General features: G+C 33.2%; 8 protein-coding genes across 16 annotated transcripts; 3 read left to right on the top strand and 5 right to left on the bottom strand.

The window, feature by feature from the left end:
• The first annotated feature begins 29490 nt into the window (after positions 1–29490).
• Positions 29491–30693, top strand: LOC110997710 (protein FAM32A-like). Its single transcript, XM_022265992.2, has 2 exons — positions 29491–29864; positions 30555–30693. The coding sequence occupies exons 1-2, from the start codon at positions 29643–29645 to the stop codon at positions 30675–30677; spliced, it is 345 nt and encodes a 114-aa protein (XP_022121684.1). The 5' UTR covers positions 29491–29642; the 3' UTR covers positions 30678–30693.
• Positions 30694–31321: 628 nt separating this feature from the next.
• On the bottom strand, positions 31322–37706 carry LOC110998147. Its single transcript, XM_022266628.2, has 9 exons — positions 37565–37706; positions 37367–37481; positions 36965–37199; positions 36387–36603; positions 35883–36076; positions 35464–35624; positions 35245–35349; positions 32458–32931; positions 31322–31953 (listed from the first exon to the last, which is right to left on the bottom strand). Exons 1-9 carry the CDS (start codon positions 37608–37610, stop codon positions 31656–31658), a joined length of 1845 nt encoding a protein of 614 aa, XP_022122320.1. The 5' UTR covers positions 37611–37706; the 3' UTR covers positions 31322–31655.
• Positions 37707–38140: 434 nt separating this feature from the next.
• Positions 38141–49648, top strand: LOC110998211 (vesicle-fusing ATPase 1). The gene is made up of 16 exons (XM_022266741.2): positions 38141–38353; positions 38642–38730; positions 38872–39001; positions 39133–39218; positions 39484–39629; positions 39941–40079; positions 40465–40607; positions 41266–41465; positions 42025–42157; positions 42807–43009; positions 44593–44781; positions 45043–45175; positions 45865–46022; positions 46665–46849; positions 47412–47570; positions 47702–49648. Exons 1-16 carry the CDS (start codon positions 38342–38344, stop codon positions 47835–47837), a joined length of 2241 nt encoding a protein of 746 aa, XP_022122433.1. The 5' UTR covers positions 38141–38341; the 3' UTR covers positions 47838–49648.
• LOC110998219 (transcription elongation factor 1 homolog) lies at positions 49352–50636 on the bottom strand. The gene is made up of 3 exons (XM_022266751.2): positions 50427–50636; positions 50241–50358; positions 49352–50167 (listed from the first exon to the last, which is right to left on the bottom strand). The coding sequence occupies exons 2-3, from the start codon at positions 50354–50356 to the stop codon at positions 50035–50037; spliced, it is 249 nt and encodes an 82-aa protein (XP_022122443.1). The 5' UTR covers positions 50357–50358; positions 50427–50636; the 3' UTR covers positions 49352–50034.
• A 910-nt stretch (positions 50637–51546) lies between these two features.
• On the top strand, positions 51547–60407 carry LOC110997931 (calcium homeostasis endoplasmic reticulum protein). 2 transcript variants are annotated; one of them, XM_022266324.2, is made up of 14 exons: positions 51547–51783; positions 51866–52036; positions 52146–52429; positions 52917–53079; positions 53190–53337; positions 53675–53751; positions 53915–54113; positions 54180–54705; positions 55779–55912; positions 57156–57323; positions 57632–57738; positions 58485–58632; positions 59397–59569; positions 60210–60407. In XM_022266324.2, exons 1-14 carry the CDS (start codon positions 51759–51761, stop codon positions 60311–60313), a joined length of 2427 nt encoding a protein of 808 aa, XP_022122016.2. In that variant the 5' UTR covers positions 51547–51758; the 3' UTR covers positions 60314–60407. The 2 variants fall into 2 exon arrangements, with proteins under 2 accessions (XP_022122016.2, XP_022122024.2); XM_022266332.2 differs by lacking the exon at positions 51547–51783 and having other exon boundaries at positions 51923–52036; positions 52235–52429.
• Positions 60408–61883: 1476 nt separating this feature from the next.
• On the bottom strand, positions 61884–64034 carry LOC110998042 (protein misato). The gene is made up of 2 exons (XM_022266467.2): positions 63407–64034; positions 61884–63336 (listed from the first exon to the last, which is right to left on the bottom strand). Exons 1-2 carry the CDS (start codon positions 63881–63883, stop codon positions 62176–62178), a joined length of 1638 nt encoding a protein of 545 aa, XP_022122159.2. The 5' UTR covers positions 63884–64034; the 3' UTR covers positions 61884–62175.
• Positions 64035–65299: 1265 nt separating this feature from the next.
• On the bottom strand, positions 65300–79267 carry LOC110997754. The gene is made up of 9 exons (XM_022266065.2): positions 79064–79267; positions 72772–72879; positions 71738–72603; positions 70640–70764; positions 70120–70227; positions 69823–69989; positions 67518–67637; positions 67050–67134; positions 65300–66242 (listed from the first exon to the last, which is right to left on the bottom strand). Exons 1-9 carry the CDS (start codon positions 79121–79123, stop codon positions 66133–66135), a joined length of 1749 nt encoding a protein of 582 aa, XP_022121757.2. The 5' UTR covers positions 79124–79267; the 3' UTR covers positions 65300–66132.
• A 306-nt stretch (positions 79268–79573) lies between these two features.
• LOC110997441 (dentin sialophosphoprotein) lies at positions 79574–92212 on the bottom strand. Of its 8 annotated transcripts, none has more exons than XM_045629892.1 (23): positions 92020–92212; positions 91533–91655; positions 90832–91038; positions 90650–90730; positions 87627–90446; positions 87044–87106; positions 86816–86926; positions 86582–86680; positions 86122–86232; positions 85843–85959; positions 84893–84991; positions 84573–84677; positions 84412–84501; positions 84034–84117; positions 83848–83928; positions 83236–83310; positions 82859–82960; positions 82477–82554; positions 81680–81772; positions 81268–81342; positions 81056–81127; positions 80831–80895; positions 79574–80525 (listed from the first exon to the last, which is right to left on the bottom strand). In XM_045629892.1, exons 1-23 carry the CDS (start codon positions 92042–92044, stop codon positions 80085–80087), a joined length of 5217 nt encoding a protein of 1738 aa, XP_045485848.1. In that variant the 5' UTR covers positions 92045–92212; the 3' UTR covers positions 79574–80084. The 8 variants fall into 8 exon arrangements, with proteins under 8 accessions (XP_045485848.1, XP_045485844.1, XP_045485845.1 ...); XM_045629888.1 differs by having other exon boundaries at positions 83848–83934; positions 92020–92211; XM_045629889.1 differs by having other exon boundaries at positions 80831–80892; positions 83848–83934; positions 92020–92211.
• Between the last annotated feature and the right edge of the window lie 8808 nt (positions 92213–101020).

The raw sequence follows: 101020 nt of genomic DNA, 5'->3' as shown, positions 1-101020 counted from the left end.
AATACAAGAATAGATCCACTATGTAATACAACACAAGTCCACCCCAAACACAATCTCAGCCCTTATCTGTGCAACTTAAACAAAACATCAGACCGGCAATAAGCATAAAACAAAATCGTCCCGACCTCACACACGCCGCCGGAGCACTTGGAAAAATCCCTATGGATTTTCCGCGGGGGGAACGAGGGGCGCGGGCCGAAGGAACGTAAAAGAGAAAAGCTGCGAGTTTTTATCTCGGCGCCATAAATTTTATTCGTAGCGTGATTTAGTGCGCAGATTGCCCCCCGCGCCCCGCCCGCCCCGCGCCTACGCCCGCCTGGTAAGGCTGCTAGTCATTGTCAAAATTATTGCACCCCTATCTACTGAAGCTTTAAATATATGTCCCAGGCACGTAACCCGCTCTCTGAATACTTTGATGTAAATTTTATAACAAGCGAAATCGGCCACTCGAACACGTATAGCGGAGATAATATCACGATGACAGAATCTCGAATGCCAAAGTTACATTGCTGTAATTGCACAAGAAACATCCATAGACATTCAATATACCTACATAGGTATTTTCTCGCCACGCCGCGCTCATCTCGCGCTTGCTTCATCACTCATCTTCCAACCCTTGGAGGATGACGAAAGCAGAACATGCGGGTAATAAACGGCTCAAATATAAGAGTCTTTTCTCGATCTTCTATTTCCTTTGGAGTAGGAACTCTAGGGGGTAGCGACTAAGAGCACAGGCGCTAATAAAAGATTTGGCGCCTGGTAGATAGTGACCCCAGCGCTTTCCTCAATAAGTATCGCAATACAGCGAGGATGTTGCCAGCATCAAAAACACTACCAAAAATACATTGCCTATCCATTGTTTATTTACTTGTTGTTGCGTGAACATTTCTTCTCAGTCATACATTCCACTTGATATATTTTCAATACTTTCACTAAGAAAACAGAAAGCGAAGCTCAATACAGATTAATGCAATAGCGGGCCAGTGGCGCCATCTAAGGTGGCAAAAAATCGTTTCGCTAATCCCACATTACTTCTCCTTTAAGTGAATCTTGAGTTATTTGTCAATACGCAGCCACAAAGGCGCCCAAATACCCACAGTGAGAGAATAATACACACCTCATAGGCGAACAATTGTGATACTTGTTAAAATCATAATGCCATTGTGCGCTTTGACAGTTTAATTTTTTTAAACGGTTTCGTATTTCTAGGCAAATGACGTTCATTTTGTCACGATTTCTGGCAAAGGCTCGATCGTTATCGCCGCGTATTTTATGTAAACACGACAAATTTTGTGGCTCGGACGCAGGAATAGCAGATGCGCTGGCGTTATTTTTATTGTCTATGGCAATTCAAAGGTTCGCATTTGATCCGGGCTCTACGCTGTGTCTTATCTCGGATCTGGTTTTATGAAACCCTAAATTTACGACTGCGGTCGAGGGGTAGGGGCTGGTATTAAGCCGAGTCGACGTTGGCTGGCGAAACACTTTTGTCACCACAAATCGTGACTAAGCAGGACCCTAGCTCGTGTATAAATCTATGACCATACAAACACTACATTATTATTTGTTTTAAAAACCTTACTGCGTGAATAATTTGCTATTATTATTATTTATTCCTATGTATGTATTGTCAGTGTAATTTCGCGGATGCTTAAAATGCGACTCAAAGGATAAAGTCCCTGCAGGAATTGTGCTACGATATTTTTAAAAGCTGGCAACGCACTTGCGAGCCTTCTGGCAATGTATTCATGGGCGGCGGTATCAGTTAACATCAGGTGAGCCTCCTGCCCGTTTGCCTCCAGTAACATAAAAAAAAGAAAGAATATATTGCGGGCTAGTCGATTGTGAAGAAGTGGGATCTGGTTAGCGGTCCATCTTAAGTTCTCATCATTTTCACACGTGTATATCCTTATATATAACATTTTCATAAGTATTTGATTATCCTGGTTATAGTATGTGTGATGTTTGAGACTAACATAATTAATTTAAATCAAAATATATATATTTTAAATATAAATATTATATCATGTTTTATGTTTTAAACCTGAATTAATTAAAAAAACAGCCATGTTAGTTATGAAGTTTGAAAAACATTAAGCTAGGATCAGGAGTCTATTAATTATGACCTAAGAGACCTAGAAATACTGAACTAGTAAATCTTTAATTGCTAGAACCCATCCCGGTAAGTCCAGATCCAGGTCCTCAATAAATTACGAGAATAAATCCCGGGAAAGAAAAATTGCCCTCTGGAGCACATAATTCTTGCCTTGTCACAAACCTTCCTTATCTACGCCCAATGGCGGATTACAATGCGATTTTTATTTTACGCTATATTCGCTTTTTCAGCGATGTGTTACATTTAACATCTATTACAAAGTAGCTAGTAGAATTTAAACTTACGCTTACTATAAAAATTGGATAAAAGTTAAGTTGTAGTTCGTACAAAACGAATAAAACTCGTAGATCTGTAGTAGGTATTTTAATCTTTACTTTATAATAATGTCAATAGTCACTTTATAATCATGAAGTAAAATATGTTATATTTCATATAATTTTTTTTTGTTGGATAAATTTATTTATTTCAATCAAATATAAAGTATTTACAATTATCTTAACCTACATAATAAATATAAATAAAACTAATTTAACAAGTTTGATCCTTTTGGCAGTGTACATTTAACACTGGCAGCATTTGTTCGCTGTATTGCGATACTTATTCATCGAGCAAGGAAAGCACCAACTCTGGGGTCACCGGTACTATCTACCAGGCGCCAACTTAAATCCTTAATTAGCGCCTATGCACATAACCCCACGCCCCAAGGGATCAAAATCAAAATTGTAGGAAAGACTATGTATATATATATATACTATATTTGAGCTGTTAATTATTTTACCTTTTATTTATGAGATTGTAAACTATTTATCCTAGCAATGACATTTTCGGTAGGGGGCTGATCAATTAAAAAAAAATATTAAAAATAAACCCGTTGGTGTGTACTATTGGGAAACGACACAGAGGAACGCTCACAAGATCAGCAGATGACATTATCAAAACAGCAGGTTCGAGCTGGAAGCATATGGATGTTTGCCCATGGGCCATGAGTCATGACAGAGTTACCTGGAGATCCGTGGATGCCTTCTTCTCTTAAAAAATAATTTCCGGGATTATTTAGTTACTAGGTAAAGGCTAATTTTTGTAGCCAAGTTTTTCTTCTTTCTTCTCTTTGGAAGTGTTATGTCCGCCGTGATTGTCATGTATTTCAGAATCGATTGTAACTTATAGTGTCAAAATTGTATATTGAAGTGTACTTTAATAAATCAATGACAGATGTACTTACCACAATTTCTTAACAATAATGACAATTACTCAAATAGCCAATAAATACATACAATTTGTGTTTACGTCACGAAGAAGTAAAAGTTAATATTTAACATGTTTCCCAACAATATCGTCTAATGGAGAATGACAAATGTATCTTTTTGTTGCGAATTGAGATACGATTCGAGGGAATTTGGGGAAAAAAATTCAGAGAAATATTTTGACAACATAATGAATAGGCAGGTAGGCTGTGACAGGCTAATGATATTTTAATAGTAATATGAAGCTTTGAATGTGTTCTGTGGAATTTAGATTGTCTGCAATTGTATCCTTCATATAGTCTGTGTATATCATCCATAAACTATCTCAAAGATAGAACGTAATCATATCTAATACAATAATGTATTCTAGAATATTAAGGTATTTAATTGACTTGATAATTTTGTTACTATTTAAAAAGTTTTAACTATTTATTCGAGTTGAGGATGTTTCATGCTTTTTTTTGACACGGCCATATTAGATTCTAATGATTCAATATGGTTTTGATATAACGCTAAGTAAGATTTGAAATTATTTAGATTTTAGACAATGTGACTTATTTAATCATGCTCTCAATTGTTAATTGTTTTTTTCGTATGTTGAACTATTTATATAAGAATGTATTGGTTTAACCTCTAATTGTTCCTATACTAATTGTGTCCCTATGAGTGATATTTGTGTTCCGTTTTTTAGTTATTAGGATTACAAGGATACATCGTATAGAATAGGCATTACTATTTATTGTTAAAAAAAACTATATATGGCCATTGAACTTTTTTAATTAAAAAAAAAGTGAAATGTCAAAAATCAATTATATACATACGAGCCAGGCCTTAGAGACTTGGCGTTTCCAATGCAGTACAGGAGGTTTAGTTTCGATCCTCAAAGCCTAGGATTGGATCCAGGAACGAGACAGCGCTAGTTCTGACAAAAGTCCGAATGTCATACTTAGTACTAAGTCTAGATTCTGAAATCCCTATTCGCTTCAACCATGAATAATATCTTCCTTAAACATGTCACAAACACTCCCATACATTAAATTATTGCAATTTCCCAATAATTGCATAACAAATGCGGTGACGTTTCGTTGTATTTAGATTTATTGTCTTCTTTTGTGACCATACTAGCACATAATGGCAACCCAGTGGACATTGGGTAATAATTTCTAGGCATTGACCGTCTTTTGTAATGTGACGAACCACAATTGTTATCAGATCGAAAAGGGACAAACAGGAGCTTCTTAAAGTTTTATGGACCGAAGATGTGTAGTACAGCTTAAAACAAATCTATAAAAAATTTACAAGTATCGATAAAACTGACTTTTTAATTATAATTTTGTTACTCTTTTGTGGTTTATTAAATTTAATTAGATATTTTTATCGCAACAAAGATTTTAAACGTAAAAAAGTCATATATAATTCTTGATATGTCAAAAAAGGTATTCGTTTTTTCGCTTGTAATCCTACAGACTATATATATTAGGTACGCTAAAAAGTTCGTATAGAAAATCGGCATAGAAAAATATTTTTTTTGATAGAATTTGATTATTCAGAAGCCTTCGAGAGTTATACAACGGTTATAGCGGTCATACAATTTTTAGATATCATTTTTATAGTACTTGTCTTTAGCCTCAAAATAGGCTTTAGTTTCGGCGATTACGTCAGCCCAAATCTATGCAGTGAGCATAATCTAGATGTCTGAGAACAGGAAAAAGTCACTGGTCTGGAGAATACTGGAGAGGCTGCATTTGCAGCAAAATAACAGAGTATAGAAATAATCAGATTACACTTTGTTTTATCTTATGTAACTGTTATCAAAAAACCCGATGATATCTCTTCGACATGTATTATTTTAAATTACCAAGTAATTAACTCTAAAGTAATATATTATAGAAATCATTTCATACTTACAACTTAAAGGATTAATTCGAAGGCGTAAGAAGATTCCCATTTTGTTTGGACACAAATCCTTTCGCCCCAATAGTACAAATGAAAGTGGATTTAGTTTAAAAAATCCTTTATTTCGCGCTTGTTTGATGTCTTTGTCCAGCACAAAGGATGCCTTTGGTGAATATAGAGAACAAAGAAAGAATTGGTAGCTAAATAATTCCCATTATATAAGGATCTTATTGTATAAGAAGTAATGTTTGTGTTATTGTAATATGTTTTTGTTTACGTATTAGTAACATATTTAAGTAAATATTCGACGCGCACCAAATGTGGAACCGGCTGAAGTATTTCGATACCAAGTCGACTTAGGGTCCTTCACGAAAAAAGCCTAAATCAACAAATTCAAATTCAAATTCAAAATTTATTTATTCATGTAGGTAACAATGTACACTTATGAACGTCAAAAAAAGAAATATTAAATGAATTTAATTTTACATTTACTGCCAGTTCTCAAATCAACGCACTTGCAAGTTCTAGCATATAGTGTCTACGTGCGACTATATATATATATTACATATGTGGAGCAAGGCTACGAGTGATTAAATAATCATACTTTATAGTTCTGCGTATTTGATTTATTTAGTGCACGTATATTTCTTGTATATTTTTAGTTCTGTGAAAAACAAAGTTAAAAAAATTCAAACAATTTCTTAAGCGCCTTTAACAAAAACTAAAGTACAACCTTCCGTCAACAAACGCAATAACGTTCAAGAGCACCAAACAAAAATCAATAAATCAATTATGTTTTCGGAGAAAAAAAGACAGAGCCACACAGCGAGCCCCATCGCACGCTCTATTAGAATTAGTCATGGGCCGACCGTGTTTCCAAACACGCCGATATTATATCAAAATACGACATATTTATTGCAATACGAGATAATTTAACGATGTGAACGAACGACCCGCGAACTTAATTCGGTCAAAGTTTAATTCGTTCACAAAGATTACGACACATTCTAATCGTTCGGGCGTGATGTCGAAATTTCAATTTTACGATTGAATTGCGAATCGTTAATGAAAAGGTTGTTAAACTGCTATAAACTTGGCGATAGAAAAGGGAGCTTTTTTTTCGTTTACGACCGGAAATCAAATACATAGGTCTATGTTAGATTTATATGTTATAAAATTAACTTCAATAAAAAAAATGTAGTACCTATACTGATTTTAGCATTTACGACTGTTGTTGAAGTGAGGAATTAATAAGAATGTATGTACAATGATTTAAGTTCAAGTGCACAGGTGCTAATTAAAGATTTCAGTTGGCGACTGATATTTAGTACCGATGACCTCAGAGCTGGCGCTTTCTTCGCTCAACGATTAAAATTAAAATAAAATAAAAATAAAACGATTAAAACAGGGAGAAAATGCTGCCAGCAAAGGTACTCCGTCACAAGGACCAAACTTTTGTCTTTTGTTTTAATTTCCAATTTATCAAAATTTTAATTATTATTACTATATAGGTAGGATAAGAATATTATAAGTACTGTATATTAAAATGTAAAACTGATTTTGAAATACATATAGATTGAAGCTCTGTCTAAGTTACAGTATTTCAAACTCTACTCTAATGTTTATTATTGAACGTTGTTATTTATGTGACATATTCCGAAATAGCTTTTCAAGGGCCGTTTTAACGTGCCTAACCGGACTATAAAAAAGTTTAAAATTAATACATGGAATCTAATCGTGTTGAATGTTTAATTTAAATTAACAATAATTTTTGTTATGCACTAATAGAACTGAAACACAATCACAATAGTTGAAACTTCAGATGTTATATTTGCTCTTTTTGGATAAAATAAAAAAACTATTAAGATGAAAAACTAAGTAAGTAGATGTCACAATAAATAAACGTAAGTGGAAATGGGTAATGGCAAGAGGAACAGAAAATAAAGTACTAAACTGGTGCCCAAAGAACAATTAACGCAAAACAGGAAGATAACTAGACCAGATTGAGGAAGCAGCATGTACATGACAGAAAGTGGCACAGTGCACACGGAATTAGAAGAGAGTTTGCCAAAAAAGGGCACAGAGATACCGAAAAAGAATCAGATAGAAATATGCTTGTATAAATCGTATCTTAGAGGTACTATTATTATCATAAATCAATACAAAAAATAAATATTAAATCACTGTAACGGAACATTAAACGAAAGTTTATTAGCGAAGGGTCGATCAGCAACGGTCATTAATTTACTGTTTATCTGCATACGCAAATTGATCCCTAAATGGCGTGACCAAGTCTTGAAGCCCATGACATTGCGCTTTGTTAATGGTTTATCTATTATATTACCATGGGACATACATGACTGATCATATTTTTTTCCTTACATTGTCTTGCGTGAAATGAACACCGAAGTGACTTGACTCACGTAAAACGAAACGACGCGTTCCGTGGGCAGTGATGCCAAGTCGACGGTTTCCCTCCAAATTTTGGGGGAATCAAGTTGTCCAAAGGGTACTTAAGGAGGTTCTTACAAACTAAACTAATTAAGTCCAAGATAGAGCAGCTATATGTGAATGTAATTTTAATGTATTTGAAATTAACCCTCAAACCGAGTGTACAAAAAGGGGGATTTTGATCGAAATTTAGGAGTAGTTGTGATGGTGCTGTGGGGAACATTCTGTAGGAGTTGGCATCACTACTTGCGCGTTCGTCTGATTGTTATTAGGCAAAAACTAGACTTCTTTGTTTACATTTAACTATTAGAAGAAACGAAATGGAGAACGCTTCATATATTAATTATCATAACTCCCTTAATATATTCTTATTGGGTATGTTGTGTATAAAACCAAAAGAAAAACAATTTCCGATCATTAAACAAAAGCAACAAAAAGGAAACGGAAAATGGAACAAACAACTCCGCAACTGTTATGTAGAATTAGGTGGTTCTTTTTCTAATCTCTAAATCAAAATAGATGTAAGTATGGTTAATTGAGTTTCAGTTATAAACTAATAATACATATAATATGTTTGCAAATTACTATTGTATAATTTGAATAAGCCTTGTTTTACGTTCCTCAAATAAACACTACTCAACTATGAAAAAAAAAGATTTGTGTCGCGCAGACATACTATCGGACATACAACGAACATATATTTAAGCCTTCACTTATTGAAGCTATCGCGAGTAACGAGTACTAAGAATATACAAGGCTGAATCACCTGCCCTTTGAGCAAACTCACACTTTCACAATAACACAGCCGAAATAGGTTTTACGTATTTAATTATTTTATTGATTTTTTCCTTTTGTAAATATTTGAACCTTTATATATCTGTGGCCAAAGGTAATATGATAAATGCAATTTCATCACTTCAAACTACAAGCAATTATATTATTAAGAAATCTTGATAGAACGGTGATCTATTAGACGTTGTATATTGTTTTTTTATGTTTTGCCGCATTGGAGTAATCTTAAGTTACTTATTTAGTTAGAATAAATACAATTTTATATTAAAAGTTTAGTTTATATATTTTTAATGTAATGAAGCAATCAATTTCAAGTAATAAATTTAGTTTGATTTGAAAAATCTAATCGCTATCACCAATATAGATTAATCGAAATATTTGAATAGCAATAGAAATGTTTTTGATTTCCATCACTGTATATTATCTGTTATCCTAATAGTCTGAACATCAATCAAATATATTACAACTAGATTGACTTCACATGTTTAAACAAATTGAAATTTATGGCGCAACAAACTTTTTAGGTCCGGGCCTCAGATTTCTGTATCTGTTTTATGATCCTTTGTTATTCTAATAGGCAAGCAATAGGCGTTCCAACGAAAGTTAAATGGGTACATAGCAAGAAAGCCCATCGGTGCACAGCTGGGGATTGAACCTACGAACTCAGGGATGGGAGTCGCACGCCGAAACCAATGGGCTAACAGTGCTTTAAGTAAAATTAAATAAATCACATTCAGCTACTGACAAAATAATATATGTTAGAAAATTGATTTCTCAGATGAGATCAGCAGTTTATACGACAGCTGTATAATTTCTTCACTAGGTATATAAATGAGGTGGCAAAGGCTCATCTGATGTTAAGTAATACCACCGCCCAAATCGGTACACTCTCCTTGAAGGAACCAAAGTCGATTAGTTAGGAAATGCTCCAGTGGGCAGCTGCTTCCACATACGCAGCGTCTTGCCTATAAATGAAAATGGATTTTGAAGACGCACCTTCAGCGATTCAAATCTTCTATTTGTTTTTGCATTACCAACTTATAATAAGTTGACGTTGTGTGTCAGGCACATGAGGCTGACACCTACTTCCATATTAGATTGACGAATGATAATGAAACAGATACAGAAATCTGAGGCCAAGGCCTAAAACGGGTATGGCGCCACTGATTTTTTTATAGTTAACACTACGAAAATGTTTAATAATACATATATTTTAATATTAATAGACTCCTAGTAATGTAGCAAATTACGGATGTGATTTCAAGTCAAGACTTAGCCCAAACCAAAAGAGAACCAACTCCAAGTTCAAATCTAAAATCTGAAAGGTTTTAAGTTTTTTAAAGAGGATTAAATAAATAAATATTTGTGGAATTTAACAAAGGATTCATTAATATCACATTTTGTTGCAACACTAATCTAATTTCTGTTCCAGTCGTAATATTCGAAATATTTACGGAAATAGGAGTGACATTGTGAGCACAGGTAACATCAAAATTAATTAAGGGGGGACCGCCCGCGCGCTACCGTCCCGACGGGGTGCCGCGTGACGACTTCATGCGGCTTCCCTGTTCCCGGAACGCGCCCGGGAGGTGACAGGATTTAGTAAGCGTACCTGTACGTGACCAGTGTCTATGGTCAGTGGTAACCTAGCACTACTATCCGAGTACTGTTGATGATTAAGTCTAATCATATTACATATAAGCATTTGTTTTACTATTATCCGATTTGAATTGTGTAACAGACTTCCAAAACCCTGTCAGTTATTCTCATTAAACTAATTTTAAAGCTATACTTTTTTGTGTCTAGGGTTTGGGCACTGGTCTATGTAACTAGTTTTCAAATTATCCTTAGCACGAAATAAGGAAATTTCGATCACAATAATGGTGACATAGCTCTATAATCTATGTGACTCTTTGCTCTATTGCTTCATGAAAACATTATCTGTGGCTTCGATTTTCAAACCAAAAAGGTAAAGCTTAATTTTAATTAAAATGTACAATTACAATGTATAATTCTCGTACTATCTATGGAAATAATTTCTGGAGTGCGATATATCTATTTGAGCCTGGCTTAAAATGTTTAGTATGTAAAACCACAAGGTTTGTGTGATAAAATTACGTACAAAATCTACAAACTTTAAATAATAAAAAATGTTTTACGATAATAATTTAGTCTAAATCAAAGCAATACTAAATTGTGACTAGAGAATATAATATTTTCATTCCTATTAAAGCAGTTTTGGCCTAGTGCCTTCTGTGTGCGACTCATCTCTGAGGTCGTAGGCTCGATTCCAGGCTGTGCACCAATGAACTTTCTATGTGCGCATTTTAAAATTCGCTCGAACGGCATAAAGCAGCTACAGAAATCTGAAGAAATCTGAAGATTGTAGCGCCACTGAATTTTTTTCTAAATTTCTTCTAAACCATTAAATTCATCGTCCATTTTGCACATGTATCCCAAAACCAACTCTCCTAAATTAATAACAAAACTATGAACTGCGAATTGCGTAAAAAAGAGAAACTATAATGTCGAGACGGGGTTGACATCGGAGCCACAATAAAATCGATGAAATATCTCTAAGGGGTAGCAATAATTCATAGTGGGCGATTAAAGAGACCATTGTGGCACGGTTTGCACAGGTAGAAGGCTGGCACCCCGATGTTTGCGCGGCGCTAAACTCATCAATATACATGACTTCCATGTATTTGTTTAATGATCAATTAATTCACTAAAGGACAACTGTCAAGGGTATTAGTGATTTAAATTTCATACGGCTAAACGCTCTTGACTGTTTTCAATTAATTTCTCTAATAATACAGTGTGAAAGACAGAGATTTTGTCAATAATTTGGTTGGTTTAGAGTCCTAATAACAATACAGTTTAAAAGCGCTGTATTACAATTGTATTTATTTAAGATTTACGCTTAATACTAGAAATCCTCAATGATTTAGGCTCTCTACATAATTGGTAAAAAAAACTAAAGGCATCGTGTACTGTATGCGGTACAGTACCTACTTACTTGATGTTCACACTCAAACTCAACTTTATTCTTATGAACGTCAACAGAAAATATGTAACATTGATTCTAAATTTAAATTTACTACCCAGTTCGTCAATCAAGAAGTGCAAGAAGAACTGGCAAGAAACTCTCCGCCTCTTTTAAGTGTTAAGAGATACCGCCGCCTATGGACACTCACAATGGCAAAGGGCTGGCGAGTTCGTTGTCGGCTTTTCAGGAATTCGTACGTTTTTTTTACATTCTTTTCCTTATCAATTCAACTTAGCCTAGGGTTAATTGGGCTTGGGATACTTCTATGGGCTTCTGGGGTTTGTTGTGGTGGTGGGCGAAAAAAACAGCCTTAACACACTGCAACAGCCTACACTCAGTTGTGGAAGGGCGGACATCGATACAGATGGTAATTTGTATTTTGCATCGACGTCCAAGGGTAAAACTCAGCTGCAGATATCCGAGCAACTAAAACTTTTCTCTTATACTATTACACTGAACTAAAATGTGTCCCCCGCAATATCATTATTTTAATCCTTAATTTACTTTAATAACGTATATTTTAGAATACATTGTTAGACGTAATCATTATCAAAAGGTAGCACTTCAAAAAATGTTATACAAATATAATAGTACCAAACAGAGGTATTAAAGCCTGCAATCGTTAACCCGTGCTCACCTGGCATACTCTCCCACAGAGAAAAAACTCTTATAAAGAAATAAATTATTGCATTATGGCTTTTGCTCCTCCACTGCTGCTGAGAAATGACAATATTATTAAAAACTACGCGTCTTTGTCACACTATCTTTTTGTGTTCGATATATTGTCACTATAATAAATGCCCCTTTATAGATCGAGCATTGTGGACCCTACCTTTGTGGACATTATTAAATATATTTTAAACAGTTTTATTAATGGTGGGCGGATCGCGTGATTTATTTTTTCGACGCGTGTTCCTTTTTTGCTTTCAATCATTTTAATTAACAGTCAAAATATGTTAAAAGGCTCTTGAACTTCTAATCTCAATGGTTTTATAGTCTCTGTATATTAAATAGATACTCCGTTCGAACAGTTTGACGTTTTGTAAAACTGTAACTTTTTACACATCTGCGTCTATTTTAGTAATTTTTTGGTCTTTTTAATTTGACATAATATGTAGGTAGTGTTTTTTTGTTTCAGATAAGAGTCAAGCGGGTTAACATTTTTGGTAGTCATAGTTATCGTTAACTCTGTTACGTTCCAATGTATATATATACTTTATATATAATGTAAATAACATGTTACGCAAAACACAAAAACGGCTAATTCAAGTATTTTAATTCAATTCCTAAAAACCGGTTTATACAAAATATTAAAGTGAAACGGAGTACGCAGGGCTATATAAAAATAACCAATATAAAACACTTAAACAAAAACCTAAATATTCCGAGAAACAGACTCATTGCCCTCAATTCTATTTGAAATGCATACATCAATGTCTAATTTGCATTTTGTAATAAGAGCGTGCTTCGTAGAATTAAGTTAATGTTTAAAAAGCTGCGAATAATTGAAATGTCATTCAAGTTGTTTTGTAAGTTGACACTTAACCTCTACAAAGACACGCCTCCAAACTTTTATACTTGTGAAGACGACACCGATTCAAACAGGTGTCAATACGAAACCACAATAATACAAACTCATCTTCCCACACATGTCACTCTATCTTTTTTTAGTTTTTATCATTGAGGCAAATTCAAAAAAATATTATGTCTGCTTGTATGACAAAAATTAACTATGTAGTTATTTTGTTGAATTACGGCTCCGTATTACAACGGCTACAATTTCTTTTCTATATATTTTCATCACTCGGCAATGGTGTGGGTTCGTGTAGGTTGGTAGGTACCTATTGCATGGTTCCAATAATATGATGGGGCATGCTATTTAACCCCATAGAAATTAATTAAATCTTCATGATTTGTGAAATGAATGAAAGAAGGTACTAATTTTTGGCTTTAAACCTTCGCCGTTTTTCTATGGTTTTTACGACTTATATTTAGAACTCCAAGTAATATTAAGGAGACGCATGGTTTTGGACCATTTGGACAACGCACTTTCGAGGATCTTGGAAATGTGAGTGTCCATGGGTGGTATGAAAATGGCAGGTGATTCTCCTGCTCGTTTGCCTCCTATTACATAAAAAAACCCTTATTAGTTATTAATAATCTAATTACTATCTAAGTTGTAAAACGCTGAGAAACCACATCTCAAGAATGAGTTGGTGATTATTATGATTGTGCTAAATATAATAATAACTAAGTAAGGAGAGTTTTAAATTTCAGATTGTTAAAGTGCGATTATATATTCCTTTTTAACCCTGTATTGGTACAAATATATGTAAATAATTGTTGAGATTTTTAATAAAACAGGGGTCTAACCGGCAGAAGTCTCATCTGAAGTTAAGTGGTCTGTTGATCTGGACACACAGAAAGTGTAAAAAGCCATGCAAATGTTTTTCCGTTAAGAATTGGTACGCTCTAAAACGTTTTTAAATGTGCATAACAAAACTACGAAATATTAAAAACATTTGATTAAACATTGATAAATATTCGTTTTAAAGCAATGGCCCTTATTCACAATGGTGATAAATTAGCGTAATAAAGAGCTATGTGTCTTTGAATAAATAAACACTACGTGCTCACGCGCAGTAGCCACTCAATTGATCGCTACGATCGATATTATATCCATTGGTAGCTGCATGAGATTCTATTTCAGAAACAAATGAGCGCCGAGTCCATTTATTTTGCAATATACTTCTTTATATGGAGGCAACAATTAATTACTTTTGTGTATATTTAGATATAAATTCAACCTCTTAGTAATTTTAGCATAAAATTGTAACCGTGGACGTAATCGTACAATATATGAGCCGTTTATTAAATATGGTCTTTCGTTCGACTACTTTTTGGAGTAGAGGTGGTAACAGTGGGGTTCAAGGGCACAAGTTAGAACCAATCACGGCAAAAAAAACATTGAGCGTTGGGGGAGTACTGCGGTATAATAGACTCCCAAAAAATGTAAAAAGTGCAGGCAGCCTAGTAATATTTAAATTAAGATTAAAAGACCATCTATTGAGTGATCCCAATCTACGGAAATGAAAGTTCATCCAAGTTCTACCAAGTTTCTTTTTTTCTTTTTTTTTTCAAATTGTAACTTTAGCATATAAGTGTTCTCATGTAAGTGACTAATGTATATTATGAGAATAAATGTCTTTAAACCTAAACCTAAGTTGAAAAGTAACGTCTGGTAGATAATACCGGTGACCCTAGAACTGGTGCTTTCCTCGCTCAACGAATAAGTATCGCAATACAGCGAGGAAATGCTGCCAGCGTTAAATGCCACAGGGACCAAACATTTTAAATTCATTTGTTTACTATTACTATGTAAGTTAAGGAACTTGTTAATACTGCATTTATTTTACATTACCCCAATTTGAAAAACTTCGCTGATGAATCTACTAATCAAACTTGGGAATTAATGAACGGTACTGTTTCGTATTTGACCATTTAACAATTAGAATAAGAACCAACGGAGAGAGATCTCAGATCGAAGCATCATTTTAAATTTCCTAAGCCGCTTATGGTACGGATGAAACGGAAATGATTTTTGAACTTAACTTATAAATACATTTACACTATATTTTGGTCTAGTAATATAGTTCATCATGTTTACGGTTTTATGAGCTTTTTTGATATTACTAACTAACTAAGTTTTCCTTGAACACATGTTCGTAACACTAAACAACATTAAATCGCTTTTATATTGACACGATTCTTGTTAGAACCGTTTCACATTGGAGTCTTAAGGTCGTACAAGAAAGGAATACTTTATAGATTAAATACGAAAATTTAATTTCGATTTAGTATAAAATACTTATGTTATGATAACTAGCCGAATTATAGCGTAAAATAATTATTAATTTAATTCTCTCATAGCATTAGTATATGATTTAAAGCTTAAAGGTTATAGTAGGTACTGTAAATTTAATATTAATTCAATCTGCAGATGCATCTGTCTGCGACACTTTGATAATATCTCCCCGCAAAAGCTTTTCAAAACTTCAAACGACGATCCCTCTTCCTACACAAAGATTTCGCATTTTAACCACTCCTGTTAAGAAAGACTCAGCTCTTTATACTTATATTTATAAAAACGTAATTTTAATTTATTTTCGCCTAAAATTACTTATTAGTTCAACCAGTTGTGGTCTACAAGAAAAGTCTTACAGATAGAAACAAAAGTACTTTTGTAACAAGATTGATAGAACGTTGAAAAAAGAAGGCTCATTCTCACTATCCATTGTAGACAAATAAAGCTTTGCTTTTTATCTATTGTGCAACTGTCATCCCTGAGTTCGTAGGTTCGATCCCCGGCTGTGCGACACACTTTCTGTCTATGTGCGCATTTAACATTAGTCAGTGTTAGATTTACAAACGATCATGAAACTGATACAGAAATCTAATGCCCAACCTAACTTAGTGCGTGACGCTGATTTTTTAAAATCTACTGCGTTACATTTGAAGAAGTCTATTAAGTTTGAGTGTGTGTAATTATTTAATTAAATTATCGCGTTAAACAAATCCAAATAGGCATTAAAGATGCACGTCACAGTTAAACATAATAAACTAAAATTGGGACGGCTAAAAGCGACGTATATCTCGCTCGTATATACATATTAAGTGTCTCGTGTAAATAAAATAGATTAAATATTTAAACATTACATTTGGAGTGTAAATATATCGCGCGTATACGGAAATACTATTTTGTATAACCTGCATTATAACTCTTAGGATATTGTACTACTTCATGATCGGAACAACGACATAAGGGCCTTTAAGTAGGACATATAAAAGCAAATAGGCTCCTAAAAATACAAGCACCTATACAATAATGGTTACAGGGAAATTGGAGTGGTGATCGACGTTAATTGTGGACCACCATGACGCAAACACTCAAAACAATGTAATCATTAAGAGCGCGTGTCGTGGCAGCTGCGAGGCGCACCTAGAAGCTGTTGTTCCTGGAGGGGGACAATGGCACGTGCTGATACCCGGTGGCCAGACCTCCCTCATAGATAATTTAAAGGTGGTATTGATGGACTGCTTAAGTCTAATTTTTTTTTTTTTTTATTTGACCACAAAATTAGGACAAACACATGTCAACATCAACTTACATACGAAAATATAAAAAAAAGCGGTGCCGTCCCTAGAACATGTGGACACGACCAGCGAAATTAAGTGAATACAATAAAGTGTCAAAACAAAAAACAAACAAAAATCTAAAAATAATAAAATCTAAAATTTGTAGATGTTGACGGCTTAGAAGCCACGAAGTGAAGTGAAATGTACATGTACTAAAAGAAAGTTGATAGCAAAACGTTTTGTGTTTATTTTTAATAACTAAATTGTATAATAGTTATATTTGTAGAATTTTGGTCCTAAGTTGTAAAAATAAACAAATGATAATTGTAATTAGCGCTATTAGTCTTCAGATTTTTTAATTTTATTTATTTATACCTACATAAAAATACAGTAAAATATAAACAAATAAAATCTTAGTCAAAGTTGTAATGTCGAAAATGATAAAAGAACTAACGCATTCATGCCATTTACCAAAAAAAATCTGCTTTAAAAGTACACGTCGACTATGTGAGCCAACGGGCAGAAGGCTCTCATGATGTTACGTTATACCGCCGCCCATGGACACTTTCAATGGCAGAGGGCTTGCGAAAGCCATGCCAGCATTGAAATTGTACTAATACAATATGATTAAAATACAACGTTTTATTCACTATTGCAAAACAAACTACCTATTTCAAAATACATCTTGAACAAATTAATCACGTGGTAATAGTAATAATAAACACGCTCAGTAATATTTTAAAAAAAATAACTACAATAAATAAGATTATCTATCAGAATCTTGAGTGTTTATATTTTTCATGAGAAACTGAGCTTGGGTCGATATTCAGGCCCCCTCCCGCACCCCGCAGGTACGAGATAATCCAAGATGGCCGCCGAGATAGGACGTGACGTCACGGCCCTCGCCTCCCGCTTTGGGCGCATCCTCGAGGCTTTACCACCCTCCTTAGATCCTTTCAGAAATCCACTGTACTGCTCGCAAAATATACTTGCTGAAGATTGCCTGGTTTTTTGCGAAATTACAAATAATTCTATATCTTTATACATTTTCTGAAGGCTGTTTGAAGACCACTATTTGGAATGGTCCAGTGGAAAAAGATACAGGACCCAGAAACATGGGAAGATGGAATAGAAGGTAGTGCAAAACATAATGTAATATAGTATATTTTTATTTAATTTTTTCTTACTGTAAGAGCAAATATCGGATAGGAGTCTGTAATTTATAAATAATAGATTATATATGTCACTTAATTAGCAACTAAATTTCTAATATCCAGTCCACTTCACTGACAATGAATGTATGTCCAATAACAAATACTGCTTTGCATAACTTCCAATTTATATGTAGTAAGGTCAGAAAAATTATTAAATATGTAACATATTACATAGACGTCCAATATTCTTACTTTTTTTATAGAACAAGGGCAAACGGGCAGGAGGCTCACCTAATGTTAAGTAATACCGCCGCCCATGGACACTCTCCACGCCAGAGGGCCGCGAGTACGTTGCCGGCCTTTTAAGAAACGGTACGCTCTTTTCTTGAAGGACCCTAAGTTGAATTGGTTCGGAAATACTTCAGTCGGCAGCTAGTTCCACAAAGTGGTGGTGCGCGGCAAAAACTGCCTAGAAAAACGCGCAGTTGTGGAACGGCGGACGTCGAGGTGATACGGGTGGAATACATCGTAACATGAATAATTAAAAAAGGAAATTTCAACGAATTTAAAACTTTGGGTCCCCGTTGCAGTGTACCTTTAAGACTGGCAATATTTCCACGCTGTATTGCAATTCTTATTCGTTGAACGAGGGAAGCACCAGCTCTGGGGTCACCGGTACCATCTACCAGGCGCTAATTTACAATTTTTAAGTAAAAAAGACTTATATTTTTCGCCTACTCTGCGGAAAACTTATTACATATTGTATGACATGACATGCACCAACTTTAATTTGAATTCAGATCGAATAAGAAAATTAACATTTCTAGTTTCATTAATTGTAGCTCTGAATTCTATCTATAATTAAATAAAATAAATCCATAGTCTATTTATTAAAATATATAAATATATCCTTAGTCCACAAAACATGCTAAATTTCGTTTAAACTGTAATCTGTGGACTGTACAACGAGGGTGGTGCGTTATATGCTATGAGCTATGTAAGAGGTTATCTCGGTAGCTGCTGCTATCTAAATCTGTATTATCGCAACAAGCCTGATAATAATTATCATTACTAGGTATATGACTGCAATTTGACTATTCAATAACGAGTGATGTTATCTTCGCTAATGTATTATCTATGGCAAAGTTGGTGTTGCCATCAAATGATATGTTGTTATACGGTGCAAATATAATATTTATTTTTAAAATATTTAAATGTATTTAAAAATTAATATAATCTTTACAAATAATAAATACATATAATTATATTTTTAAAGATATAGATATATTATATGTCATACCTTCTTACACTCATTAATTCATTTACCACAAATTACAGTGAAATATTAACAGCCGTAATATTCTATAATTTTTGACATAAGAGACACACTTTGAATAGGTACTATATATCTCAATATATCTCTATATATATATCTCAACTTTGAATCTTACCTAAGAGTCTAGGTACAGACGTCGCGCATCGCAAGAACCTGACTACTGCAGTGGCGACAACGTGTGACTCTCATCCCCTGAAGTCGTAGGTTCGATTATCAACTGTGCATCAATGGTCTGTCTATGTGCGCATTAAAAAAACGCTCAAACGAAGGAAAACATCGTGAGGAATGTTTCGCTTTACACCCAAAAACTGATCTCAGAAGGTTAATAACCAATTAGAAATTATCAACAGATTCAGGTGTCTGAGGCCCAGAACTAAACGATTGTAGCGCTATTGGTATTAAGTGTACTCCCTAATGTCGAACAATGTTTTTTATTCAAGATCTTAGATCTTATCCGAACAAAAATAACATACTATACCAATATAGGCAAGAATTACGTTTAATTAATTAATCATATGGTTATAATAAATAATGATAAAGCCCATTTATTCTAATTATTTTTCTTATCACTCGACATCCTAACTTCCTTCAGTATCAGATCGGAACCCCTTCGTGGATAAATCTTTTCCAAATATCTCTGTTCATGGCTTTCTTTCTCCATTCGCTTCCTGTTAACACTTCTATATCTTCCAGCCACCTTTTAAGGGCGCCCTCTTCTCCGTCCTTTCTAAGCCAAACATACGTTACATTCAATAATCGATCATCCCAAGTTCCACTTAACCACTTTTAGCGAGAATCGCCCATCGAGTCCTGGCTCCCGAACAAAAGAGTGAAGTGAGGTAAAACCTCTTGGGACATGATGACTGCCGTGACTATGCCTTATCAGTCTGATCGCCGCACAAAAGGCACTCCCATTCGTATACTTAAAATAAACTAGATATTCTTGATGTTGGCCTGAGTTATGTGATCAAAATTCATCTTTCTTCTTAATATTTCTGTCATCGAGCAACGATATATTCATGTATATAAGTGTAAGCATATTTACCACAACATGCATACGTACATTATCCCACCATGATACAACACAGAAATTAGATTATTATTTAAATGTATTTAATATTTTTCGTTTTGTACATGTTTGAATCTTTTTGTACACATTATGCATTCCTATTGCGTATTTAAACGTTATTGTTTTTAATATCATTTATGTTAGCTGTAGGCTTACGAAATAAATAAATAATATTTGTCACTGTTGTTTATTTGCTAGACTATACTAGAAATAGAATATCGGTTGAACGAAAAAGGATTCAACACCAAATCTTTATTAAGGCATTTAGTAAAAGTGTGTAATTATTATTTACTATGTGGTTTATTCACTTAAATTATATAAAATAAATACATGAGTTGCGCTACAACCTTATTAGATCTTTGAGATATGGGCCTTCCGTATCTGATTTATTTTATGATCATTTTTCTATATAATAGGCAAGTCGGTGATCAGCCTCCTGTGACTGACACACCGTCGACTTTTTGGCTCTAAGGCAAGCCGGTTTTCTCACGATGTTTTCTTCCAACGTTCCAGCAAATGATAACGCACGTAGAAAGAAAACCTATTGGTGCACAATTGGGCATCGAACCTACGACCTCAGTCATGAAGCCACTATGTCAACACTGCTTTTAATTTTTATTTTATATATTAAAATCAACATAATGAACAAGTAATATAGCACTGCAACGACCTGAAACCCAACAATTATTTTTATATTTAATAAAAAAACTTACTAAAATGTAAAAAATATTTCTCATCAAAAAAATTATTTATTTTATTTATTTCAAACATACACACATTATCTTTACAGATATATCTTCTTAAATAACACATTAAATGCTGGCCCTATAACGGATTCTAAAGCAAAAATCTTGGAAGACACGAAGCAAGGCAGTGAACGACGTCTTGATGATCAATTGACGTATAATCTTTGCCATATTCCAGTGTCAAGTAAATATAGATTTAACAATTAGCACCGCACAGTTTATCTACCGGCAGTCGGCACACATGATCCGTCGCGCGGCGGAAATGGCGTCGAACCGGATATTATATCGCGCCTTCATCTCCGGTCCTCTTCCTACCCTCGCCTCGCCTCGTGCCTACTCTAATTACTATATTCATCTAACCCCTTAATATAACTATTTATATATTTATGACACTAAGAAAAAATATTGTTCAACATGAACATAGTAAAACTATTTATTTAATAATAATGGATACCACGAACTACGCAAATGAATACCTAATAAACCACAAGTTAAATTGTCACATGTTGACAGTCAGTAAAAGACACGCAATACAAATGTCATAAAATTGTCTAAATAGGGGTTAGGAGCGTCTGTATTCTACGTCAACACTCGTTTAAACGTCTATTTAGCAATAAAGGTCCGCAGATGTTTTTATTGCCTTTGGCCAATCAAAATATCACCACCAATAGAGTTGATCGTCGTTGTACCACAGATTATAATAGCTACAAGTAGACTATAAATTCTTCTTTTATTTATGGTCAGACTTTCCGACCCTCTATGGAAATGCGATATTTTATCGGTAAATGTACTTTAAAAATAACTTATATCGATACGATATAACACTAAGTGCTTGTTTAATTTATAGTATATAAAAATAGATTTAAATAACATCAATAACATGTAAGTAGCAATAATGGGTTGTGGCGATTAATTAATTTAATAAGTCACTTTTTGTCGAATTAAATTGGTGGCAATCAAACAAGTTTGGAATGTCACTTGAATCAAAGTTATAATTAAATACACGTGATGTGAATTATTTTTAATATTGCTGCATTCCAGTTTGTTCTTGTTTAAATAAAAATGTGGTAAACTAATATTTATATGGAGTGTATAAGAGTAGGTACTAGTGGTATTTTAAATGAACAGTTACTTCGAAAGATCCATTAAAAATATATTATAATATATAGAATAATCCATTATTGGCGGATTCTAAACAAAGTAAAATCGTAGGAAATAAATTTTAATCAAAACTCAATTCAATAGATACTTGTCTTTTCCTGGTCGCTCTTCGTGCTTGTCTATACTTTTACCCTGCAAAGTTCATCAACGTTAACATCAGCAAAGCTCCATGCTGACACGCACCAAATAGCATGAGTACCTATAAAGGCTCTGCTGGCGTCGGCGGCTCTACCTCGTTAGTTAGTTTATACACTTGACTATATAGAACCAGCGTTCCCCCTTTGAATAGCTATACTTAAAAAATTAAGGGTTATAATGTTCTAGAAATTAGCGATATATTCTTGTTGTAATTAATATTACTGCTTTTATTATTATTAAACAACGGAGTTGCGTACCTGAGTCACGTGTTGCGCCTTGACCGCTACCTTCAATTAAATATCCTTCCTTCAATTAATCATAATGAGTAAAATCCAGGGTAAACGGCGTGTTGGTACAAAAAAGAAATCATGGTTTTGGCATGGGTATTGCGACTGCGAAAGAGTTCACACACGCATCAAGAGGCTGATGGCCAAACTCCAGTAATGCTCTCTGCAGTAAAAGAAGCTTTTATCATTATTATATACGTTAATTATTTGTGTTGCCACCACACCAACTTCTTTTCTATTAATAAAAAATATAAATAATGGGAATATTTTTTTTTGATATGGCAACAGCGTCTAAGGTCTCGGCCAAAAGGGAACAAAGTCGAGGGATCCCCTTTTGAGTGAGATAAGTCACCCCACGCGGAGATCTGATTTACTGACATTGCTGGTATCCAGTTACATTACCGCCCTTCATTACACCGCATTTAATCAAATAACATTTATAACGATGCGAACAGATACTTTATATCTTCTTTTGGTACCTAGCAGTGTTGGCCTAGTGGCTTTTGCGTGCGACTCTCATCCCTGATAGATTCGATCCCTGCTGTGCACCAATGGACTATCTATGAGCGCATTTAACATTTGCTAGAACAGTGAAGGAAAACGTCATGAGAAAACCGGCTTTTCTTGGACCCAATAAGTCGATATGTGTCAGGCACAGGAGGCCGATCACAAACTTGCCTATTAGATTGTCAAATAATCATGAAATGAATACAGAAATCTGAGGCCCAGACCGAGAAATGATGTAATGCGACTGATTTATTTCTCTTTTGGTCCTCACCATTACTGGAGGTTGGCCCACAGTTTCATGAAGCGTGTCTTGTCCTGATGCAGCAACTTTTCCCCAGTCGGAACGACGACTGGTCCAGTCCCTACCGGTACGAAGTCATGATTTTTCCTTCTAAGCCGTAGCTTTCCAATTCTTTAGGAGCCGGCAACGTACTCGCGACCCATTTGGCAATGTGAGTGTCCGTTTTTGTATCATTTAACATCAGGTGAGCCTCCTGCCCAATTGCCCCTTGTTATAAAAAGAAAAAAGTTTTTCTCGAGATTCGATTTTCAGTAAATGGGATTTAAAATCCCAATTACCACCCCAGCGTTAAACGGGTGCAATCACTTTTTCGCGACCACCCCACAACCAGTCATTGTTCATCTTTATAACCGGGGTGAAATGGCAAGGGGAGCCAGGCGTCGGGGCTAGTTTAGTTTAAATAACAGATGTAATTGTGTTCGAATGGCTGAACGCGAAAGTGAATTGCTACTGAATAAATTAAATTGCGTATAGACATCGATAGGCATTATTTTTTAATAAGTAATCTCACAGCTAACATTATTACTAAAACAAAAAATTTAGACAATATACAAAGTCAAAACAGATTAGATCAACAATATAAATTAAACAGAAAACGTAAGTAAGAACATACACAAAAACATAAAAATTGAAATTTAACAATAAAAAAACGACAATTAATACGTAATTTTTAAAGTAATAACTTAATTGTTACTGCTGAACACTCGGTCTGTAAGAGATATACATCGTCCGTCCAAAGGTAAGATTTAGTTATCGACCGAATGATAAAGATATGTAGAGAAGAGAAGATATTTTATGGGACCACAGTCCCATAACATGTAACAACTGTATACACTTCAAATGTTTTGATACAATTTTGCAACCGGCTCGTGTTTAATTTTTTAAATTTTTTTATAATTTACAGGAAGCCTAGTCCATTAAAAATGAAGTAATTACAATTAATGTATTTTATTTTATGAATAAATACATCGGCCAATCAAGAAATGACAAAGATCGCCAAATATTTAATTTGCAATTAAGGCACAACTTATGAGAGTACGTTACATACGTTCCAATACTGAAACGGTATCTATTTATTAATAAAAGCCTGCCAGCGCTCAGCACTCTAATACACTGGTATAATAAAGTATAAGTAAGTATAATAAAGTACAACATTTAATGTTGCAAGCATGGCAAACATAACATACAGAGAAAACAAAAAAAATATAGAAACTACAGAAAAAGGAAAATCAATATCAAAGTGTGAGGAAAGCAACTATGGATATCTCGAATAAACGAACTAATTATTTCTTTCTTTCGTCTCATTCTACGCAAAGACCTCAAACATTTATGGAAAATAGTCCCCTTTCGAAACTCAAATCAATCAAAGTTTGAAAACAAAGATCATAACTCGCACGCAACGAGTCTTGCAAAAGTTAAATTACACTTTACGCGTTTGAGTGCGAAAAATCTTCCTGACGGGCTAAGAAATTGATGACGTCTAAAAAAGCGTAAGGCTGACGAAAGTTTTTACGTCAACCAAGTTTCACTTAAGTTCCTACATCCATTTGGAAGTTGCTCGTACCACAAAATGACAAATTTTAATGAAACTAAGCGGGCGCTAATGTCTCCGAACTGCGTAATGGGAAAACTTTGACGATTCAACTCCGCCCTCTAGACTCAATTGTGATTTTTAATATTATTTTTTCCTCTTTGGGTTACAGTCTAGGGACAAAGAACGTTTTATACAATCTATTTGTATATCAAACTCAAATGCCTATGTTTGATTCTTGTGTTAAATATATTTTTTCTTATGTAACAGGGGAAGTGCCACCTCATAAGTGATATCTCCGCCCATGGACACTCTTGAAGTCAGAGAAATCGCGAGTGCGTTGCCGGTTTTCTATGTTAATATTCATAATCATAATTAACGAATTTACTTATCATAATGCCCAACATATTATTATCTTAATATTTTTATTTTGTTAAACTATTTTAGAGTTAAAAGCACAACATTTTAACGATTTAAAAAGATGTTCAAGGAAATCTACTGATTTTTCTCCGTTACAATTTATTTTAATTGATCATACTTATAATAATACAATATAAGTAAATTGATAGTATACTATAAATGTATTATTCTACATATAGTAAAAAAGTGTTACAAAGTGCTATGGGAAATGAAATCCAATCTGTTGTTTTTATTGCCACTAACAATACATTCAAAATTTAAACCCGCAAATAAAAATGAGCAATCATTGTGACGTGTGCCAATTGAACTCTTTCGTCGAATTAGCTCGTATCCATTACATTATAAATTTCTCCGTGTTATATCGGTGACCATATAAAAATTTTGGGGTTGAAATGATTGTGATTTAAACGGCTAACCCCCATTTAGGGCGGCGTTGGAGTCATCCATCATACGCTTTACATATGTTTGAATAAAGCTCGTGGGAAAAGGATTTCCTCTCAGAAGTCACCGGCCTTTAGCATTAAAACGGTGACCATATTCAAATTCATAATGGGATAATTCTATGGCCTTTCTTTGCTTGTATATGTCTATCCAAAGTACAAAATAACGCTCTTTCTATTAATTTTGACATTTACATAAAAATACACTTATTTAATAGTATTTATTATCATTAAATTAGGAAACAATGTTGGCCTGCTTTAGCGAGCACCACATTCTTGAGGTGATGGGTTCGATCCCAGCTAGACTTTCTGTCTTTATGTACATTCACTTTTTTTATTTTATGGCAATAGTTTGCCAGTATTAACGTAGTATTAAAAGTAGTTACTTTATGCCAGTTTCAAGAATGTGCATTGCTTGTGGTTAAAGGAAACAGTGAGGGAACCGGCATGACTCCAATCCAAAATTGACAGCTTGTGTCAGACAGAGAATTGAACACCTACTTGTCTATGAAATAAATGATCAAAGAAACGGATTAAATTAATTTTTGGGTAGGTAATAATGGGTAGGTAGGTAGGTAGGGTAGGTAGTAAAAATAAATATGTACTAGTAAATAGTAGTATAGATTGTAAATATAATGTATGCATAAGGAAATAATTAACAAAATAGCTTTTTGTGTCTCAATTAAAGCCGAAAATATTCTAACATTGAGAACATTATAAATCTCTCTGCATCCCCGTTTTTAAAGCAGCATGGTCACCATCAACTACAAATCGTGGATTAGGGCAGTTTAGCAAACAAGGCGTCGCCGTCGTGTGCCGTCGCCCTAACAGCTAATGTTGTATTAATGTCTATTAGAAGCCACGCATTGTTCTCGAGAGTCGATTTATATGGATTTATTTCACTAATACGACGTGCTAAGCCAAATACTTTCGCACGACACTAGTGTGCAAACAGAGTCAAGTACAGATTACGTCATCGAAGATTAAGCAAAGTATTAAATATATTTTTAAAATTGCAAGACCTTTAGCATTTGTTTATGAAATTGCGTCTTTGTTTTGAGGGCTGTACCTCCATGTTGTTTATTTCTTTAATCGATTCATTTTAATGAAATCTAATTAATAATTTGAATGACAATGAAATATTTACAGACTTATACGTTTCTTGCCATTGAGTATTTAGAATTTATTCATTTATTTCGTAATCCTACAGTTAACATAAATTATATATAGTTACAAACAAATACATTGAAAAAATAGCCAAAGATGGAATACATGACAAAATTTACAACAAAAAGATTTACGAAAGGGAACAAACAAACAAAAAGTATTCAATACATTTTACTAATTGTGATTCAATTTATTTAACAAATTTTTTAAAAAGCCTAATTTGGTTGTATTGTGTGATGGTGTAAAAGTGTGGGTACTATGTAGGTATGTGGGGTGTGATCATGATGTAGGTGATTTTGCGTTATGGATATTCTTAATACACTTTTTAACCACATTCCGCGATAGCCTAAAAGAGTCAAGGTTTAAAATATAGTGGTCATTGTATGTCCGGGCTGCGCGATACAAAACTGTGTTTAGTATCGCGATATAATTGTTATAGGTGTTCAGCGCTCAAACCCCAACACCCCTTTCTTTCTATAACTTGCTCGGACCGAGATTTTACACAAATTTGTCATAAAGGTAAATCACGAATTAAATAGATGTGTAGTGTGTACCCTGTTCAGTCTCTTAATGATTTTTGCCAACTTAATTTTAAAACCTCACCCGTGGACACTGTAGCAAGATCGTAAGCTACATTAATTCGAGTTTCAAAACCATATAAGCAAAAAAGTATAAAATCTATTAAATATTTATACGTTATTGTATAAATTGGCCATAAATGCAGAGAGGGTGCGTCTTATCAGAAAATGCGACACGCGTCAAAATCATACTATTACGACCTCCAACCTTTATCTTTTGACACAGCTGTGATTAAGATTGTATATCTATACAGTAACAATACAATAAAAATCATCCTTTTATCCTTTTCTCTTCAAAATCTCAGGAAGTAAAAAATATATATTCAATAAAAACTGAAAAATAAAAACAAAGATCACATCATTCAAAAAAGAGTGCCGCAACCTTGTCTTGGTCTTATATTTCTTTTTTTCTTAGGTGATAGGTGAGCAGACTGCCACACATGCCGTCATACGGTTTATGAGAAAGTTCATTGCACATATACATAGTTTATATTAATTACAACTGCAACTTATTGCTTCTGAAACAGTGTAGGTACCTACTGTATGAATTTACTCTAAATTCGGGCACTATAATTTTATTCAAAGAATTTAAATAAAAAAACAGTCTCTGAAGTTGATATTATGGATAAAAATTTTACTTGATAAAATTACTTAATATTTTTGAAAATATTTTTGAACTAGCCGGTCATAGACTCAAAATTGTAACTGTTAATTTCATTAATTCCATCAAACGATCTCATTACCGTTTCACTTTACACTTCCTGTGTATTCGTGTGCAATCTGTAGTGTGCAAATCCGTTAATCTTATTTGGCGGGTAGTCAGTGCGCACGTGGCGCCACGTGGCGGCAAATCAACTAATCTCGGCTACGTACGCGTCAACGGCGGGCGTAGCGCGTGCGCTTGCCCGATAACGCCAAGAAATGCCATTCATTCTCGATCTTTTGTTCAGAACAATCATATATTTATGATATTTGTTGTGAACAATCAAACTTCTCAAACTATAAGCAACAACGACAAATTCCTTTCTGGTTACTTTTTAACGACGACGTTCGTCACTCATTATCAAAGTGATGCAGTTAATAGTTATTAGTTCATATTATACATTTATTTAAACAATCATAACGTACGAATGCGGATGAAAAGAAACCAGGCGTTTAAAATTGCCCTACTTTGACGAATCAACGAATGACTCTGCATTCAAAACGCCTGAAAATAATGTATATTCCTCTTTCTTTTAACAATTTTATGATAATTATTGTTTTAACTAAAGTGTCGTATATGAATACATTTTCCTTATCAAAACGTAGAAAATTAAAGTTTGCTAAGTGAATAACATAGTTTAATCCACAACAGACCTATGTATAAGCTGATGCTAATTATTCGTCTTTAGACTAAATCACCTTGTAAAATAATTTCTGTTTTCGATGTGTAAAATGTTTAACGATTGTTGTGCAACCCAATGCCAGAAACGGCCGGGAAATTGCGGAAACAAAAGAATCTTCTTGATGTTGAAAAAAAAAAGATAGGTACATTTTGTATCTTGCATGGAGTGGAGGACGTAAAGAATGTTTTTATGTATCTAATAGAAATAGACAAACGGCACAACGCGCATTTTATTCATGTGTATATTATATATTTATACATATGTGTGTGCTATTTTTAATTGTTCGTCTTCTGGTCATGCTAGAGACTGTAAGACTGAAGAGTATACTTCCTTGTTGTTACCTAAATTTTATCATTTGAAAAGGCCATAGGGCAAAAAATTGTTGCATGATTGTAATTAAATGCGCTTGTAGCGCTTGTAGCGCCTTAGTCCGACATTTTATCAACTTCATATTTTGGCGTTATTTAAGAATATTTCGATTTTGAAACCTTACGTAAACTAAATTAAAATTATGTCAGGAGAAAGCTAGCTGTCACTGTCTTATATTGTTGTTGTATAATTGATGTTAATTGTCATTAATGTCAATGATCCGTCGTAACTCTTCTTTCATCTTTCTAGTTTCTTGTTTATTAAATATATATAGCAAACATAATATTTTCAAAATTCATATCATACTGAAAATTGTGAAATAAGAACTATACTTTGTACTAAGATCTCAGAGTTCAATAAAACGTTAAAATGGGTGAGGAGGATGAATACGCCTGTGTAAATAAAGCTCAGCTTAAAATCAAAGATAATTCGGGAATTAAGAAAAAGAAGAAGAAGAAGAAAGCCAACAAGGATATAGAAAAAGCTATTGAACACGAGGTCAAACAACAACAACAACAACAAGTAAAACAAACTGAAGAACAGAAAAGAACTAAAGCAGAACTAGCTTTTCAGAAAATGCAGGAAAAAATGGTAAGAATGCATACATTTTCTAAAATATTTCATTCTAAATAACAGTATATTGTTATAAATTTAAATGTTTGATACATGATTCTGAAATAAAATCCTTATTTCTGTACAGATATTATTAAGTCATAAAGTTTGCAAGATCTTGATCACTGGAACTACTAAATCATTTTTAAATATTTTTTTAACACTTGTATGCCATGTTGCTTGTGTCAGCCATATTGATGCAAAAAAATAGGTATTTTTTGGGGAAGATGGATTTGCAAGATAAACTTACTTTAAAAGTAAGTCAGAGAAAGTAAGTATAGTCCAGTGAAACATTCCTCATGAAAGTTGTTTTTAATATCTGATACATGGCTAATTTATTAATTAAAACAGCTAGATCATTAAAGAAACTGTTTAACACTTAGGGGATGTTCAAGCATTGCATCTTGTCAGAAAAAGTAAGCAAAGCTGTAAAGAATAATAGTACATACATGTATATTTTTTTATAGGAATCCTCAAAAATGCATTGTGTTTTCAAGCAAAGACAATGTGTGGATAATATGTGTAAAGAAGTAAATAATTACTGTTGTGTACATAATCACCAGAGACCCCCCTCCCCCACTATAGTGCTTATGCCATGCTTGAATGGCCTCTAAGACAAAATCACCAGTGTTACAAAAATGTATTTATATAATTTTTGTACTGTTTTAGCAAAAGCAGAGGATTCAACAAAAAGCAGAGATGACACACAAGCAGAGGGTTGAAAGATTCAATCAGCACTTGGACAGCCTCACAGAGCACTTTGATATACCTAAAGTATCTTGGACAAAATAAAGCTATACAGATTGTACTGTTATGGTTTTTATTAATTAAGATTGACTGTATTTACTTTATCATTAAAATAATAGTTATAAGGCACAATTTTTTTGTAAAATACAAAAGTTTAATTTCTACCCGTATGGTGTATAATATTGAAGGTGCAAAAAATGCATTGACTTTATGTACATGTGTTTAAATGTATATATGTATTTGAATAATAAATAAATAACCAATAATATTTGTAAACTTTTGTATATGTTGGCAATAACTTACATAAAATAAATGTGGGATCTATCAACAACTTCTACCGCATTTACCATGGAAAGAGTTTCACTATTGGATGTAAAGGCAAAGTACAAAATGCCATCATTTCTTAAGGCGGTATCACTTAACATCAGGACACCCTGTCCGTTTGACTCCTCTTACATAAAAAAAACTAAAAGTTCACTTGATGAGCAATCATGCCGTAGGTCAGTAATCAGCTGATGATCCTTAAAGTACCAGAGGAGCTGGCTATTTTTAAAGGACTCCATATAATATAATTTTATGTTATTGAGAATTCAAAACAAACATTTTCTTACTCTTAAAACTTTAGGCTAAATTTGTTGTCCAATATTTTCATAGTATTGATATGAAAAATAAAAAAAGAAAGTCAAGTGTTAATACTAAAATAATAACTTTATTGTATAAAAATGGTACAAAAGTAACTGGACGGATACGTTACACAGAGGTGGTAATATTAGTAGATACATATATACTAAAAACGCAACTGCACATTATATTTATTCGTTTTTCTTAAAACCACTCACCATCTCAACAAAATTAGGAATGCAATCGGAGAGAATTAATCTAAATTATCACCTAGTTTTAACATAATGTAAGGCACTGAAGAAATGAGATTCATATTAAAATTACATAAATCTTATAAATATACACATATACTTAAATCTACTACTAAGCAGTGTAATACAAGTTAGAGACTTATGCTTAACTTTAAGTAAGAAGGCACTTGAGTATTGTACTAAAACTTAAAATGAAAATTACATTAGCTGCATGTAATGTTGTAGCTGCATTTCTTCTCCAAAATGAATATGAGAAAGAGAAAATTTTAATAAAACTCTCTTTGGTCGACCAGGGATCGCTTCCATCATCAAAGTGCATTGGGCACTGATCCCTCTCTCTTTCATATTCCTCCATTTCAACAGCCACTGCAGCGCCCTCTGTATAGTTCCATGACGTCACATCCTGTTTCAAATCACAGTAAGCTCCAAGTGCTTGAGACATAAGTACTCTGCAAAATGAATATATTATGTAAGAAATTAGATTTATTAAATTATTAGCACAAAAAGTTTATAAAACGTGTTTTGTAGGTAATAATTACATTGTTTTAACTAGACTTTAGATACATTTATGCATATGGTACTATTTTATAAAAGTTTTCTTAATGGCCCATTTAGATGGAGAGTTTCTTTTCTCCTGTAAGCACTAAACTCGTATGAAAAATCTCGAACTCAAGTTCAAACCGATTTTTACGATACTCGCATGAATATAAAAAAATGTCTCTAATACTAGATAATCCTCGTAAGAAAAATTCTAACTAAAATGTCGATGGCACAAAACCTCGAAATTCAAATACAACTATTGCTTTTGAAATTCTGTTTACACGGACACAATAAACTTGCCATTGCGAGTCAATTCTCGCCAAAGTAGAAGAGCGGAGAAGAGTGAATGTTTAGATGAAGAAACTTAAAGGAATAAAAAAAATTATAAATATATATCATATCAGGAACAATACCTGTTAAGATCAGCTCTTTGGTACACCCAGCATCGATACTTTGAAAACGGATCAAGTTCGTCATAAGTTATCAGATATGACTTCAAATTCTCTTTCCAATACCCAATACACTTCATCTTATAATCGGGATCACTGTATATATCCACTGGTCTTCCCAAATGATCCACCGAAAGGCAGTAATTTTCCTTTATTTGCACAGTTTTCTGATCGACATCGCACACAGAGAAATCACTTATATTGATTTTACAGTACAAATTTGGTCGCGGACTTAATGTAACACCACCAAGTATCCTAGTTTCAAACTTCACATCTCCTTTTTGGGTAAAATTAAATTTCCCTGCAACTGGACATCTTATTGGTGTGGGGTCTTTCTTTAGGAAGATATCATAACGCCAATTTCGTTTGTTCTGGAATTGTACCCAGGAGCATACTGTGTGGAAGTTGTTCTGTGTCATTGCTAATCCTTTACGATATCTGTGGAAAAGAAATACAGTTGGTACAATTCTTTGAAGAGCTTAACCCTTTCAGACCTGAATTATTTTTTTTCATCCGATGGATTTGGTAAATTCCATGTGTCTAAAGTATAATCAGGACACTATTAAAAAAATCAATAAAAAAATATTAGCCTTAAACTTTACGGGAAAATCAATTTTTTCTTAATGTGCACAATTGTGGACTCTCGTCCTACATAGTAATAAGAATAAGGTATGCGAAGTTGTTCTGAAATTAAATAATATTAATTTAGAAACATTTTTATTACAAATTATAAATGAATTAAAATAGTTTAATTCTTTCTATAAAAGAAAAATAAACATTTATTATTTTTTTGGCATAATCAGTCATTGGCACATGAACAATAATTAGGAAAAAAATATTTTTATCTAGTGTGGAAGGCCAAGAAGCAATTCTTGTCTTTAGTTAGGCATAGATGTACTTTACACTTTATGCATTTGACACGGGATTTTCCTTTGCATCCCACCATTTTACACCTAGTCCCAGTTCCATCGTCATGTGTAGGGAAATGCCCAACACCAACACTGTCACCAGTAATTTCAGCTGCAGGGCGAATCTCTCCTGGCCTTCTTGCTATAATTTGCATCGTTGAACTACTGCTAGATGGTCGATCTCTTTTGGCGATAGAAAATTTATCTTGTAGCACCAAACTGTCAGCCAAACGACGCCGAAAGTAAAGCAAAGTAAGTCGTTGCTTTTTTGGTGTGCCTAATAAGTCGTTTGGTGTGCCTAATAGGATTTGTAGTAAATGGTATGATGAAAAATAATTATCAAAGTAAAGCTCATGACCCTGGCTCTCTCCGATTCTCTTTGCGAGATGTACAACTATCGAAGCACCATAGCCAATATTTTTTGCAATATTACTGTCAAGTTCTGGAGAGGAGGTCTGGTAAAGAATGAAATCATAAGCTTGACCATGTTTACCACATAAAAAAAGATTTTGAGACCCCATGTACAAGGTTTTCCTTTTATATATTGTTTGGCTACATGTTTTCCGGTGAAAGGAACCATCTTTTCATCAACACAAAGTTCTCGTTCAAGTGGTAACTCTAAGCATCGATTCCGAACAGCATCATAATTGGATCTCACTTTATGAAGTACATCTTTGCAATCAGCCGGAATTTTCGTGTTGTCAACAAGATGTAAATTATTTCGTAATTCAAAAAAACGGTCCCTTGTCATATTAGCTGTGAGGGAATGCTAATGTTTGTCTCCCAGTACATTATCAAACAAGGGTAACTAAATATTCCTGTGGCTAAATGTAATCTTATAAAATTTGCTAGGTCCTTCATCGTCATCAGATTCAGGTGGAAATAACTCCCTTTGGTTTTGGTGAATGACATCTGCTCCAACTCTAGCAGCTAAGGGTGCTGTACGAATTGAATCTCCATAAGAATAATCTTCGTCATCAGATGATAACAATAAGTCAGAAAAATCTCCTTCTTCTAATGCTTGTTACGCCTCCGGTGAGAACATATTGGTGTTTTTGAATCTGAAAATATACCTAAACAATATCATAATTAATTTTATACATTGTTCTTATTTATATGATTAGCAAGACGTTAAAAATAAGAACAAAACATATTTTCGTAAGAAACCGTTAACAATGAGAAAAACTCAGTTGAGTCCTGATGGGAACAATTGAGCACAAATATAAAAATCGAAATTACTAATATAAGGTGATAAAAAATACACAAACATTACGTTACACATGACCCTAATAATATTAGATATCCATTTATAATTTTTCCAGATGATTTCTTGCACTAATTTTTATTTAAAAAAAATAAAATAAATAGCTTACCTGTACAGTTCAAATCACGAACGGGCACTGGTCGCAACTTATCAAAAAGCGCTAGAATATGCTTACAGATGGGGTTACTAGTACTAAATTGTGTAGTTTATAAGTGAACAAATGAATACAACAGTTTTCAACCGGAAAGCTTAAGAGTTTAATATTTATTTTTTTAATTATATCTTATGTCTACAATTGTGCACGCCAGTTTTGAAAGGGTTAATGTGGCATATGGCAAACAATTTATGGTTACAAAACCGAATCAATTTTGCAAAATTGCTTTGCCATCATCAAAGTAAGGATTTCCACTTTGTGTTGCTCTTGTGTGTCTTCATTATACATTGATTACTTGTAATGCTCAAAATTTAATGGAATACATATATTATCTTTTTTAACCATGGGGCCCTACTCTGCGGTTAATCAAGAATCCAACCAAACCTTAGACATTTTTGTATTTATGCTCAGAACATCCAATTTACCTTATAACATTGTGATGTTGGGGGACAAAGTCGAAGCAGACATAATCCTTTTGACAACCGTCAACTGTCAAACGGGCCATCATCACTCTACTGTCACGTTGTTCCCTGAAAACAAGGAAGGTTAGTAAGGCTTAATATTAAAATGGGGTCAAAATAAGAAGTTAAAAATCTATGTTTCTTTATAAAAAATAAATGTTATTTTTTTAATAACAAACTGACCTGCAAACATAAATAGTTCTCCTATACCGTCCTTCGTCAGGATAATATGTTTCAATAATGTGGGTTTCGTTTATAAATACATCAGCGTCAATGTTGGCCGTATTTATCCAATCGCCTGAGAAGTTTTGTGGCAATCGACACCCAGGTTCTACTACTTCAGCCTATAGGTAAACAAAGTAGAAAAAGTAAAGTAAAAAGTAGGTTATTAATTTTAAATATGTATGTCAAAATTTTTGCTCATTTTAAGCTTTCTGAATTTTTTTGCAACAGGCATATTACTTCTGCGACGAAGCGACGCTCACAGTGACAGATATAATTATTTGAGTTTTTGTTCACATTATCTGTACAATGTTGGATAAGAGAATCCTAAATGGAAAATGAATTTATGATATACATGAATATGTATGAATTATGAATACCTTAACAGGTGTAATTTTGTATCTTTCAGGAGATTTTTCCACTGTTTTCAAACTGCTACATTCCGGTGTAATAGATGCTCCAATATACAAATCATCATCTCTGTTTCTCAAGAAGCAGCGGTATCTCTCATCTTTACGTGACTCCTTCGTGTTGGCAACGGCAAAGAACTGATTCTTATTAACAAACCAATGCCCTAAAAGTATTAAACCATGCAAATGTAAGATCCATTAATTCCACAATGAGGTTCAGAAAAGATATAGCGCTATAACTGTTGAACTATATTTGTATTAAGATATGTATTGACTTGATTAGTCTAAAACTTAAGTGCAATAAAAATAATATTTAGTTTTCCATTTTAGCCCCGCCCCATCTGGGCTTGTAATTATATTATGTTTAATAATAATCATATTATTTATGAAGATATCCTCATAATTCTATTTGAACATGGCAACCACTATACCAATGGGCCTGTCATTGTTACTAATAGTAAAATATATGCTTACCTAAACAACTGTATTCAACAACTCCTTCAAATGTGCCTGACATTCCTGGGCACTTTCTATAGGTGATATTAAACTTTTGATTCGTTATCAAGAACTGTGTTCCAGCAGTCTGGCAAGACTTTATCTGTGCTTCCGGGTGGCTACATTCACCTGTGAATCTAAATCGGTTTTGATATGTAAACTGCCACACTCCCTCTAAAGAAGACCGACAATTAACCTGAAATTGAGATGAAAAATAATTTAACTTGATAATGATCTGTGGATAAATTACACTTTTAAAATATAACGGCATTCTCAATTTAAACATGTTATATTCGTATATTAAACTGCACAAACTATAAATGTAGACAATTCAAGATGAGCAGCTAGTAATAACATAATTGACTACCCTCTCTAATATCACTATTCTTACTTCTTGTTGTACCTATTGTCTTTCAAATAAACATTTAATAATTGATGCTATATTGAATTTATATAACATAACTTAATATAAATTTATACTAAATGTTTTGTAATTGCAATTTAAACCATATATTATAATTTAACTAAACACACCCATAACACAGTGTCACACTTACAGGAACAAAATTTTCAGCAAACAATGTAATGAAATACTGGTCAGGATTAAGATTTTTGCAAACACGCTCTACAGTTGGTTCTTCATGAGGTTCTAAATCTACACAGGGACTTTCAATCTTCTCCAGAACATTTACTGTACGAACCACAAGCTTTACACAATAGTAGCATTTTGTATATTTAAATACCATAGTATAATTTGACTGAGACTCAGCTTTGATATTCACACATAAACCCCTGAAAAAGAAATATAACAATAGTATAATTTAGAGTTGCAGTTCATTATTAGTTTTAACTCAATTTAAAAAGATTAACACACTAATGTACACTGTAAGTCTGTAAAGTGAAATCAGCCAGAAATGTTTGGTATGAGTGTTCATAATTAAGCGACATAAATTGTATACCTGCCAGTCATTTCGTAAGCATTTATATCAGTCGTTGTTTGTTGACCATTTTCAAAAGAAAACCATGAATTTCTCAAAACTATTGGTATATTACACTCCGACGACACCAGCTCGCCTAAAAATAATGAGATGTTTATTAGTGTTTAGTCATAATAGACTTATTTCAAGAACGAGTTAAGCAGTTAATTTAATACATACCCCTATATAATATAGTAAATAATAATATAAATAGTTCTAGCTTCATTTTTGTGAACAACTCAAGGTTATTTACATTTATAACTTTGGAAATAAATTAAAATAACGACAAGCAAATGCCACCACCCTTTTTTAATTATTTTCCTAATTCCTGGCTAATGTTGTATAGTCACAGACTACAAACCACAGACCCCCATAGCAATTTCTATTCGATTTCACGAACACGCAATACCTTAACATGCGTGATTCGGGTAAAAACCGGTACATCGTTCTATGTAAGATAATCATGTTTTAATAAGTTAATATTATTCTAATACTTATTAATAATTTATTGAAATTGGTTAATATGCTTAATAAACTACGATTATTAAGCTATTTTTGACATTTAATTATGAAAATCGAACGATATACTTATTTCAGACTACACAATTTTTAAGATTTTTTAAATTACATTATTAAACGCAAAATAAAATTACATTGCTTTCTCTAAAATTAAAGTTTTGATTTCACATGAGCAACGGAAAGAATAAAAGTTATAGTAGAAAACGATCAATAGCAACACTAGCCGCTTTTATTGATCCAGTTTGTAGTAAAACGCAAAAGAGTCAACCCAAAATATTTTACTGCAGTCTTTCCCTTCCTATAGGCATCACTAGACCACTAACCACCGAAGTGGTATTAAGTGGTCATTTTAGAATTGATGTCATTGCGGTCAACGTGAATCATTACTGTCACTTAAACTAAATCATAATTTAGAATAATAAAAATAAAACATCAAAAATGCCTTCAATGGTAAGTGAAAAAGTAATTCTAATCTAATTAGCTACATATGGTCTTAATAACTAGCTTTGTAATCGTATAAACAATAGATTCGCTATTTAATGTTTATATTACTTTTAAAATTATGTTTAAATGTATTTTATGCATAATGTTTTTTTTTATTTGAATTAAAAACATAATAAAGAGTATTAAAAATTCAACTTTTGCGTGATTGTTTTATTATTGTTTAATTTAACAAGTTAACACTTGGTTTTCGTCTATACCTTTTAAATCAAACGTATAAACATTTTTATTTCACAGCGAATGAAGGCAGCCAAATGCCCATCAGATGAGTTGGCGATAACTAACTGTGCTCTCATAAACCCAGACGACTTTCCTAGCGATGTCAAGTAAGCTATAGCAAACCTTGTATATTAAAGATTACATGATAAAGATACAAAATTAAGTACTTAATATTTCTAAGATTTTCACTTATTCCCTATAAATTTTTTATTTGAAATCATTTGTATTAATGATAAACCCATCTCCAGGCATATTGAAGTATCAACAGGCCCATCCCAGCACTTTGTCTTCAGTATCAGATTTTACAGTGGAGTTGATAGGGGGACTGTGGGATTCTCTGCTCCACAGAGAAAATGGGCAACATTATCTATTGGACAGGTATAAAAAATCAAGCTACACTATGTTATCATATTTAACCTGACTATCATGCTGACTTCTCACTTCTGTTTTATGTGCAATATTTAGATGAGTCATGTTTCATTTGATTTGAACTGTAAATTTATTTGTAGCCTATTGATGTCAGTGTCTTCAAGCCTCAAAGTGCTGAGTGCCTCTGCAGCGTCACCTTGGAAGCTGATTTCATGCTTAAAAAGACGTAAGATTTTCTGTACCTACTATATTGCTCCTATTTTATTAAATATTATTCTTATAATTGTACACTTAAATTTTAATTAATGAAGTATGAATACAGTTCTTTAGAGATTTAAAATGTAAATACTTTGAATATATATTTCTTTAGTACCTGAAAGGGAAAAATAGAAGAAAAAGAATACTGCTCCAACAGGAATAACTATGTTATAATTTTACTGTCCTTTTGTCCTTACTTACATAAAAGAATGAAAATATTTCTGTATTTCTAGAACATCAATGGAGCCTTACGATTCAGAACAGATGGCACGGGACTTCCTAATACAGTTTTCCAATCAGGTTTTCACAGTTGGTCAGCAATTGGCCTTCTCCTTCCAAGAAAAAAAAGTACTCTCCTTAATTGTAAAGAATTTAGAAGGTAATAACATTATTTTCTAGAAAATGGTTTTTAAAAGATCTTTAGAGTTGGTTAAGAGACACATACGTACCTGTAATAGGACATGAGGTAGAAAATGCTATGAAAAGAAATGGGATTTATTTTTCTAGCCTCACTATAATGTAAATGCATACTTCTATTTTGCCATGCCATGTTTGTGTTTATTTCATTCATATGTTACATATTTAAATCTATATCTTCACATTTTTATTGTTCGAGAAACTATTACATGTTAGCTAACAATATTATTAATTGCCCTTGATTTTAATATAATTCTTTGAATATTCTTTTAGCTGTGGATGTACAGGCATTAGCCCAAGGAGCTAACGCAGTTCCTAGAAGAGTAAAGATGGGTCGATTACTTCCCGATGCTTGCATCCAGTTTGACAAGGCAGAGAACTCTTCACTTAACCTCATTGGCAAGGCTAAAGGGTAATAAATTCAATTATTGATTTTGAACAGCCATAAATATTCTTACATTTATAGGCCACATTGGCCATTTTCAACTCAAAAAATAAATAAATATATCACATATAATGGAATACCTTTGTTTTCATAATATTTTCATTGATGTTCTCTACAACATGTGAGAAATAGAAATAGGCCAAAGTAGACTGGCTTCTTTTAAAGAATTATCTTTTTAAATACAGTGATAATGTATGTGTAATAAAAATTGATTGTAGATTTTTTCTTCCATATTATTTTATGTACTTGGTTTTTATGATATTGTAACTATGAGTGTTTCACTACAAATTTTATTTAGAAGTGAAACCTTCAATTTGAATATCCGGATTACATTATGTAAATAATTTTATAGGAAACAACCTAGACAGTCGATCATAAATCCTGATTGGGATTTCGGAAAGATGGGAATTGGTGGTTTGGATAATGAGTTCAATGCCATCTTCCGGCGAGCCTTTGCCTCTCGAGTCTTCCCACCAGAAGTGGTTGAGCAGTTGGGTAAGGAAGTATATTTTTTAGAATTATAGTTGTTTTAAAGTATATATATATATATAATTTATAAATCGTCAAACTTGACTACACCCCCACAGTATCTATATACGAGTTTCCGACTCGAAGGACCAAAATTTACGGTGTCTGGATCATCGGGGTGCTTTATATGATAGAGGATTTTATTTTTACTCTATAATAACAACTCGCGTACGAGAATAGAGTATAAACGAAATAATAAAATGTTAATTGCTATGTAACAAATTAATGCATACTTACTAACAGTCGAAGAGAGTACCAACTTCTAGCTATACTCTCGGGGCCTAACTTCGTCGATTTAGGTTATCGCAACGCTCATAAAACTTAGATAGCCTGAATGAGCAAAAGGTACAGCTCTAATAAGTTTCTTTTTCAGTGGTCTACAACAAGGTGTTTCAGTCTATTTATTTATCTATTTATTTATTTACATAAATACATTTATTATGTGGTTTGTGTCTGTGGTTTATAAATTACCAAATCAATCGGGATGCGTTTTTGTGGGAACGTTGAGGTGATAAAAGTTTTTATAAGGACCCGTTTGGGCTAACATTAGGAACTATATTCTGTTATCACTGACCTGATGATGCTTGAAGGTTGACGGGGGTTGATGGTTTTTTATGGTAATTAGGGTGCAAACACGTGAAGGGCATCCTTCTATACGGTCCGCCCGGTACCGGTAAGACATTGATGGCTCGCCAAATTGGAAAAATGTTGAACGCGCGCGAGCCTAAGATCGTCAACGGTCCGCAAATTTTGGACAAATATGTGGGCGAAAGTGAGGCAAACATTCGCCGGTTGTTTGCCGATGCTGAAGAGGAGGAGAAGAGGGTAACTATGATTTTAACACACACATTTACACATGATAATAATAAAAGCCTTTATTTCTGCAATTACGTATACTAGTACGTATAAAAATGTAAAGTACTAATAAACAAAAATTATTCGGCAAGCCCGTTAATTTCTATTATGCAGCTAGTCATTGGACAAAGGCTTCAACTCTTCTGTTTTTACCTTTATGTAGCCACAGGTCAGCTGGATCTTCGCACATCATCTTCCCATATTTTTATTTACGTCAGTACAAACTGTTATAAACATACTATGAAAACTGCAGTTTAACTTCTGTAATATTACGATTCGGGGATTTTCGTTAGATGACGTACTTGTTATAGAAATTCGTAGTTTTTCTTACGAATATTACAATATAAAATAATAAAAAAATATATATTGCAAGATATTTAATAATAAAGCAGCATTGGGCTAATAGTTTCAGGTGTAGTTTCGTGTGAATCAAAAGACTTTTCTGATTTCTAACACTCGCTCGTACGGTGAAGGCAACTAACTCGGGGTTGTATAGCCACAATTTCTCAATAATATTATATGATTTTAGTGCGGCCCAAACAGTGGTTTACACATCATAATTTTCGACGAAATCGACGCCATTTGCAAAGCAAGAGGCTCCACGGGAGGAAATACAGGAGTACACGATACTGTTGTTAACCAACTGCTCTCTAAGATCGATGGTAAGATTGGGGCATGGGATAAATAGTGGGACGATATAGTATGCTGCTACGAGTTAGTGTAGATAAATCCAATATAAAAGGTTTTAGATTTGACGTATTTCCGAACCAATTTGACTTAGGGTCCTTTAGGATAGAGTGCTAATTCTTAAAAGGACGTCAATGCACTTGCGAGCCTGGCATCGAAAGTGCCCATGGGCAGCGGTATCACCTTACATCGGATAGGACTCCTGCCACCTGTTTTATAAATAAAATAAAATGTTGTATATTATTGTTACATTTCCACCAGGTTACGTCTTTAAAGATTGACAGATTGACAAATTTGTATATAATTCTATAATGAGTATATAATAGTAACATTAGTAAAACTGCCAACATGCTTCTTTTTCCCTACTATCACAACGAATAAAAATGTGTTTATTCATGTAACAAAAATTTATTATAATGTGAATATTTGGTTACTCTTTTAAGTAAACAATTACCTGCGTCACAAATTGTTACAAGAGATATTAAAAAGAATTAAACTCTTAAATAATTTAATAATAAAATAATTGAAAAAATACTACTTTACAGGTCTATTATTGTATTTTTAGTATACATGTTCCAAATCTCAGTTTAGGCCTAACGCAGATTTTATTGGTTTAAAATATAGGTGTGGACCAGTTGAACAATATTCTGGTGATTGGTATGACGAACAGAAGGGACATGATAGACGAGGCCCTACTCCGTCCCGGTCGTCTCGAGGTCCAGATGGAGATCGGTCTGCCCAATGAGAAAGGCAGAGTCCAAATTCTGAACATTCACACGAAGCGTATGAAGGAGTACAAGAAGATAGCTGAAGATGTTGATAGCAAGGTATATAACATTCTCCTGTAACAACCCAATTACTTAAAAAATCTTCTGTAAATCAATGGCGTCGCCAGATTATACCTAACCCTGGATAATTTAAAAAAAATATATACTTATTATTATTTACTATCTTTGACGGCTAGCGATGCCTTTACTGGAAATTATATTAATATATATTCGCCTATAATTAAAAATAAAGAATCATTTAACACGTATACAACTTCTGCTCTTAACTTACCTCAAAGTAGTATATAAGTAAATATAAGAAAAACACATATAGCAGGTGGCTCAAAAGTTCGTAGGCTAACATAGATATTTTTGTGGATTATTCTTTTCTCAACGGTTGATTTTCCTGGTGCAGTCCGTATAATGGTTATCAAGCCAAGCCTTGGTTTCAATAGTATTTTTTTCGCCAAAAATAAATGCTTTATTAACGCAAGAAATTGGTTTTAATCCATTTTTTAAAATTTCACTTCCACTCAAAATACCGACAGTAGTAAAATTTATAGACGCGTCTTTTATTTATTAAGTTTACGACATAAAACTTAATCTACTGATTATTTTACAAACGAAGAAAAAAAATCATCAGCAAAACGTCGAATTAGGTTCGAGAAAGGTCTTTTGAAATTTAGATGAAGGATAGAAGCGCAGACCATAAGGATATTTTTATTAGTTATGATATACTGAGAATGTCCGTCTCACTCGCTCTCTTCTTCGTGTAGCTTATTGTTCAGTTAGGCCTACGTTCTTTGGTGCGACTGAAACGCCGCCAAGTGGATATTTGTGTCGCAGGAAGTTTCTCTTAAGAACTGTGTTTTTATGTTACTTCTAAATTCGTTGGTTAGGTTAGCTATCTATGTATATCGCCCTACGAACTTCTCTGCCCACTGATTATAATGACGCTTATACAAGATTTGTTCCATGGTCAGGATTGGTCTGAGGCCTTTCAACATGCTCAGATAGATTTGAATTTGGTTTCTGATTGGCTATTTAAAAGTTCTCTCTCCATATATCCCCTAACAAAAAATGAGTGCAAGAAGACGTTTACACTGTGGCTATTGGACTTAAACTATGAGGTTACCGAGAAAATGCTTATCATAACTAAATAGTTGAGCCTAAAGTTTGACAGAAATTTTATGTAAATTTTAGTTAATAATTATTTAGAGTATAATTGTGCAATATTATTACGTCAAGTATTCAGAACACACACATACACAGACACACACACATACACAAACACACACATACACATACACCATGTGGTTGCCTTATAATATACATATTCCTTATGTTTATACTATTGTAGAAAAACGTATATATTTCTTATTTTGTTAACATACATACTCTAACCATAATTGTCTATTCTTTACATAATATAATCATTTTGTCGATCCGACGTGGTGGAGGCCTGATGACCTGTAACACAGGTGCACAACCTTTAACAGGCATCAGGCTCACATAAACAATAACAATTACTCCAAAGAAGAATGACAATTTTTCTATATGTTTTTGTGATAAATAAAATAAATATATTATTATTATTATTATATTATTCCTTTTATATGAAATGGCTGCATAAATATTTGCAGGAATTAGCGGCGATAACTAAGAACTTCTCCGGTGCGGAGCTGGAGGGTTTGGTGCGTGCTGCCCAGTCCACGGCCATGAACCGGCTGATCAAGGCCTCGAGCAAGGTCGAGGTGGACCCCGAAGCCATGGAGAAGCTCATGGTGGAGAGGACGGACTTCTTGCACGCGCTTGAGAACGATATTAAACCTGTAAGTGTTTGTTTGTGGTTTAAACAAACATGTAATTTTCTCAATGCTTTACAATTATACCTTATGATCTAGGTATTCAAATAGTTCTTCACTATCTGACAGAAAGAGACGAATTTATATTTAAGAGTGTTATTAAAAAATATATCTTTTTTATTAGAAATGGTCTTTGAAACAGATACAGAAATAAGAGGCCTTGACCTAAAAAGCGCGATTTGCGCGACTAAAACCGCAGGCAGATGTATAAGTTTAATTAATTTTTAGGCTTTCGGGACCGCAGCGGAGGCGTTGGAACATTTCTTGGCTCGTGGCGTCATCAATTGGGGATCTCCCGTTTCGTCGGTACTAGAAGACGGACAGTTGTACATACAACAGGCCCGGGCTACTGAAGCGAGCGGTAATAAACAAAAAAAAATATATTTTATTATTGGCAAGGGTCATTTTCTTAACCAAGGTAATGGAAGCCTTTAACTTATGTATATATAATAGTACATTAAAGTAATTTAGGTAGTTTTGTAGGATCCCTCGAAATTGCATTTCGTTTTCAAGCGTAGAGAATGTGTGGGTAGGTGGAAAAAAGTAAATAATTATTGTTGACGTAGGTAATCACCAAATAAGAAAATCAAAGAAACTCAACCATAGTGCTTACATAATACTTGAACGGCCTCAGATCAAAAAAGTCGACGGCGTTTGTCAGGCACAGGAGGTTGATACTTACCAATTTGATTGACAAATGATGTAACAGAATCAGAAATCTATACATATATATATATATATATATATATAATTTTGCGGTCTGGGCCTTATGTATATATAAGGTGGCGCAAAAGGTGTAGCGCCATCTAAATAAAAAACCTTTATTATGGAACATAAGATAGATAAGTATCATTATTTCACGTCATTAAATTTGAACCTGTAGGCATCCGTACTCATCAGCAAAGAAGACAGTATAGGCCGAGAGAAAAAGCCGGCATTTGATCATCGATTTCAGATTTAATGAAAAAAAATTATTGTCTTGTGACATTTGCATGCTGATTTGAGATGACGAAAGAAACTCGATGTAATCCTCTCAATACCTGTTCGCAGGCCTGGTATCTGTGCTGTTGGAAGGTCCGCCCAACAGTGGGAAGACGGCGTTGGCGGCTCAGCTCGCGAAGCTTTCCGACTTTCCCTTCGTCAAAGTCTGTTCTCCCGAAGACATGGTCGGATTCACTGAGACTGCTAAATGTTTGCAAATACGAAAGGTAATTATAGAAAAAAGTCGTCTTCAAATATCTCGAAAACTACTGAAGCGATTTTGATGAATGTTGGACTGATGTTTTAGTTGAATTGTATGGTTTGTTAGTTTTTGCATCTTCTACCGCATTTACCAAGGAGAGTGTTTAGAGGAGTTGTTCGGATTAATTACCTCGACGTCCATCGACCCACAACCGATCGTGTCCAGATGTCATCCAACTGCCTAGCTGAAGTATTTTCCAACCAATTCGACTTAGTATCCTTCAAGAAAAGAGTGGCCCAATTCTCAAAAGGCTGGCAACGTACTCGCGAGCCTGGCATTGAGTGTCCATCGGCCGCGGTGCGTTGTCACTTAGCATCAGGTTAGCCTCCTGCCCCCGATAAATTTATTGGCATATATACATCCAAGCGAATATAAACTCGCGAAAAACACATGTTTAGATTTCTAAGTAGCTGGTACTCAAATGTATTCAAATTCAAATCATTTATTTGCTAGAATTAGTCTTACAATTAGTTACATAAATTACAAAAATACGCGTGTGATGTTCCCCGCGTATTTCAAACCTATGATCTAGGTAGTCGCCCACGCTATAAAAACACCTTGCCTTTAAGAACCCAATCAACTGTATTAACGAAATAATTTGTTTTAGTACTTCGATGACGCCTACCGTTCGACGCTCTCTTGCATCCTGGTCGACAACATCGAGCGACTGTTGGACTATGGCCCCATTGGCCCGCGGTACTCCAACCTCACGCTTCAGGCCCTGTTGGTGTTGCTCAAGAAGCAGCCACCTAAAGGAAGGAAACTGCTCATCCTGTGCACGAGTAGCAGACGGTATGTTAAGAAAGAGGTGTTAATTAAATACTATTAATAATGACTAATAAAAAGTGCGTACGTACAAAGTACACATGTCAGAAGTCAAATTTCTCTGTAAATTAGTTTTTACTGTTATTACTAACGATTTTTTTTTTCAAATTGAAATGTCCGCGTTATAGAGGAAGTATCGCGTTATACGGAAAAGCGTTATAGGGGCGTTTATTTTATTTAAAAATTATTACATTACTTAACATAATATTATCATTTTATAATAGTAGGTAAATACATTAAGGGCCTGTTTCACAATGTCCGGATAAGTTCCGAATAAGCTATTTGTTACTTATTGGTAGGATAAATAGTATTTTTGCGTTTCACGACTGTCAGATAGCGCTATACGTCATGAAATTCGAAGTATCTTATTTGGAACTTTTATCTTTCGAATAATTTATGTGTTGCATAGCTATTTGGCACTTTATCCATACATTGTGAAACAGGCTTATTCTCATACATGAAAAAAATAAAGATCCTAGATCTTAAAAAGAATAGACATTTAAACCTTTATCCCATTTATTTGTTTCAGCCAAGTGCTAGAAGACATGGAAGTGTTGTCAGCGTTCACGGGCGTCCTGCATGTTCCGAATCTCTCCCAACCGGAGCATGTAATGGCCGTTCTAGATGAAAGCGATGCTTTTTCGAAGAAGGACCTCGCGAAGATACAGAAAGAGTTGAGGGGAGCCAAGTAAGACTCTGAGACCACAGTTTTTCATTTCTTAAGCTTTTTCTTTAATTTTGATAAAGATTCTCTCCCTTCTTTCTTCCAATCCAAATAATAATCTGGCTTTTGAAGTTACAGTTATAATGTTGTTCCAGGATATTCATCGGCATCAAGAAGCTGCTCGCCCTGGTGGACATGGTGAAGCAGACCGACGAGGCGTCCAGGGTGTTCAAGTTCCTCACGAAGATCCAAGAAGAGGGAGGCCTAGACCTCGGCACCACTATTCAATAAGAGTCGCTCCAACCTTAGGGACCACGTTCGCATACCACGCGCGCTCCATCACCCAATGCACTTATTTCTTCATTAAAAGCCACCCGCTCAACCGAGAGTTCGCCTTGCGCCTCCGACCTGAGGAGCTTCGAAATCGATTACGACGACGTCAGCGAGGCCACCGAACCCCTGGACTCCGGCAGAATCGTCCGAACCTCCAAAGGCCACGAGGTCTCCCCGAACAAGATGCCCCTCATGAGGATCAGGAGCGTCGAGATCGTGTTCGAAGACGACCTCTCGACTTGCACCGACACCGGCCTGCTCGATCGGAGCATCGAACTCCTCTCCGATACCGACGACTCCACCAAATGCGTCGACGATATCGAGCCCCTCCAGGCCAAGGACGACCTTGACATCACAAACGCCGACCTCACAGATGACGACTCGATCACCATCACCAAAGATAACGTGGAACAACTCGAGGTCAAAGTCGATGCAGCCGTGGACTCGCTCGCTCCCGAAGACATCTCGGATTTGGGCGACTCCGGCAGATTCACGGAAGAAGCTTGCTCCTCGAGAGAGGTCGCCGTGTCGTATCAGGACGCTCTGCTTTCACATTCGTGTGACGCTATCGAGGACAAAAGTCCTGATCATCGAAGGTTGTTCGAATACATCGATAGTAACAGCGAAAGTTCGGACGATACGGCCATATGCGAAGACGCGACCGGAACCGGAATTAAATGTCCTACCTCTTCCCAAAACGATCCCACTGACGAAGATACCTTGTATGATAGTTGTGAGTTGCAATATGACTCCTTTATAGATATGGGAAAATTTTGATTTGTTTTTATTTATTAAAGTTATTTCGATGTGTAATTATGTTATTCTCCCGAGCTAAATGTCTCTACGCATCTTATGCACTCGGGCTCGGTGGTATGCAACTCTGTGTACTGTGTCATATTTGTATTGCTTTAGACAATTTTATTTTTAGAAAATTTTATACTTTGTAAATATATTTTCATCTTCTAGCGTTGATTTATATAGTGTGACACGGTCATGGAAATCCTGGGGTTGTTCATAGGCAGTAGCTCAACAATTGTCTATAGTGTATTATATTGTTCTAAATATTAATTTGTTGTGACACAGCTTGATGCTGTATTTTGTGTTGCATAAACAAACTATTTATTCACTGTATGAGATTGAGAAAAAATAGTCTCATTCATATATATCAATATACAATTAGTTATCATTTCATTGTCATGGCTTTTATAAATTATAAACTTTATTGTTGGGCAGTGAATAAATGGATTTGCTTTATTTATAGCTTAAGTAAAGGTGTCAAAGTATTTATAGTATTATGAAAATTTTATCACAAGTAGCTGTTGGACTTACGCTGTGTAGCAAAAGCAAGTTCCATGCAATTTTCGCAAAGTACAATTTCAAATATTATAAGCGTTATATTTTAGTACTTAATGAATCTTGCTAAAAGTAGGGTGTTATGATATGTGGAGTTTAATCAAGTCAATAATAATTACTAAATTATTCAACTGTTTATTAATCATAGTATACATATAAATTTTACATTCCAACAAATAATCAATGAATGGAATACAATAAGAATATTAGATATATAGTCATATAAGCTTTTCGAGCACTGTAATTTGATGTTCTGTAGTGTGTGGATAAAGTAACTATTTTTCTCTGAATGTGAAGATCTTAAATATTTATAGCAAAGATGACAACTTAAGTCCAAATTATTTGAAGGAATTGAAGATGTACCATAGCTCATTTATCTTTGCTCTTTCCTGTTAAATAAAATATATTAAAACAAATTTGAGTTTTTTTTAATTTTTGTAACTCATTCAGTTATTACACATTTCTGTTTTTCCATTAACAAATACTTGTTAACATGATGGAATTATCTTATAGGACAATCAAAAATTTATTTCTATTAAGCTTATCTATTTTAAAGAGGATTAACATAAAGGCTTTTTTAACACCCACAGTAGCCAATCCTTTTAAAGCTCTAACTGAAACACAAGATTTTTATATAAATCTCAACTAAAACAAAACAAACTTAGAAGTTCTAGAAATTAGTACTATTGTAAGTAAAAAAAGGGGGTTTTAATAACCTGATATCAGATTAAAAGTATCTAGTTAAAATGAATAGATTCCATAACAATAAAAAAAATTAGTTGCAATTAAATTGGACATATAACTAATTTGCACTTTCACAAGCGTCTACCCAGTCATTGTAAACATCTATTGGCTCAGATAAAACATTTGTGGTGGTCTGAAAATCTTCTAAACAAACCCGGCATACTATACGCGCTGTATTCCTTGCTCGATCCCTGAAAAAAAATCAATTATTTTGTTTAGCAACACAATTTAGTCATACCACATAATATAAATAATTTTACGTACATTTTGACTTCACACGACTTTTCATGATTACAAAAAGGGCAGTTAAACTGTTGATCCAAAGGTTCTATTGCTTTTCGTTTGGCTGGAGGCTTTCTTTTCGATTTGCGACGACCCATTGCTAAAAAGGGAAAAAGCTTAAAAGAATGTTTGTTAAATATATTTCTGTTACTATAAATGTGTACTTACCGGCGTTTGATTAGAGATTAATAATTATTTGATATACTTCAAATACGTCGGTAAATTGTAAGGACTTTTATATAATTGTTGTCTGGAAAAATGCACAATATTCTTTACATGGAATACATAAATAATATAGTCAATAGCACACCACTCTGAAAAATATTGAAACAGTAATTGAAAACACGGCGACACTTCCTAAATATCGTACTGAGGCTTGAGAACGTCAATTGTCATTGAAATAGCCTCTATTCCACTGTCAGCTGACATCCTTGTAATGTCTTTCATCGAAATTTTTAACGAAGAATACACTTCTTTCTATTCTCTTTATCTTTTTATTCTCCGATTTTCTTTTGAATAATTTTAATCGACTTCGGGCCTGTTTCACAATGTATGGATAAAGTGCCAAATAGCTATGCAACACATAAATTATTCGAAAGATAAAAATTCCAAATAAGATACTTCGAATTTCATGACGTATAGCGCTATCTGACAGTCGTGAAATGCAAAAATACTATTTATCCTACCAATAAGTAATAAATAGCTTATTTGGAACTTATCCGGACATTGTGAAACAGGCCCTAAATATTTCGCTCATAACTTATTTTCTTTCCTATGTAGGTGACCAAATTAGCTGTTTACGTTATGTCGTTTGATACGCGAATAAATTGTTCTGAAAAGAACAGTTGTACGTTTGCGTAAGATACAAGTGTGTTCTGAAAAGAACAGTTTTATCAGTGTTGTCGCATAGGCTATAGGCATATCGAAGTGATCTCAAGAGAGCACATCCGAACGCTTCAGCCGCTGCGCGCAGAAAAGGGTCAAATTTTTGCGCGCAGCGGCTGAAGCGTTCGGATGTGCTCTCTTGAGATCACTTCGATATGCCTATAGCCTATGCGACAACACTGATAAAACTGTTCTTTTCAGAACACACTTGTATCTTACGCAAACGTACAACTGTTCTTTTCAGAACAATTTATTCGCGTATCAAACGACATAACGTAAACAGCTAATTTGGTCACCTACACCTACTATAACTAGTGTTGTACCACAGCTTTACTATTCTAACCTGCGTATTAGTCTGTGGCTTGTGCTATCTTAATAATTAATTCTGTAATTCTGTATTCTTTAAAGATAGCCACAAATGGCTGCCGCTTTATAGTAACAAAAATCTCTCTAGTTACTCGGTACTTTTAAAATAAATTGTGTTTTGTGTTTAAATAAACTTGCAACTAGTGTAAAGTAAAATCCGTGGCAAGTTTATTAATATAAAAAATGATTATAAGAATAACTGACGAGTATTATTTGTAACCTAAAATCACTGTTAAAAAACAACATAAAATGGAGCTTCCTCAGCCGCCACAAGGTAAATTGTTTAAATTATGCTTATTGGAAAAATAATTAGAAGTTGAAGATATGATATGTTCTCTAATAAGAGCAATTTTCAGATCAAGATCTTCGCAACATAATCGACAAACTTGCGCAGTTTGTCGCAAGAAATGGCCCCGAGTTCGAGAAGATGACTAAAACAAAACAAAAGAATAATCCAAAATTTAGTTTTCTGTACGGTGGAGAATATTTCAACTACTACCAATACAAAGTGACAACTGAACAAGCAAGTAAGCATATTGACGATGGTGGTTAAAACTTAGAGAAAGTCGCGGTCCGCCCGATCGCTACTTGCATTGTTGTACCTAACCGTTTCAAGTGACCCTCCGCTGTTTATAGTTCTAAAGCAATCTGCCGGTGGCCAGGCGGCTAGCGCTCCGTCCGGGGCTTATATGGCACAGACAAGGCAATATGTAATGCCCCAACAGGCTGGACCAACCTCCGCCCAGCTTGGGCTGGCAGCTACGATGTCGGCGGCGCCCGCTCTTCAGCAGTGGCTCGCCGCGAACTCCGCTCCTGCTCCACCACAGCACAACCATGAGATTGACAACGTGAATGTTCAGATCAACATTCTAAAGGACCAAATTACTCAGTCTGAGAACAATCTTAATGCCCAGCACAACGTGAGTAACTTGCATTTATAATTTCACACTCTTAAGTCACTTACTTTCTGAAAGTTGACTGCATAAGCCAAAATCTTTTTCATAATTCTATTTTTAATGTAGATGAAATATGTAAAATTGGTTCTTCTACAGCCCTATGTTTTAAAACATTTATAATACATACTTTACTTTTCATTCAACTGTATATTTTCTGTGTTTAATAAATAGTGTAAAAAAACATTTTTCAGTAATAGGATTTTGGACTACAGGTCAGACATTTAGGCTTATTAATATCATAATTTATGCATGATTACAGAATTTATATCCATAAGTGCAAAAGTGTAATGCATAATGCATTTCAACCCTTTCCACTATGCATTATGGCACATTTATACTTCTAGATATTTTTTTAAGCAGCAATTATTGCTGTTTAGCTTGTATAATAATTTGTGTGCCAGATTGTACTTTCTATAAAACATAGTTTATTTAATATATGTGAATATTGTAGGTGCTCATTCAACAACAACAGACCAAAATCAATGAATTGGTTAGCAAGGCTCAAGTGGAAACAATACAGATCATGGCCGAGGATAATAATATCAGTCTCGCAGAATTAGACAGCATCTTACAACCTATTATTGAATCCTGCACTAAAGATAGTATATCTGCAGGTACAGTTTACTTTATTTTATTATTAATATGTTCAAAAGAAATTGAAATATAGTAATTTTGGATATTTATTTTAGTTTTTGCAATATGTATTTATTCAAAATTGTTTCAGGGAAAGGATGGATACTGCAGCATGCAACATCAGCTGATGCTGGCAAAGTTATCTCACAACATCTGCTGAGGAAAGTGACACAGCCCGGGGCAGCTTTCACTCAAAAACTACACATCATATATCTTGTTAATGATGTCCTGCATCATTGGTTAGTATTTAAATATTAAATAAACTTTATTCATTAATAAATGTGTGATTTCATTAAGTAAACTGAAGTAAACGGGTCATATAAAGGCTGGGAAGTTGGGTATCATTTTGAATTGCTATTTTAATTGTTTTTTTGTATTCTTTGGTCCTAACAGTCACAATTTAGATTTTGTTTGTGCATTTTTTGAACTAAAATCTTCCTTTCTATATTTTTATTAAATTCAAGTTCAGTGGTATATATTTTTGGGTAATTTCATTTGAAATATTAGTCAGACATATTCATGTCCCCCTTTCAAGTTGTCAGTTTGGTGTCTATGATACTTTATTCCTAATTACAGTGCACGCAAAAACGCTGAAGATCTCAAGAAAAATTTGGAAAATGTGGTGGTTCCAATGTTTTGCAATGCCAGTATAGGTAACATATTTACACTAATGTCCTCAAGTCCTAGGTCTCTTGTTTTTTTGTGCATTCTCATCTATTTAACATCTAGACATCATCCTGTGGTTTTGTCAGTCAGGTAAACTTGCTTGAGTCGGCCTCTCTAACGGCAACCCCAGTAATCGTTGTCACATTTCAGCGGTTACCGAGGAGCAGGAGGCTAAGCTTAACAAGCTACTCCGCTTGTGGGAATCCAAGTCCAACTACTTCGATTTGGCCGTCATTGAGAAAATGAAGACGCCCACCAGCTCCTACCAGGAATACCAGAATAACCTTATTGCCCAACATTCTAACGCCATCGCTCATTTAGCACAACAGACCAAATCAACCTTTGAAAGGTGAGTTCTGAAATTTTTCTTTTTTATGAAAGTCCTTTCAATCTACTAACATATTATCTATTTCAGCTACCAAACTCAACATCAAGCATTTGTTGCGCATACTCTGCAACAGATACAACAGATGGAAATGCAGAAACAGGCTCTGGAGCTAAACAATCAAGATTCTAAAAAGGACAGTCAGCAAAACATGCAAAATCCTTTTCAGAGTAACTTTAATGAAGGGTACCCACCGATGGGTTACGAACAAAACTTTCCTTCAAATCACCAACGTTACGGGAGTGAAAGCGGGGACAATTATGCGTCAAACAACAGTATGAGTGGAAACGAGAACAGTTTTGACAGCCAGATGTTTGATCAGATGAATCAGCCAAAAGACTCGGAACCCGACCTGTCCAATCTCCCAAATGTGAACTTCTCCCAACCGCCACCTGGTTTTAAGCCAGAACCGCCATTAGCTTTCCAAAACGGGCTTCCAGATCTGAGCAAACCTCCCCCGGGCTTCCCACCATTTGTAGAAATAAACAATGAAGAACTGATGCCGTCTGTACCTTACTTTGAGCTACCGGCTGGTTTGATGGTACCCCTAATTATGGTAAGTTTACTATATTTATATATTTTCTGCTTTGCTTATCGCTGTGTGCATAGTTTTAAATGCGTTTCTTGTTGATATTTGAATATTAAAATAAAAAATAGTACGTAAGAACAGAGTGTCTTTTTAAAAGGGACCATAAGTAGTGCTATTCGACACTATGTTAATTACCCTTGTTAGTAAATCAAGTTTGATATAAATTACTTATTTTAGTTAGGTTAGATTAAGAATAGAAGAGAGACGTAATTTTAAATGATGTCTTTGTGCAGACTTGTTTAGTTTATGAAAATATAAATATTATATTTTTATAAAGATTTTATTTATTGTTTGTAATGAATAAAACATCTTAAGTATATATTTTCTCATCAATATATAACTATTTTATAATATATGTACATAACATATAAATGTTTGTATGTATTTATTATACAGTATATACATTTTTATTAACCTACAAAGTAATATTAAAAAATAATAATATAATATCAATAAGTATTTTCTAAGCTTTTTCTTAATATTAAGTTGAAATTTAAGAAAAATCATGTTTGTCTATGAGAAAAGACATTAAAATATATACTACAATAGTCTAAACATAGTCAGGTCTTGCTAACCTTCTTACAAATTATATTTAATAAGATTCAAATATAATCTTGCTTTCAGTGGCTTTATTTTTTTAGATAAATAATACTAGACTAGTTTCCTTTGCTTACTTGTTTTGCATCTGTATATTTGGGTTAAGTATTTAGACTGCACAGTAGAACACAGCGAAAGTGATTATAAAATATAAGGTTTCTTGGTTATTATGCAATGTTTTAGCAAGATGTTTATGTAAAAATATCGTAACCATGGCAACAAAACAATTTTTAATACATTTTATTTCCGTTTTAATTTTTTTTCTATTTTTACGTTCCATATAATATCATCATCACTTTTGCTTTTTGCTTTAAATAATTATATTATTTATAAAAAACCAGTAGCGCACTAAGATAATAATCTTAGTTCTGCACTTCAAATTTATATGAGTTTCGTGTCTTATATAAATCTATAAAGAATTATCAAATGCTCTAATATTTCAGCTGGATGAAGATAAGTACAAGCCTTTAGATCCGAACCGAATCCGCCTGCCGCCCCCAGCCCCGCCCAACGATCGTCTCTTGGCTGCTGTCGATGCCTTCTACGCTTCGCCTAACCACGAAAGGCCTAGAGATAAGTTAGTATTTCATTGCTTTTATTTTTTTTTTAATATTTAAAGCCAGCTTCAACAAAAAGTTTTTATTAATAATTTTTTGAAGTTTGTCAAATTAAACTAAATTTTTTACTAATACTTTTTTTACCAACAAAACAAACTTGCCTCATAGTTTTCAAAGATAATGGAAATAAGTGAATAATGATAATAATTTTATTCAAACGGGGCCATTTAACTAAGGCCTGATAGATAATTAGCTGAAGCTTTGTAGCAACATTTAATAAACTGGCAGGCTAACAGCTACTTGTAACTAAATTCACATTATTACTGTCGCAACATTCTTCCTCTGTATTTGTTGTTTTTCATGAAACTTTGGAAAACTACATCAAAGTTGTTGGTTTCCGACGCCATTGACAATTAGACGAGTTTCGTTTCGAGTTTGAGAGTGGCAGAAAGTGGAATTATATTTGAATAAGAAGTCGGGCTACGCAAACCTCATCGTTCCATGTCATTTGCTCAGCTGTTTGATTAACTGGCTGAATAGCTTTCAGGCAGTTAATCAAACAGTTAGTTTAATAGCGCTGTTTAGTTAATAGGCTTAAATGGCTTATTTGGCTGCGATGGGTATCCTTATACAGAGATGATAGAATATTTTTTCTTTGTATATTCATGAATTACATACAATCATTAAATACATACATATCACATTACGAAATTTAAAAAATTACAAAGTTTCACTCAAATAATCAATAAAAGTATAAAATGTTGTCTCTAAAGTAAGAGTTTCTTTGTATACGTTTGTATACAAAGAAACGAAAATAATAATGACTAAAGTCGACGCATATTAAACTGGGTCATTTCCTGATTGGTAGTTACGAGGTCTAAAGTTAAAAATAAACATTTATCTTACAAATTAAACACATTTATTTTCTATAGCGTAAAATTATTTCCATTCATACTTAACATTTATTTGTTTATTTTATCACAGAAAAATATAATAAATTACATATATAATATTAAACACATAATATACACAATATTCACTCTGCGAACATATAAATATGTCGATAATGTCGAAGACAGCATTCAGTATGCCCAACGTCTATGCAATAGACTGTTTCTTGCCCTTGGTATCGTAAATAACCTAGGCCTTCGCCGTCGCATGTATTAAGTAAACTCGTCTCATTCATAAGTATTTTCTCAAAAAATAAGTTACATTGGTAGAAAGTCGGTAATAAATGATTTGCAAGTATAAATGTTTTTACAGTGAGGGATGGGAGAAGTTAGGTCTATACGAATACTACAAAGCGAAGAACGCGGCGCGAAAGAACAAAGAAGAGGCAATCTCGAGTGGGAGAAGACAGAAGTCCCGCTCACCCACGCCCATACCCAATGACCTTCAGAAGCAGCCCTCGCCGCCTGGAAGAAGATACAGGTGAAAACTAGCTTTGCCCAATTTCTTGTATAATTCGGCCGTATGATAATAATATAGCCCGTTTAATTGACAAAAAAGATAATGTGTAGCTAAATAAAGCTTTTTCCAACTGACTCTGACCATGGATTTCTTTCTCCATTCGCTTTCTGTTACCGTTTCTATTTCTTATATGCACCTTTTTTTTATACATTACAAAAGTAGCCATGCCAGTAATACTCTTAACCATCTCCAAAATACTTATTGTGATTGACTAAGCAATCAAGACTTTAGAATATTTGTATTATTCTTATTCTAAAAATTTTTTTCAGATCCCTAAGTAAATCGCCAGAGCCAAAACCAGTCGAATCGCCTCGCAAAAGCAAATCCAAATCACCTTCACCGAGGAGGAGGACAAACTGGAGAAGAGAACGTGACAGTGAGAACTTTTATTTTGTTATTCAAATGATTATTATTTAGCAGAAAATCGAACCTTTTTTCTTGGAAGTCCAATAAATATCGAATAAACGTTGACACAAACCTTGTTACATTTCGAGACACTAAGGTAGTTCGCAGGTAAGACATTTGCGAACAGGTATGGTGTCAATATTAATAAAGGTTTAGTAATAATAATTGTGTCAAAATAATAATGGTTAAGTAATAATAATTGTGTCAAAATTATTAAAGGTTTAGTAATAATAAATGTGTCAAAATTAATAAAGGTTTAATTATAATAATTGTGTCAAAATAATAAAGGTTAAGTACATAATAATAAATGTGTCAAAATCAATACAGGTTTAATAATTATAATATTTTTGTCAAAATTAATAATGGTTTCATAAAAATATAAAGTAAGGGAGGGTGTGACCAACATGTAAGACTCCTTTGCTACGGACAAGTTTTATTTTTGAGCATTTGCTTAAGAACCTCATAGCTTGTGTATTTGTCTATTTGGTCCACAGCGTTGCCTTTGACATGCGATAAGATCACATCTCAAACGCCACTCGTTTTACGTGAAAATCGTGAGGCCTGCGGTAGACTCAAAAAGTTACTGGAATGTGTCAGGCGCATGAGGCTGATCACCTATTTGCCTATCAGATTGACAAATGATCATGAAACAGATACAGAAATTGAAGGCCCACAACTATAAAGGTTGATATTTTTAAATACTAATTTGTTTTTTAGATCGTCGCAAATCCCGATCTCGATCGCGATCGAAATCGCGCAGTCGGTCGCGAGAGAGGGAGAGGGAACGACACCGCGACTCTCCGCGGGAAAGGGACAAAACGAGACGAGTGGACAGGGAGAGATCGCCCACGCCACCTAGTTTTCTGTGAGTGCAGCATTATAATAGATCGGTCGAGGAGTTAGTAGGAGCTACAATATTGTTATTGTAATTCATTCCTTGACAGTTATGCCACTTGCCCCGGGGAACAAAGTCCTGAAAGCAAATTCTATTTTTGTTAACAATAATTAATGAAGGTATTATTATTACTAGGACATTACATATACAAATATATTTATCAAATGAAACTTATTTTTGAAGTGAAACTTCTTTAGGCGCATGATGGTAAAACTTACGGAACGTCACGAAGATGTGCAGCGTTTAGGTCGAGAGTGAAAGGGAGAGAGTGAGAAAGGGAGATTGAAATAAAATTACACTTATACAATCACAACTTTGTTCCGGGGTAATATTGTTTACACCATTTGAGACAAATGCCGAGAACAATGTCTGTATGAAGATATGAAATGGATTTTTTCTTTCTTCACTAAATATTGTTGACAAATTTTAATTATGTATATATAATTGTATAATTGAAATTACGAAGAGTTCAAAGTAACTAAATACTAGCATTTAAGTATTGAGGGGGTAGGGGGGATGCAAGTAAATAAGAATTTCATCAAACTCTTCATAATAATGTATTCACAATTAAATATAATTATTCAAATTATTTATTAATTATCGAGAGATTCAAATGTCACAACTTATTTCAATTTATCGAGTATTTTTCAAGGAAGTAGAAAATATTCAAATTAACGACAGTCGATTATACTTAGATATTTCACGAGATTAAAACTTGGCTTAAATTTGATTAGAAGTGGTTCAACATTTCCGTCGACGTCTGGAGGCATAGACGCGAGTAACAAAGGCCACCAGCTGCTGCAGAAGATGGGTTGGGCAGGTCAGGGCGGATTGGGGGCGGCCGGACAGGGCATAGCGGAACCCATCAGCGGCGGCACCGTCAGAGATAGGCAGGACCAGTATAAAGGTATTATTTATTTAGCTTCTGATCGAGAAATAAATATTATATTTAATCATACAATAAAGAAGTTTATTAAATGACTTTGGCTACTAATTTGTTTTTAATAGCTTTTTTATTTCACATTTCGTACAATGCCTCTATGTTATGTTTCAAAAGTAAATTTCTAGTGTTTAAATAACACTAGAAAGTCATATTAAGCAAATATACAAAATGAATTAGTAAAATCAATGTTTAGACATACTATATATTTTATGAAAGTTTTAAAACAATCTTTAAATTTCGTTAAATTACTGAATTTAAAACTATATGAGCCCAGAGAATTACATTAAATTCTAAAAAATAAAGCTGACCCAAGACGATGTGCAATTGGCATAATTGCACATTGTAACTAAATTCTATTGTGCATTTAACATTAGCTCAAACCGTGAAGGAATTGTAATCTACTTGCCTATATTTACTTGCAATGACAACTGATCATGAAACATACAGAAATCTGAAGCCCAGACCTAAAAAGGATGTAGCCCCACTGTAAAAAAAAACAATTTGAAGAAAAGACAATTTTTATTGGATTAGTTCTTCCTGAGTCTGCGTTCAATCATACTCTAGTTATAGTTAGTTTAGACTAAACATATAAGTTTTATTCCAGGTATCGGAGTAAACCTCAATGACCCATATGAAAACTTCAGGAAGAACAAAGGCGCAGCATTTATTACGAGAATGAAAGAGAGAGCATTAGAGCGGTCAACGTGATCCTCAAAAGTAGTATAAGGCTGTAAATGTGTAATTATGAATGTATGACTGGGATATGATTTACTTGAATCATCTTAAATAAAATATATGAGTTTTTAAACATTCTTTTATTTGTCAATGTTTATTTATTTTTTAAGTACCTGGATGACCGAGCTTTGTTCGGTATTTTTTAAATATTTTTATAAATTGTGTTTTTGGGAAATTATATTTAAGTACGAATTACATACTAATAAAATGATGAAATATGAATAATATTTTTCGATGTCGGTAGACAAAGTAATCACTACATAGTATATTTTAACAAAGTCGCTTTCTCTGTCCCTATGTCTCTTTCTATGTTTAAATCTGAAACTACGCAACGAATTTTGATGCGGTTTTTTTTAATAGATAGAGTGATTCAAGAGGAAGGTTTATATATATAATAACATCAATTAAATAGTGGAGAAGTACTGTTATTTTTGAGGTTTCTAATGTGATGTCGTAAATAATTACATTTTTCCGCTTACATTGCACATTGAAAAGGTCTACAGAAAAGTCCGTGATGGTACATGTCTATCTCTTATGGATAACCCATAATAACTTTTTTTTGTCATTTACTTTTTACGACAAATAATGGCTAATTTTCCAAGCGATTTTAACCAATACTGCATTAATCCTTAACCAATTAAATACCTTTAATACATTGTTCATTTAATATAGATCTATACAGTGTATACTATACAGCCCATTACAGCTTATTTAGCAGCGATCGAACGCGTATATTATCGGAGCTTTCCAGCGACGGAAATAACAATACGTACATAATAAAAACCTGCTTTTCATCAGCATTGCACCCGTGCGAAGCTGGGGCGGGTCACTAGTAAAAAATAAAACACGAATAAAATTACATTTCTAGAAATGATTCCTAGCTAGATAGATTTATCGCCCCCGAAACCCCCCGTATACTAAATTTCATGTAAATCCTCATGAGATTCCTATTGAAGAATTGCTCGTTTAAAGATATAATCCATGTTTTTTCTCTACTTTAATGAATACAAGAACGAGTTTTCATTAATTTGACGATTTATTAAACTGGCGTGATTCTTTACTTTACAAATTTAAATTTTGAAAATAATTAAATAAATATAATGAATGTTGTAAAATCGCTTTACGTAAACCGAATTGCTGATCGTTTCAGTTTTTACTAATTACTTTGCCAAAATCATAAGACGTGAATATTTTGTACAAATTATTATTTTTATATTTCTTTTATAAATAACCACATTCTGATGTGACTGATAAAGCGACAAGGGCAGGTAAATTATATATCTTGAAAATATAAGTTTGTTCGCTAGTGTCTCGGCGCCTAACTGTCCGGAGGACTTGGCAACGTTATTAATACAGCAAAAGATGACCCGGTTCTGGAAGAAAACCATGCACAAAATCAAAATGTGGCTCTGTAACTTGGGAACAGCGTGACTGTTCATAAGCTCACTTCCTAAGGTTTTAGGCCAAGGTTAAGCCAATTTAGTTCTGCAGAAATTTATAGATTACTTAGCAAGGAATTCAATAGTAATAAGTAAAGAATAAAGATTTTTTAGTCATTTATTTGGTTATATAATACCATCGTATTTAATTATTTAACACAGTAATTTTTTTCAAGTAACCTGTCATTGATCAGTGTCCAGCAAAATGTATTATATTATATATAATTGTTCAAATTTCAAAATATTACAGAAATATAAGTATATTTCCTTGAAGGCTTTAAAAGGCACATGTATATAAATGTGTATGTAAAGATGATCTTAATTGTAAATGTTAAAAAGTTTAAGTGTTACAGTAGATATTACAAAGCCGAATAACTTCATCTAGAAGAAGCTAAATTACAGTTCAAAGTCATCCTCATAGTTATCTTTGAACTCAGCAAGTTTATTTAGACTCTCTTGGTAATCTATAAGTTCTAGCCCTTCTTCTTCAAATTTGTGTAGTTTTGAAAACTTTATTCTGCTCACTTCTCTATGAAGCTTTTCAATCATATCTGCCATAAAGTTCCCATTGTGATATCCACTAATAACGGCACAACTTTGCATATTTTCAGACCTTATATCATTGTGTAATAAACCATGTTTGTTAAGTTGTTCAGAAAATATATTTGGGAATGGAGTTTTCACTTCTAAAGGTTTTTCACAAACAGTTATATTAGTTGCTGAAAGAAAGTTATTAGCTTGGAAATAAAGTTCAAACATTTCTTTAATATCTCTACACCGGTATGCAGGTAAGTTCATTTGTTCCTTGGCTTCCTTTAATGGTGCCTTCAAGTAATTTTCTGGAATTCCTCTTACTGTAATAAGTTGGAAAATCTTGTCTGTGGCTATCTTACAACTGGGTGTTAATGAAGTATAGATAGGCTGAGTGCTTCTATTTAAGTGATCTATAAGATATTCAGATTCATGGAATGCGAAGGGAATTCCAAGTGAAGCAGCAGCCATTTTTCTTCCATAGCCTGTCAAATCAGCACAAACATCTGACATGGAATAAAAGTTACTTCTATGTCTATATTTCTGACTTAGAGTATCTAATGCTGAAGCAAGTATGGCTGAGGAATGGTAATATAATTCAGGCTTATAATTTAAATGTCCAAATCTTCTTCCTGCTCCAGGTTTCCGCCAACCCTTCTCTCCAGTGCATAAAGGTACAAATAATGAAGCGTGTTGTGATAGCTCTTCAATTGATAAGGCAATATTAACCAACCTCATTGAATCTTTTAAAGTAGACTTATCTCTATCTTCTTGTGATGTAGGGTCATTATCATTGAAATATGAAGGTATTATTGGGTGAGCTACTATAGATTTTGTGTACTCATCTACTAAATGCTCAATACAACCCAGTGCTAAACCTGAAAATCCATCACAACAGTCAAAGTTCACTTGAAAACCTTGCATACTGTCACATTCTTCTACATATTTTCTAATGTTATCTGAAAATGTTTCTCCATAGTCTGACTTCCATATTAAGCGTCCAGTGCAACCAACATCAAAGCTTTCCTGGAAAAAAAATTATACATCATTATTTTATACTAAAGCAGATAAGGAAATAAAATAATAAGATTCATACCTGTTCACTACCATGCTGGTATTCTTTTAATATGTTTATAGAACGCGGATGAAATCTAGGATACAAATAATCTGTCCAAGTCTTAATATCTTCTTCAAGTATGTACTTTTTGTTTTCTATATTTGAAGTATTTTCAGATTCAATATCTGATAGGTACACATTTTTGTATGCTGGTGGGTCTTCTATTTTTTCCACTGAATTCCATGGTATTTCATCAGCAGTACTCAACTCATTCTCCAACCCTCCGTGAGCAGGCAATGTCTTTAGTGATCCCTTGAGATCAGCTATTAACAATCTTGGAGTAAATGTAATTTCACCATTTGATGTTTGTCCCTCTCGATACAGGACATCATGATTTACTTCGCTCTTTACTGTTCCGGTATAATCAAAACTTAGTTCTTGTATATTCCAAAAATGGGCACCCACATAATTAGAATAATGTCCAAATTGAAGTGTTAAAATTTCTCGAGTAGACATGGTAAAATTAGAATTAACAGTTTCATTCACATATATTGTATTAATACAAGAAAAAAGAAAGGAAACGCAAACACTGCATCAAAACAAATCGCAGTAATTTTATTTTGAAGAAATAGCTCCACAGTTTACACACATGAAATAATTGACATCACACATTGATTTAAATCTTTTAAATTCTAAATATTTTTCATCTGTGTCGTTTCACAAACAACGCAGACAATTATTTGGATATATAACATGTAATTTATACTTAATGTTAATACTAGCCACCCCAGACAATATACGATTTCCAGAATAAAAACTTATTTCTGTAAATTTTTCTCTATATAAACCTCGGTTCAAGTCATAACCTTTTAATTAACAAAAAAATTATGTTAATTTCCTCTGCATAAAATAGCTATATATAAGAAACTGCACAAAATAGTTAAAGGTTAGGGGTTTGATAATAAAAATGCTTTATAAATTTATTTATTTTATTAAAAAAGAATTATTAAAAATCGTTCAACTTATTGTTTTATTCTACTTGCAACTACAAAACTAAACTATTATTATCCTTAGTTTTAGCGCTTTTATACATAAATGTTGAAATACTGGCAGTGAGATATCCTAGTTATAACCTATAGTACACTTTTATTTCGATTTTGCTTGTAAAAAATACAATCATATTACCAAATAATACAACCTTTAGACGTTTGCCATTAAGTATTCAATCTTTAAAAGTAATTCACAATTATCTTTCAATCCACAATTTGGAGAAAACTAAAAAATGGTTACAAACAATTTTTTAGAACTAAGGCTGTTTTTATTAAGCCAGTATACATAATTTGAGACATTTCAGAAACCTTCTTGATAAGACTAGCGCACAGGCACCATACATTTCTATGTAATTACACATTCTAAGGTGTCATTTTCCTTATTTCTTCTTTAAATACATAAGAATCCCAGTACATATACGGGCTCTATATGTAGTTTATTGCTTTACACTTCACATCCATACACTAAATTTAATTCTTAGGCTAGTAAATGCTATTGGTTCCTATAGAACTCTAAGTACTTTTAGAGCAATATAGGAACGGAAATGTATTACAAAATCTTTCACTAATCATAACTGAACCCAATAATGAACACATACCTTTAACATTAGGCATATAAAGTAAAATATGGAGTTTTTCTAATATTCAAATGCATTCAATGAATTTAGATTCCTCGAATACATTCAAAGTTGTGGGAAAATAAATGTAAAATGAATGAACAAACTTTTAAACCACTGTGAAGTTGCTGAAAATGTGCAAATAACAAACACTCAGTGTTGCTAACTTCAGAGAGGTCAAGAAGTTTGTTGGTAATGTTGACATTTCCTAAATAGAGGAGAATTGTTCAGGATGTCACACAAAATATTTCCCCTCAAACAAAACAAATTGTTTGTTTTAAAGAGGTATACAATATGCCTTCATCCGAGAGCAGAACTATAAAGAAATTAGCAGCCATTGGACACTAGACATCAATTGGAAATATTGGATTCAGAAATGGCTAGCAAATCTGCCAGTGTCAACGAATAAAAGCAATTATGAATAATATGTACAAGCGGTGGGATCTTTAGTAAAATACCCGCTGTAGATCTTTCTACGATACTTGACAATACTAAGCTAAAACTACTATCGTAAAAAAACGAACGGAGTAGCAAAATTCAAAAATTCATATTTTTGTACTCATCAGTGTTCTACTTATCAACTACAATCGCCAATACTTCAAAACTAAATCAGTCTTAATAAAGATTGATATTCAACTGCAAAAATATACCCCATTGGATGTGATTTAATGGCAACAATGTATTCCAAAAGACCTGAGTTTGATTTCCAGTTAAGAAATTCAATTGGTTGTTAAAAGTCGCTGAACCTGATCTGATCTTCAATGAGATAGACATTGAAATGTATCCGCTCTATTACTGTTTAGTCGGAATGTACGTTAATACATACGTCTATAATTATTTTAGGCTTGCCATTAAAATAATCTTGAGTTTAGTGTGAGATTTAAATTTTTTTGCATCACAATTTCTACATTTGCAGTTAAAAGTACGGTTCACACGTCTAAATAGGGTAGTCGGTAATAGTTAATTAGTGAATACAGTAAAATATCCATCTTTATTCTTACCTATGCGCGATATGTCACTTTCACTTAAACAAAATCACTTGACTTAAAGAAAAAAATACGAAACTTAAAACTATGGAGACTTCTTGATCACAATTCAATTAAACTAAAGCCACTCTGTTGACGAGTGGAGTTTTTCGTCTGTTCGTGTGGGATTGAGAGCCCATTGGCTTGTAGATGAAGCTGCTTTTTGCCTTTTTCGCTGGTTGGACTGAAAAAAATAAAAACATGTTATTATATACAGATATAGGCTATAACTTATTTTTAAAACAATTTTGCTTTTTGTATTCAATTATAATAATAAACTAACATATTAGTATTAACGTTGTGTAAAAAAAAAACTTGGCGATAAAAAGAGTGGAGGAGAGTTTATTGCCAGTTCTTCCCTTCCATTCTACGCTCGATTTGAGAACTGGCAGTAAATGTAAAATTAGAAGTATTTAATGTATGTTTAATTTCTTTTTTTGACGTTCAAAAGTGTACATTATGTTACCTATATGAATAAATGATTTTTAAAAATTTTGAATTTTGAAATTTGAAGTTTCACATCGATGATAAATAAAATTAAGATCATGATTTTTCTGCAATTACGTAAATCTGAATTTTAAACATTTTCAGTAGATAGCATATCAATCTTTCAAGCTACAGTTTATTATATTTATTTCTAATATTTTAACTATGAATGATAAATAGATTGGACCTTGAAAATACAGGGCATTTCGCAGACAGCCGTTTAGGTAAATTTGATTCACGATTTACTAAAATAGAGTCGAAGGTCAATACCTGCGTTGATGTTAATGACCCCGAAGGCTACAGTTGCGGCTTATTTAAATAAATATTATTATATGGATTTTTGTATATTTGAAAATGTACATATGTATTTTTTGCCTTTGTGACGTAAATTAATTTATAATTTTTTAAATAATTAATTAAAAGTGAACTATAATACCAAAGGATGCTGATTCTATCTTCAATGTGCATAATTTTTTTATTACACCAAATTGCCAAAAACACTTACTCGAATAATCCTCCTCAAAAGACAAATCTAATTTCACGGGCTTCGTCACGTCCAACTCGATTTCTTCATATGACCGATCTAATATCTGTAACAAAAAAATATCTCTAAAATGTCCAACATTTAATTCTTTTGGTTCTAATTTCTTTTGATCTCATTCTAGTTGCTCTCATATAAGCTTTATATTATATGTAATTAATAAGTTGCGCTACAATCTCTTGAGTTCTAGGCCTCAGATTTCTGTTTCACTATCATCTGTTAATCAGACAAATAGATGATCATCGTGATTCATCGTGGTCTTCCTTCACCGTATGAGCGAATGTTAAATGCGCCCATAGACAGAAAATCTATTGGTGAACAGGCGGGGCTCGAACCAACAATCTCAGGGATGAGAGTCGTATGCTGACGTCACTAGACTACTTCTGCTCATATAAAGAGTAAATAAAATATAGGATATAATAAACTATTTACCTCTATCTGATCGTAGTCGTCGGAGTAGTGCGGGGCGGCGGCGAGAAGTCTGCAAGTGCCTCCGATCATCCCCGTGCCCTCTACCACTTCTTCTACTTCCAACTCTTCTTCTGATACCTCCTGGAAATATTACATTTTGTTTACATCTGAAAATTCCTTTTCCAAATTTTAGCATAACTTTAAATTCTTATGGAGACTTGAATATCAAGAAGTACTGGTTCTAACCAGAATTGGATTTCTTTTTGTGTTTTCCATTTATCCATTATTATATTACATTATGAAATAGAACTAATTTGAGTGTGCGACCACCCAGGCTGCAGAAGATAAACCACTCTTTATATGGAAATTCTATTCGTTTTTACAACAAACTCCCAATCAAAACTAGAAAATTATCACTAAATAAATTCAAAGCCCTTGTTAAAAGTAAATCAATTAATAAAGCATACATTAATGATGCTAATCATTGGAATTGAATTGCTACAGTTCAAACAATTTGTATTAAAAACTTGGCGATTGAAAAGAGTGACGGAAAGTTTCTTGCCAGTTCTTCTTACCCGCTCTACGCCCTTGACTTGCGAACTGGTTGTAAATGTAAATTTTAATTTAATTTTTTTGACGATCATAAGTACTTTGTTTACCTAGATGAATAAAGATATTTAGATTTTGAAGAGAAGTTTATCTTCTAACGCATTCTTATATTATCTCTTCTAGTCATAATTTAACGTAAAAATTATAACAAATATACAAAATAAATTTTAGCCAAACAATATATAATTTTCACATGACTTTGGACACGTTTGTTTATCGTTTCAATACCAAGAAATGAGACGTAACTTAAAACGTATGACGCATCGTTTTTATTAGCAAACGTATTTATAAACAATTGATAAGCTGTTGTATACAGCGAAGTTTAAGTGTATACATATACTCTCGTACGGTGTCGGGTTTGACACAAAAATATGCGTTTTCACTGGTCTTGAAAACATATTTAGCATATATACATTATGTATGTCTGTGTCATTTTTAACATTGACAAATTGATACGAATGTTATTTTTCGTTTCGATTATACACAATGGCGGTTGCAAAATATTTTTGCATTACGTTCTACGCATAACTTGTTTTTGTTTTAATTTTAAGGCAAGTAATACTGAGTCTTCAGTATTTTGGAATGTAAGAACTTGTTTAGGCGCATGAGGGTAATCATTTTACGAAACGTCACGAAGATGTGCAGCGTTTATTTCGAAGAAAAGGGAGAGAGCGATTGAGACCGATTGAGAGAGAGTGAGAAAGGGAGATCAAGTGAAAATACACGCTATTGGTTGATGTATTCGTTTGGTTAGATATTAGAATTTTAGATGGCAATTCTGTTTTATTATCATAAGCACGTATAAAGTGTTTAAACATGTGAATATAGATTACAAATACATGGAGCGATCATATACTGGTACACTATACAGTTTCACTTCATAAGTGTACTTTGCCCGCTGTTCTCTAAAGAACGGGCAGGAGGCTCATCTGATATTAAGTGATACAGCCCATGGATTCTCTCAATATCTAATGTCTCGCGCATGCGTTGGCGATCTTTTAAGAATTGGTACGCTCTTTTCTTGAAGAGCTCTAAGTTGGTTCGGGAATACTTCAGTGGGCAGCTGGTTCCATATTGTCGTGATGCAAATACTGATTTAAAACTCTTAGTTGTGAAATGCCAATAATTCTTTAACCGTTTTTATCAGCAATATTTACAGAGAAATCATTTATCTACGCAGTTGGCGGAAATTTTGAATCATTTATTCCAAAGAGAAAACCACATGTAGTGACCTTGTTACCGTATGAATAATTTTATTTTTCGAGAGAGCGTCAATACAGTACTCGAATTTAATACCATCTTCTTTACTCAATTATAAAACTTAGACTTTAGTGTTAAGGTGATTACTGGGTATTGTTAATTTGATTTTTCATTCATATATTACTAAGGGGTCGTCCAAGTATTCCGTAAGCATATAGGGGGGAAGGGGGGGGGTTAATTTTATTTTTGTATATCACGTCAACAGTAGTTATTTACTTTTATACACATATTACCGATACATTGTCTATGCTTTAAACCAAATGCATTTTCGAGGATTCCTACAAATAATTAATACGTTTATGTATGTGTTATTTATGAGAGCTTTGCTAACTTTTGCTGACAAGAGAGGGGGGGGGGGATAAATTGTAGTAAATAACTTACGAAATACTTGAAAGTGAATACTAAATTTTTTGTATGTACATATGTCATGGCGAAGAGCTCTCATTAATATATTTACCTGTTCGACAAGTGTATCGTCATCAACCTCCTCTTTGACCTCAGGGTCAATCTCGAGGTCAGGGTCAAGGAGCGGGTCCACATCCACGTCGGCGTCGTCCTCCGCCTCCGTGTCACTCCCGAAGCCCGAGTACTTCATCTCTCCGCGTTCTAGGGCTTCTAAGCTTTCTGGAAATGGTAACAGTTCACATTTACTACCTGAAGTCGAAACGTCTCTACATAAAGTAACAAATATGTGTGTACACTGTAAATGTTGTGTGTGTGTGTGTGTATGTGTATGAGCTTTAGATACACTTACCGGGATAAACCATAGCCTTCTTAATAGCTTGTGGATCCTTCCGAGACCATTTCTGTACTTCTTCGTCCATTTTGCCAACTTTCGATGGATTCATGGCCCATAAACAACCTAAAAAAATATTTAAATAATAATGCTTTTGTATTCAATGTTTTACAATAATTGAAAAAGGTGTAACAGAAAAGTGGTCTTAAGTTTATATTTTTTAAATTCAAACAGTATATCTCTCTTCATCAGCATTCATAACTATTAAATTTGTGTGCATTTTCCAAATACATTGAAAAGTTAAATCCCCCCCCCCATAAAACCCCTAGGGGGCGTGGGGTACACATTAGTAAACATTGATCTAGTTTAACTTAAGACTAAGGAATAATTAAAATAAAGTGTCAAGTAACATTCTCATTACATTAAAAGGTAAGAAACACTAGTTTTGAGTTATGTTTCACTTTTTAGCACTAATACCATATCAGAGTGCAATAACTAATTAAGGTTTTTTATACAAAAAATGTGAATAACGATTTACCTTTACGTTGGCTTCCGTTACTCGAAGGCTTTTCGATTTTCTCGAAACATTTATTCAAACTTAAGTTATGTCTGACCGAATTCTTCCAACCGTTTGGCGCCGTTTTGAAGTAGGGGAAGTGTTGGCTGAAAGTATTACAAAGTTTTTAAATCAAAGTCACCAAAAAAATGGTGGGCTTATATCTTAATAATACAAGAAAAGACTAATGTATATAAACTATATGTATATACCAACAACATTTTAAAATAAGTTAAGGATATATTATTGAATTAGGCTATATTTTACATATCAAAATACCCCTAATAGCCCAATGAAGAAAAAAGAGAAGACGTCCACCAGAAACCTTGGAAGATGGAATAAAAGGGATAATTGAAAAATAGTGGCCAGGATGAGACAAGTGGGTGAAGTTGGAAGAGGCCTTCACTTCGTAGGAGTCCTTGTAATGTTTTAAACATAGTGATATAGCCTTCTTTAAAGGCAATTTCTATTAATATTTAATATAATATTATGAATATATATTTGTAAAATTTATAATCACATTGTACTGTATTTAGGAAATGTAATATATATGAATGGTGTTTAATAAATAAGTGATATCTGCCAGGCAATTATGATAATATAAAAGTAATAAAGATAAATAAAAATGAATTAGTAAGTACATAATTATTTTATGAAATTTATTTAATCAATCACGACAAGATCGTGACACCTTTCTGATAAATAAACTGGTTAAAGAGGGTATTGTGACGTATTCACAATACCGTTTAATACCTTTTTCGATCTAATTTTTAAGTAAAATGATAGTTAGTTTAACTTACAAATTACACACAAGTAACATAAATTAATAGGGATGCAACGGGCGGCCTATCACTAACAACCGACCAGGCAGCCCTTGTAAAGAGAAAAAACAAATACTAACTGTAAGAAGTGCACGCTTTTGGTTAAACAAAACTTTAACAAAAATAAACATACAAGTAACACTGAAAAAATATACAATAACCAAAATATATGTTATGTTACTAATCTTTCTAAAATATATGACAATTTTGGTAAACATAACCTGCGATAAGATAAAAATTATAAAAAAAAATGACTTACCACATAAAATTATAAATCTCGGAAACCGGTAAGCTGCCAGTCCTCGAGTTCTTCAGCGCCATGGCTATTAAGCAAGAGTAGGAATACGCGGGCTTAGGAAACTCGCTCGTGGTATTTTTACTAGTATTTACATATTTCGCTTGACTATCCATATAGGAGCCTCCCACCGAAGTTTTAATTATTTGCCTATTGCTCAATGAATTTTCAATTAAAATCGCCGCCTGGCTCTTATTCGCTATAATTGTCCTAGATTGCTTCGTGTCCAATATATGTATGTTCCCCGATATTATCGTCTTGGTACCGATCTGTTGGGATATTTTCGTGCTAGTATTGATTATCGGGCAGTTCTTGTTGACTTTGATTATCTCTGGTTGATTTGTTTTTATTCGTGTGAGTGGCGATATTGACGTGCTCAGTTTGACATTGCTCGTATCTAAGTCTTTTAATAAGTCCTTGACGACGTTCTTGTCTTGTTTTCGTACGTAGATAACCATCTGCGGTGTTTCGTCCGGCTTCTTTGATGTGTCTTCGGGCTCTTGCTTTACTTTAATTGTGTTTGGGGAGAATGTTAGGTGGCTTTTCTCTTCGTTTGGACTTGGTGACGTGCTCATATTTAGATCGTTGTTCACAACTGACGTTAATAGTAAGTTCGACGCTTCCTCCTTCACCATACTCTTTACGGGGGTTTCTGCAAAGGTCGATGGCATCACTGAGTTTGGATTGACCATCACGGCATCCGCTTCGGAGCCATATAAATCTAGATTCTGTACAAAACTGGACGAAGTATTGCTGAGCCACGTGACCGAGTTATCTGTGTCCATGTCTAGTAAGGGTGGCATTTCTGAGAAATTTAATCCTAACGAATCCTGAAATAACATACTGATTAATATCGTCCTTCTTTAGTTCACAATCTAGATGTGATGGTCTTAACCATGCTGGGAGATAGTCTGATAAACTTTTAGTGAGTTAAAAAAAAACATTAAATTATTCTACGGGACAAACTTCGTATAAAATATATATGATCTTATACTAACAGAAAAATCAGTTACGCTACTCAAATCCGTAGCTATTTCATTCTTTATATCCATGTCCAGCATGTCCTGGAGGGAATCGGTGATGTATAAGTCCATTTCGGAGCACCCCTGCAACATTATATTTTAGTTTTAATTAAACAAACACTCATTATTCATGTCAACAAAAAATCATTTATTCATGTAGGTAACACAATCTACACTTAAAAACGTCAAAAAAGAAATATACATTGAATGCTTCTAGTTTTATATTTACTGCCAGTAATCGAGGGCGTAGAACGGAAGAGAAGAACTGGCAGTATACTCTCCGCCACTCTTTTTCATTTTTTTACATTATTAATACGCCCTATGAAAGATTATTATAATATAGTACATATTATAATAATTATTACAAACCATCTTACAGCTTAGGTAAACAAATTAGCGGAAAATGGCAAATGTTACTGCTGATTCCAATATGGCTTTCGATTATGATATTAAAGGACTACAGAAAAATTCTGTAGTTCTTTTAATATCCGCACTGATGCCGTAAACAACAGTTGGGAAACTTTTTATAGAGTTAAGTAAAGTAGATAAATACCTACAACCTGGGCCAAGAAAACTAAATACAAAAACATCTGTCTGCCTTATGTGCTTTAAGAGTTGGGTATAATCTCTACTCATAAAGCGATATATTACTGCCATTGAATGTTATGTATGTTTATTACGAGAAAACATTCACATTTACAATTTGTTAATTATTTTGGTATACATAATTTTATTTAAAAAGTACTTTTGATACAGACGATTTTTTTTAATTCCTACCTTCCCTGGGCTCTATATTATTTATCAACAATGCATTTTCGCACTTTACCAATTCATGCAACACGATAAAGATTTCCGTAGTTTCGCGCCATTTTTCATTAGTTGAACATAAATAGTTCCCATCGTGACGAGACCGTGCGCCGGGATTCCACTACGGGCGGAAACCGGTTTTTGTGGTATGCATTACCCTATCAGTCGGTTGTTTTTATTGCCATCTCCTTCACGCTCATTCAAAGTTTTATTTAAAATACAATAATTATAGAAAGCTGGAAATTATAACGTAAAAGTTTTACACTAGATTTATTATTAAGTAATAAGTTTTTTTAGGAAGTAATAAGCGACTAAATATTCATTTACATAATCTGTAATATATAATTAGTTGGCATTCATTATTTACGTAAAGATACATGTAGAATCGTCATGTTATATTTTCAATAGAAAGCACGAATATGTCTACAAAGACCTACGTCAACAAAAGTGTTGTTATTCCAAGAACTGTTCGGGATAGGTAGCAAAAAGCTCGGCGCTAGCCTCGGCCATTTGGGCATTTTTTGTTAATTGTAACCTATAAATAGATTGTGTCTGGTGTACTCCATTAGCCACGTTAAGTGATCGACTTTCAATGGCAACGGTTTGAATTCAAAGAACTAATGTGTACAACGTTACCTGTTATTGTAACTTGAAATATAACATTTTATATATACGGAAATCAATATTCGATATTTACAATATAATAAGCCTGCAAAAACAGGTGTCTAGGCTCCGAATATGATTTTGTCCCATCCGGCGTCGACACCCTTGGTCGTGGGGTCCCAGCGCTAATAAAGCTTTTTAGGAAAATATCAAAAAGGTTAGTCGACATCACAGGAGAACGAAGAGCTGGCAGCTACCTCGGACAAAGAATTAGCCTAGCTATAGGGGGAACGCTGCCAGTAACTTCGGAACCTTGCCTTAAGGGACTCCTTTTAATAATATGTTTTAATTATTTAATTTATATTTTTTATTTATGTAACACAATGTACACTTATGAATGTCAAAAATACCTACATAATTAAAATGCGGTCCCTTGGGCAGTGTATAATTAATTCGTTGAGCGAGGTAAGAACTAGCACCGGTACATCTACCAGACGCCAACTTGAATCTTTAATTAGCGCCTGTGTACTTGGATGCCCAAAAGAACTCCAAAGGGAACAACATCAAAGATAGAGGAAAGACTTGTATTTGAGCCGTTTATTCTTTTTTGCCAGCTTTTGTACTTGCCCGAGGGCCGTACGGGGCTAAATTTTTATTAATTATAAGAAATTGTTTATTGTTGAAAAATTTATATCATCTTTATCCTTCGTAATGTGTAAAAAGTTTAGTTATAATTTGTTGAAGCGAATTGTAAGGCAGGTGTACCTGGTTCTTTTGTTACCTGTTTGTGATGGCAACATAAGGCGGAAAGATGTTCAATATTAACTAGTTGGATTGTACGAGTTTGCGTAAAAATACATTTGGGTCCGATGGTTTAAATTTTATAGCCGTCTTCCTACAAATATTTATTTATTTAATAACACTTCGTTACATTACAGTATAAAAATTGAACATTATTATATGAAAAAAAAGGGCAACTGGCTGTCTTATTGCTTTCGGTCGATTTCTTCCAAGCAACCACTCGAATTTAATTAAATTTTACATAGGACGAATAATCTAACAAACAACTTAATAATAATAGTATTACATTTAATTATTATTAGTTTTAGGAATAAAAGTTTACCTAAGATTTGAGTTTAATATTTTTTTTAGAAAGCAAATAACAAATAAGGTTCCTTAATACATTTAGGTACAAAAAAATACTACATAATTCTATTTAATAATACAAGATAAACGAGTGCATTGACTGATAAGAGTGTAGGTAATGTTATCAAAGCTTACATTACGTTTTTAAAATTGTTTACGTTTCTTAATCGTTATCACCAGTTTTCAGTTATTGAAACAACCGTGAATCTTTTTTCCTCATCAGTTAAAAATTTTGTATCAAAATTGGTTCACGTACAGAAGGATTATATGTATATATTCATTAGCGGGAAAGAGATAACTTAATAGGGGTGTCAGAAAAAGACAGCTATACGAGGGTAAAACGACCCCTAACGATATTGCAGCCGGCATACCTAAAATACGGCATATTGGCGGGTTACATTATTTTATAGTTAAACTAATTAATATGATGTCACTGTACGATCGAAGGTCTCTAGCCGGTGTTACAATAAATAAATAATTCTGTATCTATTTCCAAAACATCTCTAAGAAAAGCCTATTGCTAATAGACGATTATTTCGCCTATGAATACACATAATATTTTAATTTGCATATTAACAAATCGTTTATAGAACGTGTATGTAAGTACGTTTCATTTTGCCACATGTTTGAAGTATTTCACGACTGTGCATCCGCCTTTTAAAGGCCATGAACTCTCTTTGACGAGAGTTCATCTAGATTACTATAGAATAACTTAAGATAGCAATATTTTATTTTATAAGAATTTTTTCTCTATGCTCCAATTAACAGCACATTAAAAGACTATAGAGATTGGCGTGAAATTTCTTTTGCAGACGAGTATACTGTGGTAAAACAAATCTGTACAGGTAAACCAATCACAGGTTGCTATTATAAATTTTATAATTCGTCAGTGAATCGCTAAAGGAAATCTGAAGTTATTTGAATATTTTTCAGCGAGTGGAGGGGAGGCATGGAGGCGCCGTGAGGGGCTGTGTCCTCGATCATGACCGCGCGAGATCGCCTTGAACCCAAAGTAGACGTACAAATTGCCTTACATCTTGAACTATGGTTTTAATAGAAATATGTATCGATATAGCAGCAATTTATTTAAAAACGAGTAAGATAAATAGTTTTAAAAATGTGTAGGATTTAATTTATACGAAGCCAGAGAGCCAGGAATAAATTTAAATAATAACTATGTAGTTTTTTTTTTAGAACAGGGGGCGAACGGGCAGGAGGCTCATGTGATGTTAAGTGATACCGCCGCTCATGGACTCTCTCAATGCCAGAGGGCTCGCGAGTGCGTTGCCGGCATTTAAGATTTTGTACGCTCTTTTCTTGAAGGACCCTAAGTCGATACCTTAACTACATTACAATACTTTAAATGTTGTTATTTAGTTTAAATAACAAAATTAATGAATATAGCAGCGAGCAAATCCAGAAACAAAATCCAATATTAAAAGTTGTTGGCGCGAAAACTATACAATTTTCCACGTGCGCGCGCAGTGTGGTTTACATGGAAGGGGTCCCGTATCGATTGGGACCGTCCCCGTTGCCCCACACCCCGCTCGAAAGGAGGGAAACCGAAATATTATACTGCCAACTTTTATACATCTTGTTATGTCTAGACCGGAATTATTAAACTTTGTGCGCTTCCAAACTATAGAGAAAACATATATTTAGTTGTTTTTCAATGTCACTTTATTCACGGATGGACGTTAATTTTCACGATTAGTTAAAAGTTCAATAACCCCGTTATATGTATGAGTCAACCTTGAAGGCCATTGTAATTCTCAATGGATATTAAAAAACTTAATCTCTCGGCAAAAATATGTTTAAAAATTATTTAAAAAGCAGGCCTTATATTGCCGAATTTTCAGGAATAGTATGATTATGGTAATATTACCGATGGCTGTGATTTTGTTTGTAGAAACAGTAGGACAAACTTCTTAATTCTAAACATTACTACCATCAATTCTGAACTATTCTGTAGTAATAATAAAATACTTTACGAAATTTTAAATTCCGCATAAAGTGAATGCTAGTTTTGATATTTGATTGAATTAAGGAACTAATATTAATAGGGGAGTTAAAAGCTCACAGGTGTGTGAATCACGCACACAAGGAAGGGTAGAAAGGCACGCACACCACGACAAAGTTGCAGTAGACCCTTTGAAGAATGCATTCTGCCAACAGACTGGCGATAACAGTTACACAATATCCTTTTTGATTCCCAGAATAGGGAGAACGTATTATCCATCAGACACTTTCTAAACGATTGTTGAAGCAATTTTGGTGTTGGCATCTGATTTTTGTTCATTAAAACTTCTTAAATAAGATATAGATAGTTTTAGTATTCGTAAATATCTTAATATAGATAGTTTTTTGTCGTACAGTTTTAAGAAATATTTAACTTTTACAGTACATATTTATAGTACATTCATAAACCAATGTACCTGTATAGTACTACCGTCATCAGTTGTAGGTATATTATATTATATGTATTGGTTTTCTGTGAACTGACTGGCATAAAAGACTACGAAGAACGTATATAAGCTTAATCTATTACTCTATGACACTCAACTACACTAACGATATTGTGTATACACATTTTACTAGCCACTCACACATTGACAAAGTGCACTCATTGTTAAGCGTTTTGAAATTCTCGTTTGAAACTGGCCGTGGGAACGGTCCCTAGATCATAAACAAAAGTAGACTGATTGAAGTTATAACTGTAGACATAAAATCTAACCCTAGAATTCTGTAACAATAGTTTCAATGATCATTTGAAATTGTTCAATGACCAGTATGTTTATCTATATGATACTTAAATTATTATTTACGTGTTATAATTTTAGAATTTGCATTTTAAGTCTTAGGGACGAAACAGTAATCATATCATCGTATCATACAATCATAAATTGATATAAAATGATATTACACATTCTTAATACTATGCTTTTTTAAGGTTGATCAATTCAATTAGCCCTAACGTGTGTTGCCGGCGTATGGTATGAATAGTAACGATTAATACTACAAGAAGTGATAGTAAGTTCATTGACGGCGAAATAGTATCAATATAAATAATGTAATATTGCAAAAACAGGAACTAGTTCGTTAATGGTTTTACTTTTAATCAAAATGATAACATTATTTTTGTTTGATGGTATCGGAAATTATTGTTTTTATACAAAAACACCAAAATAACTTTGTAGTAAATAATAATACCTGCTCAAAGTATGTACATCTCGTTTACACATTTCATAAATGAATGCGAAAGACAGAGATAGACTGTGTCGATAAATCGTCCGTTACATTTTGTTTTTTTTTCGATTATGGTATGTACAGGAATCAGAATGTCATTAAGTATTTAGCATGTTTAAATACAAAATATTTATTATATTTTCAGATTATAAGCAGTTATTATAGCAGACTATTCTGTTTTTACACCATTAGAGTAAGACTTGTCAAACACCTACTACGTAACTAACAAGACAACACGATTTCCCGCCATATATTAATAGTACTGATACTGAATAAAGAATTTGGATGATAATATAACAAATTTAAATATGTCTTACAAGTACAAAATAGTTAAACCCAATTAAAAAACGTTTAAGGCGGAGAATTTTATCAAATGACATTAAAAAGAGCGGGACATCACACTTACTTTCTCGCCATGTATTATTTACATTATGTTTACGTGTATTAGGTTAAAACTTTTACTTACCGAATATTTACTGACATAAATATCCTTATGCACTATAGAGTAATCCTGAATTTCACACATTTACGTTATTAATGTCATGAATTTGACAAAATTACACTACTCACTCCATAGACCACAATGTTTTACTTTACTAATATGTGAAAAGGTACACAAAGAATGGTTTCCATTGCTATTGGACAAAACAGACCACGTGACATCGGAAAAACAGCTTCTATTGGTTTAATTTTACCACGACCGAATAACGGATATCAATAGACATTTCTTTTTTACTTTATAAACTTCTAATAGAGGTTTTAAGAATAAACTTTATTATTTTTAATATATTAATAAATTATTAACTGCAATAGTTATCAATATAAGAAGATAAGTGATCTTTTCAATACTTGCCATTTCAAGTTGTCGTGTCACATAAAACAACATGGCGGTTTGTTTACACCGGCATGACCAGCGAAAACAATTTTAGATATTTAGAATAGAATTTTATTACTTAATTGATATTTTAAAATAACCTTTCAATATCAATGAGTAGCTTTATTTACATACAATACTTATAACATGTCAAAACATCATCTTTTTAAAAGAAAACAAGGCACATGGCGAGAGGAAATTCTCGCAACAGCATCTAGCGCCATCTAGTTCATACGTAAAACACACAAAAGGCGCCAAATCCAAATACATAAAATAAATCGCTGGCCAGATTTCCGTATAGATTAGATTAATATTCCGAAGTAAATTATTCTAATGGAAAGGTGAATAAAATATAGTGGAATGGAATTTGAAAACTGTTAAAAGAGTGATCGAAAAATTTATAGACTAAGAACTAAGAACCTAAATGCATTCATAATTCAAAAGTTAACATATTTTGGCAACAAAGAATTTAACTATATCTAATTACAAATTTATATGTATATTAACTAAGAAGACAAAAAAGGATCAGAAAACAAAAGTCACGTTTAACGAATGCTTAATAATTAAATAATAAACAACAGGCGGCTTAGATCCATAAATTAGAAAAAAATAACTAAAATTTTGATAATTTGGAATTTGTGTGTTTCTTTAAGTGTTCGTATGTGCGTCGCTTTCGATTTTTATTGTATAAACGGTCTTCCCTGAAGTTGGCGACGTTGTCAGCTTGTGCGACAAACTTAGTTTCAGCCGAGATAACATTTACTTTAAATGTAGTCGTAAATCCGTGGTTGGAGGATGAAGTCGAAGGCATTGATGGCAACACTTTGGGTATTTTTTTCTTTGGTTTCTTCTTTTCAGGTGAATCATCGTTTAGATAAACACTTTCTTCTAGATATGTTGAGGGCATTTTTCTACGATAATCCTCGACTATAAATTGGCTGGTTGAAATTACTTTTGGCTTCTTCCTGGCTTGAATTTTTGGATTGTCCGCCAGCTGGGTAATGACAGACATGGGCAACCGGGGAACTGTCATCTTTGAGGAACTCGGTTGGACCTTAAACAAGAATTGTTGTGAGGCAAAGACCAATGTAGACACCAGATAAAAAGTTGATGCTCTATGCTCTCTTTTATATCTATCTATAAAATGCCTCACTGTTTGGTGTAAACATTTGATAACTCACATTATAAAATGTGGATTAAAAGTTAGCACAACATTCAAATTGCAACTTTAAGCCATGTTTTATAATGAGGATTGTTTATTTAAGGATTTGTTTTTTATAAGTAGGTTGTTGGCAATACAGCCTATTTAAATTATTAAATTGAATACAAAACGCATTCATAAGTTTGATAAAAATCTACCTTCGGTTGATCATGGTCATCATCTTCCCTTTCTTTGCGTTTTTTACTTTTCTTGACATCAGCTACTGTAAAAATAATAATTTGATAAAATGTAATAAAATAATGATTGTATATTATTCATATCACTTCAAATATTCTAATTCATTAAAAATAAAACTAATCATAATTAAATGGTTTTTTTTTTGTATTATGTTCTACAAAAAGAATACTTTCTATTTTATTTACCTTTCACAGTTTCATCTGTATTTTTTATTTTTCTCTTTTTCATTTCATTGCCAATGATCTGTGAAGCAGTTTCTGCAAAAATACCACGAATAAATATTCAAAATATTTTTTTAAATTAATTATTAATTTAAATTTTATCAGTTAGTATATCAGATAGTAACTTAGTTTTGACAAAATAATTTTATCCAACAAAAATTCATATTTCTTCTTACCAATAATATCCTCCACTGGACCAGTGTTTGACCTCTTCCTCTTTTTCTTACCTTTGACTAAATCTTCACTTTGCACTACAACAAATAATACATTTACAATTTATTTTAGGCAACTTATTGAATGAATTATAAAAATTCGCACAATCCGCCATATATAAATAGGCATGCAAATGACATGTTAATTTTATACTAATTATAAACATGATAATAGGTAAGTTATTTAGAATTGGTGTCAAACTTATGATCTAAATACTCGCTATAAGGGCACATTTGCCTTTAAAAATTTAACACAAATTAATGTAAGCTAAAGAGAGTGGAACTCATCTCTGAACAGTTAAATTGAAAAAGTTTCAAAAAGTGGTTACAAATAAATTGATAATATACACATATGATATATCAAAATAAATTATACCTTCAATGCTATCTGCTGATTGTAACATCTGCTTTTTCTTTTTCTTTTCACCTTTAGTCTTTGTTAAATCTATTTCTTGTTTATATACCAAATCTGTAATAAATATAATGTCATTATATAGGCGTCGTAGTAAAGTAATTGAATCAGAGAATTAATTTAATCTCTAGACAGGTAATTAAAGATCGCTAGCATTTTGATTTAAATAAAACAGCGTCGAAATCGTTTAACTATCCATCTGACCGAAAGCCAGGATGTTGATTAATAATGTAAAACAAGATGGTAGTACGACAACAGCACATTACTTTTAGAGTATTTCATTTGGCAAAGTGGTTTTTTGTTTCAAATTGTGAACATGTTGTCGACTCTGCTGATTGATCATTTGTTATTGTTGATCGGTGTTATCGTGAAGATCTGAGAGCTTGGAAATTCCGTCTTTTGTTGTATTGTAAATGGTTAGGTTAGGTTTGGTTAGTCTTGTTGCTTAGATACGTTTAGGAAACTCGTTAAACGTTTCGTTCACTCACTCACGATCATGAATTAACTGTCTAGAGATTCAATGAACTCTCTGATTTAACTACTTTACTGCGACTATTATACTATTATAGTTTTGACTAAAAATGACTTTTAAGCATAGTTAAGGATGTTATTCCCAAACTCGAGGTCGCGTTGAATCCCGGCTATACATTATGGATGTTTTTGTGTATATTGACAATCATCGTATGGTCAAGGTACACAAAGTATGAGTTACCATACAGATAACATGACTTTAAATATGTGAATGTGTAAAAAATACATACCTTCAACATTATTTTGAGGAAGTTTCTCAGCACTTTTAGGTGTCTTGACAACTGAAACTTCTTCATCGACATTAGCTTCTGAAATGAAATAAAAATCTTAAAAATATTGCTGATTTTTTTTTCTCAAAACTATGTTTGGCAAAGAATAGATTTTGTATAACGGCTACTATGGATTATCGTTCACTATTTAAACATTTTTATGTAAAACATAAATATTATTTTTATGGAAACTAATAAAAGGTACCAGCTATATAAGGCTTTCTATATCACTTTATATTAATTAATTTATATCATTAATCACCGTGCGAGTTGATTTATTAGAAATACTTCAACATAAATAAAAAATATATAGAGATGTATATGGACAGTGTTGTGAAATTACCTTCAATATTGCCAGACTTTCTTTTCTTTTTCTTGTCACTTTTAGGTGTCTTTACATTAGAGTTCACCTCAGCAACAATTTCTTCTATTGGTGCTTCTGAAAGTATTTTTTTTATTAAATATCCCAAAATAATATGTAAATATCATGATAAAAATTGCGAATTTATAGTGTAGTAGAACAATCTACACTTGTAAACTTTGAAAAACTATAGTAATAACTAAACTTTCTTCAAAAAATAGCCTTTTTCACAAGATAATATTTACTTGAACAGACAATATCAAGTAATTTATATACAGACAATATCAATAAATTGAATTTAAAAATATATTTTTAAATTAAGGCACATATTTTTTAAAACTTTCTCTGCACGATCTTACCTTCAATATTTGCCTGTGACGCATCTTGATTCTTCTTCTTTTCAGATTTAGGAGTATTCGCTTTAGAGTCCAGCTCTGAAAAAGAGAATATTTAAGTAACAATTAAAATATGTACTATTTTACCAAGATCTTATTAAGGCACACATATAATAACTACAACCCTGATCTGTGTGTATAAGACACACATTTTCCAAAATCTGATAAATCTAACCGATGATTAATTTATAGCATTCTTCATGTTAGAAACAACATACCTAGTCAATGGGGATTAATGGTAGTAAGTTATAAGCAAACTAGTGAATTAAGAGGAGTTCCGTGACATACACACGTAGAATATATATATCTATACATTATTTTTAGATTTTTGTTTGTTTTTTTGTTTTGACACTTTATTGTATTCACTTAATTTCGCTGGTCGTGTCCACATGTTCTAGGGACGGCACCGCATTTTTTTATATTTTCGTATGTAAGTTGATGTTGACATGTGTTTGTCCTAATTTTGTGGTCCAATAAAATAAAAAAAAATTATATATATGTTACATTATATACCTTTTCCTGACAAGATCAATAAGAAAATGAAGTGAATAATTTTTTATTTAAACACGGATTTACCTTGATTATATTGCGATTCAGATAATTTGTGTTTCTTTTTCTCTGCACTTTTCGGTGTCTTGGCGTTGGATGAGTTCAGTTCTGTAACTAGAAAAAAATAACATTTAGTTTAATTTGTTGAAAACTTTTATAATTTACATAAATACTTATTTCACAATTAAACAAATTTAAATAAGTAATATTCACCTTGAATATTTGTCTGTGATTCCGATAAACTAAGCTTTTTCTTCTTTGCACTTTTGGGAGTTTTCACATGTGAGGAGTCCAGCTCTGAAAATATTTTCATATAATAAGTATGTATACGATATTATTATATCGGGGACTCAAGGATAATGTAGCAAGCTATTAATGTTTATCAGTTTACAAACATCTTTGTATGATATTAGTACAGACATTAAAAAAAAGGTATTAAACAAAAACTAATTTTACTATTAACAAAATGCTCTTTCGTCTCTTTGTTTCAAATTGTCTTACGGCTATTATGAGAATGAGAAAATAAGTTAAAACAATTAATTTAGACTGATTTATGTATTAACAATAAATTTAAAATTAAATTTTTAATACCTTGAATATTCCCTTGAGATTCAGAAAAATCTTGCTTTTTCTTCTTGTCACTTTTAGGAGTTTTTGCTTGCGACAAATTCAGGTCTGAAACTATTAAACATACAGATTATATTTGTAACTACTTTTGAACTACAATTTCATCTCTCTAATCTTAATCTCACCATCAATATCAACTGCTGATTGGGCTAATTTATTCTTCTTCTTCTTCTCACTTTTAGGAGTCTTAATACTTGAAGCGTTTTGGTCCATATCATTCTCGGGCTCAACTATAAGAAATTGCCTTTATTAAAGATACTTAAAAATTAAATTTTATGTTTCAATCCCAATGTTATTTAATATTTTAAAGAGTTTTTTTTTTTTAATATTTTCTATACCTAGATTTGCATGGAACACCTTTGACGTTACTTTAGTTGGCGTTTGCATCATGTTTAAAAATAAATTACAATAGTTGTATCTGTTAAAAGATAAAAATAACTTTTACCATCAATATCAGTATGTGACTGGGATAACTTTTGCTTCTTCTTTTCGCTTTTAGGAGTTTTTACATTTGAAGTATTCTGATCTTCGACTTGCATGGCTTCTAAAATCATACATACAAATGAATTTTATATACAGTCTATATAACGACAGTCAAGGGACTCTAATCCTAATTTCATTAAAACAAAAGAACTGAAATCTTTAAAAGTAAACGTATGATGCCGGTAGTCATCAGTCATCAGTAGTAGTAGTAGGTAGAGTTTATTACCCAAAATAAAGAGAAGGTATACAACTCCGCAGTTTAAACTTATTTTGGCAACTTAAAAAGTTCTTTTTATTTTTAAATAGTCCTAATTGAGGCTGGGTGTAATGCTATGTAGAGTGTATCATTGTATGGAAGGCAAACCAAAAGGATTTAATCGTAAAAGGTCAAATATGTAACTACTAAACGAATACATCCCAACCGCGTGTATATTTTTCTCCATCTCCCTTTCTCTCTCTCGATTGGTCTCATCTCATTTTTCTTCGACAAAAACGCTGCACATCTGCGTGACATTCCGTAAAAAAATTACCCTCATGGGCCTATAGAAGTTTCACTTCAAAAATCTATGTAACACTCACACATATATAAAACTATGATTTTTAGGTTGTTAGGGAATGATACCTTGACTTTTCAATGGGATGTGTTTCGGTTAGAATTAGTATTTTATATAGAATATAGGTCAAACAGGTAGGCCACTCAGTTCATGTAAACCTTCAATGGACAGTCACAATGCCGAAGAGAGAAGAGAAGGCTCATTTCAACTATGTCCAAATTATATAGATTTCATCACATATAGTCCACTATTATATACATATTTATCTCACAGAAGTTTGACAAAAACAAATGTTACCATGAGGCAAAAAATGTTATATCTTGCTTCAACAATAGTAGTATATAAAAACTGATCTCACCATCAACATTTTCTTCAGCAGCAAATTCAGAGAATTTTTGCTTCTTTTTCTTCTCACTTTTGGGAGTTTTTACACTTGAAGTATTCTGTATTACAATTTTATCTTCAGTCGTGGCATCTAAAAGTAAAAAGATATATCAATACTCTCTCTAATTATAAATTAAACAAATGTAGTGAATTTTTTTATATATTTCCGGTCCTTTATTTTGCAATTGAATGAATTTCTAAATCTACCCTCATTTTTATATAAATGCGGCATAATTATAATTAGTGTTTGTACCCTCAATATTGGCTGTAGATTCAGATAACTTTTGCTTCTTCTTCTTCTCACTTTTAGGAGTTTTAACATTTGATATATTCTGATCTTTGATGGTTTCCTTAGTTGATGTAACTAAAATGAAATTGATAAAATATATTATTTACATATAATTATTATTAATGAATTATTTTCATTACATTTCAAATAAAATATAATATATTAGTATGTTTAAATATAAAAAATTTAACTCTTATCCTTGACGTCGTTGTGTGACGATCCCGGTTGTGTAAAAAAACTTTTTGCCTAAGGTGGTATTTAAGAGTACAGTGAAAGTATAAGAAAGGAATATCATGCCTTCGATCCAAAAAGTAGACTTACCTATTAGATTGAGAAATGTTCATGAAACAGATACAGACATCTGAGGCTCAGACCTAAAAAGGATGAAGAGCTGGTTTTTAATGTATAAATATATTTTTCATACCATTATCAGCAATCGATTCAAAGACTTGTTTTTTCTTATCACTTTTAGGCGTTTTAGCACTTGATGGATTTTGATGATCAATTTCTTCAATAAGTGTAACTGAAATAAAATGAATAAAATATTTACTAACATAAAGCTGAAAAGTTTTTTTTGATCGCACATATTATTTTTATTAGTACAAAATAAACAATTATTTTTGATTCTTCCATAACAGAAATATTCTATTTATCATACCATTAATATCAGCCTGTGATTTAGACAATCTTTGTTTCTTCTTATCACTTTTAGGTGTTTTAATATTGGAAATATTCTTGTCTTTGATAATCGTTTCTTCTGCCGGTGCATCTAAAAAAATTAATAAAATTATTTCAAAAATTAGAAATGAACAAACATTGGCTTATCAAGCACAAAGGGAGTTCAAAACAATCAAAGTTAAATTATTATTTTAGAATAAATAATTACCGTCTTCAAGGTTTCCTTTTGTGTCGATGAAGAAGAGGTTTTCTGAACCACAATCCATGTTTTCTACAAAAATAATTATTTAATGTCATGATGTTTATTGGTAAATAAAAAAAAAACATTAATTTGAAAACATTTCATAACAAAATAAAAGGTACAAACTTTTACATAAATTTTTTAAAGTTCTTTTGGCATGTTAAGGAAAAATAATGACACTAAAATTTTTTATACCGTCACAAAAAAACGACACCCTAAAGTTAGCAATAGTCAACATTTTAGTTTTTTAAGGCGAAAGATACAATTTTTATGTTTTTACGCCAAAGAAGTATAAGTTCTAACGCGCGTACATTAGTACACACGTTCTTTTTATTTGTTTGGATTTATGAAAAGTCTATTGAAAATATCCAATCCACTTAATCTAATCAGGGGCACACCCTCTCATTCACTATGTCTGACTTCTACGATACATGTTTTATTACACAAACCTAAAAAAGTTTATTATTTAACATGTATATAATTTAAGCTATACTTTATTTACGTTGATAGGCGATAATAATAAAAAATACAAGCAGAACATATAACTTACCCTCTCCACTATTTGTGAGATCAATCTTAACTTCACTCTTTTTCAAAGAAGCTGATTCATCTTCATTTTTAGTATTTATAGAATCAGTGTTGCTATCTTCAGAAATAAGTAGATTGAGATTGATCGAGTCAGACGACGAATTATCATCATCTTTAACCAAATCTTTTTTATTAGGATTTTGCTTCAGGGTTGTGTTTGACAAGCTTTCTTTTTTACCAGACTGAGTTAGATTAAGCTCATCAATTATGGAGGCTCGTTTATTCTTCATCTTTTTCTTCACGTCTAGGTTAAGAGATGTGTCAACTTTACTAGCTTTGTTCAGGGTGCTCAGAACTGAATCATAATTACTAATTATATTATTTGCGTCACTGTCTGACGAAGTTTCATCATCTTTTTCAGACTCCAAAGGATTTTCTTCATCATTTTCGAGATTGTTCAATTGACTCCTATTTGATGATACTTCAAAGTCCAGTGTTGTATTTGTTCGCTTATCCCCGTTCTTGGGAGATTTTGGATCTTTTTTCATTGAAGTGGCTAGTGGGTCTGTTTCTTCAGAACTCACATTCATTTGTGTCATCTCTTTTTCGTCAGTTGTTTCATTTACATTAGATTCAGACAAGCGCTTCTTGATTTCAGTACGGGACTTGCTTTCATTAAGCCCACTGGTTTCGTGACTGGAATCTAATCGCATCCTGTTATTTTTTTTTCGCTGTTTAGGAGAGTCGTCATCATCTGATTTGGAATCGCTATCATCTTCTATGACATTCTTTTTCTTAATATTTAGTTTGTGACGGGATTCAAACATTTCCCTAGAGGCTTTCTTCTGTTCTTTGATCATACGTTCATTGTATTTTTTCTTTGACTTCGCTGTCATTTTAAGTTCATTATCACTCATTGATAAGTCATCTTCGGTTCCTTCTAACAACTGATTGTCTTCTTCATCAGAGCTGACAATGAAGGAATCTCTTTCGTAATCAGAGTCATTTGAGAAGTCCTCGTCTGACGTAAGAGTCACTCCTTTATCAATAATTTCGTTTTCTTTGGCATATCGTACATCCTCGTCATCTTGACTATCTCCCGATTCATAATCATCACCAGCATCTTCAGCTTCATCATTTACTAAGTCATTTTTTGCGATAGATTCATCATTAGATATCTCACTATCATCAGATTCATCATTTATCATTTTATTCTTTTTTGATTTATTCTTAGATTCATTAATATTACCTTTGAAATTTGGCATCTCGTCACTTGAATCTTCATCACTAGAATAGGTATTCGTTAATAATTTGTCCTCCTTTGGCTTAACGGATTCAGATGACACATTATTTTTACTGTCCTCATCCTTAGGATTGAGAACATTAGACTTGTTACTCATAGATATATTTTTGCAATCATCTTTTTTCTGACTATCATTAACATTTTTTATTGATTGATCAATATTCGTTATTTTATCTTCTGGGACCTTGTCTTCACAATCATCATCTACCTTGAGACTTTTACTTGCAGAGGAAAGTGCAATATTGTCGTTTTTCGTTAAAGGCGAGTTGGTATCGATGAAACTTTTTGGAGTACCATCAATGTTATCAGTTGATTTAATAATTGATGCATTCATTGGTGCAATAAGCTTTTGTAGAGATTTTTGTTGTAATGGGGTACTTGTTAAGCAGGTTATGGATTGATTCTTGGGTTCCTTATCCAAATTTTGTGTTTTATCCAAATCTACAAGTGATTTAGATAAAAACGTATTGTGTGATGGCATTGGACTGTTTCCCAGAATATTTAATTGTGAGGGATTATCATTAACATTCTGTGATAATATCAAAGTACTTTTATTTTCAGTTTCCATAGCCTGTGATACTGAAGATTTTCTTTTAGACTCAGATGATAAGCTACTTTTACGGGATCTGTTATTTATATCTGTAGAAGATTCGTTTTCTTCATGTATTATCATGCTTTCAGGTATAGTTTGATCAATATCCATAGGCTCAACACTGTCATTAAACATTTTTTCCGCACTAGAAGAATTCATATTTTTGTCTGTTTTAGACTTATTCATTGAAACATTGACATTTGGTGAAGAAACATCTACATCAGGAACAAATTGATCTTGAGTATTTTGAGTTTTCTGAATATTAATTTCTGTATTGAATTCCTCTTTTATTATTTCTGACTTTGAAACATCATTAGGGTCTTTGTTAAATAGTTCTTCACTTGATATGTCTTTGTGTTTATTTTCTGTTCCAGATTTATTACATATTTGATCAATGTCCATTTTATCTACAATAACTTTTACACTTTTCAAGTTTTGAGAATTTTGAGGTAAACTGCCAACTCCAGATTCATTATTGTTTCGAGATTTGTTTAAATTAATGTCATTTTGTTCTTGTTTCAGAGTTTCATTGGATGTTGAAGAATTTATTGTCCATGACATAGTTCTTTTTTTATATGGTTTCATGTTTGATTCCATAAACGATGTTGTTTTGTTTAGATTATCAGTTTTGGAAAATTTGTCCACATTATTTAATAGGTCTATTGTATCGGCTGAAAGATTGCCCTTTTTGTTATGCTTTGGTCCAGGTGATATATTCTCCTTCTGAATATCTGGTGATGGGGGACTGGAGGATTTTACTACAGATTTATTTTTAGAATCATCAATATTATCTGACTTTTTCTCAGCTTCATCAATAACTATACCAGAGCTATTTTTACTCTTATTATTTGAAGGAGAATGAGATGGTGTGTTAAAGCTTTTTTCAACAAATTCTGCTTCTTCAGCAATAATTTCAGTTATCTGTGGTACTCCTTTTTCAATTTCATCTGTAAAAGACAATAATAAATATTTAACAACCAAAAAACTTGAAAAAGAAAAGACCATATTTAAATAACTTCTGTGGACTATAGACATAGAAATTGCTCAATCAGAATTTTTAAGTTGTAGATTAAACTGTATAAATTTGACCTGTCAATTGGCAAGAAATCTATTTACATGGCAACAAATATTTATTAAGAGAAACACTTGCCTTTATCTAGATTTGGTGTTGAAACCTTTCGTGTTCTTCTAGTTTGCTTGGCAGGTGTTAAAAGGATTTCACTGTCACTGCCTGTAACATTTTAATAGTATAATAGGCACAAAAATTAAAGTAACACATCAAAGCTAAGCAAAATTTTATGAAATAAATATGGCAAAGAAAAGATTGCAAACCTAATTGTGAGTTTCTTCTTGTGACCCGCTTTGCTCTTGGAGTATCGCCAGTAGTAGTAGTTACAGTATCAGAGACAATACTTGTGTTTGATTTGGTCCTAGTACTTCTTCTAACTGGTGTCAATGGTTTTTCGTCCAAAGGTTCCAAGCCTTCTTTAGTTGTTTTCCTTGTGACACGTTTTGGTGTGGACTTTTGTGGAGTTACATCTGTAAAAGTATTGTTATTGTAAATTAAAAAAAAGATATTATTAAAATATTATACCCATTAATGATAATAACTAATATTAGTATTTTAGATGTATCTAAAATACTTATATGATCTACACGTTACAAGAGAAAACATCTTTAAATTTAACTTGGTTGATATAAACTGTTGGTACACAACTTCTTTTTCTAAAAATAAAAAAAAGGTCCTAAGGTTAATATGTATTATCAAAAAATTGCCAAACATTGAAAACAATTTTTTCAATTAAAATCGCCTTGAGTACATATTAAACACCAAGATGAATGTTAATATACAACAATCAGGTTTTATAACAATTTGAATTAAATGGGGCAATTCAAATAACAATAATGGAAAGTTAAAGCTAAGGTAAGGACTTATTGTTTCTTTGATATGTATGATGAGACAACTATTTCAATCAATTGGGATTACTTTTCAATAAGAATCTATTAACCTAGTAGATACTGGAAAAAATTACCATTTTCATCAATTTGTATCAACTTTGGTGGCCTACCACGTTTTTTGGTGGGCGTATTTGGTGTGGACGACCTTTCTTCTGTTGACTCGACAGATAACCTTCTGCGCAGTCGAGTAACTGGAGCTGTAATTATTTTACATACAATTAATTACTTGATGTTACATGATTTTATGTGAAACAGAACCGTACACATTATAATATTACTATACCACGTTTATTAATAAAGTTATTATATTTTTATGATAGCGTAAAATAACTGTTATTCCAAGATTTGGTAAAACGTAAGCATCTCTCTAAGATGTATTGTACGATCTTACTGGCTCTAGGATAAAAATACCCGTCGAGTCGCAACAGTATACCATTTCAACCCAAAGTAATATTATATGCATTTTTATAGCTAATATTAATTTTATTCTAAAGTCTGATTGTTTTGTAACATGCGTTAAGCACGCCTTCACCTATTTTGGAGATTACGTATTTTACGTACCTTTTGAGCTGTTATCAGCCTCCATCGTAGGTAATAAAGGAAATTAGAGTATAAGTAGTCAATAACTGCTGTCCCAAACGAACAGAACACGTGTTTTGTTGAAATAACCGATTTCCACTCACTGAAAACGAAACTAAGAGGTTGGGATGAACAGCTGTTATGACGCCGGCACAAGTTATGTCAAGTCAATTCAAATTTAGTTCAAAGCGCCAAGCGGTTACAGCAAAGCGACGCTTCGTGTTTTGTAGCTTGGCAACATTTTACTCTTTTATTTTAGTATAACCATAGACTTAATAAAATATATCTTGGATAAGTATGACTTATGAGTAAAGAGAACACATACTTGCCTCCGGGGAACACGTCGTAAATGTAAAATCTATTTACTTACCAAATGAAAGACATCTTTTCCTACGATTTACACAATGTTTCTATCGTCGTAACAGTTAAAAATAACTAAATGTACACGACAGTAATATATCTAAGGGGACTAGCGAGCAAAAGTGTTAACGATTGTTTAACTGTTTAAACATAATTACGGAAGACACAGTAACCGCATTACGTCAATTTTGACGAATGTCTAAATTCTAGACCGTAATATTTTTTTACCACTCTTTGCACAGATATATGACCTTATGACCTGTTTATTTGTTTTACTTACGCTTTAAGTGTTATGATGATATTGTAGAAATACAACCTAAATATTTTATTTCAGGAACGTAAAATTTGGTAAACGAGTATTAATAACATTGTGCACAAAAATAAATTCCGTAGAATAAAGACATTCTCGTGTTTTTATTGTTAAATATTTGCATACCTCTGATATTTTTTCTATACTTTTATTACGTATAATACATCATCACCCATGGAAGTCTAAAATGGGAAACCATTAAAACAGTCATAATAATGCTCTACGACTACGTACCCTGAGAAAGCGACTTGTGTATTTCATAAAAAAAGGAAATTACGATAACATTTAACTGAAATCTAATTAAGTGAGACAGCCAAAGCATAAATTCACCTATGTGTATACATATTTTGTCTCTTACTGCCACTTTTTAGTCTGCCTAAACTAGAAGAAGATGGTCGTATTAGAAGCCCGTAATTGTTTAATTGAATGTAGCTTTTGATTTATGCACCAAGTAACAATATTTTGTTATTACTAAATATTAGTTAATCCTATTATTTTGCAAATAGTGAACCTAGAATTTCACATTATACATTTATTGGTATTTGGCAATAGCATTTGTTTGTTGTTTACGAATCGAAACTGCAGCTATCTCGTGCAGGTCTTGATCTAAATCTAATCATTATTATCGACTTCTCAGTATTTACAGATTAGGTTAAATATCGAGTAGTTTATCTGGTGGAGTATTCTATGTGTTATTTTACAATCAGTTATTGAAAGCAATTGTAGTTTTGCTTTTAAAATAAAAATTTATTTAAAAAAATTGTTTAATGTTTTATGTGTCTTTCCTGATTATTTGTAGGTGAGAATGTAAAATGAAAGATGAAACGATGGCACTTTGACAAGCGACATGATATGTGATTGGACAAAGGAATGTGTCCTGTAATATTGATAAATAATATATATTTATTTATTTTTTGTAAGTTATTGGTTGAAAGTGTATACATACTTAACATTTTTTTCTTTCTTTAATTCCCTGTCTCACGAAGTGAACTGTCGAGATAACATTTTCGTATAATATAAGCCAAACGTTTTTGGTTGATATCAAATGTCGATAAAACTACGTTAGTCTTTAAATTTAAAAATATCTATACATTTGAGGTAGTTTACACTCTTCTCAATTTATTATTTATAAGGTATTCTTATGATATAAATGAATAAATTTTAACAAAATTAAATTACTATGTTATTACTACTATACTAACCTAACCCAGTTAGTTTTTTATTTAATGATATTTACCGACACTCCAACGCGTGTGGAATGAACTCTAACATTACTGTCACATAACATATTAGGTATTAGGTAGGTGGGCTCAATTTCCGCAACAAGACTCGAATTTGGTCCGTTTTGCGTTGTCACATAACATAATACAATATCGAAGCAAAGTCCATGCATTAAAATATTTTATTACGCAAGTGTCGAAATCCATTTGTAGTTTTTCAAAGTTTTGTAAAAGAGAACTACGTGTCCCGTTAGGGTTAAGTGGAGCCTCACTTAAAAAGACATCAAGGGTACAGAAATGGCATTATATCTTCCAGATGACCCTTGACACTTCAAATTACGGACAAGGATGTTAGCCTCATTTCTATCGCACCATACGGTCAATAAAAGGTTTGACTAGTTGATGCCCGACTGAGCTTGTTATGAAACAAAAGAACTATAGACAAATGGCAGTCTTTGCTTTGTACTATGTAAAGATTCCTTTAATAACATTAAAACTATGACTTGTTTAGGCTATCACGGAATATGCTTAAAAGTTAAATTACCTACATCATGAGCAAACTTCATATAATACTTACGTATATAAGTACCCTCACTTTAACACACAACACAGCCGAATTAGGTTACTTATTAAAATCATAAATGTATTGAAAAACTTCTATTCATTTTTTCCTTTTGTATGTTTGAACATTTTTTTAAATATTATGTATTCCATGTCTGGCTATGTCTTCAGTATAATTGTTTTTTGTTATACAATATTATTTATGTTATGTATGATTACGATATGGATAAATAAATAAATACATAAAAATAAAATCTGTTAATTTCAGTCTTACAAATGTTTTATATGCAGTTTAAATTTCTTATAATGTTTTCTTGTTACTCGATATTCTAAGTTCATTCTTTACCATCAGGCCTCCACCATCTTTTCCAAATATCCATCCAAGGTGCGCGTCTTCTTCTCCATTCTCCCTCTTGGTCCTTTCCAGCAAATATAACTTTACTCTACTTTCAGCATCGGGACATAACTAACACCCCCTAACACCCACTGATGAAATAATCTGTGACAGAGGATATTTCACCAGTGCAATCAGTCAACCCTCTTGCTCTTGCTTTCGGGCTTCAGCCAAATGGGGAGACAAAACCCGGGGCAGTATCACTCTCACAGAAAACCTAGGGTTGCCTAGAACTTCCAGGCTGGAAAAGATAGCTTGTTAGCGATAAGGCCGCCCGTTGCATCCCTTGTAATTTTTATGTAGTTATTTGTGTTTCTTTGCAACGAAGTGTAAATAAATAAACAAAACCGGCGTGAAGTGTACTCGCGTTTCGTTCGGTGAGTGAGACTCCCGTAGAATCTGGTCTCTCGCCAAGCACAATGGGAATATTTGTGAGCTCTCTCAATATTCCTGTGCAGTGGTGGTATCGACCACCACTGCACAGGGAGAATGACTCACTAGCCCATACCGCGGTGGAGAAGGCTGACTTTTCGAACTGTTTCTCCGCGTCTAGCTCGACTTTGAATGACCAGGTGAGGTCCCGACCGAACACTTTTCAGTGTGGTTATTCAACACCAAAAATCATAGTCTGGCCAAGTTCTATCCGCAAAGCAGTATCTTCATTGGACATTCGTAAGTCGAGCGGATCAATTGTTCTGTGTACCTACTCGTTCTCCTGAGTTGGCTCTGTCCCTAATTGGGCGGTGGTATCACTTAACATCGGATGAGCCCCCTGCCCGTTTGTCTCCTATTACAAAAAAAATTTGGACAATTCACACGATATCTATATTAATTGTTGCCTATGTGTTATTCTGATGTTTAAGCTATACTATTGTAAAGTTTAATTAAAATCCATTCCTACTTTATGGATTTAATTTTTACGTGAAAGAGTAACAAACTGTCGCATTTATGATATTAATCGGATTGTGTTACAGCAATGTGGAGTTTTGAAGTGATTATCGCTAACGAAAATTTAAATGTTATACAGTATCCTTAACAACAATATATGCACCACATTCTACGTGTATTGTGAGAGATATATTATTATGTATAGGTACTACGTTATAGTTAGGCAATACCAAAATGGAAAACAGAAAATAAATTAAAACAAAAGTTGTACAATTTTTTTAATAAAAAAACTCCTTCAGTAAAGATAACAGAGGCCAGAGAGAATGACAAAGGCTACGAGGTCTGTGGGCCACGGATAAGTATTTTCGTAGAACAAAACACGACCGCAAGTTTTGTCCTGCCCACGGTACTATTGTATGAGTTTTATTGTACACCGTTCAATTGTTCGGATGATATGAAATGATGGTAAGTAATATTCTCAACTACAATTACTCGTATAATAATGAATCTTTGTAGCCAATTACTTGTATCAAAATTACATTTTAATATTAACCATTAAATATAAAATAATACAAAATGTTAAAGTTTAATTATTATTTATTTCACAGCTATAGGAATGACAACGAGTTTTTATTGTTTTAATTTGACTGAAAAACAAATTTATATCAACTATTTTGGAGCTAATCGAGTTCATTAAAATATGGCGCGCAAATAAACAAATGCTAAGAGCACCTGGCCAAATGTCAAAATAGTCAAACTTTGACAGAAACATAGCGTATATAAGCACATAAACGGTCAACATAGTGTTATTATCCGAGGAATTCTCTTTGTTGTGTAAGCGAATAGCGGTGAGCGAAGCGGCGTACCGTGAAATTGCAGCAGACTTGGTTAATAGACGTGATAATTTACAAGTTACAACGACAATGTGGTCATCATTTTTGTTTATAAGGAAATTTGGCTTTTGGGGAAGGCTATAGAATAGCCTTTTTTTCTAGTGTTACCTTTTGACGTTATTCAGATGTTTTGAATGATATTTCAGTTTCACTACAATAGTCGGTACATCGCCGGCAAGCCGCTCGCGCTGTCAGCTGAAAATTAACTTACCGATTTAAATTTTGTTACTATATCTAAAACTGTAAAATTGGTATTATAGTATGTCTTTTATTAACATAACTTTTACACATTTAAAGAAAACACTTTTTTAACGGATTGAAGCTATGTCTTATTTTAAACTTATAGATATGGGTCTGAACAGGAATGTCACAGACATTTGTATATGTATACCCTTTTTCTTCAGCCACCGTGACCATGAACGCTGTAAAGCACGCGAAACCTCGGGAAAAACTTATAATTATTTAAAATAATTGTACCGTAAAAGTTGATCTCAATAAAACACTTTATTATTAATAATACATAGCTTCGATCCGTTAAAAAAGTGTTATCTTTAAATTGGTATTACTTGAAGAATTTGAATTGTGTGAAATATCTAATACTTTTAATAATTGTAATTCGCAGGCCCGTAAATAAGTATATTAACAAAATAATCCTTTACGTTATTTTAATTTTATTTTGAAAGACATAATCAGCATTAACGTATGTTTAAAATTAGAACACACAGAACAAGAATACAGATAGTTTGTAAGTAACAAAGTTACATTGCAGACCAGCTTCTTATCCATGAGGAAGGAAATGGCTTCGTCGTATCTAACTTCTCGGCGCCCTAGTTGTGTATTACAACTCAGTAAATTATATCAAGGATTATGCCAAAAACTACACTTCATAAATGAATGTAGAGAACTTAGAAGAGTTTATATATGATAGAAATTAATTTTGTAACACTGCTTAATGCTTTTTTCACGTCTGCTTGTTATTGGATTTTTGACAGACATAGATAAAATAAAAAATAAATTAGTTAAATTCAATTAGTGGCGCTACAGCCAATTTTTATTAATATTAAACGAGATACAAGATGTGTGACATTAAGCTGTCACTCACATAATCTTCTTACACAGTAATCACACGCATAGGCGCAATTTAAAAAATTAAAGAACTAAATAACTCCATTGACATACTTTAAAATATTTCATCAAAGCAGAATCTAGGCCGGACTAAGTAATCAACAAATTTATGTTTAGGCTTTTCTTCGATAGCCATTTGGGATCGGAAAATGTCAGCCTTGGAAATATAAAGGCAACAACCAAATGACTTGAAACTGTTAGTTAAGATTAAAGAGGAAAGAAAATGTTTTAAACTCGTTTCATTTAGACACTAGAAATGGCTATAGTGAGTGTTTTGAAGAGTTGTTTGGGTTGATCCCTCCTGACTAGTTTCGCATTGAATTTTGCATTTCCTCTTTGTATTGCGATACTTATTCGTGCAAAGTAAGGACCAGCTCTGGGTTCACCGGTACTATCAGCAGGCGCCAGCTACAATCTTTAATAAGCGTCTGATCACTTGAACCCCACGGCCGAAGAGTACTTCAAGGAAAGACTTATATTTGAGCCATTTATTGTTTTCGCCTGCTCTGTGGGCACCCCAGCTTTTTTGCTTCTCCAAAGGAGGTGAGACACAGCAAATGTATCCACACAAGTAGCATCATACCATAGCCCATCATCCCATTCGGCTCCTAACCATCGTCTCTAGCGATGTCTGTTCGCTCCAAAATGGCTGGATCAATGACAGTGGCAAAAGAGCTGCTATGAATTTGTTACATATATCTTCTTCATAAATTCATATTTATTTATTTAAATATGTAGCTGCATTACTACAATATTGATGGAGATGGATACATACCCGGTAGTTTTATAAGCCTTGGACCCTCGTCCAAAATGATCTGTCGGAGTGAACATATATTTGAAAATAAATAAGGCTCTATCCAATGTCCCACAATATTCCCGTCTAGGCGAGTCGTCAGAGCAGAATTTATGACCGCACATTATTTTTGTCAGAACTACTGGACTTGATGCGGTGAAGATTATCTGCCAAGTTTAAAAATACTTTATAAAGAATTACGGTTTCGTCTATGAAAATATTTCTTATAATATGTGAAATAGAGTTGCAATTTGCGATATATCAATACAGTCAAAGCGTTTTTTGACTGGTGCCCAGATGGATGACGGTTGGCATCTCAGTTAAAAAAGGGAGTCTTGAACGCGCACGCAATATAGTTTCGCCTTTTTTTTATTTATCCCAAAACCGTATTTCTCTATGTGCTGATTAGAGAGGGTGATCGAGTGCACTTGAGAGATAGGAACCATTTACCACCGAAGATTAGTTTTATTTTTTACTAGCTGACCTGGCAAACGTCGTTTTGCCATGTATATAATTTATGGTTATTGTGCCTCACTTGACAGAGATAGGTATAGTGTGTCACGGACTTTTTTGTAGATATTTATAAGATCTACAATTACTTAGAACATTTGATGGTTCTATCTTTAATAGTTTAGGCAGGGTACGCAAAATAAGTAACTTTTTTGGTTGATTTTTTACACATTGTGTCCGAAAAACCGTAATATCTTACGGAACCCTATTTTTGTTCAAAATTAAATATAGCCTATATTACTTGTGGATAATGTAGCTTTCGAATGGTGAAAGAATTTTAAAAATCGGTCCAGTAGTTTATGAGCCTATTCATTACAATCAAACAAACAAAGTTTTCCTCTTTATAATTTTAGTGTAGATAGAACGGCGGGTAAACGGGCAGGAGATCTGAAGTTAAGTGATACCGCCGCCCATGGACTCTCAATGCCTGATGGCTTGGAATTGCCTATTGCCTGGACCGTAATAGATTTCTAAATACTCCAGTGGATTCACATAGTGGTGGAGCTAGTCTTAATCGGATTACATTGGCATTACTTTTTGTTCACATAGTGATAGCGGTAGTTATATCGAGAGAAGGGTAAACTAGAGGAAAAAGCCTCACGAAATTCTCTCAGCCATTCCTATTTATCACTGTAGGCTATGGAAGACTAAATGCAGTGACGAGAATTATTGTGTCACATACTTAATCTTTGTACCTTTTTATGGGGCTGATGACGACGAAATTGAGCAATTTATTAAATTATACAAAACGCAGCTTTAATAATAAGTCAATAAATCATGTATTCCCACAGAAAGTGCTACGTTTAGATCGATAAATTTTAAATATTCACACTGCTATGAAATAGGCATACAAATGTCATAATAACTTACGGTTTAAATACTCACCCACGACATAAAGGCATTCAATTTTATATAAATTAATCTCTGAAAACAAGAGTATATAAGGTCCTCCTTTTACGATCTGGCCACAGATTTCTGTTAATGACATGATCATTTTTAATAGGCAAATAGGTGTTCTGCATGCTGTACCTGACACACGTCGTCAAATTTCATGTCTAAGTCATGAAGTTTTCTGTCGCCGTTCAAGCGAATGTTAAATGCGCACATAGAAATAAAGTCCATTGGTGGACAGCCGATAATCGAACCTACTAGGGATGAGAATCGCACGCTGAAGCAACTAGGCCAACACTGAAACATAATACTTTTCTGTTAACTCGTAATACACACTTGAAAATAACGAACACTAATTTTTAGGATTAACCTAGTTGGGAAAAATGTGAGCAAACTATAGCGCTAATTTGTACACAGCTATGCCATACGTGCTACGAATAGTAGAGGTGTTAAGTTAAATATGGCCACCACTAACACCCTTGGCTGAGTTTTGAGTTAAACGTTCATAGTTAAATTATACTTAAAGTTTTCATTTGACGGAATAAAATTGTTATTATTGATTTAGAGTTTGATTAGCATCATGTTGGAAAAATATTTTATGTTTTGTATACCAATGTTGCATGTAAATTTAGGTTCCAAAGGAAAAATTTAGATATGTTGCCAATATGTTCTTCAGTACTTTAAGATTTAAAATAAACAGAAAGCATAGACTTATATATGTAGTTATACGAATTGTGCAAATTCGACCCCATACAGATATTGTCCTCTTCAGCTCCCCAGTACCACTTCTTCCGTTTGATCAGTGATTTGTTTCATCCAATGCGAATCGGCTCGAATCGTCAACGATTCCATGGGCTAATCTTTTGGCGGTGCGTAAACATGTGGGTTCCCTCAGCCGAAAGCGCGCTTGCGAGCCTTCTGGCGGTGCGAGTGTCCATGGGCGGCGGTGTCAGTTAACATCAGGTGAGCCTCCTGTAATATAAAACAAAGCATATTCTAGTGCATTAACAAACGAGATGTTCTGATGAGTTTTTTAAA

This window comes from Pieris rapae, chromosome 10 (assembly GCF_905147795.1).
Source record: "Pieris rapae chromosome 10, ilPieRapa1.1, whole genome shotgun sequence".
Taxonomy (NCBI): Eukaryota; Metazoa; Arthropoda; class Insecta; order Lepidoptera; family Pieridae; genus Pieris; species Pieris rapae.
This window is presented reverse-complemented; position numbering and strand designations above follow the sequence as displayed.

What these genes read in the sequence shown, in the direction of transcription:
- LOC110997710 (XM_022265992.2), top strand. Translation starts at nt 29,643, where the DNA reads ATGGGTGAGGAGGATGAATACGCCTGTGTAAATAAAGCTCAGCTTAAA. An exon ending in AGAAAATGCAGGAAAAAATG is followed by an intron (nt 29,865 to 30,554) that starts GTAAGAATGCAT and finishes GTACTGTTTTAG; the next exon opens with CAAAAGCAGAGGATTCAACA.
- LOC110998147 (XM_022266628.2), bottom strand. Translation starts at nt 37,610, where the DNA reads ATGAAGCTAGAACTATTTATATTATTATTTACTATATTATATAGGG. An exon ending in GCTTACGAAATGACTGGCAG is followed by an intron (nt 37,200 to 37,366) that starts GTATACAATTTA and finishes TTTCTTTTTCAG; the next exon opens with GGGTTTATGTGTGAATATCA. An exon ending in AGAACTATTTATGTTTGCAG is followed by an intron (nt 35,350 to 35,463) that starts GTCAGTTTGTTA and finishes CCTTGTTTTCAG; the next exon opens with GGAACAACGTGACAGTAGAG.
- LOC110998211 (XM_022266741.2), top strand. An exon ending in GACTTTCCTAGCGATGTCAA is followed by an intron (nt 38,731 to 38,871) that starts GTAAGCTATAGC and finishes ACCCATCTCCAG; the next exon opens with GCATATTGAAGTATCAACAG. An exon ending in CTGAAGAGGAGGAGAAGAGG is followed by an intron (nt 41,466 to 42,024) that starts GTAACTATGATT and finishes ATATGATTTTAG; the next exon opens with TGCGGCCCAAACAGTGGTTT.
- LOC110998219 (XM_022266751.2), bottom strand. Translation starts at nt 50,356, where the DNA reads ATGGGTCGTCGCAAATCGAAAAGAAAGCCTCCAGCCAAACGAAAAGCA. An exon ending in AAGTCGTGTGAAGTCAAAAT is followed by an intron (nt 50,168 to 50,240) that starts GTACGTAAAATT and finishes ATTTTTTTTCAG; the next exon opens with GGATCGAGCAAGGAATACAG.
- LOC110997931 (XM_022266324.2), top strand. Translation starts at nt 51,759, where the DNA reads ATGGAGCTTCCTCAGCCGCCACAAG. An exon ending in AGTGACAACTGAACAAGCAA is followed by an intron (nt 52,037 to 52,145) that starts GTAAGCATATTG and finishes CGCTGTTTATAG; the next exon opens with TTCTAAAGCAATCTGCCGGT. An exon ending in CTGGAGAAGAGAACGTGACA is followed by an intron (nt 57,739 to 58,484) that starts GTGAGAACTTTT and finishes TTTGTTTTTTAG; the next exon opens with ATCGTCGCAAATCCCGATCT.
- LOC110998042 (XM_022266467.2), bottom strand. Translation starts at nt 63,883, where the DNA reads ATGTCTACTCGAGAAATTTTAACACTTCAATTTGGACATTATTCTAAT. An exon ending in ACCAGCATGGTAGTGAACAG is followed by an intron (nt 63,337 to 63,406) that starts GTATGAATCTTA and finishes TTTTTTTTCCAG; the next exon opens with GAAAGCTTTGATGTTGGTTG.
- LOC110997754 (XM_022266065.2), bottom strand. Translation starts at nt 79,123, where the DNA reads ATGTGTGAAATTCAGGATTACTCTATAGTGCATAAGGATATTTATGTC. An exon ending in GTAGCGTAACTGATTTTTCT is followed by an intron (nt 72,604 to 72,771) that starts GTTAGTATAAGA and finishes ATGTTATTTCAG; the next exon opens with GATTCGTTAGGATTAAATTT. An exon ending in TAACGGAAGCCAACGTAAAG is followed by an intron (nt 70,228 to 70,639) that starts GTAAATCGTTAT and finishes ATATTTTTTTAG; the next exon opens with GTTGTTTATGGGCCATGAAT.
- LOC110997441 (XM_045629888.1), bottom strand. Translation starts at nt 92,044, where the DNA reads ATGGAGGCTGATAACAGCTCAAAAG. An exon ending in ATCACAGGCTGATATTAATG is followed by an intron (nt 86,681 to 86,815) that starts GTATGATAAATA and finishes ATTTTATTTCAG; the next exon opens with TTACACTTATTGAAGAAATT. An exon ending in GTCACATACTGATATTGATG is followed by an intron (nt 84,678 to 84,892) that starts GTAAAAGTTATT and finishes AATTTCTTATAG; the next exon opens with TTGAGCCCGAGAATGATATG.